This window comes from Pinus tabuliformis, chromosome X, assembly GCF_031772625.1.
Source record: "Pinus tabuliformis cultivar Carrire ecotype Pingquan chromosome X, CPIR1, whole genome shotgun sequence".
In the NCBI taxonomy this organism is placed as follows: Eukaryota; Viridiplantae; Streptophyta; class Pinopsida; order Pinales; family Pinaceae; genus Pinus; species Pinus tabuliformis.
Window position 1 is genome coordinate 442943358 of NC_142308.1, and position 144179 is coordinate 443087536.

Consider the following 144179-nt stretch of genomic DNA (forward strand, 5'->3'; position numbering starts at 1 on the left):
CCAGATCGGCGGCCACAGTCCGCCACGTGTCGCTCATCGGACGGCCGGATCGGCGGCCCACAGTCCGCCACGTGTCGCTCATCGGACGGCAGGATCGGGCGGCCACAGTCCGCCACGTGTCGCCCATCGGACGGCCAGATCGGGCGTCCACAGTCCGCCACGTGGCTCCATCGGACGGCCGGATCGGGCGGCCCAGTCCGCCACGTGTCGCCCATCGGACGGCCAGATCGGGCGGTCCACAGTCCGCCACGTGGCTCCCATCGGACGGCAGGATAGGGTCCCCAGTCCGCCACGTGTCGCTCATCGGACGGCAGGATCCGGCGGTCCACAGTCCGCCACGTGTCTCTCATCGGACGGCAGGATCCGGCGGTCCACAGTCCGCCACGTGTCGCTCATCGGACGGCAGGATCTGGCGGTACACAGTCCGCCACGTGTCGCTCATCGGACGGCGGTATCGGGCGGCCGACAGTCCGCCACGTGGCGCCCACTGGGCTGCCCGGCGTTTTGTTTTTCAACGGCTTTGACCGACGTTTACTGTTCGGATCAAATAGCCTGCAAAGATGCAGAATATTGAAAGGGGTTGTGGCGATACGAATGTGCACAGAGACGTGAAGGCGAGTAATGTGCCGCTGGATGCAAAGCTCGACAGCCAATACACAGAGACTTCGGCTTCGTTTACCTGTAGAAGCACAGGAAGAATCCTCAGACGACCAACCTTCAGAGTACCCCGTCCTTAGCTCAAGCGCGCCGGAAAGGCGACTACAAACCCCAGCGTTCACAAGCTACGATGCTCTACTTCTAAGTCACCCGTGGAAGGAGGCCCATTGAGCCCAATTGGTGTTCGGAAGCACTTGTTTTGTTCTAGGGGATTTGAAGTGGCGGGAACATTTTGGAGCGACTTCGTAGCTGTTTAATTAAATTTACTGTTATTTTTTACAAACTAATATACATTTGCTTTTACGTCTATCTTCTCACCATTTTAATAACAATAATTTTAGAATAATTATTAATTTTTTAAAAAGTTGAACAATTTTAAAACTTTAAATTATTAATTAAAAAAAAATACTTGAAATCTAAATTTGAAAAAGATATGTGATATTTATAAAATAAATAAATTTATTTTAAAATACAAGTGAGAATTCCTTTTTGAAATAAATTGGGATCAATATCATTTTCACTTAAATGTTTTCTTGTAAAATAATATGTTACCAAATATTTTAAGCACTAGTTACTACTGATGGGCATTTACCTAGTTCAGTGTGTCAGTGCTTTTGGTTCATTCCTTTTGTTAAATTACGTTTGTATAAGTTACATTCACTTAATGAGATTCTTGATTGATAAGTTTACTAAAAATTTCATCCATAAATATAGGCATTTCTTGAATTTAGCACAGAGATTGCACATACCATATTGGTTGGTGGTGAGTTTTCAACCTTGTTACACAAGTGACCCAATTGATCTATTTCTATGATTTTAGCCCACCATGGGCATTTAACTAGCTCAATATGTTGTGCCTTTGGTTCATTCCTTTTGTACAAATTACATTGACCTAATGATATTCTAGATTGATAAGCTTACTAAAAATTCCATCCGTAAATGTAGGCATCACTTGATTTAGCACAAATATTACACCTACCATATTTGGTCATGGGTTTTTGACCCTGTGACAAGTGACCCAATTGATTTGGCTCTCTGATTTTAGCCCACCAAATTTCATCCGCCATCCATGACATCTCTAGCTATGAACACACAAATTGTGTACTTTTCATGCAGTAAGCAAGGAGAAGTTGTAATCTAGATTATTTTTTCTTTAATGTTTCGCATTGCAGCACACTGTTATGGGTTGACATTTTACAATGTCATATGATTTTTATATTTGGATAATAATTTTAAAGAAGTTAGCCGGGCATGTCAGAAGTACTCTTATATTTATTTTTATGTCATGTTTTAAATTGAAGTACTCTTATATTTATTTTTTCTTTAATGACACATTCTGCAGCACACAGTTAGAGGCATCGGCAAGCATTCGTCAAGCGAGCTCATGATTCTTCAGTTGAAATAGTTGCTTAGATTACTGCTTTGTTATGGTTGATAAATGAAATGCCTTAAAAGTTGGCCCTGTTCATCAAGGTGTAAATAGCATCATTTCTTGATGACTCGAGTTTTTCTCATTAAGATACTCGTGAGTGATAGGGTTGTACAGTTAGATATTTTTCTTATTATTTATTTTTATGTTTTGAATTTTGATAATACGTCAAGTTGTAATCAAGATTATTTTTTCTTTAATGATTCGGGCTGCAGCACACCGTTATGGGTTGACATTTTATACTTACATTTATTTTACAATCTCATCAATATCATTTTTATATTTGGATGATAATTTTGAAGAAGTTAGCAGGGCATGTCAGAAGTACTTTTATATTTATTTTTATGTTATGTGTAACATTTTGATACCAGTCGTCAAGTTGTTAATATTTATTTATTTATTAAAACTAGGGTCCCAGCACACAGCTTTGAGTAAGCAATTGGGAATTTTATATTTATGTTTATTCTACATTTTTGTAGACTTGGCAAGTGAACTCTGCAGGGAAGCTGACTTGAATTTATTTTTATTGAGTGACATTGTTATTAGTTTTATCTTGTTTTTTTAATGGTCATAAAATTTGTTATTATATAAAAGATAGCATTTGTTGCCTTTTGCATTTAGTGAAGATTTATGGAAGTCAATATAGTGTTAAACTCATGATTTTGCAATCTCGTTACTATCATTTTTATAATTGGATAATAATTTAAAGCAAGCTAGTAGGGCATGTCAGAGGTACTATAGGGATAGGGAAAGTGTTCATCACTATAAATTTTAGCTTTTCCAAAACTTGTTTTATAGGTGTGATGATTTTTTTTAATAATTTTTTTTTTTTTTTTTTGGTTTTTAATATTTAATATATTCATCATGAGGAGAATTGGTAGACTTGGTGGTTTTTATTATAAGGAGGTTTGTGTCAATGAGACTGCCACTACATTTGCAGGTCTAATGTAATCATCCTTTAAATCATTCAGGTACACAGAAAAAAAACACACTTTAAATCATTCCAATTCAAGAGACTGTACACAGAAAAAAACACACTTTAAATCATTCCAATTCAAGAGACTATAACACGGTATAAATTTTCACATCTCTGCCACTGCCCGTGGAAGTGCTGAAAAGAATCTGCAGAATAATAATTTACTATTTGCAGACGCGACAATACATGACTTCTGCAAACAATACATGACCATAAAATCAAAAGAATGAACGAATGACCGTGTACCCAAAAGCAGCATACAGTAATATATATTGTATGATCATAGATTCAAAAGGAACGAACGACTGTGTACCCAAAAGCAACATACAGTAATATATATTGTATGATCATAAAATCAAAAGAATGAACGAACGACTGTGTACCCAAAAGCAGCATACAGTAATAGTAATATATTGTATTGTATAGTTATTATATGATATCATGTATGAGGGTAAGGTAATAGTAATATATTGTATCGTATAGTTACTATATGATATCATGTATGAGGGTCATACATGTAGGTCACAAAACCAAAAATTAAAACCAAAAAAATCTGTTATTATATGATATCAAAAAAATCTGTTATTATATGATATCATGTATGAGGGTTTTATACATATAGGTCACAAAACCAAAAATTAAAACCAAAAAAAATCTAACATTATCAAATGATAAAATTTAAAACTATTAAACCCGAGATTAAATAATAATAAACCCATAAAGCAGCATATAGTAATAGTAATATATTGTATTGTATAGTTATTATATGATATAATGTATGAGGGTTTTATACATGTGAGTCACAAAACCAAAAATTAAAACCAAAAAAATCTAACATTATCAAATGATAAAATTTAAAACTATAAAACCCGAGATTAAACAATAATAAACCCAGAATTCAATTTATAGTACCAAATCTGATCAATTAGAAGTGGAACCTCTCTTTCCTCCAATTTAGTTCATTCATAATACAATTTTAAACGAATATGAAGTTGAGTTCAGGAAAGACTCATTGGTAGGCATGGTAATTGATCACCCCATAGCATTCATCTGTGATCTTTTTGAAATCACAGTTTTTATAGCCTCCAATTTAGTTCATACAATTTTAAACGAATATGAAGTTGAGTTCAAGAGGAAAGATCCATTGGTAGGCATGGCAATTGATCACCTCATAGCATTCATCTTTGATCTTTTTGAAATCACAGTTTTTATAGCAAATAAGGGGGAAATATCAGTATCTTTTATAGCAAATAAGGAAAAAACTACTCAGCTAAACCAATTGCATTATTACATGTTACATTTCTTGCTGTTAATCAATCCCTTTGTTAATACTTTGAATGTAGCGATGGTAAAGCATAATCCATTTTTTCTAATTATTGTTGTTATGATATCATACGTATGAGTCCTATATCTACTGCTGTGGAGAAATTCAGGTTTTATTTCCTCCAGCTGATGCACAACCTCCTCCATATCTGGCCTTGGCCTTGCAAAAGGTGCAGGGTCCACACAATGCATAGCCAGTTGCAAAGCTATAATTGGAAAAAAAATTCATCAATTCCAGGTCAAAAGCTTCATTAGTCCACTCTTCTTTCATAATGGAAGCAACCCAATCAGGAAGGTCCATCTCACTGTCTGCAGTCATGGGTTCTCGTGGTGCCTCGCCAGCCAGAAGCTCCAGCAAGACAATCCTAAAGCTGTATACCTCTGTCTTGGTGGTGGATTTCTTCAGTTTTGTGAGTTCAGGAGCCCCTGCTGTGGCAATCACATTAGAATTGGCAGCAGTTGTCATCAACCTAGACAAGCCAAAATATGCAATCTTGGCATTCAAGTTTGCATCAAACAGGATGTTGCTGGAAGTGACATTTCCATGAATGATGTTCTCATTGATGTGTAGATAAGCAAGTCCTTGCGCTGCACGAATTGCAATTTCCATTCTGGTGTGCCAATTCAAAGGTGTCTCTGTGCCTCTTGCTGCCAAGGAGAAGAAATCATTATTTCTGAGTAATTTTGAGTGATATAAGACCCAAATCGTTTAGGGTGCATTTCCTCAGTATTGGGCCAGATACCGATAAAAGGTGAACTGATTTCATTTACATAAACCACATTTTAATGTAAACCTAAGTTTATCAAACTGTGCTCTTATTTGGGTAAGAAAAATACCATGAAGGAATGCTGCAAGGTTTCCACTAGGCATGAAGTCAAATTAAGATGCCTGATCTTCCCAAGAGCATTAGCTTCTGTCTCAAATTTTCTTTGATTCTTTGCTATTCGCTCCCTCAGCTTCTTCACTGCCACTTGATTCCCGTCCTCCAAAGTAGCCTTTTACACAGTTCCATAAGTGCTCTTGCCCATTTCTTCTGCAGTTGCACAAAGTTGGTCATCCGCTGTGGTATTGCTGTGAATACCAGACAACCATCTGTTGTGGCAACTACATTGGAATTGGCAGCAGTTGTCATCAACCTAGACGAGCCAAAATCTGCAATCTTGTCATTCATGATTGCATCAAGCAGGATGTTGCTGGAAGTGAGATTTCCATGAATGATGTTCTCATTGCTGCGTAGATAAGCAAGTCCTTGCCATGCACCAATTGCAATTTCCATGAATGATGTTCTCATTGCCGCATAGATAAGCAAGTCCTCGCCATGCACCAATTGCAATTTCCATGAATAATTTTCTCATTGCTGCGTAGATAAGCAAGTCCTTGCCATGCACCAATTGCAATTTCCATGAATGATATTCTCATTGCTGCGTAGATAAGCAAGTCCTTGCCATGCACTAATTGCAATTTCCATCCTGGTGTGCCAATTCAAAGGTGTCTTGTCTGTGAGCCTCTTGCTGCCAAGGAGAAGAAAACAGTATCAATCAGAGATTTCTGAGTAATTTTGAGTGATATAAGACCAAATTCGTTTGGGGTGCATTTCTCTGGATTGGGCCATATACCAATAAAAAGTGAACTAATTTCATTTACATAAACCACATTTTAATGCAAGCCTAAGTTTATCAAACTGTGCTCTTATTTGGGTAAGAAAAATACCATGAAGGAATGCTGCAAGATTTTCACCAGACATGAAGTCAAAGACCAAGAGTTTTTCATCTTTAGGTCCCCAGTAATAAGCTCTCAGAAGCAAGCAAATTAAGATGCCTGATCTTCCCAAGAGCATTAGCTTCTGTCTCAAATTCTCTTTGACTCTTTGTTATTCGCTCCCTCGGCTTCTTCACTGCAACTTGATTTCCCGTCCTCCAAAGTAGCCTTATACACAGTTCCATAAGTGCTCTTGCCCATTACTTTTGCAGTTGCCCAAAGTAGGTCATCTGCTGTGAATACCAGACAACCATCTGCTGTGGCAATCACATTGGAATTGGAAGCAATTGTCATCAACCTAGACAAGCCAAAATCTGCAATCTTGGCATTCAATGCAATCACATTGGAATTAGCAGCAATTGTCATCAACCTAGACAAGCCAAAATCTGCAATCTTGGCATTCATGTTTGCATCAAGCAGGATGTTGCTGGAAGTGACATTTCCATGAATGATGTTCTCATTGCTGCGTAGATAAGCTAGCCCTTGCCCTGCACCAAATGCAATTTCCATCCTTGTGTGCCAATTCAAAGGTGTCTCTGAGCCTCTTGCTGCCAAGGAGAAGAAAACAAGAAAACAGTATCCATCAGAGATTCCCAGGTAATTTTGAGTGATATAAAACACAATTCGCTCGGGGTGCATTTCCTCAGGATTGGGCCATATATCAATAAAAGTGAACTAATTTCATTTACATAAACCACATTTTAATGCAAACCTAAGTTTATCAAACTGTGCTCTTATTTGAGTAAGAAAAATACCATGAAGGAATGTTGCAAGGCTTCCGCCAGGCATGAAGTCAAAGACCAAGAGTTTTTCATCCTTAGGTCTCCAGTAATAAGCTCCCAGAAGCAAGCAAATTAAGATGCCTGATCTTCCCAAGAAGCTAATTTGCCTGATCTTCCCAAGAGCATTAGCTTCTGTCTCAAATTCTCTTTGACTCTTTGCTATTCGCTCCCTCAGCTTCTTCACTGCAACTTGATTCCTGTCCTCCAAAGCAGCCTTTTACACAGTTCCATAAGTGCTCTTGCCCATTACATATGCAGTTGCACAAAGAAGGTCATCTGCTGTGAATACCAGACAACCATCAAAGTGTATAAGCTTTCCTCCTTCAACCACAGCAGCAGTGCCCTTCTCTCCCGCAGCTTTGCCAATAGATTTCCGACCCAAGAAACAGAAGAGGAGAACTAAACCAATGATCATCATCAAGCCAAGAATGCTCCCAGTAATAATTAAAATGAGCCATATAGTTTTAAGTATTCTTCCCTTCTTTCACGGTTAGTTCGATTGAGATACTGCTGGAGACCCACTTGGTGATAAGGACTGATTACAAGGGGTTGTAATATCGTATCCACACAGACCCAAATTCCCTGCAAAAGAGGTAGCATTGGATTTTCTTGCCAAGTACGATGGGACAGGACCACGAAGCCGGTTGTCAGAGACATTGAAGCTCTTAAGATTGCTCAGCCTTACTAGAGTAGATGGAATGACACCATTCAGCTTGTTAATTGATAAATCAAGTAATGACAGGCTAGTGATATCTCCAATGGACAGTGGAATCTGTCCAGTCGAATTGTTGTGTCTCAGACACAGGGGTTACCATTTTCTGAAGATTTCCTATTTTGCTGGGAATGGTATCGCTAATTATATTGTGACCTAAATCTAATTGGTTAAGAGAAGTAGGATTGCTGAGGTGTTCACTGAAACTTCCTTCAATCTATTATAGGATAGGTCAAGGGCTTGGAACTGTTTAAGATTGCCAAGCTCATTCGGAATGTGTCCTTGAAGTTGATTGTGACTCAGGTTAAGTTGCTGAAGCTTTCTCAGATTTGCCGGTGAGGAGGAACGCTTCCAGAAAATGCATTGTTCTCGATATCCAAGTACTGGAGCCGGTACTCCTGCTTTCCTTCACCCTGTGTATTAGGCAATGAGCTCTGGAGATCGTTATTCTGGAGGCTTCGAAATGTCAGAGAAGGATTCTGAGCCAGGTCTGCAGGAAATGATCCAGTGAGGTTGTTGATGCTCAAGTTAACTCTATATAGGTTGCTTGAACTTCCAATCCCAAGAGGAATAGCCCCACTGAATAAATTGTTACACAGATCCAGATCTTGAAGGGAAGGAGAATTACCAATCCCTTGTGGAATGGTACCAGAGAGCTTGTTGTTAAAGAGTTACACCCGCTTAGGTTCCTCATAACAGCCAGGGAACTTGGCACTGCACCGGCTAGGACATTGTCATGCAGATTCAGCTTTCTCTGTGTAGTGAGCTAACCCACTTGCTCAGTAATACGACCTCCCAAACCCCTCCATGGAATCTGTATAGAGATCACTTGGTCATTAACACATTTGATTCCAAGCCATCCTTCAGAGCATGCTCCAATCCCACTGTCACTCCAGCTCTTCAAAACACCTCGAGGATCATCAAGGGCACACTTGAAGGCCCCAAGAGCCTGATGATCCTGTTTTGTGACAATCATCCAATCATAATGCCATCATCCCATCATCAGATTTCCTGGTGAGCGGGAACGCTTCCAGCAAATGCATTGTTCTCGACATCAAGTACTGGAGCTGGTACTCCTGCTTTCCTTCACCCCATGAATTAGGCAATGAGCCCTGGAGATCATTATTCTGGAGGTTTAGAAATGTCAGAGAAGGATTCTGAGCCAGGTCTGCAGGAAATGATCCAGTGAGGTTGTTGATGCTCAAGTTAACTCTATATAGGTTGCCTGAACTTCCAATCCCAAGAGGAATAGCCCCACTAAATAAATTGTTACTCAGATCCAAAGCTTGAAGGGGAGGAGAATTACCAATCCCTCGTGGAATGGTACCAGAGAGCTTGTTGTTAAAGAGTTACACACCCCTTAGGTTCCTCGGAACAGCCATGGAACTTGACACTGCACCGGCTAAGACATTGTCATCAAGATTCAGCTTTCTCAGTGTAGTGAGCTAACCCACTTGCTCAGTAATACGACCTCCCAAACCCCTCCATGGAATCTGTATAGAGATCACTTGGCCATTAACACATTTGATTCCAAGTCATCCTTCAGAGCATGCTCCAATCCCACTGTCATTCCAGCTCTTCTAAACACCTTGAGGATCATCAAGGGCACGCTTGAAGGCCCGAAATGCCTGATTATCCTGCTGTGTGACAATCATCCCATTATAATGCCCTAAAACACTCAGCAAGCCTGATTATCCTGCTGTGTGACAATCATCCCATCATAATGCCCTGAAACACTCGGAAAAAGTGCGAGGAACCAACATCACCAGCCTACTACCGCTAGTTTCTTCCTCTCTTTTCCCATAGTCTTCCCAAAAGAGCTTCAAGCACTATAGCTCCACTAAACCCTTCAGGGACAATATGCAAACCTACAAGCACAGGTTAAGAAATTCACAGCTCCAACCTGCTTTACAAAAACAATTCAAAACAAGAGATCAACTTTACAGCAACACCAACAATAACAGCTAATATAGTAATATGTTGTCTCTGTTAATCCCTCCATATCCAAAATAAATCAAAATGAGCAATGCATTTTCCTGTCTTCAGAAAGATATTGCTTGAGCATTAAATACATATACATTGCTTCTGCAATACCAATCTAGTCATTCTATACCAAAAATCAAAACACCATTTCTTTTAACCGAAGATTTGAAACTTCTTGGGCATGTGGATTAGGTGATTCTCAGGTTAACCCCCAAACCCATATAGCAATTCGCTGAGGATAGAACCTGGGCCAGTTGTGATAAACTCCCACGCTCTCAAATTTGGACTAGATGTGGTAAACTACAGATCTAGCCATTGATTGGTGGGTGAACGATCTTGGAATAATGTACGTTGAAAGTATTTGTCGTGTTTACATTCTTGAGATTGCCTAGAAATAGTATTGGGCAGATTTCAAGTTTCTTGAAAGATCATTGAACAAATCATTTTCAGCAACAAGGATTAAAAAATCTACGAAGTAGAACCATGACCTCATAGAGGTGAGGTGTACATTTTAGATTGGTAAAATTCAATAAATTTCAACATATTTGAAAACAAACACTGCTTTAACAACTTTACATACTGCGCACAGGCCGAATTTTCAGATTTGATACTCTGGAAAGCTTCTCTAACTAGTATAATATTGATGCTCCTCTAAGTTTCCACAAGTTTAGTAAGTATTTCAGAGTGAGATTGTTACTCCTATTAGTGATCCTGGAACCCCAGGTGTTAATGATCTTGGTAAACAACTTTCATAAGCATTAGGCACTGTTTACATTCTTTAAAGTTGCAACAATTTGGCATTATCTGAGATATATGTTCATAAGTTCACTTTACATGCTAAGCAAGTGCATTTGTAGTTGAAGCATTATTGTCAAATGGATTGAATTGATGATGCATTAAAGTTATTGAATACTCTAATTTATTCCATTGTTGATGGGATGGTAAAAGTCAGTTAGGGAACTCTTTTTGACATCAAAATTTGTCTACAAAATGCACAAGAAAACATTGATTTTTTGCAGCTGGAGTCTCAGCTTCAGCGAGATGAGTTACAGTAGAAAAGGGATCCTTCTGAACTTGTTTTTGTTCAGAACAATCCCCTATTTGACTTTGAAACAGGATACTATCAGCAACAACCAAGTCATCAAGTCAGTAAAGTTGAGGTTGATTTAGATCAAGTGCCCATTTTAGAAGCGGATTTGCATACAGGTGTAGAAATTCAACGTTCACTTCCCAAGCCAATCATCAATCCTTGGAAAGAGCTTGTGCATAACAAGCACAAAATTGGTCTTGGGTATCACAAGGATGTGTCCTCTCATATTCCAGATTACTCAAAGCCCATCCAGTTTCATAGTGTTGGGTTTATTCATGACAGTTCACCTTCAGTTGTTCCAGGTTTTGGTCCTCTTCCACAGTAGCCACAACAAATAGTTAAATGTCAACATTGTGACAGAGTTGGCCATATGAAAGATCATTGTTTTGATCTTCATCCATGTGAACACTATCATAAAACCACTCATTCTTCAAACAAATGCTTCAAAAACAAGCCTCCTGCAAGAACAAAAGTTCATCTTGGGTGGATCGCTTCTTGGCAATGGGCTTCAACAACCAAGAAGATATTTCAGTCATATGTCAGAACTTGTTCTAGAGTATTGAACAGTCTTGCAGATGAGTTTTCTCCATCTTCTCACCTTGTCTCTGACAGGGAGGGAGTGATGGTCATATACAAGCTTCAAAGCCACATCAAGCGAGCATGAGCCACAACTTTCCATACCATATTCAGAGTTGTTGCCAGAGACAGAGATGCCCTTGAGCATACCTTTGGTTGGTGATTAGCCTTAAACCATATGTGCGGGGTTGAGACCTCCCTTCTTCCAAGTTGAAGGTCTCCCTCTCCAAAGCATTAGGGACACTTCCTCTAGTAGAACACTTCAGCTCTAAGTTGCATGAAGCGCCAAAATGTTTCGAAGTTTCCGAAACGGGTATGTTTAGAAACGTCACCTCCCAAAATAGGAAACATTGGCTGAAACGTCACATATATATATATATATATAAGTGAATAACGTAATATTTTGCAAGAAAAAAGGGAATAAGACCCATAGATGATAATCTAGAAGGAAAACCAAGTCTATATTGGCTCTCATATATGATTACATTATGGTTGAGTTTCGGAGCTTCAAGTACGGGTATGTCTCAAAACGTCGGGTTCCTAGAAGTTTTTTGCAACATAGCTTCAGCTTCTTGCCAGATTTGGAAGCGTTCCAGGAACTGCACTAAGTGTTCCAATGTTGGTGGTCATCTTTAAACCATCACCTTATGCCAACATTTCAGAAAGCACATTCAGCCTAATGTTGCCATACATTTTTGCACATTTTGTATTACAGCTCTCTTCTTGGACTCATACATACCCCTTCAGATTAAGGGGGGGAAATGTTGGACACGTAATCCTCTAAGGGGTGGTGTGGAAGTTGAACAGTTAACGGGAGTCCAAGAGACCACTTGGAATGTGAAATCAAGGGTCACTAGACTTGTATAAATATGTATCATTGTGAATAATAATGCATTCAAGGCTGATCCTTCATATCTTTTGTCTTCGCCACTCTTGTGTTTAACAAGATCAGGTCGAGGGAAAGGGAAAATGGAGGGAGTCTATATTTTGTTGAGTCTTATACGAGTTTTATATGGGTTGTTCCCAATTCTTATATGAGTCGTTGTGTCAATAGCCAGACGAATCTTATACAAGTACATGCAACATTGGATAATACCATGAAACCATGAATTGTGTGAACAACAAATATTTCGACGGGTTGAAGGAAAAGATTATTTATGAGAAAAGCATGACTTACCCATCCTATCCACTACATTTACACAGCGTATAAAGTATCTTCACCACCTAACCTTCTCACACTGTACAACTATAGTCGCTCACTATACAAAGTGAACAAATATATTTTAGTATGAGACCAAAAATAAAAGATATAATACACTAAATCACAAACAAATGGAATGACGAACTAACCATGCATGCCTCTCTTCTCATGACCATTGCCCACGCCCATGGAATCATTAGCCATAGAGAAAAGTAAGTGAATCATTAGTACACTAATTGATTGGTTAAAGCATTAGTATGGTTACTTGCTCCACATTTATGTTCTCATTCATGCGACAAGTTGTGTGGCCGTGTGTGTAATGAAAGTTGGATAAGTCTTGTCACGCCTTGCAATGTAGGTGGCATATCATTGTTGTATTATATTTATCATCATTGGTCTAATTTTTTGATTCATGTGCTATAATTGTCATCATTGGTCTGATTTTTCTCATGAATCGAGGAGGAACTTTAAAGGTTGTTTTAGTACGCTAATTTATTGGGACAGCGAAGTTGATCCCTATGTTGTCGTAGCCATAGTTTTAAAACCGGTCGGCACGAATAAGAAACTGGCCAAACTGACCAATTCATTAGGCAATCAGGTCAAACCAGGAAAAAAAACTCAGTTTAAGGGCTAACTTCGCCAAAAAATCACAAAAAACCAAACCAAACCGGCTGGTTTTTTACGAAACCAATCGATTTATGTTCAAACCGGATGGTTCTGTCATAAACCGCATAGCTCATTACCAAGGTTGCGACGGACAGTGACAGACCCACACAGACTCTTTTTGGAAGCTTGGGTGTTTTGGAAGGAAAGTAAGGGTTGTTTCCCTCCAAAAACACCCTCTCCAAGCCTTTAAAAGGAGATCACCCCCCTCATTTGTCTCACACATCTCATTTGGAGTTTTTGTGAGTTTCATTGGGAGCTTGGAGAGTGTTGAGTTTTTGCTAGAGTAGTGGAACAACAAAGATTTTGAGCTAAGTACTAGCCACCATGCCTCCAAAAGCCAAGGATATTGTATGGGCTCATTGTGATATGATTGATGGAAAAATGACCTACAAATATTGCCAAAAATCTATTGAAGGAGGGGTATTAACAGGTTCAAGCAACACTTGGCTAGGATAGGAGGCCACGTAAAGCCATGTGGAGCACCAAATGAAGTAATAAGGCAGAATACCTTCAGAAGTTTGAGACTCAAGTCACTGAACTAGCAGAGAAGTTTGTGACTCAAGCAATTGCAAAGTTTGGGAGTAGAAACTCAACCAATTGATTTTGATCATGATGAGAAGTTTCAACTTTCAAGTGATAATGTTGATCACTAATATCGTATATGTAGACTTGTAGTAGACTGTAGGCCAATGGTCCCATAGCTTGTAGCATTTATTTTGGACTTTATAGGCCATTTAGAGCCTCATTGCTTATGTATTTTGTCGATGATATGCATTGCACTGGGTGTCATTTTGATATATTCACGTTTACATGGTATATAGATGAGAATTTTGCGTATTTTGTCTCTATTGGTTTAGAATCATGGTTTTAATTTTTAAATCTTAAGTTTTTTCATTAACAATTAATTATTTCATGTTTTTTTTTAGATCCGTTCATTGAGATCTGACCAGTCCCGGTTTGACCAGTTCCGGTTTGAAACCTGGTTTATTAGGTGGACCGGTCTGGTCACCGGTTCTGGTTTTTAAAACTATGGTTTTCAAAGATCTGAATTGTCAATATTATATTTCCGTTGTAATAAAAGTAATTTTCAGATCTGTGTATTAAGATAGAACTTTCCCTAAGGGGCTCCGGAATAGTGTACGTGTAAAGTCTTTGGCGTGCTTACATTCTTGAGTTTTCCTAGAAATAGTATTGGGCAGATTTCAAATTTCTTGAAAGTCCATTGAACAGAGATTTCCTAGAAATAGTATTGGGCAGATTCCAAGTTTCTTGAAAGTCCATTGAACAAATTTGTTTCAGCACCAAGGATTAAAAATTTTAGACATATTTGAAAATGAACACTGCTTTAACAAGTTTACATGGTAATTTTCAACCTCAAACAATTAACCAAATGATAATACTCATGGATCATCATGGATTTATCAACATTATAGCAATGACAACGATGAATAATAGACCCTGGAAATGTGAACCCCAATTAATTTTTTTTTTAATCAAAGTTCTACAAGAAGCAATAATATCACACCCACTAACAAGATGATATACCATGAAACCATGACAAAAGGATAAATCCGAAAAACAGATATTTCAATGGGTTGAAGAAAAAGATTAATTATTAAGAGGAAAGCATGACTTACCCATCCTCTCTACTACATTTGCAAAGTGTATAAACTATCTTCACTACCTGACCACCTTATATTGTACAGCTGTAATCACACACTATACAAAGTAAACAAATATATTTTAGTATGAGACCAAAAATAAAAGATATAATAAACTAAATAACAAATAGATGGATTGAAAAATTAACAATGCATGCTTCCTTTCCCCTGACCATTGCCCACTCCCATCGAATCATTAGCCATAGAGAAAAGTGAATTGCATGGCACAAAGGATAAATCACCTTCATGTATGAACAATAACACCCATCTCACCTTGTTCATCTCTTTCAGCTTCTCCACGTACCACTTTCCTTTCTCACCCAACAAACCAAACCAATACCAAACAACCACAAATTATTAAAAAAATAATAATAAAAAAAAAAGTGAAAAATAAAAAATATTTGCAAAACCAAAAAAACAGGTATAACACAACAAATAAAACAAAGCATGGCCATGCTCAAATTCAACAAAGAAAACAACAAACAATAACAAAAAAATGAAATGCAAACATCATCTCTCTGTACATCATTCTTCTTGCAATATGGTCCCCTCCTGTGGAAAAAAAAATAGGCAGAAACAGGTTAAAATAAATAGAGGAATAGCAATGGTAAGCATATTTCCAAACGAAAAATTATTTATAATATGAAACATTCGTCCACTGGATGTTTTTTAAAGATGGGCAATGCATCTTCTATTTCACTTACTCATGCTCACATAGGTGGGACATCTATAATAGACACATAATAAAATATTAGAATTGTAATACAAGTTAAATTAAAAAGTTGAAGGTAATAATTATTCATGATATAAAACATACCTCCATTAGAATAGTTTTTATAACTAAATGAGAGTCCATTTTGTCTTTCACTTAATTCTGCTCATCAGAATAGGCCATCTGCAATAGATACATAGTAAAATATCAAAATTGTAATACAAGATGAACTAGGGGGTTGGAGGCTTGAACTTCTAATCAACTTGCTTCGAGTCACATTTATATTCTTTGCTAAATTTGAGATGATAAAATTTTTCTAAAATTTTTCTAAAATCAATCTACTATATTTAGAGTCAATACAACCAATGTTTTCATAAAAAAATAAAATAAAAAAAAGGTTCATTTATTAACTTGAAATGTGTGGGGCGCTAGGGAATGTTGCCACCTCCCGCACGAAGAGGTTGCAATCCATCATTTTCGAAATGCATTCAGGTAAATTGAATGATGCTTTGTTCGCCTTTCTACTGATTTGCATTGTCTAAGGGGCCTTCTCCTCTCAAACTTCTTAGACTCTACAACTATCACTCACTGCACAAAGCAAATTTATATATGAGACCACGAATAAATCGCAGTAGCAATTAAATAACAGAAAAAAAAGACAAATGAATTAATGACACATACCTCCTTGCTCTTGGTCATTGCCAGCTCCTATAGAATAACTTCATTTCCTTGGTCATTGCCAACTCTTATAGAATCATCATACACTGATAAGATTATTGCAACAACAACCATGAGCACTAATCTATGAAGAAAAAAGGTGGACAGAATTGGGTTATAATACACAGGAATAATAATGGCAAAAATATCTCAAAACTAGCAATCATTCATAATAGAAAACACACCTCCCTTAGAGTTTGTTTTACACAGATGCATAGTCCATTTTGTATTTCATTTACTCAGGTTCACCAAAATAGGCCATCTACAATAGATACATAACAAAACATTAGAATTTTAATACAAGTTAAACTCGACAATCCAAGGCAATAATTATTTATAACAGAAAACATACTTCCCTCGAGGATAAAAATGGAGATTGCATTTCAAATTTCATTTACACTTGAAGTGGTAGTCAACACATTTGTGATGGTTTGACATCTTTTTCGAGGCACACTTGTTGAAGAGAATGTGTTCTTATTATCAATGTTGCGAACATTGGCATCGGGATAAAATTGGCAAGGGTCTTGAAAACCAAAAAATCGTGAAAATTGGGAAAATATCGATAAAAATCGGCAAACATCGGCAAAATTAAGTTACCATAAAAATATCTGTAAAAATCGGCCAGCCAACATCGGCTAGGACAAAAAAATCGTGATTACGAGATAAAATCGGGATGTCATCGAGATGTTCGCAACACTGCTTATTACACATGCATTAACCCCCTTGGACGAGGGATTTATGCTCTTAGAGCTTGCAGACAAAGGCACTAATTGCATCGGATCCATCTAGCACATCCGTCAAGGACTGCTTGAAGTGAGGAGCCATTGATTGGTGGGTGCACCATCTTGGAGGACCAACACACATGGACAACAAGACAACTTGAGAAGTGCTCCATTGGGGGTTTCGATAGTTGAATTAGCCTACTTAGTTCCATGTTTTGGTGTCGGGGGTTTCGATAGTTGAATTAGCCTACTTAGTTCCATGTTTTGGTGTCGGGGGTTTCGATAGTTGAATTAGCCTACTTAGTTCCATGTTTTGGCGTTGGGGGGTTTCGATAGTTGAATTAGCCTATTTAGTTCCATGTTTTGGTGTTGGCATTCCTCCCCTTACTGCTTACTCCATATAAAAATAGGGCTATCTCTTTACGAAGCCCAACTACTTTGCATCTGAAAGATGGATGGTTAGGGAAATGCTAACTACTTGGGGAATTTAGAAGATTATATTACTTTTTTTTAAGCAAGAATACTACTGCAAGGGTCCTTGGCTTGTGAGATGCAAGCGGGGAGTATTATAGCTTGTGGGATGCAAGTGTGTAAATCTTATTTAAAGGTTTGTGTGATACTAGTGGAAGATCTTGGGATTTCACAATTTATGTGATGTTGGATTGTTGGAAGCTCCAAATATTGGTTTCTAGATTTCTATCACCCAATAAGTCTTGCAGTGATTGTGGACACCCCAACAAGGGTTTGCTATGGATCAAAGAATGCTTGCTTCTATTGATGTGCCATCTATAGGGTATTGTGTTTACTTTTCATTACAATGATAATATAAGGCTTATCATTTTTGTGCTATCCTCGTCATCATTGATCTGATTTTTTTCATGAATCGAGCAACTTTCATGATTCTTTTAGTACGTTGATTTATTATGACAGGGAAGTTGATTGCTATGTTGTTGTAGCATGCTTAATGATGCCTTCAAAGATCTGAATCGTTGATATTATATTTTCATGGTAATAAAAATTTTCAGATCTGTGTATTCTTATCAATGTTATCATGACAGGACCAAATCAGTCTAAACTGGTTGGTCCAACCATTTTGAAGCAAAAATCTGTTTGGACCAGTAACTTGAATTGTTTTTGGCCAGTTCAATATGGTAAAGTCGCGTAGAATGCAACAAGTGGAGCTTGTTTTGCATTTTGTCATTTTTGTCTTAGTTGGGCACTAGCCCACAATAGGTGTCCAATATTCAAGCCTATGGCTTTACTATTGATATGCAATCCATGGTAATGTTAAATTCTTAAAGTAAAAGGATGAAAATAAGAGACTTCAAAATTTGAATACTATGTGTTTTTGGTTGACCAGTTTTTTTACCGGTTTCGGTCCAATTCTGACTAGTTCCCGATCCTGGGGGTTTACCGATTCAATAATCGGTCTGGTTCTAATAACATTGATTCAGATAATATTTACTTAAGGGCCTCTAAAATAATGTATGTGGAAAGTCTTTCTCGTGTTTGCATTTTTGAGTTTGCCTAGAAATAGTGTTGGGTAGATTTCAAGCTTCTTGAAAGTCCATTGAACAAATTAGTTTCAGCACCAAATAAAAGAATCTACAAAGTAGATTCATGACCTCATAGAGGTGAAGCGTATATTTCAAATTGGGAAAATTCAAGAAATTTCGACATATTTGAAAATGAACACTAATTTAACATGGTAATTTTCAACCTCAACGAATTAACCAGATCATAATACTTTGAATCGTCATGGATCCAATAACGTTATAGCAATGACAACCATGCACAATAAGCCCTAAAGATGTGAACCCCAATATAAATTTTTTTAATCAAAGTTTCGGGAGAAACTCAAATATCACACCCATTAACAAGATTAACCAAAAAAAAAACCCATGAAACCACTGACGAGGATAAACACTTTCGTGAACAACAAATCTTTCAACAAGGTTGAATGAAAAAATTATTTATTAAAAGAAAAAATGACTTATCCATCCTCTCTGCTACATTTGTAGAGTGTATAAATATCTTCACCACATGACCTTTTTACACTGTACAACTATATTCGCTCACTATACAAATGTTATCAGAACTAGACTGATCATTGAACCGGTAAACCCCTCAGACCAGGAACCGGTCAAAACCGGACCAAAACTAGCCAAAAAACCGGACCAAAATATCGATCAACCAAAAACACAAAATATTCAAATTTTAAAGAAAACCACATGTATTCATGTGCATCCATATTAATTCAAACCATTTATACACAAATAAGCCAAATTTCTCGTTTATAGAGCATGTAAAAGTTCTCATTTATAGAGCATGTAAGGGTGCACATAACCATAATATGACCGAGTGCAATCCATCTTGAACTGAAAATACATCAAAAAACAAGACCTAGATGGCCTCTAGCATCCAAAAAAATCATGCTACAACAAATACCTACATATCATCAAAATCTTTGCCTATATTGGGATCTTTGTCATCAATATCACCCTTTGAGCATTTAACATCAGAAATAACAAAAACTTAGCATGTCAGTTCAAGATTTTGCTTGAGTAATGGGTACATTTTTAGTAGGATCACGATCGAGAAGTTCAATAATCAATGCCTCTAACATCAAGGTACATAGAGAGATTGGTGCTCTTGATTAAATGCTATGTCAATACCCTCATACATGATAGAATTCAATGGAAACGATGCAATCCCCACACTCTTGAAATCCTGAAAAACTGTTAATTCCACTGGATTTTGAGTGAGATCTAAAATTCTACTTTCTCTATGTAAAATCCAATGAGGTCAAAACCACTCTCAAACATCCTAAGTCATTTCATGGTAATGTTTAAAATTTAAGTAAAAGGACGAAAATGACAGATAACGGGGCCATAGGCTTGAATATTGGGCACCTATTGTGGGCTAGTGCCTAGCTAAGATAAAAAGTAAAAGAAAAAAAAGCAAAACAGGCCCCACTTGTTGCATTCTACATGGCTTTACTGTACCAAACCAGCCAAAAATGGATCAAGTCACCGGTTGAAACCAGTTTTTGCTGAAAAAACGGTCAGACCGGTCTGAACTGGCTGGTGCAGTCCTAATAACACTGGTACTAGCACATATTTCAAGGGCAGTAATTGAAGACTGAAGATGCACAATTTTTTGAGTGATTCAAGCACAAAATCGAGAAGTTGCAGCGCTGGTATTGTGTTATCAGAGCAGCAAATTTCAAGCACAAAATCGAGAAATTGTAGAGCTGGTATTGTGTTGTCAGAGCAGCAAATTTCAAGCACAAAAATCGAGGTACTGCTTCACAAATTTTGAGAAGTTATGGGCATCATTTTGAGGGTTTAATAGAGCTGTTAGAGCTGCTACAACAGCACATAAATAAAGTTTGGGCAGAAAATTGAGTGGTTATCTGGCACTAGATTTGAGGGGACTGATAGCAGCATTTATTGTTGCCAAACTATACCGAACTTGGCTAAACTTTCTTAGCAAGATGGCACAAAAATCGAGGGGTATCTTTAACACAATTTCCAAGAAATTTTGGGCAAGAATTTAGGGAGATAAGTCCACTATGCTTACTGTCATTAAATGTTGTAATAATTTCCTTGAAAGTAATAAAAATCTCTCTCTACTCACTTGTTTTCCCTCCAGGGTTTTTCCAGTCTTTGGACCAAAAATCACTCTGTTAAATTGTGGGTGAGCTTGTGTTATTCTCAACAAATATTTTAAGCAGAGTGGGCTTATGTGTTTCATGTTTTTTTGAATATATTCATGTTTAAAAATAGCAGCATAAAACCATGAAGGGTTGGGCATTGAACTTATGTGATTTCTAAAACCTGAAACCAGGTTAGGCCTACAAATTTCTACAATTTGCAGATGGCACATTGTCTTTAGTTACAAACTTACAACATGATATGGCCCATCGTATATTGTATATTGTTCACTAGAAAATGATCATTTGCAAATGATCACGCGCATTCACTTGAAGATTGTCCATTTGGGAGGTTGAGAGACTTACACATCCATGCATGTGAAGGAGGTTTAAAATGCACATCTTCTCATGGGGTGAGTTGTCCACATATCTCTTGTCCATTTTGATTAAATAACTCTTATAGAGGGGCACAATTGAAGATGAAGTTGTTAATACTATTTAGGATATTTGACTTGGTTTATAGCATCAAACCAAGGAGGCCATGCTCCGAAATGAAAAAACAAAAATCGATAGTAATGGAAAAACAAAAACAAAAGAATAAACTCACCCAATATCACAAAAGATAACTCACCCTCTATGTCATTGTCTCCACATTTGCTATAGTGCCCCCACATCTCTCTCACACAATGATATTCAGCCATTTCATCAGTGCTCCACCTTCTTTAACCTACATTGCATTTAAATTTAAACAAATGAGATAATTATGAAGCAACAAATGAGTTAAATTAAAACAAAGATAAAATTATATAATAGTAAACAAATAAATTCCGTAGTACATACCTCCATTGCCTTTGCCCAACACACTCTTGGAACTAAACCCACAACATAAGTTGTAATGACTTGTTTCACTGTATCCCCCTCACCCCAATTCCAAAAGAAAAGAATGAATTTAAGAAAAATAGAAAAGAGGGCACATAAAAAGAATATATATATATATATATATGTATAACAAAAAATCAGCATGGCCATGCTCACAAATGTGAAAGGAAAAAAAATTAAGAGTAGAAAAAAAAATCACAACTATCGCAAAAAACAACAAAACTAACAAAAATAAAACACGAAAAGAGAAACAACAAATAGAGACACCTATCCGCAACCCGAATATGCGTCGATGGCCAGCGAAGGACACCCTGCAAAAAATATCAACATATCTTATGAGAAATATTAATTAGAGACCAACAATATTATGAGTAACCTTATGCACAAGAAATCAAACCTAAAGCATTAAGAGAGAGGAGGATTGTTGTATTTGAAATGAGAAGGCTTTTGTAACAAGTCGTACAAAAAATTTGCACAAAAAAGGGACTCACCTCTACCTTTGTCTTTACCTTTACACTCTACTACAAAAAGACTAAAAATCATAAACCCTAAGAAGATAAAGAGGGGTGATCATTTATAGGTAAATAGTGGATCATATATGGGTATTTGCACCAAAAGGAAACTCACATGTACTTGTGCCTCTGCTTTCACAGTTTACTACAACGTCTTGCTCATAAATACATTTCAACACTTTAGTTAGTGATTCTCCACATTACATTACCTACATTACAATGTGGTCAATGATTAGATATATGACAAATAATGTAAGATGCCTTGAATTTAAATACACAAAGATGGAACCATACATATGACCTCAATATTCCTCTTCACCCACTATGCTTGTATGGACATGGGTTGTTAGCACCTGCTTTAATTTCCTGGACAATGTACCAAACAAACACTTACATATATATTATGAGCAATGATAAATCAAAACAAAAAGTCTTATGAGTAATATTTTCCAAAAGTACATCTTATGTAATTTGACCAAAAAATCATAACTCCTCAACAAGGAAGAGGAAAGAAAGGCATTGGGAAATGAGAAGATATCCATGTCAAAACCAAAAAAGAATGCACCTTTTTCCTTTGTTCTCCTACACATTAGCAACTCTCCCATACAAAAACATACATTTTTGTAGTTTCTTCGATACTCCACCACCTTCCTCTACCCACATTTGCATACCACACATTATATACATAAAACTCAAATAATATAATAAGCATCTATTTAATCATGAGTCTTGCAACAAAATATAATTTACCCTTTATCTTTTCTTATACCTTTTCTATAGTTATCACATCTCTCTCACACAAAGAAATTAATAATTCTATCAATGTTCCTTCACCCTTGTTAATTTGCACTGCATCTACATTTCAACAAACACACATGATATAATGATGAAGCAACAAATTACTTAAATAAAAATGGACATAGAGCCATATAATTATGTAGTAACAAACAAGTCCATCCCCATACATACCTTGTTTGCCTTTATGCATAAAGAAACAAATTATCCCATACATACCTCCTTTGCCTTTGCCCATTACACTTGTTTTGCAACAAAATAAACTCACCCTCTATCTTTGCTTATACCTTTTCTATGGTGCCTCACATCTCTCTTGAGCAAAGATAATAGTAATTTCTCTAGTGAGCAAAGATAATAGTAATTTCTCTAGTGTTCCTTCACCTTTTCTTAATGTGCACTGCATCTACATTTCAAAAAACCCACATAATATAGTGATGAAGCAACAAACGAGTTAAATAAAAGTGGACATAAAACCATATAATTATGTAGAAACAAACAAGGTCGTCCCCATACATGCTTTGCTTTTCATTATGCATTAAGAAGCAAATTCCACCATACATACCTCCTTCACCTTGCCCATTACATTTGTGCACTCTAGATTATCCCTAAACCCACACCATTGAACCCAAAAGAAGATGTGAACAAAAGAAAAATAGATTTAAAAAACACACACAAAAGATAAAAAGATCAAACCATAAATTAGCATGGCCATGCTCATAAGTACAAAAAATTAGCAGCCACAAAAACAAAATAGAACAAAAAGAATAGAAAAAAATACAACCAACAATACAAAGAAAAGGCAAAGGAAAAGGACAAATACAAAGAAAAGGCAAGAAAGAGGACAAATAAGAAATAGACTTTGCACTATAGCTACAAAAAGCACCCATGGCCAACCAAAGCCACCCTGCACATCAAAAAATAAACAAGCATTAAATAGAGATTAGAAAATATTATGAGAAATATGAAACGTATCAAATATTATGGGAAATAAGAAAGAAATAACAAAATATCTTATGAGTAATCTTAATGGAGACTAAAAATCTTATGGGTAATCATATTTAATAGAAATACATCATATGCAAACACCAAAAACCATAAACGTTAAATAAATAAGGAGGGAGGAGATCTAGAATATTTGCAACAAGAAAGATTACATAGCAGATCATACAGGGATTCTGCATCAAAAGAAAATTGACCTCAATGTTTGCCTCTACACTCTGCTACAATGTCTCTCTCATAAAAATATTTAAGTAGTTTCATCATGAATCCTCCACATTCATTTACCTACATTACATTGCATTCAATAATTAAACAAATGATTAATAATGTAAGATGGCCCAAATTTAAACAAAAACAGATATGGGTTTTACACCAAATCGGAATCAACCATAGCAAAAAAACTACAAAACTAACAAAAAGAAATCATGTAAAGAGAAACAATAGATAGAGACACTCATCTGCAACCCCAACCCCAAAATGTGTGATGGCCAACCAATGACACCCTACACACCAAAAAAGGAATCATTAGTAATATTAAATATATACAAAAAGTTCTAAGAAATGTGAAACAAATATCAAAGCATTTTATGAAAAATATTGCATAGAAACCAACAATATTATGAGAACATTTCCAAGCAGAATTTGACACCAATGACAATTATGAATGGGACAACAGGCATAGCAGTTTCTTTAAAAGGTTAATTCAAAATTGAACTCTGAACTAAAACAAGACAAAAGAAACGAAAAACAACAGAGTTCAGGTTTCTACCTGCAACCATATTGCGCACAGGCCGAATTTTCAAATTTGATAATCTGGAAAGCTTCTCTAACTAGTATAATATTGATGCTCCTCTAAGTTTCCACAAGTTTAGTAAGTATTTCAGAGTGAGATTGTTACTCCTATTAGTGATCCTGGAACCCCAGGCGTTAATGATCTTGGTGCACAACTTTCATAAGCATTAGGCACTATTTATATTCTTTAAAGTTGCAGCAATTTGGCATTATCTGAGATATATGTTCATAAGTTAATTGTTAGTCATTGGAGGAAGACAGAGGTTGTCCCACCAGATGCCTATGAGCTAGCCAAAGGGGTGGTTGAGCAAAACTTGAGATTTTTCAGAAGGCAGCTAACCCAGGAGGAGTTGACGACGATGAAGGATACAAAGAGCCAAGCTTGTAGCAAGCATGAGCTGAAAAGGAAGGGTCTTTACTTCATTTGCAAGGAAACTTGGGGGCCTAACCACTCATGCTTGAGTAACACAGAGGAGATGAAAGAGGGGGGTCAGGAGGAGATTCCTTCTTACTTTCCGGATGAGGATTCTCCATCTATAGCAGAGTTTGTGGGTATTTATGAGGATACCTTTGAAGAGCGTGAGCAGACAAGTGATAACGTTGACAGCAGCCCACATATGCAACCACGTTTGACAGAGGTGTATGATGAGCAATCGATAGACCCCATGGGGGTCATTTAAGGAGATGAGTTATCTGTGGTGATTCAACATGAGCAACGTATGGCGGGGCATGAGTCATAGGATGATATGCACAGTGTGCGTGACGGGCCATTTGTTGAGAGTCAGCTAGTGGCGCATGTTGAGACCATGATGGAGGAGGATGAGCAGCCATCCTTGAGACCAGCCATTAGCGGGAAGAAAACAAATGCACAGGCAGCCAGCGGGGTTGTCGAAACTTGTCAACAAGAGGTGCTAGAGCCTAACAGGGCAGCTTTGCAGGAGGTTGGTAAACTGGAGGAGCGAGGAGTTTCCTGTCGGACAAGGGAGTTAATGGTGCATCCATATTTAGACCTACCCATTAATGAGGTGCAGCTAGATGCAATGGTAGCCAACGGAACTGTAGTATTTCCAGGCAACAACCCTCTCCAAGAGTACATAGTCAGGGCTTGCAACACAGGTTATCCACTTTGGACTATTACAAAGAGAGACGCAGGATTTCTTAGACAGATCTAGTTGGTTGTCCAGGCAAAGTCACATGATTTAAGCATAGTGTAGCATAGGGAACTTATCCCATATATAGGTGCCTATGCATCCAATCTTTCCCACAAGTCGGATTAGCAGGAGATCATGAGTTGGTATCCTGTTGATGGTGTGATATTCTTAGTCAGGGGCATAGTACAGCAGGGGCACTTAGACATGAGGAGTACTACATGCTCCAGTTGGCAATGAGTTGCAAGTCGACAGCTCTCCAACATTCCATCCCAGCATCAACAGAGTGGGGTTGGAATTGGTTTGTGTCAAGGGTTGGATTGGAGAGAAGTGATGAGTTGGTATTCGATTTTGGAGCAGGAGATAGAGCACAATTGGAGCCATGGGATAGGGGTGATGATGATTGGCCATGGTGGCATTGGGATCCAAGAGGATCTATTGATGGTAGGACGAGAGAGAGTTTAGTCTGGGATCCAGGCACTAAGGGATCCGTTCATGGTTGGGTGGCACATAGGCACGGTAACATCCAGTGGTTTGTATGGGATCCAGGTATTGGTCCTCAGCTGCACGGGACCACCAGATTGGCTGACAGATATGAATTGCTAGACAGCAAACAATCTTGGGGCGAGAGGATTTGTCATGTTCCTTTCTCTAGTTTTCCTTATGGTGTGATCAGGATGGACTTCCAGCGTTGGTGGCAGCTAGGTCACAGGAGCAAGTTTACTCCATTAGCGGGCCTAGGGGCTTATGGAGGGGATTTATGGGGTTTTAAGGAGTTTTTATGGAGTTTGACAGCATTCACTTAGCACATTCCATCATCCGCAAAGCTTGCCTTTTGTTCTGTTGCATTCCAACAACTTTTGGAAATCAGGTTATTATTGAACTTAACTCAATTACGCTTAAGGTGGCATTCTGGTAGGAATACTTGACGAAATACCTCAGTGTAATAGCTCATTGGAGCCAGAACAAATAGATCTACAGGATGAGATGGTGGGAAATGACTTTCAGTGGCCTGAGGAAAGATGGTGGCCGATTTACCATTTTCCCAAATTAAAAGGGTATTTTAATTAAATAAAAGGAGGGAAAAGGTATTAAGTGATTAAAATAATAATAAAATAAGGGCTTCTAGAGGAATCCATGAGATCTCTAAAAGAGGAGGAGGAGACCATTTGAGGACATCTTGGATTGTTGATATTTTCTATTGACAAGGTTTGGAGAACCTAGTTCCCAGCTTCTATAGCCCCACGATGAAAACCCTCGGGTTTGCTATTGGGTGTTGGACGAAAACCCAGCACTCTTGAGGAGATTTCACCCAGAAATCTCACAATGCTTCAGCGGATTTTTGGAGAGATCAGGTTTGCAGTAGTCTTCTCACTGGGTCGTCTACATCATTACCAGGGGTCATACATCATTTTGGTCAGAGATCTGTTTCCGGGTTTGCTTCAATTGCTTGGCAAGCCCAAGTTCCACTTCCTTCAAGTTGATGTACTCTTTCCAGTGGAATAATACATGGCTCAATGATATTATTGGCATCTATTTGTGTGTCAAATTGTTGGTTGTGTCTATATGCAATTATTTTGTTGTTCAAGTTCATTTCTCGTATCTATTGTTAATACATGGCTCAGTGATATTATTGGCGTCTATTTGTGTATCAAATTGTTGGTTGTCTATATGCAATTATTTTGTTGTTCAAGTTCATTTATGGTGTTCAAGTTCATTTCTAGTATCTACTGTTAGAATTTTCTATTAGGGATATTAGAGACACCTCAAATTTAAACACACCTATTTCCTTAACCTTGTCTTTCATCCACTACACTGAAATCATGTGTAGTCAAGACCTACCCTAATTTCCCACTCAATGTACCAAACAGAAATCAAAATAGAGAATTTAATATATGATGAGAAATCATAAATGAAGATAGGAAGTCTTATGAATGATATTATGATAAAGCACATCTTATGTAATGACCAAAAATCATAATCGAGGAGGAAGAAGAACCATTGTATTGAAACAAGAAGATATAAGTCAGAACCAAAAGAGAACACAATTTTTTCCTTTACACTTTCCTACAAATCTGTAAGTATAGTCACACAAAAATATTTTAGTAGCTTTATCAATGCTCCTCCACATTAACTACATTTGCAAAGCACTCATTATATAAATAAACACATTTAATTTAAACATGAATCTTGCACCAAAAGATAACCCACCCTCTATCTTTGTTTCTACCTTTGCTATGGTGCCTTCTATCTCTCTCACAGAAAGGTGTTCAGTAGTTTCACTAGTGGTCCTTCAACTTTTTTAATTTGCATTACATCTAACTTTCAACAAAAGATAAAGCAACAAATGACTTAAATAAGAATGGGCATGAAACCATATAATTATGTAATAACAAACAAAATCTTCCCCATACATACCTACTCCGTCTTTGCCCATAAAGAAGTAATTTCCCCATGCATGTACCTCCTTCGCCTTTGCCCAATACATTTCTGAGCTCCGCATCAATGCTAAACCCACACTATGGGTTGTTAAAGTCTTCTTCAATTTCCCCACCCATTGAACCCAGAATAAAATGTGAATAAAAGAAAAATAGATCAAAAGTCATACAAGGAAAAAAAGTATCAAACCACAAATTAGCATGGCCATGCTCGCAAATACAAAGATATAACAACATCAACATTATAAAAAAAAACAAAAACAAAATAAAACAACAATAGAAAAATATATGACTAAAAATAGAAAATTGGAACAAAAATAATCAAAAGAACACATAAAAAAACAAATAAGAGGTAGACTCTGCACTGCAACTACAAAAAGCATCCATGGCCAACCGAGGGCACCCTGCACATCAAAAAATAAATAAGTATTGAATAGAGACTAGAAAATATTATGAGAACTATTAAATACACATTAAATATTGTGAAAAAATGCAACGAAGATCAAAATATCTTATAAGAAATCTTAAATGGAGAATGAAAATCTTATGAATAATCTTATGAACTAAAAAGTACATCTTAAGCAAACAACAAAAATCATAATCCCTAAATAAGAAGGGAGAAGAACTATATTTTTGCAATAAGAAAGATTAAATAGCAAATCATACATGGATTTCATACCAAAAGAAAACCAACCTCTACCTTTGCCTCTGCACTCTACTACAATGTGTCTGTCACAAAAATATTTCAGTAGTTTCATCAGTGATCCTCCACATTCCTTTACCTACATGGCATTACATTCGATAATCAAACAAATGACGAATATTGTAAGATGGCTCAAATTTAAACAAAAACACATACGGGACCATCCATACATACAGCAGCAACATAGGTTTATATTGCAAAGCATACATGGGTTTTACACCAAATAGGAACCAACAACAAAACTCGCAAAAAGAAAACAAGCAAAGAGAAACAATAGGTACGAACAATGATTTGCAACCCTAAAATGTATCAATGGCCAACCAAGCACACCCTGCACACCAAGAAAATATTATGAGTAATATTAAATACACACAAAATGTTTTGAAACACATGAAACAAATATCACGTCATCTTATGAATAATCTTAATTAGAGACCAACAATATTATTATTCTTATGCACTAGAAAGTACAACTTATGCAAACACTAAAATCGTTAACCCTAAATAGATAAAGAGGGAGGAGAAATGTGGTATTTTAAATGAGAAGGATTTATTAACAAATCATACACAAATTCCGCACCAAAAAAGAGCACACCTCTACCTTTGTATCTTCCTTTGCACTTTACAACAATCTCTCTCTCATAAAGAAATTTTAGTAGTTTTGTTAGGTAGGCATCCGATCAAAAGATTTTGCAATTGGGTGCTTATGCTTGTTTGTATTTGTTTGTATTTGGGATTTTGACATGGATTATGGCACGACCTAGAAGAAAGAAAGGTTTTAACCATGATCTTGCTCCCTCACCTTAAATGGGAGGTTTTCTTCAATCTTAGTCCAATGGGAACTTCCTTAATGGTCCAATGGGTGTAGAAGGGGTTCTACTTGGGAAGCCTTGATTGAGAATGCCCAGTAGCCAATTCATCACCTTTAAGGCCAAGCAGCAAAGCTAGGGCTTCGTGTGAATTCCTAGGGAAGAGGAATTTGCGGGATTAGAGAGTCTAATGTTGAGGATATAGTTGGTTGCCTCAAAATCAACACCCTTCATAGGAATTCACTTCAATTCTATGCATAGATTTTCTTGCCCTAGTTGTTTGCCCTAGGTTAAACCCTAGTTTGGTTTTAGCTTCAACTTGGAGCTTCTTGAGGGTTTCATGTGCCTTGACCTTGTAGGAATACATTGTTGGAAACCCTTTTCTCTATACCATCACCTTTGGCCATCCAACTATCATTTCACCAATAAAGCCCTAGGTCTTCTGTCACATATTTTAGGTCTCTCTAAGGAAAGTATATAGCCTCCTCCCTAGGTCTTCTGTCACATATTTTAGGTCTCTCTAAGGAAAGTATATTACCTCCTCTTGGAGGCTTTATGCCTAAATTGTGTCTTTCCATTGAAAACCTTTTGGGTCACCTTGTCCCTAAAACCTTAGAATAATTATTAGGTGACCTATTCATATAAAAGACTCCTCCCATTGTTGAAAGTCCATAAAGAGTTGGGACTTTTGGCTGTGATGATAGTGGACCATCACCCCATTGTTCTCACTTGGTCTAGTATTTATGTAACACACCCCAATACCCAATCTAATTCAACAAGGGTGGTTACCAAATCACCCGAATCTTGTGTTACAGTTACAAGAATAAGGTAAGCATTTTTTTTTGCCTGTAGGAAAGCACTAACAAGACCATTGTCGGAAGCAACTTCACATGCTGCATTGTCTTCCTGTAAAAATTAAATCCAAAGCGTGTGATGGTATTATCTTGTCCACGATCCAAAGAACAATGCCTCAGATGCTCTGCGTGAAATGATATAACCTTAGCTCTTCCCTAGCTAGCAAATCCTTCAAGGAACATGGAGCAACTTAATGCAAGTGGAGAACTTCTCAACAATAGAAGAAGCTTGTGCTCTTTTTTGTCAATATCCATTTTGGTTGGTCACCATCTCTTCCTTAGCTAAAGGTTTTGTATTTCCAATGAAAGAGCCAGTGCCCCAAAAGGTTCATCATCTTCCTACAAGGGTTCTTTTGCATGAGTAATTAGCCATTCCATTACTGACTCAAACCAATTTGTGTGTGCATTCCTTAGGGCTTCTTTTACCCTTCCCCTTTGAGAATCCCATTTCAACAATTATTGCAATGGTTGAATCATCAAGGGGTGGTATAACAGCTTGCGTGGATGCATTACTGCCTCCTATGATTTTTGTCATCAACTCATGGATAGACATACTTCATTTTGGGACCAATTGAAGTAATGAATTCCACCCTGCTCTGGGAAACAGGGAAGATTCCTTTTCCCATGAACTAACGAGGTGAACCTTGCCCCAAGTAGAATTTCAAAGTAATTGGTGTTTGTGCATTTCACTGACACTTACATATTTTACAATTAACTAATTAAGAGCAATAAGCTCAATAGAGACAGGATTTAATATAAAAGAAATCCAAGCATGGAGGGAGTTAACCCCAAGCTTAATAAGGTTAATAAGGTTGACTACAATGGACAGAGAATGTAACAGAGGCATTAATTAAAACATTCTCAATAAACACAATACTCAACCATAAGTAGGCTATCCTATTGTACATATCACTGATTTGATACAATAGCTAATATCTTAACTCCATTGTATTCTTGTATTTTTTAATGTCATACACGACACCAACTCAGCCTTATAACATCTAAAGCCCAGCCTGAGACCAACTTCAAGGGTAGGATTTGACATGCATGATCCCAAACGCATATCAGTGCAACACAGGAGGCTTGTATAACTATCTAGCCATAGTATGTGTGGTTTACTCATTGGTGAGAGTGTATTGATATCATCATTATCCCTTATTCACTTGAATCATTAAAAAAGATGAGCCTGTTCAAAGTGGGTTTTCCTTCCTTCACTTACCTTCAAGCCACCACTTAAAATTATCCTTTGATCATCATAGCTAGCCTGAAATCCAAACTACTCAGCCAATTCATTCACTGAAATCATATAGAGAGAGCCCTCTCTAAAGCTAGAAGGGCTAGATTCTAGCTTACAAGTGGTTTGTGATTACCTCTGGATTTCCTTCCTATAGCCTAAGGAAATTACAGAGTGCTAACATATTGGTGTCGTTGTCGGGGACTGAACAGTTTCATCTTCCCCGAGAAAAAAAATTGAAGTTTCAGATTTGGTTGTTGATGGTGAACGACATTCACAGTTAGGAACGCTGAACCATTCACCTGGCGACTCCAATCAAGCAGAACTCAGATTTTCAAGTTCCACTGGTGTCTCCACATCTTCAAAATGAATTCAACTGCAAGGTATGCTCCCATGAATTGAGATCACATCCCAGGATTTCCAAACCGCATGCCTTGTGTAGATTGGCAGACTTATCTACCAAGGTTCAAAGATGATGACGGAGAGGATGTTGCTCTACATCTGGTTAAATTTCATATGCATGCACGCAATTTGAAGGTTCAATTTCATGAAGATTGTCTCATGAAGATGTTCACGGCTACCCTGGAAGGAAAAGCGTGGTCTTGGTATGAAGGTTTGCCATCTAGTAGCTTGTATTCACTTAAAGATTTTCATTTAGTATTTTTTGAGAAATACAAAGAATCTCATCCTTTTTTGTCATTTTTTGAGAATCGTTGCGACCATGTTGAGAATTTCATTCAAAATCTGGAAAAATTTTATGGCGATGAAGAGCTCATGGATGAAGAGATTTTGGAAGCTTTGCACGAGAACCCTTTTCATCACAAAGAAGATATGGTAACTTCTCTCTTGCCCAAAAATGAAGTAATCAACTTTCTAATGCAGATAGTTATGAATCAGCTTTCGAGTTTGATGAAAATTTGCAGCAACCTTGTCAGTCTTTTTATGATCAAAAGTATGAGAATTATTTTAAAGAGCAGAAGGACATAGTAAATGATGAGGACAGTTGCCATGATATTCAAGTGGATTCCCGACAGGCAACAATTTTTTCCTTAGCTGAAGATGAAACTAATCAAGAATTTGATGTAAATGTTCATGTTCATTTTCTTGAGGTCAATGAAGAAATGCAAAAGGTGTATCCTCTTGAGCCTGATCAACGTATTCAACAGATTGTTAATGATCAAGAAGAGGAGAGCAGTGAAAAAGAAAAGATTGATCTAGAGTGTGTTGAAAATGAAGACTTTATTCAGGAAAATATGCCTCTTGAAGTAAGAAACACAGAGTATGTTGAAGACCAAGATCATATTTTTGTTGATATACATGAAAGGTTAACTCTTAACACTGCCATTATACATGATGCAGCGGTTCCATCATATTCATTACAAAGGTCACAGAAAAATTTGCAGCCCTATGAGGACAGATATAAGTTGAAGTTGTAGGAAAGTAATGTCGCAGATCAAGATTTATCCAAACAGAATTGCAATCTACCATAGGAGCTAGAATTCAGTGTGCATTCCTATGATGATGCTTTTGCAGCGTTCTTGAAGTCAGCTAGCGGGCCCATGTTTTTTAAATCTCATCATAGTTGAAATTGTTAGTGAGTTTTTATGGGAGTTGTCATTCATTAGTTTTCCTTTTTTGATTGGGAGCAAGCACATGCATAGAATTCAACATAGAATTCAACCAATGGGTAAGGTGCTTGCATGGTTGCATTGGTTATTTCAATCAAGTAGCTTGTGGATTAGTTGAGCAAGCAATATAGCATGTGTGGGAAGTTATCATCAGAGTTTGAAGCCCGAGGAGAAGGCCCTGAGATTCTAGTGATTTGCTGCCATATGTAAGTTTAGTCAGTCAGCCAATAGTTATTTTTTCCAGTCTGTAAATCATATTTTTAGTCATATTTTAAGCATATTAGTTGACTCCATTGCCCAATGGTTAGGCACATGGTTTGCGTTTTTCTTCTTGGTGCCTCATGGGGAGGCTGTCATCCCCAATGTAGTCAATGTTAGGGTCAGTAAGTTTGCATTTGTCAAATGTCTCCAAATGACACAATGGTTAGTTTGAATAAAGTCGAACTTAATGTCAGATGTTGTCATAAGTTCGAGTGTCACTATCCAAAATGTCGTCATGGGTGTGGTCATCCAGAAGTCTGGTCAAAAACATGAAAGTTGTTGTGAGTTATTAGGAAAAATTGTCAAAGTCTAGAATAATCGAGTCATGAGTTAGGTGTTAATAGCGGGAGTTAGGTGTCAATAGCATGATGCAGCATATTGAGAGGGATCTGCAGTATAGATGCAACAGTGACAGTGGCAATGTCATGGGCAGCAGTACAGATTGCAGTAGCACAATGGATGAAGGGCAATGGGCCGAGCATCAGCAACGCAGAGGACCAATGTCGTGGAGCAGTGTGATACTTCTGTTGGGAAGTATTGTTATAGCACATTCCTCACCAAGAGGAAGTGATGAATTTTCGGTAGCATCGGATGTGCTCTAGCTCCAAAATTTTGTGGAGGGGCTAGAACACATGAGATCTCCAAGACCCAGAAATCGTTTGGAGAAATTCCACCCGGAGTGCATGTTATCCAAATAATTAATTATTTGTAATGGTGCCTAAGTTAAAACTTATGAAATTAAAATAATTAAAGTGAATTAATGTAAATATGGGTGAGAAGCTTAGAGATTAGGTCGCAGGTGTTGATTTCTCAATAGGAAAAGTATATAGGAAGGCTTGGGGTCGGTTGGTGAACACACACAGTGAGAGCAGCACTTGAGCTAGATCGAAATTCTGGGGCGTGGTTTGCTGAGAATTTCGGAGTAAGCTTCTAGTGCAGAGAGGGGCAGTTCGGCAGCGGGACTTTCGTACAAGGCCAAGAATACATAACAGATAGGCAGTGCAGCACCAAGGAGAGACAGTGCAGCTCCAAGAGGGTGACGCAGAAGCAAGAGGGGTTGACACAGTCACGCAGAGGCAACGATGGGGTTTTTGTGAGGCAGATCGGGCATCAGTTCAGTAGATCGATTTCTGAGTCGGGAAGGCTCACTGGGAGGGTGACGCAACTCCTAGAGGAAGTGACGCAGTTCCAACACAGATCTGGGAGCAACCATCGCTACACAGCACTGGAGACAGCGCAGTCACCTGTGGGGTTTGTTCATCCAGTTGCTGGATTCGCCAAAATATCCGTCTCCAGATAGAGGTACTTCTGCCGAGTTTATTCTCTATTGGGTGAGCTAGATTTGGCACCCTAGTTGTATTCAGAAATCTTCTTAATAATAAAACCCTCATATCTGTTGCACCGATTTTCCTGCATTGAGTTTTTCCGGGGACGTTTAGTCCCAAAATAAGTGTGTCCTTTGTGTGATTGTCTCATTTATTTTTCAATACTTGATCTGTATATTGATGTAGGCTGCAATGTATTTGCATTAATATTTTCTAAATATTTCTGAAAATAACTTGTTAAAATGAAGAACACAAGTAGGTAACGCAAATCAGTTTACTGCAGTAGGATTTCTGGTTTGTTAGATTCAGAAATTTTCACATGGCATCAGAGCAATTGCAGATCAAGGAGGATTGAAGCCATCAGCGAAATGACAAAGGAAAATCTGTGCGTGAAGACAGTTGTCCTGATAGACAACGCAGTTTCAAGCCAAGATAGCAGAGGAGGGGTGACGCAGTCACCAGGGTTGGCTCACGTAGAGCCTGTGTCAGCCTGATTGGGTGACGTTGTTGCTGCAGAGGGCAGCACAGTGGTTACTGGGCCAGGGCGAAGACTGTTGAGTCTCGTTTTTCCGATTATCGTGGCTAGAGGTGCAGCGCAGATTTCATCTGGAGTTGCTGGTGGGGTGTTGATTCTGTTGGTGCAGAACAGTACCTAATGGGGCAGAAGCAGAGGGAATCAATTCCTCAAAAGATTTCTTGCCAAGAAATCTAGATACGAGTTTTGCTGGGGCAGCAGCGAAAGAGGGAGAAGAGAAACAGTTCGACATTCATTTGAGCATAGATGGTCGTTAACAGACTGAGGGATCAGGACAGGTTGGATGGAGCATCCAACTTCGTCATCTGGAAGGCCAGGATCCTGGCAGTTTTGGATTTAAATCGCATCAAGGATTATGCCTTAAGGATGGTTGTTGTTCCGGTTGATGCTGATCATCTCAAGAAGTACGAGGAGGCTCAAGCAAAAGCAAAGTGCATGATCTTGGACAGGGTCAAAGATCATGTGATCCCACGTATTGCTAAGAAAGACACAACAAGGGAAATGTGGGAGGCCTTGACCACATTGTACAAGGGAACTTCTGTTCAGCGGAAAATGTTGCTTGAGAGTCAGCTGAGATAGTTTCAGATGCAGAAGGGAGAAGAAATCGATCCCTTCCTTCTCAGGTTGCAAAGGATCCCTGACCACCTAACTTCTGCAGGGGCTACACCAAACACTGAATTTATGGTCAGGACAGCTCTGAATGTAGTCACTGGAGACTGGGAAACCTTTGTCCAAAGCATCTTGGGCAAGGCTTCTCTTTTGAGTTGGGAGGAGATGTGGGCAGCTCTTTGATAGGATGAGATCAGATGATGGACCAAGGCGGAAAGCAGCAACAAAGGGATCAGAATCAATAAGGAGGAAGAGGAGGATGCAGTTCTCACATCAGCAGGATAGCAAGGGCAGCAGAAATGAAAGGACCTATCCAAAGTCAGATGCTTCAAATGTGGAGAAATGGGTCATTTCGCCACGCAATGCCCTCAGAAGAAGGGCAAAGAAGAGAAGTCTGACTCAAAGGTTGCTCCGGCGCAAGCTGACAAAGAGGACGATGATGATTGCGCCATGAATGCTCATGCACCTTTAGAGAAGAGGTGGGGCGATATTAAGTTGTAGTCAGGAGGACTACATGACGGGCAAGACCCTTGAGGTGCCCAAACTCTTGGATCACATATGGCTATGGGAGCCCTTAAAGACAGTAGCAGAATGACGGGAGTCAGTTGGTGTGAATGATGATGGAGCAACAGTGGCAGAGCTAGAGTGCCAAAGTCTAAAGCAGCGCAGTGGAGTGTTGCAGCAATGTGGAAGGCACAGAGCAGATACAACAGCAACGTACTAGCATCAGAAGGTCAGCACAGATTAGCAACAGAGGTAGCTTCAACGTCAAGGGGCATCCAGACTGACCAACATGTCAGCTTTTGGGTTGGATTTTCAATTGCTTACTTCTCAGCAACTGAGTTGCAGTGGAGCAGCTAGCAGTGTCATTGCTATGGGCAGCATGATGAAGAATATTGAGAGGGAGTTGTAGTACAGATGCAACAGTGACAGTGGCAATGTCATGGGCAGCAGTACAGATTGCAATAGCGCAGTGGATGAAGGGCAACGGGTCGAGCATCAGCAACGCAGAGGACCAATGTCATGGATCAGTGTGATAATTCTACTAGGAAGTATTGCTAGAGCACATTCCTCGCTAAGAGGGAGTGTTGAATTTTGGGTAGCATCAGATGTGCTCTAGCTCTGAAATTTTGTGGAGGGGCTAGAACACATGAGATCTCCAAGACCCAAAAATCGTTTGGAGAAATTCCACCCAGAGTGCATGTTATTCAAATAATTAATTATTTTTAATGGTGCCTAAGTTAAAACTTAGGAAATTAAAATAATTAAAGTGAATTAATGTAAATATGGGTGAGAAGGTTCTAAGTGACAAGGATAAAGTCTAATTTAATCTTAGCCATTGATTGGAGATTATATCACAGTCGTTGATTTCTCAACGGGAAAAGTATGAAGGAAGGCTTGGGGTCAGTTAGAGAACACACACAGTGAGAGCAGCACTTGAGCTAGATCGAAATTTTGGGGCGTGGTTTGCTGAGAATTTCGGAGTAAGCTTCTAGTGCGAAGAGGGGCAGTTCGGCAGTAGGACTTTCGTCCAAGGCCGAGAATACATAATAGAGAGGCAATGCAGCACCAGGGAGAGACAGCGCAGCTCCAGGAGGGTGACGCAAAAGCTAGAGGGGCTAACACAATCACGCAGAGGCAGTGCTTGGGTTTCTGTGAGGCAAAACAGGCATCAGTTCAACAGATCGCTTTCCGAGCTGGGAAGGCTCACTGGGAGGGTGACGCAACTCCTAGAGGAGGTGACACAGTTCCAGCACAGAGCTGGGAGCAGCCATCGCTGCACAACACTAGGGACAACGCAGTCACCTATGGGGTTTGTTCATCCAGTTGTTGGATTCGTCAAAATATCTGTCTCCAGATAGAGGTACTTCTGATGGGTTTATTCTCTATTGGGTGAGCCAGATTTGGAACCCTAGTTGTATTCAGAAATCTGCTTAATAATAAAACCCTCATATCTTCTACATTGATTTTCCCGCTTTGGGTTTTTCCGGGGACGTTTAGTCCAAAAATAAGTGTGTCCTTTGTGTGATTGTCTCATTTATTTTTCAGTACTTGATCTGTATATTGGTGTAGGTTGCAGGGTATTTGCTTTAATATTTTCTGAATATTTCTGAATATTTGCCTTAATGTTTTTAATTTTTTTTGTTGTAAGATATGGCTATCATGATTCACTAAGGATAGGATGCATTATGGCATCATAGAAGCATTAAAATCAAGAGCTCATGATCATAGAGAAAAATAGTTGAAATAGAAGTCTATGATAGTCACCCTTGGAAGGATATAGCTCTTGGTAACCTCATTAGAAGCATAAGTGGTACTTATGGGAAAAGAAAAAGTCATCTCCTACAAAAGCTCATCATACAACAGTCAATAGGAAACATTTGCTGGATGAGGATACTCAAGATCCTCTATTGGAATCTTCATCAGAAGGTTCACCAATCAAAAGGAAGCAAGTGTTTCATCAAGAATTCCATCTTGTGGGAATTCTTGGGATGATGGTATGATGACAAAAAAAAGGTGAAGAAAATCAAGGGATTGAATTTTTTTCAATCAAGGAAGCTGTTGAAAGAAGTCTAGATGACCTAAAGGAAAATGAGGTATGTATGCTTGTATTTGATATTGTAGAGTCATGTCATATGGTTGCAGGTAACATTGATAAATGCTCTATCTCGAGAGCATGATCAAAAGAAAGGATCTCCTCCTTTGAAAGGATGCAGGAAAGCATGGGTCACACATTGTCTAGATAAAATCAACATAATATGTCCTCATATGAAATATAAGGTGGTTGACAGTGATTTGAGGAACTCTGATTAAAAGTTCCTGGGAAGAGAAATGCATGAAGAAAGAAGGAAAGAGATCGTGGAATATGCAACCATGAAGAAGGAAATCAACATCCGAGAACTAGAAGATTTGACTAGGATATCTCCATGAATGATATGATGACTCTGATGAAGTCTGAAAAAGAAAGAGACCCTTGACAGTATATATCTTTTGGAGATGTGTCAATGTGTATGTAGGATGCTGATGTGAACTAGAAGATGTCATGATGAAAGACCATCACAAAGGTAATTTTGATTTAATGTCCATTCCTTATTTTTGAATGATATTTGGATGGGCTTATGCAGGGCTGCCAAGGAAAGAGCTATGAATATCTTCCACCACTGGTGTCCATGTAGTAAGATGAAAGATCCTTAAGGAAACATGGCATGAAGAAGGCAACATGGCATGAAGGAAGGCCAGATATGAACTGATGGATCACTTTCCGATGAAAGGTATAATGACATGACTAACTCATGGATAAAAGTGATATATGGTCTATGCCCTACGAAGAAGTCCCAAAACATGAAGACTCCTGAATAAAAAAAAGAAGTTCATGACATCGTGAGGAGTTGTTCTTCAAGCAGTTGGTTGTCCCATCATCTCCACCTAAAGAGTTGTTGTAGGTCCCTAATTAAGAGGGAGCCTAGAAACAAGTTTCTAACTCAGTAGAAACTTGGAAGAAAATTCCTAAACCAAGAGGGAGCTTAGGTACATTCCTTCTATAGGAATGAGTACATTCCTTTATTGGAATAGGTATGTCCTCCCTAAGTTGAGAGGGAGAGATAGACACGTCATTCTTGTCTTCACTTGGGAAGACAGAATGGAGGATTGGGTAAACATTTGGCACCAGATGCTCTTTGAGGATGAGTTAGGGCATCCAAGATAAGGGTAGTTGTAGAGGACTAATATTCTTTGAGCACTGGGAATCCAAGATAAGAATAGTCCTGGTGGAACATACTCTAAGAGAACCCGGGTGGGGTATGTTCCGAGAGAGACGATCAGGGTGTCTATACATCATTGGTCTCGCCAGCATTGAGCTCAAATCTTGTGGAGAGATAGAGTTGTTAGTCAAGGCCTTGCTATATGACTATTGGTTGATATGATGCTATACAAATGGGTTACCAATCCAACTCTTCTTATGAGAATTCTTCAGATTGAGAATGTACAAGTACTTGGTGTGGATTATGAATACCACCCTAGTTAAGAGGGAGTGTTGAAAAGTGTAACTAGGTTCGGTTTTCGTAATGAAATGTAATTATGATTTTATGTAATGGATGTAAAGAAGAAAAATAAAATTATTTTTGTAATGCTTGAATCATGGGTATCATGGTCAAGGAATTTTATTTTTAGTTAAGGCTCCCATTGTGAGCCTTTAGGATGAGTCATTCAATGTCATGTATGGACGACCCTTATTGGGCATGTTACCTATGTAAATGAGTCATTAAGAAATCCTCCAAGACCAAGCTCAAGCACCTCCTTCAAATCAGCCTAAAGATATCTCTAGAAAGGCACGTCGGCCTTGGCTCTAGGAGATGTCGAATTAATTGATGGGCAGATCACTATAAATAAGGCAGCTCGACTTTCATTTGAACATCACATTTTCGGTTAAGGCAATCTGAGTGAGAAAAGGTGTGAAGAAGTTCGATCAAGGGGTCAATAGAAGCCTTATATCCAAGTGAAGGAGAAATATCTATCAAGATCGAAGGGAAAAATCGAAGAAATTGCGGTCTGTTTTGGGAAAAGTTTGTCACATATGCAAGGAAGGGTTAGGGCATACACATATTGCAGAGAAGTCGAATTGCAGAACTTCGAGAATCCGAGTTAAGGCAAGAAACTTATCTATACTTCATGCCAAGTGCACATAGAGATCCTCTCTAGTTAAGCAAAGAAATAAAGGACAAAATTTACCCTAAATATGTCACACATGCGAGAAGAATAGTCCACTGCAAAAGGCTGAAAAGTTCAGATCTGTGTTGGAGGAGTGAAGGCTAAACATTGAAAAAGAAATTGCAGCTAAATCATCAAAGGATTAACTTTCACTTGAAGTAAGTTGACTTGGTCTTGGAGAGGTTGTTGAGTCAATGGTCTTGGTCTTGGTATTCGTCAATTGAAGTCTCTATAAGAAGAAGAATTCGTTTGGGTTTTGGTTAGGCGAAGAAATAAAGGACAAAATTTACCCTAAATATGTCACACATGCGAGAAGCAATGTTGTTAAAAGCGCGAGCGGGATTAAATCGACGCCGGGAATAAAGCGGAAAAAATCGGCAAAAGCGGGAAAAAAGCGGAAAAAGGCGGGAAAAAAGCGTTTGGCACAAAAATATTCATTTTTTTCATTTTTTTTCAATTTTTTTAATATCTAAACCATCTACAACATAAAATAAATACATTGACACATAAATATGATAAAAAAACTAATATATAAGATGTTTAATATCATTTCTAGCGCTAAAATCACACATAACATTGAATCATGTCCTGAATAGTAAGTCCTGAGTCCCAACTCAACCTCAAAATATCAACAAAAAATATGATAATGTATCTCATCATGTCATAATGTCATATACAATAAAATGAAAGTCTAAGACTCTAATCCTATTGATTTCCTCTGCCCCTCTTGCGAGAAAATGTCACTGCTTTCCCTTTCCCTCTAGATGAAGATGCTGGTGCCTGTGCTGGTGGAAATGGCAGTGGAGTCTGACGTGCTCTAGAAGCTGAAGAAGTAGAAGTAGCAGCTATAGTAGGTAGACGGAGACCACGTCCTCTACTGGTGGTAGTGGTAGCCCGGTAGGCGGTGTCACCTCCTCCTCCTGCTCCTCCTCCTCCTCCTGCTCCTGCTCCTGCTCCTCCTCCTCCTCCTCCTCCTCCTCCCCCTCATCCTGCACTAACCAATCATCAGTGGGATCCATGAGAGGCCTCTCGGTCTCAACCCTCCATTCAGCAGTGGTGTCAATCCCATCCAATGAGATGGCATCCATATCAGGTGTCTTCTCTAGTTGCCTCACCCACAATCGAAGATTGTAGTAGACATAGACCATGTCATTAAGTCTATGGGACTCCAACCTGTACAAAGTTCATGAAATAATAATTAATAATTAATATTATAAAAAAAATATTATTTAATGAATTCAAAAATTTATTTGGAAATTTGCAATATTTTAAATGTTTAAGTGTTAAGTTGTTAACCTATTGCGCTTCTTGTTGTGTATTTTTTCAAATACACTCCAATTGCGCTCACATCCTGAGGAGCTGCATGTTTGGCTGAGGATGCGTACGGCAAGCTTTTGCAAAAGAGGTACTCTGCCACCATACATCTTCCACCATGCGTCTACAACAAAATTACAAATAAAATTTTAAATAAACATAATAAAAAAATGAAATTTGAAGAAACAATGAAATTTGAAACAAAGTTACAAAGTACAAACTAAAAAATACCTGGCATTTTAATCGTCCTATCAGTGACAACCATCTCAAAGCCAAATGTGCCACCTGACATCTTATATGTCTCAATTTGTTTCGAGATCTTTATACGTTGTTCTGGAGATCTCACCATCTTCTAGACACAAGATAATAATCCATCCATGATCTCAACATCAAAATCAAACCCACATGCATAAGAAAATGCAGGGTTCAAGAAAAGCCCAGCAGCATGAATGGGACGATGGAGTGTATTGTTCCATCACTCATCAATCACTTCCCATAGAAGGAGTTGTTTCTGAAACCCATCATCTCCCTTATCATCATAGTAGGACCGAATGGCTTCTTTGGCCCTGTCCATGGCTTCATACAAATAGCCCATTGCGGGCTTCTCACCATCAACCACCCGAAGAACCTTTACCAAAGGTTCAGTAACAGCGCACACCTCCTGCACTCCCGCCCAGAAGTCTTCCTGGTATGAAACTAGTCTGCACACGGCCTCTCCTTCTAGTTTGCGGCTCATTGACGAAGCACGCCACTCCTCTGAAAGAAACATTCTCTTCAAATCCCACATAGAATTCAAGAGGGATTGAAGAGATATGAAACTCGTCGCAAACCGTGTAATGGCAGGGCGCACCAACTCTTTGTTGTTGGTGCATTTTCTCATCAAGCTAAGCACAGATGTATGATTGTAAATAAATTTTGTGATGCTTTTTGATGAGTCAACAATATCTTTGACAAAGGGAATTTTCCCTATGTCCTCTAACATCAAATCAATACAATGGGCAGCACAAGGTGTCCAAAATAAAGTAGGATGCCTGTCCATAAGCATTCTACCAGCAGCAACATAATTTGCAGCGTTGTCCGTTATGACTTGGACAACATTTTCTGCACCCACCTCCAAAATAAACACATCCAGCAAATCACATAAAGTTCTTGCATCTTTGATTAGATGAGTTGCATCAATAGATTTGATAAACATAGTCCCCTTGGGACAACTAACCAAGAAGTTTATAAGGGTTCTCCCATTTTGGTCAGTCCAACCATCTGACATAACAATGCATCCTGTTTGTGCCCATGATGCCCTAAAATCCTCCAATCTTTGGGTGCAGTCACGCTTTTCATCTTGAAGAATCCGGCCTCTGAAATCATGATAAGAAGGGATTTTGTACCCCGAGCCAACACTGGCAATAGCATCAACAGCAGGTTGGAAAAATGGATTATTCCTTACAATGCTGAAAGGAATATCACTCCAGAGGAGAAATTTTGCCATCAACCTATCAACTTGTTCTTTTTCAGTTCTTTTTAGCATTGAACCGATAGTTGGTTGTGAACCAGGTGTGGTTCGAGGAACAAAAAATGATGATGCAGCTACCGGATTGACTGACGCTGCAGTAGAACCAGTGCCACTTGGCCCACTTCCTTCAGCTGACCTTTTTAGTTGCCTTTTGAGTTCTTCTTTGGCCTCTCTAGTGTGCTCTAATTCTCCCAATGCTCTCATGGCTCTTTGGATAAGTTCAGGATTTGTATTTATACAGGGCCCCATATCACGTCCAGGGATTTGTGCAAGGTGATACTTCAACCTGTACACCCCCCACGTATCTCCTTTCCACACAACTTGCAATGCAAGTTTTGTCTATCATTCGGAGCAAAATGTTCACCATATTCCGAGAAAGGATCCAATTTCCTTGGCATGTTTGTTTTTGAATTTTGAATTTGCAAACCTATGGAAAAATAAGGATTAGGAAATAGGAATTTAGGATTACAAATTACAATTTAGCATTTACAAAATTACAAGTTACAAATTTACAAAATCCCAATTTCCAAACCCAAGTTACCCAACCAAATGGCAAATGCCAAAAAACAATGAAAATTCAAAAAACATAAACAATGTTTAAAAAAAATGAAAAAAAAAATAAAAAAATTGGTTCCCATAGTCATAACAAATTACCCATCCCAAATCAATGAAAAATTACAAAAAATTCTTTAAAAACAATGAAAACAAAAGGAAAATGGTGCTCATATGAAGTTTCCCAACCAAAAACAATGAAAAACAAAGTTTTTAAAGAAGGAAAACAAAAAAAAATTAATCTACATACCGTTTTTATGGACAAATTGGTGATCTTGTCTTGGATTTCTCCTAAAAACACTTGGATTCGCTCCCAAAGTCGACCCAAACCCTTCAGCTCTTCTCCTTAAGCTCTTCTCCTCCTCCTCCGCGGGGCGACAGTCAGAAATGACAAATAAAAATTCGTTTTTCATTATTAAAAGCCCGCTGCCCGCGCCCTCGGCACTTTTTTCGAAAAAAGCGCGCTTTTTTGAAAAAAGTGTGCTTTTTTCGGAAAAAAGTGCGCTTTTTTCCGAAAAAAGCGCTATAAAAAAAAAACGGCGCTTTTTTGGTATAAAACGCGGGTTTTATTCGGCATAGTCAAAAACGCGCGCTTTTAACAACACTGGCGAGAAGAATAGTCCGCTGCAGAAGGCTGAAAAGTTCAGATCTGTGTTGGAGGAGTGAAGGCTAAACATTGAAAAAGAAATTGCAGCTAAATCATCAAACGATTAACTTTCACTTGAAGTAAGTTGACTTGGTCTTGGAGAGGTTGTTGAGTCAAGGGTCTTGGTCTTGGTATTCGTCAATTGAAGTCTCTATAAGAAGGAGAATTCGTTTGGGTTTTCCTCTCAAGTTGGAGAGGTTTTGGCCCTAGCTGATCACCTACATTTTGTGTCTCTTATCTCTTTATTGTTTATGCATTGGTCGTTATTTGATGAAAAAGAACTCAATAATAATAAGTAAAGAGAAGATCCTAATCTAAAGAACTAAAAAGCACTCACAAGCAGTTATCATTAGAAGAGAAATCACCTAATCTTGATGCCCTAGATTTCTCAACATTGTGCACCTCTTACACATTTTAATGACTCATCATAAAAAGATTCTTATTACACCTCTTTAATGCATAAGTTACACTTCTCTCCTAAATGCATAAGTTACACTCCTCTCCTTTATGGCATAAGTTACACTCCTGTTTTGGCATATGTTACTCCTCTTCAAGGCATAGGAGTTACTCCTTCATGATTTCAACCTCCTTGCCCTTCCTATATATTTGTGCCTCTCATCCTCACTTGACACACTCACTTGTGCTTGTGGAAGGAGAATTCGAACTTGAGAAAGAGAGAGTTTGAGGGTCTAGAGGAAGATTGAGAGAGAGAGAGAAAGACAGTCTTGAAGAGCAAGAGCAAATCTTGGAGAGCCAAAGTGATTTAGTGTTTGCATCAACTACTACTATCATAGATGTTTAGATTTGGGTGAACTTCTTCATTCTGTCATTGTACTTTGTATCTCTGTTGAACAATTGATTTCTAATAGAAGATGAATCTGGTTGGGTTTTCCCCTTGTGGGCAATTGGGTGAACTTCTTCATTCTCTCATTGTACTTTGTATCTTTGTTGAACAATTGATTTCTAATAGAAGAAGAATCTGGTTGGGTCTTCCCCTTGTGGGTTTTGCCCTAGTCATTGACCTAACTTCTCTGTGTCTCATTAGTTCTTCGTTGTCTTCCATTGTAAAGAAGGCAATGTTTAAATTGGTCTCCAAGACACCAGGTGTGGTGGTCATACACACTCATTGTGACATGAGTAGACTGTAAAGGACTAGACCAAAACAGGAATACATGCTAAACCAAGTTCTAGAATTGGGAGGGGACAGGAGAGGGATGCTTAGAGCTACTCGAAAACTTCCAATGCATCACCAATTGGGCAAGAGTCACACATTTTCTCAATGCATCATTAGTTCCACCTCTTCTAGCGGGGCAATGCTCTTGCTTGTCAGGGAACATCTCCCTTCTACATCTACCATGTGGGGAGTAGGTTATGCCACTTGGAATTATTTCTTGGGGCATTATCGCCTAGCTCACTGTCTTAATGACATTTGTAGAAATTCTAAAAAACAGCCACCTCATTTTAAATGAGGTCGTGAATTTATCACACATAACGTCTTGGGCAATGTTTGCATGACAATATCCGAATTTGTTTAAATTAAAATAAAGTTTGCTCAATTCCCATTTAGAGGAATCATGATAAATTGTAACACCACAATGCCCTTATGTTTTGGGATAATAAGGATAATGATGTGCTGGATGCACTTCTAACAGGTGCATCCTGCCGCTATAAGGGAATGCTCTACTCTGTTATCTAGATCAGGTTGCTTAATATCCTCCTTCCATGTTAACAAAACTGTGTATGTAGGATGTGCACACACAGACACACAAATATATTTATATTTGTGCAAGTAAGGTGGAATATTTTATACAAGAGAAATATCAGAAATAGTGGACAAAAGTGGATAGTGTGACAGTGAAAAATATGGTATCCATGCAGTTGAATGTAGAAGACTAAGGAAGCTAATAGGCACTGCTTTGGATCAAGGGAAATGCCTATTGCTATGCTGTTTATATTGGCATGGCATTTGGGATTTTCTTTGATACTTGAGATGGAAATAATCTTAAATTTTAATAGGTTGCTGCTTGCATATGATGTTTAAAGAAGATTTTAGCAACTTATTGGATATGCCATCTTTACTAAAAATAAATTAAGTGAACCATCGTTGTGTGTACAAATCACAAGATGATATAATCTATGGCTAAAACAAAAGAGCCGTTGCCAGCAATAGCCTAGGTTGCACACTTAATCATACAGCTTGACATATCTTTATCCCAAGCAGATTTTTAATGGTCTGATGTAGAGGTTGTGTAGGGTTGATGTCAATTCTGTTAATAATCGAGTCTTGCCATTATCTTGCTAATACAACAGCCAGGAATTTCAGACCATACGATTAGTTGTCCTCAACGAAATCTACAGCAGTTGTTGCACGTTCATAGCTGGGTTTACATTCCCTGCCCTTAAACTTTGCAATCCATGCCAACATTTGACCTTGTCGTTACATGACTGGGGTCATTACATTTTGTTTGGAAAAAATGGGGGCCGGTGAAGCCCATAGCTTAGACAATATACTCAATGCTTATTGAGTACCCGATTTCTCAACGTGGTTTCAGAGGTTTGAAACAACCACTTACAAATGTGGAGTATGTAAATGATTCAATAATAAATTTCCAGAGCAATTTGGTCACCGATCAGATTTCTATGAGGTTTTCCATCTTTCAAGAAGGTAGTTATGTTCCAAAGATCAATTCCATACCAGAGAATCCACAAGGTTATTATAATGGAGGTCAGGGACGCCATTCTTTCCAGGTCCTAAAAGAATAAGAGAAATTGCACATGCACCCACACCATGATTGCCTGCACTATTTCCACCATCTGACTTGTTAGAGGTGCTGCCTCAGTAGTGAAAAAGACTTGATTTAGTTTTTGGATTGTCGTGAAATATAATTTTTTCTGGAATATTTTAACATGGGGCTCAAACACTTAGTTACATGTTTCTCCTTGATTTCAACTGATACATTACCTACATATAAAATTGAAGAGGGGAATCAATCATTATCACTCTGAACATTTCACAGAGAAAAAAAAACAAAAAATGCATAGATCAATAAGCCAATCGAGAGTAGCACTGATTCATCCACCGACAAAGTCTTGAGTTCTTTGCAGATATCCTTGAAACTGTAACAAGACCAGTATGGAGTCATCCACCTAAATGTTCTTGGGCTTTTTGCAGATACCCTTGAGATTAGAACTAGCAACTCAAAATGTCTTGTGGTGATCTTGCCTAACTATATTAAAATAGAACCAGCAACAATTCAATTGGAGAAGAAAAACTCCAAAGTAAGTTGTTTCTAGAATGCAATAACAACGCAGCCCTGAACAGGAGTCTGGCCCAACTGATCGTTTAGCGTAATTGAAATAACTTGCCTTATTTCTTCAAGTTAGGGTCCGTTAAGGCCTTACCTAAGATCTGTGAACGTAGCAATACCAATTTTCCTTATTACCTCTATTTGTATGTGTCTTGCCTCTAGTAAAGAAGTAAACACGCAAAACATTTAAAGTTGGAAAAAGTAATTCCATAGATTTAACATGTTCATGAACATGCTAACAAAAAGAATGCCTCTTGAAAAGTTCAGAGTGGCAGTAGGTTGAGAGAGCTTTGATAAGAAACCATATGTCATATGGTGCATGGCACCACCGCAAATGGGTGATAAACATGGGCTATTCCTCTTGAGATCAGTTGCTTAAAGCTGATTCACGCAGTTTTCATGGATGGAATCACCACAGACTTGTTGCAGACATGAAAAGTCGTGATGAGGACAAGTTAAAGTTTACGGAAAAGAAGATCAATGAGAATTTTAGCAACTATTCAGCATGGAATAACCAGAATTTCTCAAGATGCCATGAAATGCTTTTGAGTAGAATAATCTTAGATACATAAAACTGTGCACAGAGGTAAGGCTGGTGAATCCTTATCCTGGTGTAATATTTGGAATCTAATAATCAAGTACCCAACAAAACAATGTACACCATACAATTTAGTAGCTAGTCCAGTTCTAAGGTACCCCACAGCAACCAAAATAGTTCATCATGACTTCCTGTTAACATTGCCCCAAATAGACTCTGAGCAATGGGGTTTCAGTATACTTTATCAATTCTGGCTGCAGTGGTTCACTAGATTTTTTCCCCATGGTCATTTGATGATGTTATACAAGGGAATGCCATCATTTTTTTTTCATAGAGATTTATGAAACAAAAGAAACTTCCCCCTTGAGATGCTATTTATGGTTGTCAATACATAGACTGCCATTCTGTCATGGGATTAAAGGTTCAGGTGGGATTTCTTGTCTATTCCAGGATAGCCTATTGCCCTTGATATGAATTATGGGACCCAATATTATGATAAATTCTTTTGGGTATCTGTCAAGAGAAACCCTCCCTTGAATCAACTTTATGTTGCAGGTTGCAGCTTGCTACTTTCATCTGGTATTATTCTTATGCCTTGACAATAAATGGAGTCAATCTCTCTGTGGACTTGCATCTAAAACTCATAAAGTTCTTTGCAGAAGGGGATATTCTCTTAATTAGTGACTTCAATACTGGGACTGGTCAAACTCAATGATATATTTCTGTGATACCGTGGTAGTTACTTGCTGCTCAGAGAATGTTTGACTTTGGCTATTAGAGGGATCAACCAGCGGGAGCGATCTCATGAGAATGAATTGCCTCATAGCCCCTTATCTATTTTGTTGACAGTTGGAGTTAGTTGGACTAGGAAGGCACACTACTTATGTTGTTGCTTAAAAATTTGTAGAATAGGTTCTTAGCATAAATGCGGCACGCTACTTGAGTTAATTACTTGGAGAAGCATGTTCAGCTATTCCGAGATAATTAATGTGAAATACAAGCTCCTCTAGCAAATCCTGCTTGCTGCGCCATATTTGCCAACCAATTCCAGCATAGAATCATTCATTCAAGACTTCTAGACACTAAAAGGCCAGAGCATCAGAGGGTAAAAAAAAATTGGCTCCTCATAAAAATAGTCTCTGGTGCATTCAGACTTGGCATCAGGACAGTAAGAATAAAAAAATATGGGTTAGGTGCAATTTCCTAGCTTCATTACTGTGCTTGTATTCTTCAGCTTTATTTCCAGACTTGGCAGCAGGCCTTGATCCACCAAGGCAGCATTCTAACAACATACTTTTGTGTCAAATCCAAGAACGCTTTCCCTAACAATGATAAACAGAACAGGAATCAAACATTCCTCCTTAAACTGGGTTAGAGTCTGTGGTCATTGGTTATACCATTTGGATCAGGCACCCACAGCAACTAATAACCATGTGCGTGTTTACAAGGATAAAGGAGTCACTGGAATTGGGTGATATGTTCCTCTTCTTGCCAACATGCCAATCCTATGTAATATATTTTAGCTGTTACCAACCTGTGTGCCCTATATGCTGGTGAAAATAGCCCCTTCTAAGTTTCTGATATGGAATCTAGTGATAGTGAATAGATCTCTCTAGAAGGTTAGTTCATATATAATAATATTATTCAACAGAATCCATATCAACATATTGTCTCTGCATATACAAATCACAACCATGCATAGTCAGGCAACAACCAAATCCATCACTTGGCACATAGCCCTAAAAACTCATTTGCACCCCAATGTCCAGTGTTGGAACCTTGATACTACTTGTAACACACACCAATACTATACCCAATCTAATTCAAGGAGGGTGGTCACCAAATCGCCCGAATCTCGTGTTATGGTTACAAGAATGGGATAAGCATTTTTTTTTTTTGCCTGTAGGAAAGCACTAACAAGACCATTGTTGGAAGCAACTTCACAAGCTGCATTGTCTTCCTGTAAAAATTAAAGCCAAAGCATGTGATGGTATTATCCTGTCTAGGATCCAAAGAACAATGTCTCAAATGCAAATTCGTGATATGGTTACAAGAATGGGGTAAGCATTTTTTTTTTTTTTTTGCCTGTAGGAAAGCATTAACAAGACCATTGTTGGAAGCAACTTCACAAGCTGCATTGTCTTCCTGTAAAACTTAAAGCCAAAGCGTGTGATGGTATTATCCTGTCTAGGATCCAAAGAACAATGTCTCAAATGCTTTGCGAGAAATGATATAACCTTAGCTCTTCCCTAGCTAGCAAATCCTTCAAGGAACATTGAGCAACTTAATGCAAGTGGAGGACTTCTCAGCAATAGAAGAAGCTTGTGCCAGCTCCTCTTTTTGGTCAATATCCTTTTCGGCTGGTCACCATCTTCTTACTTAGCGGGAAACATGGAAGATTCCTTTTCCCAAGAAGGAATTGAGGTGAATCTTGCCCCGAGTAGAATTTCAGAGTAATTGGTGTTTGTGCATTTCACTGACACTTGTGTATTTTACAATTTACTAATTGAGAGCAATAGGCTCAATAGAGACAGGGTTTAATATAAAAGAAATCCAAGCATGGGAGGGAGTTAACCCCAAGCTTAGTAGGGTCAATAAGGATGACTACAATGGACAGAGAATGTAACAGAGGCACTAACTAAAACATCTCAATAAACACAATACTCAACCATAAGTAAGCTATCCTACTGTACATATGATTGATTTGATACAGTAGCTAATATCTGAACTCCACTGAAAGCATAACAGTGCAACAAAAGAGGCTTGTAAAATATCTAGCCATAGTATGTATGGTATACTCATTGGTGAGAGTATATTGTCCTTTGAAATGGCAGGCTGTATTTAACACTCATTGTGCTATTAGTCCATATCAACCTACCATGCATACTCAAACTAGAAAACAGTCCAGGCATGTTTGATTATCATAGTCAATGCATCAGCCCGTATTGTGGAATTTAGTATGGGCACTGGAACATAGCCAACAATTCTCCTCCCAACCATTGACAGGCTGCTATTGCAGTTGTCGCCCCCGAGCTCATGAAGACTATCCCAATGACCAACATTCAAGGATTCCAGAGATCTAATCTGACATCCACCCTTCTGGCATAGTCGTGTTCAGGTACAGGGAGTCCAAAGGTCTAATCTGACCTCCACCCTTTTGGCATAACAGTGTTCAGGTACAGGGAGTCCAGAGATCGAACCCGATCTCCACCCTTCTGGCATAACAGTGTTTAGGTACACGGAGTCCAGCGATCCAACCTGATCTCCACCATTCTGAGATAACAGTGTTCAAGTACAGGGAGTCCAGAGATCTAACCCAATCTCCACCCTTCTGGCATAAGAGTGTTCAGGTATAGGGAGTCTAGAGATCCAACTTGATCTCCACCCTTCGAGCATAACAGTGTTCTGATACAGGGAGTCCAGAGATCTAACCCAATCTCCACCCTTCTGGCATATCAGTGTTCAGATCCAAGGAATCCAAGGATCTAACCCGATCTCCACCCTTCTGGCATAAAAATGTTCAAGTACAGGGAGTCCAGAGATCTGACCCGATCTCCACCCTTCCGGCATAATAGTGTTCAGGTACAAGGAGTCCAGAGATCTAACCCGATCTCCACCCTTCTAGCATAACAATGTTCAGGTACAGGGAGTCCAAAGATCTAACCTGCTCCCCACCCTTCTGGCATAAGAGTGTTCAAGTACACAGAGTCCAGAGATCCAACCCGATCTCCACCATCCTGACATAATAGTGTTTAGGTACAAGGATTCCAGAGATCCAACCCGATCTCCACCCTTCTAGCATAAGAGTGTTCAGGTACAAGGAGTCCAGAGATTTAACCCAATCTCCACCCTTCTGGCATAACAGTGTTCTAGTACAAGGAGTCCAAAGATCTAACCCAATCTCCATCCTTCTAGCATAACAGTGTTCAGGTATAGGGAGTCCAGAGATCTAGCCCAATCTCCACCCTGCATAGGGAATCTGAAGTCTACTAACCCCCTCATCGAGGAAGGCTAATCCAAGGCAGTCAATGGCCTCCACCCTTTAGCCAATGAGGGGTTCCATAGGTAAGGCCTCCACCCTCAATCAATTCCAGATCTACTTATCCATTGACCATAAATTAACCAACCCTAGTTCAGGAAGTAGTACCTGGGCATTCACTTCCATAGACGCAATCACAAAAGTCAGTCAAGTTGTCTCGTTGAAATCAAAGCCCGATATCCTAGCTACTACAATGAAAAGGCTATACAGTTGTCTGTCCCTACAGTACAGTGTCTCAATGATAGTTCCAACAGGGAACAACATCAATGCAATGACAATTGATTTAGATGCACACACAACCGGTTTAGAATCGCAACAGTTGGTTTCTTAAGTTAAGAAAACACGTGGTTTGCCCAACCAAGCCACCTACACCATTGCAAGCAAGCATTGCAAAGCTTGTTGAGTTGAATATGTCCTAACTATAAAATCCCTCCCTGGAGATTCCACGGTCTTGGGAATTTTCCCGAGTTTTATTGTTAATTTTCTCAGTGGCAGGTTATGTCAAACAGTTTGACTGTAGAATGTTGTAGGTACCCCCCTTTTCTTCACAAGTTTGACTTCATAATGAACACTATGAACCCTAACCATCGAACAAAGCTCTCAGGGTTTCCAATTTTATGCTCAATGCTTCTTCCATATACTCATGTGAAATATAAATGCATTATATTTTAGACCTAGAAAAATCATACATATTGGCATTTGGAGATGTCACCCATATTATAGTTCCTACTCATATAAAACTTGAATATAAAAGAACAGAGAGGAAAGATGGCACCTGGTATTAGATAGCAACTCCACTGTATTCCCAAGGACTCATAAGAGAAATGCCTTGTTACAAGCCTCTGTAACGTCCAGCAGCAAAAACGCAACTCTAAATTGAGAGAGGTGAGGTTCTAGCAAAGTGTATATCCTGTCCATCAACCATTATACAACCCAGGGAGGTGAAAATACTTCGACCGACAATGGAATATGAAGATTAGCCTTGATTGGAGATTCAAATTGCCTTTCTACAAGCAAATCGGGCCACTGGCATACACGGCTAAACACCAAACGTAAGCAAACACTTCAACACAAAATTTCGGCCCTTATTTTGGCTATATAGATCGACCCACCACCAGAAATACCTTAAGCTTGGAATCAGTAAACTTGTGCTACTAAACTCCTTGAACTCGTCACTTTTTCTTCTCTAAAAACTCGGTCATAGTTCTGGGAGATTCAACCATCAAAATCTATGGCAGAAACTCGTCCTTTCTCCCGCAATGAGATGGCTTCAGATTTTGAGTATGCCTCCAACCTTCTGCACTAGGCCCTCACAGAGAAGTTGGCTCACCCTTTTTTGCTTGGTGTCACAATACGCCTAACCCCGCTAATGCATCTTTTTCCTCCTGCGCTCCTGGTGCCAGTTCTCCTCCTATACCTTCTCTTCCTCCACCGTTTTTTTCTACTCCTCTCCTCACTCCCCTCTCTCCTTTTTTCTCCATTTGAATCCCCTTTTTTGATTAATTAGGGTTCCCTCCCTAGTTAGCCCCAACTGTCTCGCATCAAAAACAAAAACCACCCCAAAAAAACTTGAGGGCAAATGGAGTCTTCAAAGGCCAAGTGTAGTTATTTTCTTGAAGTTCACCTTAGCTATATATAATCTAAAATAACCAACTACATTCACATTAGTCACTTGTGAAGTATAAAGTAACCAAATACATACATTTTCTTGATATAGCCATATAGGGTTTACAAAAACCATGTACATGACTTATATGTATTTACCTTGTTTCCAATTAATAACTAAGCATTTAAGCATGTTCATACATACATATATGGATAGGCACATATATTAACTCTTCCATATGTATACACTGACAACCAAATAATTACAATGATTCTACCAAATGCAAGGTGATCGACTGAATGTACCATGACTGAGACCATCAACACAACTTCTACCTACTTACAAGATGACTGGGGTTATTACAGTTTGCCTTGCACAATACCCCTCTACAAGGCCTACTAGATTTTGCGGCAACATTTTTGGCATCGTTGCCAAGGAGGAAGCAAGTCTACATTCCCATAGCTTGAAGCATTTAGCTTCTTTCATTCGAAGAGGGAAAATATCTAACGAGAAGATAGATCCTCTTCTGGCAGCTCCTAAACCAACCCATTCTAAATCCCCGAAAGGTCCTCCTCAAAGAATCATAGCTCTAAGGACAAGGAACACTACTAAAAGAGTCGTTAACATTAGCACTTCCCTTGTCAAACCAACTACCCCTATAGCTAGACAACTCTTTGGCACTAATCCCAATCCTACTATATCCATGGGTAGACCTTGGAATTTCATTACCTTTAGGCCTTTAGACTTCAGTAACCACCCTGATGCCCCTCATCCTTTGTCTGCTAAATATCATGAGTGGATACCCATGTTCAACGGCACCAATGTCACCACCACTGAGAGACATGTTCACAATTTCTATTGCGCAGTGGGTTCTAGGCATATTGAGCATGACGATATTATCATGATGCTCTTTGCCCTCTCACTTGATAATGATGCTAGGGACTCAAATTTTAGCCTACCCCAAGGAAGCATCACTGATTGGGATACAATCCACGATACATTCAAAAAAAGGTTGGCAACAGAGGTAGATGGAAGCATGGCCCTTCATAGATTCCTATCTATAGCAAAAACTAACAAAGAGAATGTCAAAGAGTTCACTCAAAGGTTTGATAGCCTTCTTAGGGAAATTCATAATAGGTTTAAACCCTCTGAAACTATCATCCTTGATAGGTATATCAAGGCTTGTCGAGGACATTTAACTTATGTCCTCAAGGACAAAAACCCCAATACCCTAGCCAACGCTAAGAAGATAGTGGTCAAAGTTGAACAAAATGTGAATGTTGAAACAATTAACATGTTCAATTACCACACAGTTAGAATTGAACCTAAGGCAAAGCCAAGCTCTCAAATTGACCCTATCATTCAAGCTTTTGCCCAAAAGATAGAAAAGTTTACCACTGAAATCACACAAGGTCAAAAGACTCTTATGAATAGAATGACTGCATTAGAAAGAAAGTGAGTGTATAGGTCTAATTTTCCACCTAAGAACCAATTTAAGAACAAATCCTTCCCTAGGAAGACCATCGAAGGAGATCGTAACATGCAACAGAATGTTCCGAAAACTCTTGCTCAAACCAACCTGGTAGGGCAAGGAGGGTCACCTTGGGATCAATATTCTGAGGAGCCTCAAGAGGATATTCCTTATGAGCAAGATGAAGAGGAGGAAAATCCTGAGCATATGAATATGTAGGTGAAACTCATCCTTTCAACATCTTTCTTGGGGATTCCTACTTTCACTCAGAGCCTAGCCAAGCCCAAATCAATGCCAACTAAATGGATCATGTCCTAGTTGTGGAGAATAGTGGGAGATTTAGGGGTCTGCAATACTCTAGAAAGAATAATGACCAAGCCCAAGCAAGCTCTAATCCATCTAAGGGAAAGATAATCCCCGAGTGCAGCCTCAAAGCAAACCCAAGTCGAAACCCAAAAATGATGAAATTGAATTAGATGTTGACATGGGTAGTGTTTTGTATAAGTTTAATGTGCAGGTTCCCATTAAAGAGATGGCTAAGCTTCCTCCCCATAGGAACCAAATCAAAAAGGCTTTAGGTCTTGATGATGAGCCTAATGGCCCACCCGTTATATTACAAAATGTATACCTTAACAAGAGGAATGAGGGTCATCAGCCATTTTTATTGCCCATAGTGATTGATAAGCTTATACTTCACAATTGCATGCTTGATTCAAGGCCATCCACCAATGTCATGCCATTGAAGGTCATGCACCAACTAGAGTTGGGAATCACTAGGCCATATGAGAATGTGTGTGGTTTTGATTCTAGATCAATTGCCATCAATTGTCTTATCAAAGATTTAAAGGTCTCTCTGGCAGCTAACAAAGATATGTTGGTGCTAATGGATATTGTTGTCGTTGATGTACCTGATGCTTGGGGGATGATACTATCAAGGAAGCAAAGGGCCTCGATTGGTGGACAATTGCAAATGGATCTATCACATGCCACCATTCTTGAGCCTGATGGTACCCTATTTGTCCTCTATAGGGAGCCCCAACTCTCAAGTCATATATAAGATGTGGACCCCTTTCCATCTCCCACCCATCGTAGCCATGGAACTATTAGTGAAAACCCTTTAAGTAAACCTTCAAAACCTATTAAGCCTCCCACTTCTCAAGAATTTTGCCATATCAAAAAGCCAAATTCAAGGCCAACCATTCTTAAGAAGCAATGAGTTCAAAAACCAAAGAGATATTTCCAAGTTGGGGATCTTGTTTTGATCAATAAGGACCTTATTCCTGTCAAGATCCATGGGAAAGTAGGTGTCGGACACTTTTACATTGCCAAACTTGATGGTGAACTTTTTTCTTCACTGGTGAAAGGGAGCCGCCTCACCTTATTTATTGGAGATTGACTTTCACATACCAAGCATAGTAGTGTAGGTGCATTGCATATTGTGTGAGCATGCTAAATATCATTCATATCATGTATCATATACATTAGCTTGCATTTAGATTGGATTTTATTTTCTGCAAGGACTTATACTCTCATATAAAAGATGGGCAATACCCTACACCAAGAGCACATGCCCCCAAACAAGTTTGATTGCAACGAGCAAGTTACAGATCTGCAATCCCAGGGATTGTTGGAGTTCTCATGAACTCCCCGTTCAAGTACATGGATCATGCGCTCTACAGTGAGCTCATGTCCCAATTGGAGCCAGATGTTACCCATCGAAATGGGTAACCCTATAGAGGAAAAATTTGCTCCCATCATCTCTTCCAGTCGGCCAGCCAGCAACCTCTGACACCACCAATAGTCGATGATGATGTGCCATTTGTACCTACACCACATGCATTAGTCATAAGTTACCCATCTGGTAAGAGCACATGAACGAACGTGAGCCTCCAATCAAAAGGTGCTTTATTCATTTTGCAATCGGGTGCTTATGCTTGTCTGTATTTGGACTTTTAAGATGGATTATGGGATGACTTAGAAGGAAGAATGGTTTTGACCATGACCTCGTTCCCTCACCTTAAATGGGGTGTTATTATTTGATCCTAGTCCAATGGAACCTCCCCTAATGGTCTAATAGGTATAGGAGGGGCACTACTTGGGAAGCCTTGATTGAGATAGTGCAGTCCCATCTATCCCTATTCCATACTTACCATTTTCCATCTTACATTACAAGTACTTCTTCCACTTCCATTCTTCAGGTTCAACTTGTTGCACCCATTTTTTCAACATTCCAAGGCAGCAAGATTTGAGGACTTCAAGGAATTTTTTCAAAGTCAGAATCATTAGCCAACAGTTTGTTCTGTGTCATTGTAAACCCATTCTACAAGTTTGTAATGTAAATAATGCTAGTAAGACCATGTATTTATGTAACAACCTAGTTGACGACGAATTTCATCCTAAAAAGTTTTTCGTCTCACTGATTCGTCTGTGTTTCTAAACACGGATGATTAGCAGAGTTTTTCCCTCCAGCCTCACCCCAAAGCTAGGGTGGAATTTATCGTTGAAGTCTTAGGTGAGTCCTAGTGTTTTAGTAGAGTCTTTTGTAAAGTGATTTGGGAATAATGTAAGCTATTTGGCTAAATTATTTTATTACAGATCACTTGGTCTACTAGATCATAGTGTCGCAGAATTCGATAAGTATTTTGAGAGTCTATACAAACGGGTATTCCCCCTTTGAGGGTTGATTTCGTAAAATCTTATGTTAAAAATATTTTAGCACATGGTCCCTCATACTTAGACACCATGGCTAAAATATTAGAGGGTGGAAAAATAATTAATCCCCTCATGAGTCAATTAATTAATTTTTCTGGAAAACATATAATAAAATCCTAAGCCATAAAATTAATTAATTAAAGTCAAAAATTAAAATGTTAGAGAAATAAAATTCTCCAAGTGGAAAGATTTGTTGGTCTAAAAGAAATTAATTTTTGGAGGTCCCCCACCAAGGGAATATTGGAAATTTCAAGAAAAATTGGACCCTTGGACCTTGGTGGTTAAGTCAAAGTCAATTTTTTAAGAAATTAGCTCAAAATAATTATTTTTGAACGAATAAAAAATGGTTTTAATGAGAAATTCGAAAATTCCTCAAGAATAAATATTTTCGACAATGGAGATTAAAAAATCATTAGAGTTTTATCAACGGTTGAGATTCTTTTGACGGGGATCAAACCAACTAGCCGTTATTTTCCACTTGGAAGAATTTCTCTATAAATAGAAGGCATTTTGCTTCTATTTTTCATCTGGATCTTGAGCTCTGGTCTAATGTAACTTTGTAAATGTTGGTGTAAAGCCATTGTCTCGCTGGGAACGTTTTGATCATCATAATAAAAGACTTTGGGGTGCAGTTCATGGTGTCTTTGTCTCGCTGATTTGAGGTATGTGCTAGGTATTTGCATTCCTATATTGCACTTTAAATAATAATTAAATCGTTATTTCATTGTAGATGATAGAAACAATCTATTGGTAAGTTTTGGGCTTATCTTAGGTATCTGCTTCATTGTATGTTCTAATGGTTTCTTCTTGAGAAAATATATAGAGTTTGCAGGTTCCCCGGCCCTTGGGCTCCAAGTTAACAAGCTATGGGCACAAGCTAACCATGTTTCGATTCTAAATATTTTATGTTTAACATTTATCTTTCGAAATACATCTAGCCATTACCAAGGTCTATAAAATTTCTATTCTTCAAAAGTCTTTTTAAACATTGTACACTTGTATATTTTGTAACTATATTTTGTATAGTAATTTTTTGTAAATAAATTTTATTTTTCTAACCCTTGTTTGCAGTTGGGGTTTGGGGTTTTGGGATGTTTTGAATTTTTGTATATATTGGGGTTTTAAGCACTTGTAAATTTATTTGTGCAAGTGAGATCCAAGGAAATTTGTTGGATTAGAGCTAGATCTAGGCCCTGGATGGGTAAGATCGTCTCTATAATTTTTGCAGGGCCAGCTATTGCAGATTGTGCGGTGAAATTGAAAATCTAAAGCAAGATTCAAATTTTGGCGAGGGTTTCAATTTTTTTCAAGGCTCCTAGGCCCAGCGTCCTCCTTTTCCCTAGCTGTCCACCCTTCCAGGCCTCAGTATCAACCTTTTCTAGCCTCCTAGGGTTAGCAGCAGGGATCTAAAGGCCTCAGCCTGCCTTTTGATCCCTTGTCATGGTGTTTTTAGGCCTTGGTAGGCCTAGCCGTGGCCTCTAGGCCACTCGGCCTTCCTTCCAGCCCTCTATCTCCCCTCTTCTCGGCCTACCCTGCTTCTGTCTAGCCCTTCTCTTCCCTACTTCCTCCTCCTTATCCCTCTGTCTCCTCTTGCCGTGGGTTTTAGGCATCTCGGCCTCCCCTAAGCCTTTTTTCACAGGCCTCTTTGAGGCCCCAACCCTAGGCCACATACCCTTAGGGACTCTCAACCCCCTTTTCAAACCAAGGGGCAGCCCTCTTGGGCATGTCGTGAGCCCCTTTGGGCTCCTTCCCTTGTGTAGTAGGTCTTTGACCTTAGCCTCAGCCTCTAGGAGGTTTGCTGCCCCCTCATTTGCCCTCATCCCTTTGTCTCATTTCCCTCCCCTTGCCTCTGTGGGTAAATTTTGATTTTCTGAAGCTAATCATCGGTGAATATTGCAGAGAAGTTGAAAATTTGTGTTTTCAAGTGCTGGAAAAATTTGGCAAGTGATCTTCAAGGCGTAAGGCCTTTGGTTTGACCTCTAAACCCTTGCTCATTTCATTGTTTTACCTCAGCAATTTAAATAACTCATAACAGTGGTAAAAAACACATTTAAGTAGCATAAAATTCATATCTAAGATCCCTAGCACATTGTTGAGTCATTTAAGCAATTTAGGCATTAATCTCTTGGCATAGATCTAGTTGTTTAATGACTGTTATCTCTACATAAAAAGTGTAATCAGATCTGATATAACGATGAAAAGCGCATCTTAAGAGGGCTAAGATATCATAATTTCATTTGGGTCCTTATTTCTCATATCTGGCTAAGTATATGCTTTTCATTTTGCATTTGAAAGAGCTTTGAATTAGAATTTACATACTATTGTCCTAAAGGGTTTAATAATTGCTCATTTGAATGTGATTGGGACATAAGTAACATAAGAACTTTCCTTGCTCATGCTCTATAAATCATAATTGTTCTTGTTTCATGGTTTTATAGCAAGTTGGCTTCTAGTTGTTTTAAGTGCACTAACACATTTGTGGTCATGACTCTGATAAATTCCTCATAAGATCACATCTAATAGTTTCACTCTAATCTTAGATCACATCATGTTGAATGGTTCAAGTTTCTTTGGTGCATCATTGAAATAGCTCTCTCTCGAGTTGTATTGAGCATCTAATCGTCTAAAGAACATTGCTAATCTCAAAAGGAATCATTGGATAATAGCTCTTTTTCTCTTTTGCCATCATTGGTTTGTGGTCATTTTAAATCCTTGGTATATTGGCATTTACCTTGTCTAAATATCTTGAAAGGTTTCTAATCTCATTGATCATCTTAAGTATTGGCACCTTGTGTTGGCTAAATGTCATAATTGGTTAATTATAATTTATTTGGGTGAATATCTGTGGGGGTATCTTGAGCAAATTATATCATTGGCATATCTTGTTTATCGTTGGCAATTGATAACTTAGCACATTCTCTTGTGGTTAAAGATCGTCTCTTAGTTTTCATTAATAAGTACTTATTGTCATAATTTAAAGATTGAATCTTAACTAAGCACTTAAACTTAAACAAACTTAAACTCAAGAATCACTCAATCCATCTTGCATTGCATCCTGAGTCTAGCTGCATTAATAATTTACCTCCAAGCATAAGCTTGGTTCATAGAGATAATAGGATAACCCTTTCTCAATTTAACTTGAGGGACTCAGCACCTCTTTAGTGGTTAACACAACGACCTTGCAGTCGTTAGAGCCACAATCTCTGCAGTGCCGGAGGCATCGAGTGAATAGAACCTAACAAAAGGTATCGTTAATCAAGCTTTTGTTCACTTCTTGTTGGCCTTTGTATCACAACCTACTCTAGAGACTAGTTCCGAAATAGTTAAGAGGAAGGTTACACCTAGAATAAGCATCTAACTTAAAATTAACCAAGATTTTGCATTTCACCTAGTTGATAAGATTTGCACTTCATTCAGGTTAGTTGAGCATTTAAGCATCAGTCGTTCATCCGATTACTTGACCTCTAATTAATATAAAGCAAGACGTTGACTTGATAAGGCACTGGTCTCACATTCAAATCTAATCTAATTGTTAAGTCTTGCTAAAATTAACCAAGTAGCTAGGCCATTCATTCATGTCTCCCGAACTTGTTGGTTGCCAACTTGTCTTCCATCTTCACATTTCCATAAGGACTACCGCCCATAGCCTGTTGTTGGGAAACAGCTAGAACAGAGAGGTCGGGGATCAAAGTGACAGCCCCTGACCTGAGTCATTGTCGCAGTGCTTGTACAATCTGAGCGACAACACAACTAACCCTTGGTTCTCTAGGATTGGCACCCATACATCCTCATACCTAGGTAGGGCCCAAAACATTGCCCTAAGAGGTTGATGCAGCTAAAAGAAAAGGAAAGAGCAAATAATGGCCACAGTGTAAAACAAAAGAATATAAAAATGCAAAAATATGGTTGGGACATACACATTAGCACATGGGAAAAAGCCTAGCATGAGCTCTACCTTACGCATTATGGCCATCACCTAATTCCTGAGCACATGTTGCTCCTTCACGCCATAAAGAAACCCTTGCATGTCCCAACCCTTGATGGGCAACAAGATGCCTCGTCATTAAGGAGGTAATAACTATTATACATCATACAAAGGAAGCTCTAACCCTTTGAGATACGAGCAATAATACAAAGAAAATCAAGAAATAGTAAAGGGCGCATAAGAGGGGTTAACTCATGCATCCATGATTGCTCCCTCCTCACACCTATACACCGAGGATGAGGATCCCCATCATGCTAGTCCCTTTGACCATCGCACTTAACCATGAAGTCTTCTCCCCTCTGTTTCATCATTATTATTCACTAACACCTATCGATTAAAGGCTGGACCAGGGAAATGTTACTTCCCCTTAGGGGCTGAAAACGCCTAATAGGGTTATCCATTACCCACTCCTGCCTAGGGAGGTAACACCATTACGAGTTCAAAGCCCTAATTTTGGAAGGAAAGTCTTATTTGAAGTGTTAAATAGCCCTTTGCTTTCAATCTTGGTTCACTTGGATGCAAAAAATGATTATTGTACCTAATGACTGGTTGCTTTCACTAGACTCTATGTTGTGATTGTCAACTGGTTTAGTAGCCCAAGTCTTGGGCACCTTAATCACAAGTACCCAAGGCATTGGAGGACCATATTGACACCCACAGGTGAGGCGTTGAGAGCCTTGGGTCTCTAAGCCGTACCAACATGACTTTTGCACCCATGGACACCTCTTGCACCAAGATGTTCTGCCACTTTGCAGGCTATCTGATGATTCTTCAATATGACATACACTAAAACCCAGCATGCCCATGGTCGGCCACGGGACTCTTAGAGATATAGAAATTGATCCATAGCCTATATGACGATGGTCTCACCTTCTAAGACATGGGAGGGCTAGTAGCACCTGGAAAGCCCTCAACGTTGGAGCAGATGTGGGCACATTAACCTGTTGGAAACTCAAGAGACCACATTCTAACCCGCAAGGTGAAATTTGGGGCCCACAGAGAGATTTTGACATAAATGTGAAGGTAAACCTTCACACCATGATTTTAGAGAGCTTCTACACCACTCATTGCACTCTAAAGCCTCAACATACCTCATATAGCCCTACGCATGGAGGACATCAGCATTCGGCTCACACGTGTGGGAATTTCACTTGATTTTATATTTTGGCTAATGGGTTGGCTTGTAACCCAATTTATTATTGTAATTTTACTTGAGATTTAGGGACTTTTAGGCTAATTAGACATTGTTCCTCCTCATATAAATAGAGAAGATCATCTTGTTTAGCATCATCACTTGGTCTTGGATATTTTGACCTCTTGAGATTTTTGACCTCTTGTTCTAATGGGAAAAATGTGATCTATGAAGCGAATTTTGTCTTGAGCATTTGTTCTTCTCTTTGGAGAAGTCACTTTAGATCAAGAATTGGCACTAATAAAAATTGAGCCAATTTTTTACGGTCATTTGTCATTCTTTCGGTGAAGTTTCCACACTATAACGACAAAAGGAGGTCTCACTAAACGTCATTTCAGGTACTGTTGTACTATTGACATTTAAACAATCGTCAAAATTCCGACCATTGTTATCGTTTGATATCCGACATTGCATCATTGGAGATCATCGTCGACAGTTGTTATTTTCAACACATTATCATCAAATGTCCAACGAATTTTTCTTGTAAGGTTCATCAGATATCCGATGAATTTTCATCAGAATGTTCGTCGGATATCCAGCAAATGTTTCTCAGAATGTTTGTCAGATATCCAATGAATGTTTGTCAAAAGGTTCATTGGATATCCAATGGATCTTTCATTGGGCATCCGAAGGATATGGGTCTGTCAGATATTTAAAAAAAAAATAACAGTCTCAGTTGGCTCTCTATCTCCATATTGAGAAAGGGATCTTTTGCACCTACTCCCATTTCAAGTAATAAATTGGGGTTCAAATATGAAGTACCTTGGCTTTGTTCTCAAACCAAACGCTTATTGGATTTGTTCTCGGTGGCTTTCCTTAGTTGGCACATTGACCTTATTAAATGTGTACTTGAGGCAAACCTGGTATATTGGTTTTCTTTGTCATATATTGCTGTGGGAATTTTGGAAAAAATCAAAGAGAAACGTTTCAATTTTTTATGGAAAAAGAATAAAGGAAAGAACTCAATACCTGTGTTACAATGGGATAGACTGGCTAAACCAAAGCTGTTTGGAGGATGGAGACTGCAGAATACACATTAATTTGGCAGGGCCCTCACAACAAAGAAAATTTGGAGGATTATTAAAATGATGGTCTCTGGAAGCATGTTATTCTCGCCAACTATATTGTCCCCCTGTTGATAGAAGATTGTATAACGCTAACAATCAAACCTACTGCTAATGTATCTATTACTTGGAAAGTCCTCGCATTGGCCCACCTTGTTCAAAATTGGCTTTGCCAGAAATTTGGCAATGGAAGAAGTATCAGATTAGGGTTTGGTTGAAAGGTAGGTTGTAACTTGTGAGGGTCGACATAGATTATCAGAGATTTCTTGGTTTAGATGGTCCAATACTAGAAGAGTGGTACCTTTTCATCAAAAATTTGCAAAGAAACTTCATTACGCTGGACATAGATGAAAACTTTTTGGTCAAAAGATCCTGCAGGTGGAGATTAAACTGCCAAGTTAGGAATCAGGATACTCAACTAGCTTTTTGGATGATCCAGAAATGGCTACCTGGTGGTGGAAGCCTGTTTGGATGCTCAGAAGTTGATCCACAAGTGGCTAACCTGGTAGTGGAAGCCTGTTTGGAAGCTCAAAGATCCTGCAAAATCTAGGATTTTCTGCAAGCTTGATTTAGCAAACAAGATTCTATTTTAGGATGTGCTCCAGAGGAGATCATGGCAAGGTCCCAGCTTCTAAATTGTTTGGAGGAATAACGAAAAATCTGCACAGCATATTGTTACAAACTGCCCATTTACTGAGGTATAGAAAGAGTTTATAACTCTAGCAGGAGACAATGGAAAGTGTGGAGAATACCTCACTAGTGTACTTAAACTCCAGGTGGAAAACACTTCAATTGCAGATCATAAGGCCCTTCCTTGTATTGCAGCATGAAGAATCTGGTTGGCAAGGAATGCCACTATTGTTGAAGAACACTCTTTCACCCCAAAGTTTTCTATAAAATTAGGTATTGTTTATGATGAGATTAAATTGGTTCCAAGCCCAAAGCCTGTGAGACAGAATAGGACTTTAGAAATACACATAAAGACACCTTGGAGTTTCTTTGATGGTAAATGTAAAGGAAACCCTTGGGGGTGTGGTGCAGGGGGTGCTTTATTTCTTTCTAACTTACTTTACTTCTCATTCAAATTGGTTCTTGGGAAGGGGGCTCAAATAATTGGACAGAACTGAAAGCCTTGGCAGCCTTGTTAAGAACTGCTATAGAGCAAGCGGTGAACTGTTCCAAGTCTTTAAAGATTCAAATTTGTCAATTGATTGGATAAATGGGAAAACAGAAATGCATAATATCTGCCTCCACCCAGTGATGGAACAGGTCAGTCTTCTTAAAGGAAATTCCAATCAGATATCATTCACTCACATATATAGGGAACATTATGATCTGGCACTGGGCAGACAAGGTTTCAAACCTGGGAGTTCATGTTGCTGAAATTTTCTTAAAAATGGCAGTCAACAGGACAAATGGGGACCAGCCCCAAGAGACCTGGGCTTCTCTTACATAACCTTGCTTTTCACTGTGGATCAAAATGACAACAGCACCGGTCTTCTCCTTGCTCTTTATAGCATGTTCTGGAGGTGTTCTGCTTATCTCATGATAATAGCACTTTTTTCATTTGATCTTTCAAATAGCTTTATTTCAGCATTATAATAGGCGTGTTGTCGCGCAGATTGGCACGACAACGCTCGGACCGGGGGTTGTCACTCTGATCCCCGATCCCTCCGTTTAAGCCTGTCTCCCGCGGCTAAGGGGGGTAGACCCTGCGAGATAGTGAAGACCAACTGCCAAACAGTTGGGTGGGAGACACGATACACGATATGATAAGCACTAGATGGATTTAGAGATTTAATAGACCAGTGCCTTAAGAGATTGTTATTAAAATGATTACTTGTTAAATGATATAAAAAGATGGACCATGAACAGCAATCATCTATCATCAGCTAAAAACACAATGCTCTTAGAATGACAAAAACGATATCTAGCAGCTAAAAATTTGAAAAGATGAATGCTTTAAATCACCACGAGAATCATAAACCATCCACCAGATATCAATTTCGCATCTCAGCTTGAAAACTCTAGATCTCAGCAATAAAGATATAACGTGAAAGCAACTGAAATCCGGCAAAAATAATTTCTCATAAAATTTTATTTTTCAAAATTTTTTAAATCTTTTTTCAATTTTTTATTTTTTCAATATTATGGAAATTAAAAATCTAAAAAAAATAAAATTCTAAAACTAAATTCTAATCATTAAAAATAAAACTAAAAATATATTTTTTCATTTTTTATTTTTTATTCAAAAATCAAAAAAAATAAAACAAAAATTAAAAGCTAATTAAAGCCAAATCTAAAAAATCTAAAATCTATATACTATACAAAAATATAAACCTAAGCCTAAATTATAAACATTTTTTTTTTTGATCTTTTATGAAAACTAACTATATAAAAAATAAAAAGAACTTTAAACTAAACTAAAACAATACATTAAAATCTAATTAAGATCTACGCTAGCCCTTTTATTTTTTTGTTTATTTTTTATATTAGAAAAATCTAAAAAAAAGAACGATCTATCTGGAAATTTAAAATCTAACATTTATAAATTTTAAACTTAAAATCTAAAAAGTAAAACTATGAAAACGAAATTGACCTATACATATCGAAATAAACCAAAAAAAACGCAGCTATATCCATATCGAAAAGGAAAAACGCTGAACGATGAGATCGTATTGCACAAATTCGATATACCTGCTACGGATGTAGACCCAAGCTGGCCTGGTATTGTTTCAACGCTTTCCCTTTTCTGATTTGTGTGTGGACATGTGCAGGGAGCTTGTCGGCGGAAGAGCTCACGCGGAGGAAATACGTGACCTGGAGACTATCGACGTTTGGAAATGGCAGATAAACTGAGCCGCAGATCAAATCGAAGTTAGCTGCCGGCGTGAGTAGGGTTTGATGCCCACGCGAATCCCCCTTTCACACCAAAAAAATGCGATTTCTGCAATGTATATGACGTGGATCTCCTTGGATGCGGATTTGAGAAAGGGAACAGGTTTTAAAAATGCACGGATCGCGGCTCAGACAACCCCAGCACGTGCTTCTAATTGAACCGATGCCTCCAAATTCACAACTGGAATCTTCAATACTATTTCATGCCAAATACATCGACGTTTTTTTTTTTTTGCACAGTCGTTTTCAAAGGATCTGTTCACGCAGTAACTGGAACGATAAACCTCAGTTGATGAAGCGATTTGCCCAGGGAAACCACAGCGTATGCTTTCGGTTTCGGAATGATGCATGCTACGGCTTCAATAGCTGAGGGCTTTCCACTGTTTTTGATTTCATGTAATGCAAGTAATATTGACGATCAGGTTCCAGGAATGCTCTTCGACAGCTGACTCAAAAAAATTGCTCTTGATAAAAACCCTGTAGCTGAAAACACAAAAATACAAAACCCTAATGAAGACTGAAGAAAGCAAAACTTTTGAAATTTGAAACCCTAGATCAGCTAATAATTTACAAATTTAGCCCCTTCACAGCCAGATTTAACAATAAGAACAGGAAAATTTTAAAGAAAAGAAATTTCAGATTGTCACTGTAAAAAGAAACTTCAGAAATTCTCTCATGCAGATCAGAAAAATAAAACCGAATGATAGACCCAGGATCAAATCCACTGGGCTCAGCAGAAAATGCTTGTGGGAGTTGGTTGGTTCAGCCGAGAACTTCCCCTAACGCCCACCAAATCTTCTTCAGCAAGGGTTTTTCTGCACAGCTCAGAAACAACCATCAGTAAAGAGGGCAAGAATGCTGCTAGATCTCAGGAAGTAATGGAGATACCTGCCATTACTTCAGAAACCCTAACAGCACCCAAACCCTAGCAAGTGAGCAAGATACATGTACCCACAATACTCTACAAAAGCTATTATTAACAGCTGAAAATAACATATGCAGAAAATCAAAACAATCTCACAGCATTTCAAGAGAGTAACACCAGCAAGATATGGACCCCAAAGTCTTCTTTATTAACCAGAAATAAATTTACAAGAGAGCTTCTTCAGTCTTTGACTCACAGATCCGATGATTTGAAATGACCCCCTAAGACCCTATATAAAGGAAATGATCCTAACGGCTAGTTCGAGTGATCCATGTAGAAATGATCTCGACCGTTGATGAGGATCAAGACATCTCTTGATCTCATCCGTCGATTTATTAACTTAAAATATTATTATTTTATTAGTTAGGGTTTTTGCTTCATTTTTTAATTTTTTATTATTTTATTATTTTTATTCATTTTTTTAATTTTTTAATTCATTTTAAAATGGATCACTGAACTAAGCCTTTCGGAAACATCACCTAGGACCTAGGACTTAGGACTCATGAGGGGATTTAAAACATTTCTCGACCCTCAGAACACATTACATCATGACTTTTACAAAATTACATCTTAAGGGACAAACCCATTTAATACAGACCCTCACAAAACACCCAGTTCTGCGACACAACTATAATCTAGCAGATTTAACACACTAGGATTTTCCTAAAGTTCTAATGACAAAATCAATCCCGGCTTTGGGGTCAGGTTTGAAGGAAAACTCTGCCGATCCGTGGATCGGTGAGACGAAAAACCTTCCGGGACATAGATTGTCATAGAAAGTTAGGTCCGCCTAGGCATGACTCTGATCTGCTTAGATTATTTACAATTCATACATGCAGACTGGGTTTACAATCAAAATGATCAAGTTGCTGATGATGGCAGGACGGTACGGACATGCTGATCAAGTACTGCTCCTTTCTGTCAAGAAAAATGGGGTGCACTGCATGGGTAGTTGACCAGTAGAGGTCAACAAGGCATTTTTGATATGTATAAAATAGAATCATGCTATACAGAATGTTGGTTTTAAACCTTTTTTGGACAGTATTAGGGACGGTTATGGTCTATTTAGTTTTTGTTCTCAGAAGCAAGTATAAGATGTAACTTCTTTAATCTTGAATATAAGTGTCAAAACCGGTGCCACGTATGTCAGGTTAAGGGACATCCAACATACATACATCCCCCAAACCATTCAGAGATATCTCCCATTTCAGTATAAACAAATTTAGGTGATATAAAGCAGATGCCTCTGTGTTCAGATAACGTATAACATTTTTATTAGAGCAAGTTTCTCTATTTTCTATAGCAGAATTTCCAGGTGCAGGAGGTGCTTCCTGTTTGATAGTCATATTGGAATCATTTCTTGACTAATTCTGACCTGACAGAATCATTTCTAGTGACCAGATCCAGTGCCAGTTATATCAGAATTGCAATTAATTACAAATGACCAACTCGGATGGTTATTCCAAAGGCATGTGGTGACTACCAGATTCCAAGCCATATCAGAACGAAGGTCCAAAACCACCAAGGAGGGATCAATTCTGGTTTCTTTGGTGGTTTCCAGTTAGGTTACTCATAAACAAAGCAAGAAGAATATTGAGGCTCACTGGAAAATGATGCAACAGGACCAAAGAAAAACGAGAATTCATAATGCTTCTCACATTAAGGGATATGAAAACCAAACATGAAATATGAAAGATTAAAATCTAAGGTATCACAAAGATGGCAGGCTCCAATGAAATCTGTAAGAACAGAGTTAGGGTAGCATGGATTTCAACAAAGGCACTGGAGTAGTGCCCCTTCCACATAATCCTAGGCAAGATCATATGGTGCGCTCCAATGCAAGGGGTCCACCACTCATGAGTCCTACCACTCAAGGTCAAGGAAAAGAAACTCTGAATTGATGACTTGCTACTCAAAAGAAGCATGGAGACAGGAACTTAGGACAGAGGAAACCTATATGTGTCTAGAGCTACACTATCTATTAGTTCTATGACGTCCAATCTAGGCTCTAGGACAAGAGCTCTTCAAGAGTCTCTCAGAAGAATGACAACCTGTCAGGACAATGTCGAGAAGAGGTTCAAGACCTTACCAATCTGATAGCTAAAAAAGTATGAATCTCTAATTGTCATTTCCAGCCCACAGTAGGCTGGAAAACAAGATTGAAATGATCCACCTGGAAGAGTCTAGATGCGATGGGCCACATAGGGCCTATTACTTGCACCACCAGAAAACTGAACAGAAGAAACAAGTGATGCATCTGATGGGGTATGTCTGAGTACATCCCTAAAGGGGCTGAGATTTGTGCCCTAACACCTTCCTTATAAAAAATGCTAGGCATCTCTGGTCTGGTTATGGGAAAAAAGTAGTGAGGGAGACTCTCAAGTTCCTGTAGAAGGTGGCAGTACTTCCCTTCAATTGTGTAATAGATGGACATCATAAGAGATAAGACAGCACTTCCCTTCGTGTAATGCTTATCATATTGTTACGAATTGGGTGACAGACAAACCTATACAGCAAAAATTTGTTGAACATGTTTAGCATGAGATTTTAGCACTTGGAAACCTAGTGAAACCAATCAACCAACTCTTTTAAAGACTTGGGGTGAACATGTAAGAAATGTGCAGGTGAACCATAGACCCTAATTCCCTTAGTTACTCTATCTGGAAAAATGAAAGATAATCAAGTACCAGTGGGCCTTATAGATGTTGACACATGGACGGAAAAATACAAGCCTAATAATCAAATAAGAACACAACTAAACACCTGACAAACCTTGATCACTTCTAGATCTTCTGGTTATCCAAACATGCTCGGAAAAGAAACATTTAAATACCTGATAGAAAGAATATGAATTCTGGAAGATTGATGAACTTGCCACGCGCCATTCCAAAACCCATCAGAAATAAGAATTCCATCTCCATTCTATTTATTTTTTCGCTGCTCACGCCTCCTACCCGCGTAATACGAATTCCTATAATTTCTGTTCACAAAATCAAAACCGATATTAAAATCTTGAGACTGATGAAAATAATGGGATTTATAAAACTGCTGAAAAACAGGAAATAGAGAACGTAGATGGTAATTAAAGTATTGAATTCGAGAATTCGCTTACAGGTGTTCGAGGAACATGACGGTGGTGATGAGCAGCCTGTTCCTATAATTTCTGTTCACGAAATCAAAACCGATATTAAAATCTTGAGACTCATGAAAATAATGGAATTTATATAACTGCTGAAAAACAGGAAATAGAGAACGCAGATGGTAACTAAAGTATTGAATTAGAGAATTCGCTTACAGGTCTTCGAGGAACATGACGGTGGTGATGAGCAGTCTGTGGGCATTCACAGACGTAATGCGGAATTGCGGATGGAATTGAATGAGGCGGTCGATGTAAGCATAGGTTGACATACTTCTTCAGACCTCTCCAGATGCCGCTCTATAGAGATGTCTGGCACCTGCCTCTGGAAAATCCCTTTTAGAGGAGCAGCATTGGTTTATTTACAGAGATATACAGAATGCTAAGGGTACTGCCCTTAGCTAGACAACTCCTTGACAACTCCAAGTGGAGCGAGCAGGATTTCAGGGTGGTTCCTGTCCGAATCCTTGAAGGCATTAAGAGCCCAGGGTTGAGAGTAATAGCGGTTGAGGCATGTTGTAAGCGCACAGCAAGCCACACCTATTCCAAATGTACCAGATCACTTAAAAAGTCGGAACTGAAAAGCTTGTCAAATCTCCAATTTAAAACTTACAGCCAAAAAAGCATGCCATCTTTTAATCCCATCTTTTAAGTAATCATTAATACTTTAATAATTTTTTCAATTAAAGATTAATACGTTGAATTTATGGTATTTTTGTTTGATGAAGCATGTTTTAAGCGCACACCAAAAGCCACACCTGTTACAAATGTGCAAACAAAACTAAAAAGCTGGTCAAAAACCTTAAGGCCAAAAAAGGCATGTCATCTTTTAATCCCATCTTTTAAGTAATTATTAATATTTTAATACAATCTTTTAATTAAATACTAGCATACTCCCAAATCCCAAATTGGGAAAGGGAACACCGAAGGCGTTTATGTTTTTTTCGAGGATAGGGTAAATTTGAATGGATGTATGATGGGAGAGTGTGCTTTGGAGGGTAGTTAAATACATGTTTATTATTAAATTAATTATTTTTTTTCGAGGATAGGGTAAATTTGAATGGATGTATGATGGGAGAGTGTGCTTTGGAGGGTAGTTAAATACATGTTTATTATTAAATTAATTTCTCTGGATGTTTTTAAGGGAGCTTTCAACGATAATGTTGTGCTGATATATAAAGAGGTTATGTTAAGGACTATTGGATAAGGAGGAAATGGAGTTTCATTATTATGTATTGATATTTTTGTGAGTCATATGCATAATTTAATTAAAAGTTGAAAATCATTGGTTTATATGAGATCTATATTTTAAAGTGCACAAGAGAGTCTTCACTTCAACAATTTGTAAGAGTCAGTGATTTATCATATAAAATAGGGTTCCAACCATAATTCATATGAAATTCATCCATAAAAGGATAACGAGAAACCTTATAATTGAGTTAACTATTGAAGCACCAAATTTCTCATGTACTCTTTGTATTATTTCTTATTGTAATCAAACTATTTCACAAAATTTCATATAGAATATTCAGGACATGAATAATTGAATAGATTCATGCCTCTTGTATTTGTTATAAAAGTATGAATTTAGTATGAGAAAAAATACTATGAATAACTATGTTTGTGGGCTCACAATCAAGTTATTTGGTCAAATTGTACTTAAGACGCATTCTAGGATACATTGTTTTGTTGTTCAAACCTTTTTTGTTAAGGAACATTGAAGAAAGCAAAGGACCAATGAATGAAAGTAACTCTTTCAACTGTAATTTTGCAATCATTTTTACTTTCTAATTTATCAAAAATGTTAAGAAATGATTGGCTTGTGAATGATAGATAACACATCCATCTCACAGTGAAAGGGTTTAAATTCTATAACAAAGCTCAATTTCTTCACTTATTCCATAAAGAAATATTTACCGTAGAGAAGTGCCCTTTGTGAAATAATGATACATATGCAATGTTCCACAAGTGTGGTGTTTGAGAGAGGATTTGTGCTTTCTTATAATTTCCAATACCACCACCCTAAATCTATACATGTCACACTTCTCTATTACCCTTTATAATGTAAATATAAAATATATTTTTTTATTATAAAAAAATTCTAAATAATAGTAATTTAAAAAGCAAGATGAAAGAACATAAATCCCGTGATAAAAAACTCATACTATGCAAATCACTCCACTATATTGATGTTAAATATTGTTTAAGAAAAACCTTGAAAGAGATTGTGAAGTCAAAAATGGTTCTTATGCATTGGAATGAAGGGGTCCATTGGATGTCAAGACACATCACTGATCATGAACAATTCTACATCAAACTATAAAAACATCACACATACTCATGAAAACACTTTGATTATATCTATTTGATTAATTGGAGAGTTCAAAAACCTCAATGAGCATTGAAATACTATCATTGTTATGTTTTAATCATGAAAACAAGATTGAAAACTTTGTCATTTCCTTCTCAATTTCATATCTCACAATTGGACCAAAGAATTCGGTTTCCACAACACCATAATATAATAAGTTCAATTGACACTAATACCATATTAAATTATGGATATTTAGACTTCATCTCAAATTACTAAAGTGAATAAGGAAAAGTATGTCCAAATCACTTGAAATGAAATTACATTAATGCATGTCTCTTTTCTTCTTGTGGTTCCCTATCTCCCCTCTGCAAAAAAACAAGGTTTTATTGGGTTCCAGTCTTGGCTCTTTTTCATACTTGGACCATTTACTCCTCCTTTTTGTTTGTTTTTTGGTATGTCACCTGAGTTCCCATCCCTGTATGTCATTGGTAACCTACAAGCCTCTTCTAGTACTCTACTCCTATGTAATATGATTGTTCTCCTCTCTTTCCTTAGAGAAAACTGTATTTTAGGCTCTCAACCTTCCCCTTGTGATATAGTTGACCTCGAATTAAATTCTTCATGTCTGTGGAAGTTGGGATTTGTTGGCCTTTTTATCTTATTCAAGTGGCAATGAAGATTCACAAATAGACTTATTCAGGTTATGGGGGTCACCCTTCATGCTTGTTGTGCTCCCATCAAGAAGAGACCTTGAATTTGGATATCATGGAAACTAAAATGAAATTGCATGAATAGATGAACCTCATTACCATCCTAGAGGAAGAAATACAAGAGCTCAAAATCAACATGGCTCACTAGGCAAATGAAGTTGACACACTACGCTAGCAGATTGAAGCTCTTCAAACCCAAAATTATTCCAGGACAAACGCCAATGCTAAGTCTAGTGCCTCTAGTAAACGCAAAGGAACTCTTCTCCCAGACCTCAACAGGCCTTTAGTTGGGGATCCTAACTCTCTCTTGGGATGAGCTCAAAATTCAAATATGTTTTCCTTCTTGGGCAGTTTTGTAAATCATTATCATATCAACACTCTGTTTTTGTATGTCTTCAAGTTAGGATTTTGGTATCAGTAGACATTTCCTCTCTAGAGGATCAGTGTTGGGTCCCTATAATACTAGTGATTACCCCATTACTATTGTAGTTATACCCCTTATTTATATTGTTGTGCCCCTATTACCCACATATTGTTATTTCTGTGCCCCATAGAATCCCTCTATTATTATTTTTGTGGCTTTATATTATTATTGTTAGGTCGGCTGGATTATATTGTGACTCCTTAGACTCCTATATATAGAAAGGAGGTTTTGTCATTTGTATCATCCAAGAATTGTTCATTTATGTAATGTAAAGGAGGTTGCCCCCTCGAAGAGGCTGAATTCTAAGGCGTTGATCTATCTTTTCTATCTTTTCTTGAGCTGGTTTCATAACATTTGGTATCAGAGCTTTGGATTCTAGGGTTTCGCTGCTCCAAACAGGTCATCGTGGCATTTTCGCTATAACTTTTTTCTGTGACGTTTCAGAAGTCGCAAAAAAAAACCCATTTGAGACGAAATCGCGTTAAACCTTGGGTCTGAATTTCAGATTTTTTCGCGCGATATTTTCGGAGATATGATCTGAGGAAGTTGGTCTTTTTGCAGACTCCTGAATTACACTCAAAACAGGTGACCTGGGGAAAATCGTCATAACTTTCTTTCTAAGCATCGGATTGAAATTTCGTAAGAAGGTACAGAAAGAGGACGGACTGTAGTTTTCTTTTATATATTTTTCAGAGTCAAAGGTTGAAACAGTGACATGTGGCACGTCGTACAAGTTCACTCTACTGAACTAGTCTATAATCAAGTCACTGTGGGAGATTTCGCATAACTCTTCCTTGGAGAATCCAATTTGGGTCAGACTTGTGGCATTGGAAAGAGGACACAGAGGGCTACTACAGGTCACAAATTCAAAACTAGATAATCAGAAAGTACAGAGATACATCGGGGGCAATATCGAGCTCCTACAAAGTGAAAAAAGGTGTGTAGATTTTCTTTAATTTTTGCTTAAGCTTGGTTTGAAAATTTATTTTGAAGGAATTCAAAGGGCATATTAGAGAATTATTATCGGTAACTGATGCCCCGAGGAAAGAAAATGCAAACACCTAGTAAGGAGCCTGAAAGCTCTAGCATGACTCATGAAGAAGAAGAAGAAATGTTATATGATATATCAAAATTACAAGAACAAGTGCAACGAGTGTCACTTGCACAAAAAGCAACAGAATCTAAAATGGATGGTTTAAGGAAAGATGTAGAAGCTAAGATGGATGGTTTAAAGAAAGGTGTAGAAGCTAAGATGGATGGCATGGAAGCTAAGGTGAATGGCATGGGCGCTAAAATTGATGGCATGGATGATAAGATGGATAAGTTGCTACAAGAAATAGTCACTAAGGGTGAAAGAGTACTAAAGGAAACTCATGATGAGAACAAAAGAAATGTTAATCATGATTCCATAGACTCTAATGTTGGATCGAAGACTCACCATGTTCCAAAAATCGATATGAGGAAGTTTGATGGCAAGGATCCCGCCACATGGATATTACAGATGGAGCAATTCTTCGATCTCAATAATGTGCAAAACACACAAAAGGTACGTATGGCAACTTTATATTTGGAACCAAATCAGTTTGTATGGTATCAATGGCTTTGTTCTCGTAAACAATTTATCACTTGGGCAATTTTTACGGAAGAATTGATAGCACATTATGAGGATACAAAAAGCAACACTTTTTTTAGCCAATTGATAAGTCTCAAACAAAAGGGTTCAATAATGGAGCACATTGAGGAGTTCCAAAAATTGAACATAAGGGTAAAAGATATTCCAGAGGAGCATAGGATTGATGTGTTCATAGGGTCTTTAAAGGATAATATCCAACATGATGTGCGCCTTTGGGAACCTGATTCATTAGAAAGGCATTCAGGTTAGCAAGAAAAATGGAAAGCAAAATTATGGCAACTAGGAAGCATACCATTCACAACTATAAAGACGAAAGTGTTGTTGCCCATAGTCTTCCACAACCTACAAGGTTGACACCACAACAATTGGAAGAAAAAAGAGCAAAAGGGCTTTGTTACAATTGTGATAGCAAATACACAAAAGGTCATAAGTGTGCTGAGAAGAAATTATTCTACATAGATTGTGAAGAGGAAGAAGAAAAGGAGCAAGAAAGGTCAAAAGAAGAGGATATATTCCAGGAACAAAGCCTAGATGAAGAACAAATAAATCCGACCATATCTTGTAATGCATTGGCGGGAATTACCACTCCTCAAACCATCAAGATAGAAGGACAAATCAAGAAGAAAAAGGTAATAGTGTTGATTGATTCAGGAAGCACCCACAATTTTATTCATTGTAGGGTAGCAAAAGAATTGAATTGCTTCCTATATCCAGCACCAGAGTGTCAAGTGATGATTGCAAATGGAGGAACAATAAATTGTTCTGGAAAGTGCCATAATATCAAGCTATCCATGGGAGAATATGTATTGACTAGCCCAATGCTTTCCATTCCAATGGGAGGTGCTGATGTTGTACTAGGAGTCCAATGGCTACAATCCTTGGGTACAATAGCTTTTAATTTTCAAGAACTTTTCATGAAATTTTCTGTGGAAGGAAAGGAAGTTGAATTAAGGGGTATTGCAGGGAAACCAGGAAAGATAATCAGCTCTAATGGCATGACAAAGCTTCTAAAAAAGGAGCAAAGAGGTGTAATTGCACAATTATGTTCGCTAGATGTTTCCACATTGGAATCATCTATTTCTCCAGATCTCCAAAAAGTCTTGGACAATCATTCCAAGGTATTTGAGACTCCCAAAGGTCTCCCACCTATGCGTGATCATGATCATGCTATTCATCTGATTCCAGGAAGTGTTCCTCCAAACATCAGGCCGTACAGATATCCATATGTCCAAAAAAGTGAAATTGAACGTATGGTTGCAGAAATGCTAGAGGCTGGTATAATTCAACCGAGTCAAAGTTCTTTCTCAGCTCCAGTAGTATTGGTGCACAAGAAGGATGGATCATGGCGCATGTGTCCAGATTATAGGGAGCTCAACAAGCTCACTATTAAAGATAAGTTCCCCATTCCTGTCATTGATGAATTACTGGATGAATTGCATGGATCAATTTACTTCACCAAGTTGGATCTTCGTTCGGGATATCATCAAATCAGAATGAAGATTGAAGACATTCCGAAAACGGCATTTAGAACTCATGAGGGTCATTATGAATTTTTGGTCATGCCTTTTGGCCTTACCAATGCACCTTCAACATTTCAAGGTTTGATGAATTCAATTTTCAAACCATTCCTTAGAAAATTTGTGTTAGTATTTTTTGATGATATACTAATCTACAGCAAGTCTTGGAAGGATCATGTTGAACATGTTGACAAGGTGCTACAACTATTGGAGGAGAAACAATTATATGCAAAAAGATCCAAATGTTTCTTTGGAGTCCAGGAGGTGGAATATTTGGGTCATATTGTATCTCATGAAGGAGTTAAGGTAGACCCTAGCAAAATTAAAGCCATTAAGGAATGGAAAATCCCCACATCCATAAAGCATCTGCGAGGATTTCTTGGGTTGACAGGGTATTATCGCAAGTTTGTTAAGAATTATGGGAGAATAGCAGCACCTCTAACAACATTATTGAAGAAAGATTCATTTTCATGGACTCCGGAAGCAACAAAGGCCTTTAAACATCTTAAAGAGGCAATGTGCCAAGCACCGGTCTTAGCTACACCGACTTCACAAAAACCTTTATTGTGGAATGTGATGCTTCAGGAAATGGAATTGGTGCTGTTCTAATGCAAGATGAAAGACCCATTGCTTTTGAAAGTCGTCCAATCAAGGGAAAGTTTTTAAGCAAAGCTATTTATGAGAAGGAAATGTTGGCAATACTCCATGCACTTAAGAAATGGCGACCCTACCTAATGGGAAGACACTTCAAGGTAAAAACGGATCATGATAGCCTTAAATACTTTTTAGAACAAAGATTATCCTCTGAAGAGCAACAAAAGTGGGTCACAAAGATGTTGGGTTATGACTTTGAAATCATCTACAAAAAAGGGAAGCAAAATGTGGTGGCAGATGCACTCTCAAGAAAGGATGAGGATGTGGAAGCATTGTTGTGTGCCATTTCTATTATCCAACCAGATTGGATAAATGAAGCAAAGGAGGAATGGAAGAATGACGAAGAAGTGTGGGCACTTATTCGAAAGCTACAACAAGATTCCAGTACTTCTGATACATTTAGCTGGCAAAATGATTCGTTATGGTACAAAGATCGCTTATACCTCTGTAAGAATTCCCAGCTAAAACAAAAGATTCTTATGGAATTGCACACTTCTCCCTTAGGAGGGCACTCAGGATTTTTAAAAACTTACCACAGGGTTAAGAAGGAATTTTTTTGGGATGGCCTTAAATCAGATATTCAAAAGTTTGTGGCGGAATGTTTGGTTTGCCAACAAAATAAAGTTGAAACAATTAAGACACCGGGTCTATTACAACCTTTATCCATTCCAAGCCAACGTTGGGAGGAGGTTTCAATGGATTTTATCACAGGTTTACCCAAGTCTGAGGGAAAGAGTGTCATCATGGTGGTAGTTGACAGACTTACCAAGTATGCACACTTTTGTGCATTATCACATCCATTTAAAGCCAGTACAGTTTCTACTGCATTTATGGAAACAGTTCAAAAGCTACATGGAAACCCAAAGATTATTGTAAGTGACAGAGATCCCATTTTCACTGGAAATTTTTGGACAGAATTATTTTCTTGTCTTGGTACTCAGTTAGCTCATAGCTCATCTTATCATCCTCAATCTGATGGGCAAACTGAGATAGTAAACAAATGTTTGGAAGGATATCTTCGTTGCTTTGTATCTGATAAACAGACACAATGGGTCAAATGGTTGCCTCTGGCTGAATGGTGGTATAACACTTCCTTCCATACAGCAACAAAAATGACCCCATTTATGGCACTTTATGGGTATCAACCACCATCCATCACATCATATTTAAGAGAAAATTCTAAGGTTCAGGCAGTGGAACATCACATCGAACATCAACAACAAGTCCTCCAACTCTTAAAGGATAACCTCGTGTTGGCACAAAATAGAATGAAACAACAGGCAGATCAACATCGCAGTGAAAGAAGTTTTGATGTAGGTGATTGGGTATTCCTACGGCTACAACCATATAAGCAAATGTCCCTAAAGCAAGCTAAGAAGGATAATAAATTATCACCAAAGTATTATGGTTCGTACAAGGTGTTGGAAAAGATTGGTACTATGGCATACAAATTGGAGCTTCCTGCAGCTTCTCGATTGCACCCAGTTTTCCATGTTTCATGTTTAAAGAAGGTTATAGGCGACAAGCTCCCAGTTCAAACAATATTGCCAGAACTTGACGAGGAAGGAAAAATTATATTGGAACCGGAAGCAGTCACAGAAACAAGAACTCGACAGCTACGAAATCGATCAATTTCAGAGTATCTTATCAAGTGGAAGAACTTATCCGCTGAAGATTCCACATGGGAGGATGAGAATTTTATGCAGAAGTATCCAGAACTGCTCAAGCGTTGAGGACAACACTTTTTTGAAGGAGAGGGGCATGTTGGGTCCCTATAATACTAGTGATTACCCCATTACTATTGTAGTTATACCCCTTATTTATATTGTTGTGCCCCTATTACCCACATATTGTTATTTCTGTGCCCCATAGAATCCCTCTATTATTATTTTTGTGGCTTTATATTATTATTGTTAGGTCGGCTGGATTATATTGTGACTCCTTAGACTCCTATATATAGAAAGGAGGTTTTGTCATTTGTATCATCCAAGAATTGTTCATTTATGTAATGTAAAGGAGGTTGCCCCCTCGAAGAGGCTGAATTCTAAGGCGTTGATCTATCTTTCCTATCTTTTCTTGAGCTGGTTTCATAACAATCAGTTTGTAAGAGCAATCAGGTACTCCAATTCCTGAGTATATGCCACATCTAGGCACAGATTTTAATACAATACTACTCACTTATGTATTAAAAAAAAAAAATCACTTATCTCATTGAATGTATTGAAAGTTATTTTCCTAGATTTGATGAACAATATTAATTTGGAACTTTGATGAACACTATTAGTTTGGAACTTCATAAAGAGGTTTTACCAATGCATATTATTCCTTTTATTTATGATTATTAATCTTGTTAAATGAAATGCAAAAATATGGCATAATCTTAGCTTGAATGTTCAAAGCATAAATAATGATAACACTAAAGCTCCCCATATGGTAGCTATCAACTTATTTGAGTATATAACATAGAGTGGATTGACATGAAGAATGAAGTGTAGGTAATTTATTCATACCCTATCCTAAATATTGTGTTAAAGAATTTTGGATGAATAGTAGATGCACTATAGTAAATTTATGTTTTGAATATTTTAACAATTTAGTAATGAGATGAATGGGTATGTAGTTTTTTTGAAATGAGCTAAATGTTCTCCTTCTTATTAATTTTATAATATAAATGGATTAATGGATAAGTAGTGTGATGTATATTTTGAATGGTTATAACATGTAGTTTATCATAATAAAATATATTCCCTAATTTTATTTGTCTATTACATTTATCAAAGATGTTTTTTAGGGAACAATTCCTAAGCAAATTATAGTTTTTTTCACTTACATTCTATTGTACTCTCATTTTTCATTTCCTAAGTATTACATCCCGAAGCAGTGGGGTGTAAAACATAGCAGAGATTAGACATGTTTTCAGAACAATGGATGAGTACGTAAAAGTCGAAAACCTGGAACCCTGAAATCCTGCTTCTCCTCATGAAACTAATTATAAAAGGCTCCAGGGACCAGAGATCAGAAATTTGTCAATTGTCAAAGTCGGGGGCATCTATTGATAGAACCCCACAACAGAGAATGGAGGCCTAGCAATCCCGTATCCTCGTAAATTTTTGCTAACTTAATCCTAAAAAAAGTCAAGATTGCACCATTCACAGTCAGGGACCAGGCATTTTCTCATTCGACATACATATGGAAACACACTATGGAGCAAAGATAACGTCAACAACTGCTCAATGGAAGTTGAACACATGGCTGACAATTTCGAAGTTTTCAGGAACATGAAGGACCTAGATATAAACGACATTTGGAACAATCATGGGTCGACATGTGGCTTAGCGAGCATCAATATTGCGCCATCCCGGTCATAGACCCCGGAGGAGTAAGAACCCCATTTCTAATGGAATTCTAAAGGGAGTCAGGCTTCCAAGCTTTAGGGGGGCAAGGCGCTTGAGCTACCGGGTTATAGCTCAGTGGTGACAAACACTGCTTCCAGTAAGGGGAAGCCGCTAAATGGCAGTGAATTATCCACATGTCACAGTTATCAACGAATAAAGAGCGGACATTTATTAAAAGGATCATTTCCCATCATAAAGCAATATCATTCGAAAGGAGTTCCGGTAGGTGGACAAACATGGTTTTTAAGCCAACGCTACCCCCCGAAAGGTCAGAGTCAACAAAGCAATATCTACAAATCAATGGTCGTTATTAATTCCAGGGGCACGAGCCTTCAATCCAACTCCACCTAGGCACCCCACTAGGAAGATTAAAAGGGTCCGCCACATGTCAGGTCAACGTGCGAAGCACATCAGCAGTGAAGATCGTTATCAAGCGAGCTTGTCAAGAAAGCGCGAAAATAAATTGATGTATCTGCTTTCCACCCTTGTCCTTCGCCCAATCTAGTTCTACCACGTATCTTCCCTGCACCATCTAATTATGTTTCCTGCCTAAAATCCCCATGAACTAACCATTATAATATGCATGCTGATTGTTGTAGTTTAAAAAACAAAAACAACTTTTCTATTTAAAACACTCTCATGCACAAGCCATTCCATGTTTTAGAACCTGAAGTCGTGAGTTATCCTTGACTGGAAACCCATATCGTAAGAGCTTTGTTGCACCATCAGCTTTCAACTTCCTCTGCTCGCCAGGTAATTCCTAGGTACCATGTTCCTGTAAAATTGGAAACCATGATTAAATTAAAAAAGGACTCATCAAAAATCTCTAAGCAACAACAGCCAAAACCCTTGGGCCATTTCGAACCCCTCATGGACACCGAAGGGGAAATTCATGACCCCTTCTGCCCTCTAAATCTGTCTGACCTTCTTTTTGAATTTTATGGTTGTTATCTGAACAAAGAAGACCCTTTCTGTGTTATTAAGTCTGGGCTGTGTGAAAATTTGGAAGCCCAAATTTCTACTGCAACAACTGATTATGTTTCTTCTATTTGTTAATTACTGAACAAAATTATTTATTGTTTCCTACAGTAAACACCGAAACTAATACACTACAGCCTTCACCATCTAAATAAAATACGGAAATAAGAAACTGAACAAGAAAGAAATACATCACATCTACACAGTTATTTTTGGACAAGTGTCCCCGGAAAAACCTAATGTGGGAAAATCGGTGTAGCAACTGAGGGTTTTATTATTATGCAGTAGTAATTATGAGTACAATTTGTTGTATGCCCAATTGGCTATCATATATAGAGATAAACTGGACAAAACAACTAGTGAGATGTTCTCACCCTATCCCTGGAAGAATCTGACTCTGATCTCACTTGAATAGAGGCTCTACATCCCTTCTGCGCAGAATTGCATCAACCCCACGCAGTCTCTGCGTCACCTCTGTTAGGGACTGCACTTCTCCTCCTTCTAACCCTTTACTGACCAAAAACTTTGATTTCCAACCTCCCGGTCTCACAACCCAACTCTTAGCTTCTAAAACTCTATTTCCTCAGTAGGAATTTGATCTCCCTCTAGGCTCTGCACTGTCACTGCGTCAACACTGCGTGGGTCAGCACCAGCCTCTCTCTAGATGTCGTTCTGTCCTCTTTGTCTTGTACTCTCTGACCTAGGGAAACTCCCTACCAGATACTATCCCTACCCCTCACTGCAAAACATCACTTCAAATTTCTCTCCGACAGCTGCTCTGTTTCAAAAATTCGATCTTCTGATCTCCACTTGTTGTATCTTCCAAATGCCCATCAAGCCTCCTCTTATAATCCTTATGTTGAGAACGAACGGCCAGAATTAGATTCTAATTAATGGCTTAGATCATTTTTGGCTTGATCCTCGTCTTATTCTAGAAGTTTCACCCACAGTTAGATTAATATCCTTTAATTATTTTAATTTACTTAGGCACCCATTAAAAATAATTAATTATTTTAATAAAACTGCCTCCGGGTGGAATTTCCCAAAACGATTTCTGGGTATTGTAGAATGCATGTGTCTAAGCCTCCCTGCAAATTTTGAGACTTAGAACACATCCGATGCTACCAGAAATCAACACTCCCTCTTAGCGAGGAATGTGCTCTAACAATGCAACCCGCTGAAGCATCACTTTGTTCTGTAACATCTCCTTCTGCGTTGTTGATGTCTGACATCCAGTCCACCAACTACTGCGCAAATGATGAATTTGTACTGCTACTGACCCTACCACTATCAACACTGCTGATGAGCCCCAAAAATGGATAATTATTTGGGCTCATTCAACCTCCTAATTTGACTTAATCCACCATTCTCATTAGTTTATTGCATGTTTTTTATTATATTTATGCTAATAGAGTGAATTTGGTTAGTCATTATGCCAACAAGTCTAATGGGTGCTTTGTGTAGCCTTTTTGGTCAATTTGGAGACAAAATTGAAGGTCTTAATGAGCACTTGGCAGCCAAATTCGTGGGAGAACAAGGGAGAGGATTTGTAGGAAGGTGTCCCCTTCATTTATGGGCCCTTACCTCGAATTCTCCACCATCAGCTTGGAGTTCAAAGGCCACCAAATCAATTAGCACAAGGGTAACCAAGCAAGTCAAGTAGGACTGCTGTTAACTACAAGTTTTGGGCAGCCGAGTCCCTAAATTTTAGGAGGAATGTTGGGGTCCTCAATTTGTATAAATAAGAAGGCTTAGGGCCTCATTTTGGTTAGCTAGTGGTTAGTCATTTTGTAGCTGGTAGTTAGTCATTTCATAGTCTTGTTGTAGTCATTTTGTAGTTCGATTTTTAGGCAATAGATTAGCTTTGCTTTCAGCTCATTCTCAAGCTCTCCTTGTGGACAGTTTTGATGTAACTCTTCATTTCTTGATCAATAAAGATGAATCCAGCTTTGCACCAGCAATAAATCTCTCTTAGGAGGCTGTAGCTCTTGGGGTTGGGCCCATCTCAAGCGCCCAGTACCTCCTTTGTTTATCTTTATGTGTTTGCTGCGTTCTTAAAATAAAATCTGCTCTTTAGATTTAAATCTTGCTTTGTTATTTAGGTTGCTTTTGATGGTTAAAGTAGCTTTTTATGTTTAGAATAGGTTGGTAGGAGTTAGTCATGCATTCAGATATTTTGGAATGTTCTTGCTCATGTGTTGTACGTGGTTCTTGTTATGAATAAAGCTGTTGTTCATTGATCTCATTGACAGTTAGGATAGATTAGCTAATATTTTGATTGTGTGCAGGACGTGGTTGATTTGATTAAGTATACATTGTGCAGGGCACCTCCATCACTCTCTCGTCCATCTAAGCTTCGTCCAAACCAGCTGCTCCATCTCTGAGTTAGGTTCCCCATTCCACATCTACTCTTTTACCCACGTAACCCTACCTTCTTGCTCTTCCATTGCCTCAACCTTCTTCAAGACAAATTAGCTTTTCACACCCTCTCCTCACTTCATCCCTCAGTCACTGAGTCATTTCAGACCCCTACCCTACCTCCATATCCATTCATGCATCTTCCCTCACTCACCCATCCTCCAAAATCCAATTTTTAAACATCCTGTAGAAAAATTACAGAACATCCTGTAGAAATCCTAAACATCCTGTAGAACCCCTGCAGACTTCCTGTAGAAGCTCATAAACACGGTTTCTTGGCAGCCAAACTTTGTGAGACTCTCTGGAAGGGTGTTAGGGACCCCTTAGACCCTCTCTGAACCTTCCCAACCTTTCCCAAGCATTTCTCCTCCTTGATCCACCTCTGCACAGTAAAAAATAGTTAAAAGCACATGCATGATAATTCCAACAACTTAATCAAAAATACAAAAAGATGTTTTCTTCAGATAGAGGTAGTCTAGACACATGTATTTTACCTTCATAGAAGTAATGGCATCTCTTTCAGTAGTTTGCATGCTCTCCTTTGCGTCAGTAGGACTAGCTGGTAGAATTAGGGTTTGCTAGGGTTTGAGTTTCTTTTTGGCTTTCAGTTTCTTTTTGCAATTAGATTAGCTTCCTTCGAGTTAGCTTTCATCCATTAATTAAAAAGCTTCTTCTAAGAGCTCATAGAAGTTGGCTTAAGCTCCTAGCGGACTTGTGCCAGCTGACCAAGTGACAGCTGCGGCAAGAGCTAGTACTTGTGCATACAGCACCGTCGCTTCCAAGTTTGTTACGAACTACCGAGTTGATAAAATTAAAGAAGGGAGTTCCAGGAGTTGTAGCATTATTGCTACAATACTGGAGCCCACCATCTGCATCCGTACTGCAACTCCCTCTCAATTCTGCATTCATGTTGCTGCTGGCATTGCCACTGCCAATGTTGCATCTGCATTGCAATCTCCTCCAATTTTTGCTGCTATTAGATCAACAATGGAAAAGCATCCCAAATTACTGAACAAGCGTTCAATATGATGCATCTCGTTGCTGGAGTTCTGACTGCTGCTAGTCTCTACGCTGACCCTCTGAAGCCTCTGCGTTGCTGCTGACTCTGCTTTATGCCAATTGCACTGTTGTCAACTCTAGCTCTGTGTTGCTCAGTCTCTGGAGCTCCTAGCCACTGCAATTGTCACTCCAACACTCCTTTGTACCAACTGACACTAATTTAGGTTCCCAAGGTATTGATCCGGGAGGTGGGCTCCTAAAGGATCCTACCCAACTGCAGTCCTTTCGAACTAGAGTTCTAGATCTCCCCACCTCCCTCCTGAAGATGCCTAGGCTGCCATGGTGAACTCCTCCTCCTCAATCTTCGCGGATGCAATCTTCGAATCATGCTTCTCATCTTTGTCCTTCTTCCTTAGAGGACATGTGTGTATTCATTGAATTCACCACACCTTAAGCATTTGATCTTTGAAACATATTCCTTCTTATGCTACTCATGTTGCCCCTTGGATGCGAGGGTTGCATTCTCTTCCTCGTCCTTTTGCTTCGACCCACTGTTGTTGCTTCCATCAAGTTTACACTTGACCAAGTCTCTCCTCGGCTCCCCTTGCTTAAGATTTGCCCACATTCCATCCCCATCTGGCAAAGTCACCCTACCTAGGATGCTCTTGACAAAAACTTGCCACTCCTCAGAAACTGAATTCAGGGCCATTCTTACCATCTTAGAACCTTGAGGTGTTAACCCCACAACTGTCATCTCATCTTGGGTCTCCTGAAGCTTAGTGAGGAACGGATCAATGCATTCCCTCTTCTGTATCTGCATAGATCTCATCTTCTGCTCCAAGTACATCTTCCATTACTCGGAAGATCCCTGATATAGCATCGAAAAATCATCCCACATCTCCTTGGTAGTGTCTCTGCCAGTGATCTAACAGACTATATGATCCTTCACTCCTTCGAGGATCATTCTCTTGGTCTTCGCCATTTCTCCCTTGTACTTCTTGAGGAGATTTGGATTTGCAGCTCAGCTACGACGTTTTCGACGTAGATCTTGAGAAAATGCTCCTCTAGAAGGCATGACATCCTTGCCTTCCAGACCACGTAGTTGGATGCCCCATCCAACCTATCCTAATCTCTCAATCCACTAGATGCCATCTCTGTCAATCAAAAAATTCGAATGACCTCCTCTCTCCTGTTGTTGCTCAACAAATGAGAATTCAAATTCCCTGGCTAGGAATTCTCTTAGGAAGAAATTCCCTCAAATGTCTCTTCTTCCCTGTAACCTCTTTTTGCCTGGAAGTTGCCTGCAGAAAACTACGTCACACCAAAAACCCCTCTTCATTGAAGCTTTTACTGCGCTTCTCCCTCTGACGCTGACAAATCTCGATCTGGAAATCCTGCCTCTCTGTCGACTCACTCAAAGAGAGATTTACCATGAAGATCTTGCCCTCCTAGCATGAACTACGCAATCCCTCTGGGAATTCGAATTACTGCCTCTGCAGGAATTTCAAACTCCCTTCTTCCTTTAGCGTTGGGCTCTTTTGGAATGCTCTCTTGTTTCACTTGCAGCTCTGATACCATGTGAAAATTTGGAAGCCCAAATTTCTCATGCAACAACTGATTATGTTTCTTCTATTTGTTAATTATTAAACAAAATTATTTATTGTTTCCTATAGTAAACACCGAAACTAATACACTGCAACCTTTACCATTTAAATAAAATGTGAAAAAAAGGAACTGAACAAGAAAGAAATACAACACATCTACACAGTTATTTTTGGACAAATGTCCCCGGAAAAACCCTTTGTGGGAAAACTGTTAGGATATTCCGACACATAGGAAATAGTTAAGTTCAACTTGGTCTAGTATAGAGTTAGGTAAAGTGTGTTTCTTTACCGTTGTACATTTTGTAACTTACAATCCGACGGTCACGATATGTAGTGATCCGACGGTTCACTCTCTCCTCGGTATTACCGACACTTGATCCGTGGCTTGACACTCGATTGGTCCATGAGTTCTATTTAAAGCGCATGGAGGGTCATTGTTCGGTTAATTCGTGCATGAGAGAAGCTTATGTAAATTTTCATTCTTTGATTAATAAATTGCATGTAGTAGCCACGTTGGCGCAGGCCGTGGACTGTTTCCCTCTTTGAGGGTTTTAACCACGTCAAAAATACTGGTGTATTGATCTGTGATCTGGTTGTGAGCGGTGTCCTTTTGGTGTTCTTTCTGAGGAACTTACCCTGTAAATTCCTACATGGTATCAAAGCTATTTGACCGTGTCCGTTGGTGATCCAAATCTGAAGCCGGTAGAACTGCATCCGACTGCCGTTTCCTAGATCTGCTGTTTCTGACTGCTTTCGGGCCGAGATGACTGCTCTGTTGTGTTCGGAGCATCTGTTCCAGTGAGGAACCCCTTTCGTTTCACGCGAAAAGGTTTCCGGTAGCCCTAGCTGCGTCATTTTTAAGATCTGGAGGTATACAGTCTTTATTTGCAGTTTACTGTTATTTTCTCTCTGCTTATTTCGGTTTCGGTTTATTTACCTTTTTTTAACCGAATCTATACCTTTCATTTCTGTGTATGCTCTTTGCCCTGCGACTCTGTGCGATCTGGGCAAATCAGAAACAGAAAGGAAGGATTTTTCTCATGTGTATGCTCTTTTCCCTGCACCTTAGTGTGATCTCGGAAAATCAGAAACATTGAGAAAAATATTTAGTTTTTCGGCTAAAGCTAACTTTGAGCCGCAAGGTTCATTTTTTAAAATATCTAGTTTTTTGGCTAAAGCTAACTTCGAGCCATAAGGTTCGTTTTCTTTGCATGTCCGTGTTGGGTTTTGTGTTTTGTGTTTTGTAGGGAAAAAGAGCTTTCTCAAGGCAAGCACGCAAACCAAGGCCCCCCCCTCTCTCTCTCTAATTTTTTGTATAGATCAATTGGTTCAAAGCCATTTTAAGAGAGTAGAGGTCTTGGGTTCAAGTCTCCATTTTGTGGGGGCGGATTTTTTCATTCCCGCTCATTCGCGCACTTTTCCGGCAACTTCAACAATTTTTTTTCAAAAAGCCATAACTTCTTCATCCGGAAGCCTTTTTCAGAGCCGTTTTTTTTAAAACCGCCTAATTTTTTGAGATCTATCCATTGGAACACTTACTTTCAGCATATTCAGCTTCATTTTTAAAAAAAAAATGGAAAGTCCATGCCAAGTCATTCTTGACAGCACTAACTACTTCCAATGGATATCCTACATGGAAGATTTACTTAGAAGTAAAGGTCTCTACAGAATAGCCACAGACCAAGAGAAGAAACCAAAAGATGAAGACAAGGCTGCAAAATGGGAAAATAGACAAGATCAAGCACGTGGTTTGATAGGGATGTCTATTTCTCCTGATCTTAGATTCCATATTGCAGAACTTGAGACTCCTCATAAAGCATTGGAACAATTCACTAAAGTTTTTGGGATTAAAAATGAAATTAGAGCCCATCAACTTGAAAATGAGTTACTTACATTGGATCCTAATAATTTTTCTTGCATTGAAGATTTCTTGTCCAAATTCAAGACCCTTAGATATCTCTTGGAAGGTGTTAAGGTTAAGAAAGAAGATAGTAAACTTATTTATTCCATCCTTACTAAGTTGGGACCAGCCTACTCTGTATTTGTTTCCACCTTCCATTCTACAAGGGAAGCTTTCATTTGTCAAGGAAAAGACTACAAGGCCCCTTCCTTTGACTCTTTTTGTGATTCTTTAATAAGAGAACAAGAAAAACTCTTACACCTTGGTCTTCTTAATCTTGGAAACTCTTCCAAGAAAGCGTTAGCCGCCCAGCAGCAACCAAATTCAAAGAATCCTAAGAAGTCATATCCTAAAAAGAATGGTCCTAAACCAAACAAGGGTCCTAAGCAAACTCATCCTCAAAATGAAAGATCATTTCAGCAAAATGATAGGACCAATAAAAACAAATGGAAGAAGACTGATAGACATTGTAACTTTTGTAATCGAGATGGCCACTTAGAATCTAAATGCTTTAAGAAGATGGAAGCCTTGGAAGCCGCAATGAAGAAACATAACATCCATGTGGAGCATTCTTCAACTTCAACTTCAACTTCATCTTCAGGAATGGCACTTTCTGCATGTCGTTGTCAATCATCTCAGTCTGGTTATGCATTAAATGTATCTTCTTCTTCTCATTCTCATGAGTGGCTCATTGATTCTGGAGCCTCTTATCACATGGCCAAAAACCAAGCCATGTTTTCTTCTTTAAATGATTGTAACACCAAAAATATATATGCTGGTGATGATAGATCTCTTAATGTTGTAGGGACTAGAACTGTTCATCTAGACAATGGTCAGTTTAATGATGTATTATGTGTTCCAATCTTATCCTGCAACCTTCTATCTGTATATCAGATAACTCATTCAGGTGAAGGTAAAATTGTTGAATTTTCACCTCATGATGTTGTAATCAAGGATCTGAGAGATCCTAAACAGATTCTAGCTACTGGTATTGCTAATGATTCCACAAGGTTGTATAAGTTTCACAACTTTGGGTCATCAAATCTTCCCTCAGTATTTGTTGCTCATAATGATGAAGTGAGCAAACTTTGGCATGAGCGATTTGGTCACTTAAACTATCGCTCCCTTCAGCATCTATGTAAAGAAAATATGGTGACAGGTCTTCCTATGGTATCTTGCAGAGATGGTGTTTGTTCCGGATGTGTACTTGGAAAACATCATCGGGACAGTTTTGAAAAACGTGCCTCTTGGCATGCCTCAGCCCCTTTACAGCTTGTGCACAGTGATTTATGTGGTCCACTTCCTGTTGCTTCATTCCCTGGCTGCAAGTATTTCTTAACTTTCATTGATGATTTCTCCAGACGCACTTGGGTATACTTCTTAAAACTCAAGAGCGAAGTATTTAACACATTTTTGGCCTTCAAAGCCTTTGTTGAAAAACAATCTGGACATCAAATTCTTAAGCTAAGAACTGATAATGGTGGAGAATATGTTAAACACACATTCATCAACTTTTGCACCGAAAATGGAATTCAAATGCAACATACTGTTCCATACACTCCACAACAAAATGGTGTAGCTGAAAGGAAAAATCGCACCTTAAAGGAAATGGCTAATTGTATGCTGCAATCTAAAGGACTCAGTCTTAGTTTTTGGGCCGAAGCAATTAATTGTGCAAATTATATAATCAATCGCACTCCTACTAAGGTTCTAAAGAATATCACTCCAGAAGAAGCTTGGAGTTCCATTAAACCAGATGTAAGTCACTTTCGTGTTTTTGGAAGTGAAGAATGGGCCCATATTCCAGATGAAAAGCATAAAGCTTTAGAACCTAAGAGTGAGAAATGTACTTTTGTTGGATATTCTGAAGATGTAAAAGGTTATAGACTTATTCCATTTAAGTCCAAAAATGTTATCATTAGAAGAGATGTAAAATTTGATGAAAATAAATCGGCCTGCGAGCCTAGTCCGACGGATGTGCCACCTCTTCCTATCTCTTCTACTTTTGAAAACATTTCTTCTTCAGATGATGAAAGTGAGGATGATAATCCTCCCCCACCTTCTCAGGATCCTCAACTTCCAAGATGGGTCCGTGCTGCTCGGGATGCAGCAGGTGATCTTGCCGGTGATCCTACAGATCAGCGACGTACACGTTCTCAATTTGAAAGAGCCTCTTCTTTACTGGCTCAAGCTCCAGTAAATCATGATCCTGACACTTTTGCAGAAGCTTCAGGCCATCCACATTGGGAAGCAGCTATGAATGAAGAATATCATTCATTGTTGACAAATGATACATGGGATCTTGTTCCTCTACCAAAGGGACGCAAACTTGTTAGATGTAAATGGGTTTACAGAACCAAGTATGGACCAGATGGGAAAGTTGATAAACATAAAGCTCGTCTTGTTGCTAAGGGCTTTTCACAGGTTGAAGGCATTGACTACACTGAAACCTTCTCCCTTGTTGCCAAAATGAACTCTATCCGCCTTGTTCTTTCCCTTGCTGCCTCTTTAAAATGGGAAGTCCATCAGATGGATGTTAAATCTGCCTTCTTGCATGGGGACTTGCATGAAGAAATCTATATGGAACAACCCATTGGCTTCATCCAAACAGACTCCAGCCTTGTATGTCGACTTAAGAAATCTCTTTATGGTCTCAAGCAAGCTCCTCGGGCTTGGTATGCCAAAATGGATAGCTTTCTTTTAGAATCTGGCTTTTCTAGGTGTCATTCTGACAATACTGTCTACACCAAGAAAGTGGGCAACTCTCTTATCATCCTTGTTCTTTATGTTGATGATCTTATTCTTACTGGTAGTGATCCCAACCTTATAAACCATGTGAAGTCCAGCCTTAAAAAGAAATTTGAAATGACAGACTTAGGACACTTACACTATTTTCTCGGTCTTCAAGTCTTGCAATCCAAGGAGGGTATTTCCCTTTCCCAGTCCAAGTATGCTTGTGATATTCTTCGTCATTTTCACATGGAAGACTGTAAGCCAGCCCCTTCTCCCTTTCAGTCTGGAGTCAAACTTTCAGTCTCTTGTACTTCTCCTGAAGTTGATGCTACCTTATACCGTCAACTTGTAGGAAAACTCTTGTATTTAACCCATACTCGTCCTGACCTTTCCTTTGCTGTTGGCCTTGTTGCTCGTTTTATGCAAAACCCCCGTGAAAGTCACTGGAAAGCAGCTAAAAGAATACTTCGTTATGTTCGAGGTACAGTACAGTTTGGGATTCATTACAGTGCCAAAGCAGCTCCTCTATTAGTTGGTTTCACTGATTCTGATTGGGCTGGTGACCCTGATGATCGGAAGTCTACTGCCGGTTATGTCTTCACTCTTGGTTCAGGACCTATTACATGGGCTTGTAAAAAACAGGCTGCCATTTCTCTTTCGTCAGCAGAAGCAGAGTATCGTGGTGCCGTGGAAGCTAGTAAGGAAGCCTTGTGGCTTCGTCAGATCCTATCAAAGTTTGGCTTTGAGCAGCAGCATCCAACCACACTTTGGTGTGATAATCAAAGTGCCATTCAGCTATGCAAAGATCCAGTCCAGCATCAGCGCAGCAAACACATTGAACTACACATGCACTTCATCAGAAAGCTCATTCATGACCATGTTCTTGAAGTGCAATATTGTTCAACAGATGATCAGGTTGCAGACATCTTCACAAAGGCTCTCACAGAGGCGAAGTTCACTAAACTTCGATATATGCTTGGAGTTCAGGAAGTTGTCACTAAGGGGGGATAGGCTCTAGTGCCTCCTTCCTTCTCCTATTGTGTCATATTTGTAAATCCTTCAATCCTATCCCAAGTTGTTCTTAAGGGGGGATGTTAGGATATTCCGACACATAGGAAATAGTTAAGTTCAACTTGGTCTAGTATAGAGTTAGGTAAAGTGTGTTTCTTTACCGTTGTACATTTTGTAACTTACAATCCGACGGTCACGATATGTAGTGATCCGACGGTTCACTCTCTCCTCGGTATTACCGACACTTGATCCGTGGCTTGACACCCGATTGGTCCATGAGTTCTATTTAAAGCGCATGGAGGGTCATTGTTTGGGTAATCCGTGCATGAGAGAAGCTTATGTAAATTTTCATTCTTTGATTAATAAATTGCCTGTAGTAGCCACGTTGGCGCAGGCCGTGGACTGTTTCCCTCTTTGAGGGTTTTAACCACGTCAAAAATACTGGTGTATTGATCTGTGATCTGGTTGTGAGCGGTGTCCTTTTGGTGTTCTTTCTGAGGAACTTACCCTGTAAATTCCTACAAAAACCGGTGCAACAACTAAGGGTTTTATTATTATGCAGTGGTAATTATGAGTACAGTTCATTGGATGCCCAACTAGCTATCCTATATAGAGAGAAACCAGACAACACAAGTAGTGAGATGCTCTCACTCTGTCCCTGGAAGAATCTGACTCTGATCTCGCTTGAATAGAGGCTTTGCGTCCCTCTATGTCATCTTTTGCACAAAATTGTGTCAACCCCACGCACTCTCTGGGTCACCTATTCTAGGGACTGCGATGCTCCTCCTTCTAGCCCTCTGCTGACTAGAAACTTCAATTTCTAGCTTTCCGGTCTCACACCCCATCTCCCGGCTTTTGAAACTCGATTTCCTCAACAGGAATTTGATCTCCCTCTAGGCTTTGTGCTGCCACTGTGTGGGTCAGTGTCAGCCTCTCTTTTGATGTCGTTTTGTCCTCTTTGCCTTGTACTCTCTGGCCCAGGAAAACTCCTCACCAAATATTATCCTTGCCCCTCGTTGTAAAAGGTCACTTCGAATTTCTCTCCGGCAGCTACTCTGCTTCATAAATTCGATCTTCTGACCTCCACTTGATGTATCTTCTGAATGCCCATCAAGCCTCCTCTTATAATCCTTCTGTTGAGAACTAACGACCTATATTAGATTATAATCAATGACTCAGATCATTTTTGGCTTGATCGTCGTCTTCTTCTAGAAGTTTCACCCACAGTTAGATTAATACCCTTTAAATGTTTTAATTTCCTACTTTTAGACTTAGGCACCCATTAGAAATAATTAATTATTTTAATAAAACTGTCTCTGAGTGCAATTCCCCAAAACGATTTTTGGGTATTATAGAATGCATGTGTCTAAGCTTCCCTACAAATTTTGAGACTGCATATCCGATGCTACCATAAATCAACCGGCTATACCACCTCATCACCCACACCATGTACCATTTACCATAATTCATAGCCTGGCTAATGGCTACATTTGTGAAGGAGAAAAATTGTTGTATTTCTTCCACCGAGCAGAAAATTTTGGGGGTCACCCCTGAATTAATTCATGACGCCTTCCTTTATCCAAAAACCCCAAAGCCAGAAAAATTTATAGAGACTACACTCTCATATGAATACGTTGGGCTCTCAGTTGGAGAGAAATAATTCTTTCACCAATTAATTATGGCCACCAATGCCCAATTGCCCGTCAGCTCGAAAACCCTTCCCGTCACCCTATTTTTAGAATCTATGCAACCTATCCTTTTTGTTATCCTATGGCTATTCGAGGATGATGATACGGTAAACGTCTGCAAAGGAGTCTTAGGAATTTTACATAAAATGATGAAGTCAAATGTTACCCTTGATATACCCTCTTTCCTGGCCAAAGCCATCAAATTCCAATGTGAACATTTTCACCTTGCTTCCTCCTTCAGTTATTACTCTATATTTGTTTTTTTTTCTTCTATACTCATACGGAAGAATTCGAGTACCTAGGCCTCAATTTCATGGACTCCCATAAACAAAGGAAATTTGTGGTGGATTGGGATAGTTCTTTGAAGAAAAAGCCTGATAATGAAGGATTTACTCATTTTATCTCTACTTTCATGACCACTGGTTACAAAATTATCAACGGAGACTCCCCTCCTAGAATCTTACGCCAGCAGAAAATGATCCTTCAGCTCAGCAAAGATACTACGGTGGGTGACTGGTATTTGTTCGAAGATTATACTGAAATACGAGTATATGGATCTAAATTTCCTCCCTATCAATTGCCCATATTTATGCCCATGAGAATTTTTGCTTTGGAATTCATCAGATAAAGCTTAAATACATACCAGATCCATTTTGTCCAAGCCAAAAAGAGTCTTATGTTTAAACTTCCCATGACAATGGGCCCATTCGTTGTGAACTCTAGGTAGGAGTTCCAATAAGTGGAAATTATGTTGAAGGAATTGAATTTTGAACTTGGAGAAGTATGGCATTATGATCCTCATGGAATTATTTCTAAAAAGAGAAAGGACATCAATGCTTCTACTTATGAGCATGAGTTTAGGCTAGAATTAGAATGGAAGGCTAACTCTGATTCATGGCCTATCAACACAAAGATGGAGATTGAGACACCAAGCGTTAAAGAAAAGACTCAGAAAAGAAGAATTGATGAGGAAGGGGATACTAAAATGGAGGATGCATCCTCAACTAAGAAAGCAAAAATTCAGGAGCAGGCAGAAGAAGAAATCGAGGTGAAATTGACTATAGAGAGGTCGAATCAACATGGCTTCTAGGTGCAGCTAGAGGACCCCAACAACCTACCACCTCTAATTCTACTGAAGTGGAAATCTTGGGTTTTGTGGAGGACACATCAGTGGTAGGTCCTAAATGGGAGGAAGGGAAGCTAATAGAAGAAAGAAACAAAAAAAATTGGGATGAAATCTCATCACAGTTTTTATCCCACTTAGTACCATATTAGACCAGGCTCTTGAATGCGATGGACCTAGAAAGAAGAAAAATGAAATTCTACCTATATCATCCCTCAGTGTAGACGCTCCCCTTTGGACTAGAGTTCAAAATTGTGGACTTGTCTTTCGACATGACCAGTTTCCCATTGCAGGACAATATTAACTTACATAAGCATGTAGGGGAGATGTTATATAGCAATTTAAGCAAGGGATCCTTGACTGTTAGCAAGGTCGAGAAGCTGTTAGAGAAATCAAAATGAAAACTACAAAGAACTGATCATCAAGATGGGAGTGGATCCTAATGACAAAGCCATTGTAGAGGCTATTATCAAGGACTCGTATTCAGAAATACACTCACTCAGATAACAACTTAAAATGCTTGTTGCAGAGCATGTGCAGACCAGGGAATTAGCTCAAGTTGAAAATGAGAAGGAAATCATGGCCAAAGAACTAATTCAGAGGAATGATGAGGCAATAACCCTAAAAGTGTGGGTGACAAAGATAAAACAACAGATAGAGTCCCATATTTGTGTCGTGGTTGTACTAAACAACCCGCAAAATCCCATTGAGCAGCTAACCAAAGTTCTCATAGAACTGCAGTTGTCGGAAAATGAGCGGAAGAATGTTCAAATCGACTTGGAAAACATCAAACACACACTAGAAAATAAGGAAAAACAACTCCAATCCACTCAGTAAAATGTAGATCAAATAAACAACAAATATTAGGCAACGCAGGATGAGATCAAAGTGTTGGAGAGCAAATTGAAGGGTAATATGGCCCTGATTGAAGGCAGACAAATAATATGGGAAGAAATAATCTCAGAAATGAAAAAATTATGGGAACATCTAAAATTGGTTGAAAAGCATAAGGTTGCGGTAAAAACCATTGAGTTCTGCGTCCAGAAAGCCAAAGAGGAGAATGTTAAGAAGGCTAGCGTTACTGAGAGAATTATCAAACTCCTAAATGAAAAATCAGTTGATGAATTAAGGGCGATAAACATCATTAACAGGACTGGTGTAATCATGGAAATCACCAAAGTGATTCAAAAGAAAGAAGCGAGGGATAGGGCTGAAACATGTGTGGGTGAGTTGGAAAGGGCGGTTGCAACCTTCAACTCTAACTTTGAACAGAGGGTTAGAGCAGGCTTACCCAGTTGTTGAGATTTTAAAGGGCAGCTGCTACCCTGAGATAAATATGAACAATTACTGATAGAGGCCAAAAGAAAGGTGGATTACTCATGCGAGAAAACTATCACTCTCAAGGGAAGTACCATTGTAAACTATTTGCAAAGGGATTTCCAACTATTGTGGCTAGTAAAAAACCATGTTCGTTGATAAGTCGAACTACTTGAAGCTCACAAACCTAAGGATTACTGATAGTACCCTTATTCATATTCCCATACCAGACCCAATTATATGGCGAAGGTGTGACCAGCTGGTCAACCCACCGTGAATCAAGGTGGTGGAACCAAGACTTGCTTCAAAGGATCAAGCGAGCTGTATTTGGGGATCTCTCCTGATTTGAAAATCATAACATATCTCTGCCATTTTGGAAATTTGTATATATTTTATTTTCAAGAAGGTATCAAGTTGTTATATAATGATTAGAGTAGTTAGGCCTACAACATGCTTGCACAACTAATTAGTTTAGCCAGTTGTTGCACTAGAAGATATTTTTGTAACTATTTTTGTCATGGCTCTCCCTATAAGAGGGAAGAGGGAACTCATTTGAAGGGTTAGATTTTCTATTCAAGGGACCACTATTTTTGCAAATTTTGGCAAGTTTCTGAGACAAAAAAGTATGTATGTTGTTCTAAAAGTATAATGAATAAGTTTGTGGTGATTCCAAGCATTGTTATGTGGAGTATGTGTTCTTCTCTCTGTGTATCATTTTGATATGTGTTTCTTTCCTCTTAGAAATCATGTAATTGTAACTGTTGGAAATAAATATTTTATGTCAGATTTATCTATGTCATGTTTTGGCAGATGGCACTGGCAACCCCTGGTATTGCACCAAGAATGTTGCAACTCCCAAGGGCTCCTCAACTCAAATTATCAACCCGGGGTTCGTACAAACTTCGAGATGAAAGTGTTATAAGCACAACAGATAGGATTCCACTCATTCCACCCTCATTTATGACATTAGATCAAAAAGTGCTCAGAGACCCTTCCTCCTACTGAATTAGAATGAAAGCTTGCTGATAAAGGTACAATTGGAAATTGCTTCTAGCTATGAAAATAGAATTGTCATTGACTCAACCTGTAAATTCTAACTAATCAATTCATGAAAGGACAAAGGCTAATCTACTTGTAGAAATAAAGTTATGTTATCTTGCAAAATTCATCAAATTACCTCATCTACTTGCAAAAAAGAAGCTAATTTATCTTGCATAATTCATCAAACTACCAATCAGAATTACATGTACCATCTACCTAGTTCACACTTTCTCATAAATTAGTAACCTACTTGCATGATAAAGAAAATAACTCTACACTATTTTTACAGTGAAGAAAAGGAAGGGTTGGAGTGGCCTAGGAGCTTTCCTTGATCATAAAATCACATATGGGGGTCATTATGCATCTATGCTAAGTCAAAGTTGTAGTGGGAATCAAAATTGATGAAGGAAAATGCTGCTATAGGTTTGCTACAGGCGATTTCTACAAGAGGCCTGTAATGCTATAGACAGACCTATAATGCTACATGAGGGCATTTGAGTGGTTTTTGAAGGTGAAAATGTTTTCTTGAGGATATGGAGAGGTGGATGGAAGTTGAAGCAAATGGAAAGAGGTTGGTTTGAGCCCCTAGCCAAGGTCAAGACCTCTCGAAGGCCTGTCTTGCACTAGGATGGGTGCTCTCGGTGTACTAGGAAGAATGGCTTATAAAACAAGATTTTGGGACAGAGTTTGGAAGTGGAAGGAAAAGATGAAGGAGCTTAGGATGGAAGTGGTGGAGGTGTCCTTCCCTGCAGATCAACCAACCCTGCAATCAATCCCATGCATGCATCCATTTATCATTAAAAAAGTGAAATAACTTATGATGGAAAAGATGATTTGAATTTAAATAACATCCAATTCATGCAATACCACTGATCTAATTACTAAATTGACTTCTAAGATACAAAAGAAAATGTAATACAGGACAACTAACACTAATCTATTTCCATGAAATCATAAACACAAGATTTTTGGGTTTTGGTTGTGCATCCTTCCATTCATTCTCCCATAAGAGAGGTGATGTAGAGGCTGCAACCACGTGATTTTATAGATTAATCTCTATTGAAATGCAAGAAACTATGAACTGCTTGGAATCAAGAAGAAACATAAGTACAAGAAGAGGGACCAAAGCCTATGGGTTGGGCCCAAACCTAAGGGTCTCAGCCCTCTGAAACTAACTTAGATGTAACTTAAAATCCAACTTCTCATTATCAAAAAGTGCAGGTCTAATACATCACATAAAAGTTGAAAATAACAATGTTAAGCTTGAAGCTAAATAATTATACCTAGCTGAACAAAAACTTTGAATCCTAATGATCTCTTCTTCTAGTTTATTTATACAAAAGGGTAGTTGAAGCTGCTCCCTTGAAATTAGGAGTGGTTCCCTCCATGTTCTCGAAAATGGTGGATCTTGTCCCTCTTGATCTTCACTTGGACTAGGAGTCACTTGGCTGCCAATGAACTTGAACCGGTGAGAGAGGATATGGTGATCCCAAGCTGAGTTTAGGGAGTTAAGGAGGTGGACAAACCCCCTAGATTCTCTCCTAGTTGTCTCCATTAAGCCTCTGCATAGTAATAGCCTAAAAAATGCTTCATTTTCCTGCAATTAAACCACATTAGGCCACATATTATGAAAAACACCTATAGCTCCTCTTACTAAGCATAATATAAAAAAAAATGCAAATTAATGTATGAGAAGGATAATTTTAAGGCCGGAGGATGGCATATTGATCTTCAAAATGTACCTATTGATGGGACTCATCATCACTCCCCTGTTGAAGGTGTTCACTGTTGCTCATCCTCTGAGAAACTCAGTCATCCATGTGCAGCTCTTTCATGGCCCTGGTGGCCTCCATAACATCCCAAGGCTCGTCAGATGGTGTGCCCTCTTTGTAACGTCCCCTAATAATAATAATAATAATAAAATATAAATAATAAATAATAAATAAAAGATAATAATAGTAAATAGATAATAAATAATGAAGAAATATAATAATAAAATACTAAATAACAATACTAGTAACAATAAGTAAAGTTAACAAAAGTAAAATAAAATAAGAAAGAGTTAACTAAGAGAACTATAAAAATAGTAAAAATAAGTAAAGTTATCAAAAAGTAAAAAATAAATAAAAATAAGAAATAAATAAATTAAGATAAAAATTAACTTAAGTAAAACTTAAAATAAAAAAAATAAAAGTTGTATGCTGACACATGGAATGTGTGCATGCAGTTCCATTTCCAATGTTTGGTCTATTTAATAGACGATGAGGAAGATGAGAGATCATTCCATCATTTCTTCCCCCATTCTTTGGGGAGGAAAGTGTTGTGAGACAGAGGATTCCCTGACAGTAGTATAATTGATGGCTTGGGGTGGCCAGTTGTAGAAATATTATGTGCAACTAAGCGTACGGTTGGGTGGAAAGTCATCCCCAAAACTTTGTTGCAGTTGGCGAGATTCAAATAACGTTTAAATCTGAAATTACAAATAAAGAATATCATCCCTACATGTAAGTTGTCTTTGCTCATATTTGTCAAAAATTCTATGCTAATTAGTTGAATATAAATGTTTTGATTGTAAATCGCATAATTGATCTAATTAATTGAATATAGGTATTTTGATTGTAAATGGCATAATTGATCTAATTAGTTGCATATTTTAATTTGGCGGTTGTTATGCAAGTTTCCACTCCAGATAACTTCAAAGTAAAAATTTGAAAAAATTACTTCATTAAATTTATCAATAATTTTGTTTCCTATAGCATAAAAATTTAATCAAAATAGATTTAAAAAATAAATACAATTTCTGTCTACAATAATCATTAGATAAAGTATTAAATTTCTTTTAAAATAAAATATAATTTTTTTATTTAAATCAATAAATATAAAACTTTGATTACTTTTAGTTTGCATGCAATGGTATGTATGAACATGCTATTAGCACTTATTATTTGCTATTATATTTTTTTAAGAATAAATTATATTAAAAATAAACTTTACACCCCCTTTGTTTCCATTCATGATAAGTGTTTATAACATATTTATTATAACATCATAAATATGGTCTGGTCATTATCTCCTTCCTCCTCTCATGCAATTGTCAAGGATATTTACATGGATCTTATAACACTCTCAAACAGACTGATCAGCAAGCGTTTTCCAGCACTCTGGTGGAATCTAGGCTGCCCCCTCAAAGTGACCTTATTCACGTGGTTGGTGTTCTCAAACAAAAATCTGACTTGGGAGTCCTTGCGAAAGCGCTCTTGGCATGGGCCTAGTAGATGCGCCCTCTGCAAGCTGGAGGAGGAAACCAATTTTCACCTGTTTTTCAAATGTCCTGTTTCCCAACAAATCTGGTCCGAACTAGCTCAGCTCTTCTCTTTCCCGCACCTTTGTTTCATTTCAGTTGAGGCAGCTTTTGCATGGTGGGGAAGACAGATTGCCTCCCTTCGTCCTATCCTTCCCATCGCTTTATGGAGCCTCTGGAAATGGAGGAACAAAAAAAATTTTGACGACTCAACCCTCTCCTCCATATATGTCCTGTCTCTTTTCTCCGCTCTCTTTTCTCCATGACCGCTGAAGCTGATCCGTTGTGGATTTTTTGTCTATATCATGGCTGGCTCTGCACGCAGCCCCTTTTGGTTCTCTTTCACCATCTTTAGATGCTATATATTTTGATTATCAGTCTTCTCTCAGGCGATCCATGCTACAGATCCATGCTACAAATCCATCAGATCATCAGATCTTCTATGTCTGTCCCTCTTTTCAGATGATCATCCATCGATCTTTTCAAATCTATCATATCCATTTTGAATATTTTCCCTCAATATAATATAAAGCTTTTTCTTTTTGAAAAAAAAAACATCATAAATATGGTATCATAAATATTTCTGTTACTTGGATTAAACACATGTGGGTGGAAAATATTTTGAATTGTTAAGACAATAACTTTGTACGGCCTTGGGGAAATATGGTGCATGTATCACCACTATTTATGGAATCGAACCAAGCGTAATTAAAAGCCACGGGCTCTACTTTTCCTTATACTTACATTAAAAGGTTTCAAGAACTTGCATGAAAACGGGAGATAAGGAAGGTTCCCGTAAAATAGAGATGTAAGACTACGGTAAGATTAAAATTGCTATTATTTTTAAATAAATAATAAGAGTTAGCGTAAATTATGCTTGAGAACTTATGAAAGATACATATGAATTAGAGAATGCATAAGAGGTGGTTGCACTTTATTATTGGTTGGTACATAAAATGTAAAAAAAAAATAAGCAAGGTTATATAGCTAGTGTTTTCGGTTAGTTTAATTATTGAATTTTGAAATGTATGAGTTAATTATTGTATTTGAACAAAGGCTACTTTGTAGATATTCTTGTTTATTTTAAGTATCTTTAAATTAGAGTAAGAAACAAATAAGACATACATGAAGGAATAAAGTGTTTTTAGTAGCCATGAAATACTACTAATGGCCTGAGACTTACTTGAACGTTGAAACCAAAATTCTAGAACCATACTTCCAAACAAAAAAATGTTTCTACCAAAAGTGGTAAAAAAATATTGATATCTAACGTTGAAACCAAAATTCTAAAACTATATTTCCAAACGAAAAAATGTTTCTACCAAAAATAGTAAAAAAATTATTGTTATCTTGCGTTGGAAATCTGGTAACTAAATTAAAAAAATATTGATGTTGTAATGTTTTTTGTAATAAAGACACAATTACCTTATTAATTTTAGGTGATATAATTTTTAACAAAATTATGATATATATTTTTTTAATAATGTGTTCTTGAATGCATAATAATTTAAAGATATTTCAATTAATTTTTATTTGATTTTACGCAAAATTCACTAGTGACAATTTGACCATGGCTTACATAACTAGATTCCAATGTATTGTAAAAAATATAAAAGATTTAGTGACAATTTGACCATGGCTTACATAACTAGATTCCAATGTATTGTAAAAAATATAAAAGATTTACATTTGCATTAATTACCTTATGACATTTCAAAATGATTAAAGTATTTGACAAAACTCATATTAAAAATGTCATTTAAACAATATAAAACTATAATTTCACTAACCATTATATCAAAGGTTTTGAAAATAAATATGATTAAAAACTTTCTTAGTGAAAAATAGGTATTTCAAGGTGTATTCCAAAAACCAATAGATTAAAAGTTATGTAATCTAAATATTGTAAAAAAATAATTTAGCTAACTATATTTCTCAAAATGAAATATATTATTTATTATTTGATAGTTTATTTTTTATATGATGTAATTTGTTATTTTGTATGATGTCATATGTTATTTGATAATACATATGGCAATTTTATATCATTTTAGAAATTGAAATTTAATATAAATTTTAAAAAGCAAAACAATTATATAAAAATTCGAAAATACGAAATAATTAAATATATCAAGAACTAAAAATATAAGACATTAAAAATAAAAAATTCCAAAATATTTCACATGAATTTGAAAAAACACTTTAGCCCATTGCACTTTAAACTCACATGGGAAATCCAGTGAGTGTATCCAAAACTATGCAAAGACAAGGTTGACGAGAGAATTAATGGAGACCTTGGGTGAAGTAACCAAAGTACGGTCAGACCACATTGAAAATGTCGATCTCAGAAACATTCATCGGAAACACCAAATACCTACTAGGTTGCCTCAATGGCAGCCTAGGTATTCTGGATATTTATAAATTATGAATTAGGCCGACAGGCTCAGTCGAGGTTTTAATTTTTTTTATATTTTGAAAAGTCAAAGAAGCATGAAAATAAATAACACGGAAACAGATCTTAAAAGCAAACATATATAATAAGTGTTGGAGTAAGTCTGGAGGCCGTAATGCATGGAAGTTCCTATTTCGTATCCTATAGCATAGTAAATGCCCCCTGACATGGGGCCGATATAACACCATATAACACGCCGCGCGGTGATGAGAGAGAAAAAAAAACGCGCGGCGTGTTATATGGTGTTATATCGGCCCATGTCAGGGGGCATTTACTATGCTATATGATACGAAATAGGGACCGCCGTAATGCATTTCACTTCCAGTTCTCCATGTTAAACCAGCTCCTATTGTTAGATATCAATATCAATTAATTCCACGCTTTTGATCTCTAAATGGTTCCACGTACTCCCACCTCCGCTTGTTGTACATGGCCATTAATATGTTAAAGTACATATTGCTCTAAACAATTTAGCCAATCAGAATTTAAAAAAAATAGATTTAAAAATAAAAATAAAAATATTTCTAAAGTAAACATTAGATAAGATCATTTAATTTTTGGTAAATTTAAAATTAATGTCAACGTCATTGTTTTTTTAATAAGTTATTACCCTGCTATGGCAGGAAAAGGAATAATAAAATAAAGGTAATGTTAATGGAGATAAAAATTAAAGTAATAATTATTATAATTAATTTTGTAAGTGTTTTTCATATTTTATTATGTTTTACGTTTAAGTCATTATATATGAAAAACTATAAGTGATTTTATTTTCTTATCTTGAGAAAATATTTTATTATTTATTTAAATTGTTAGGATGGACTTTTTTATTAAAAAAAAAAAACAAAACAAAACAAAAAAATATTGCAATATTGTAGATACATGAAGCACACCAATCATTCTCTAAACAAATTGAGGTACAAGTTAATTTTTATTTAGTTTTTTCATAAGTTGACCCATAATAATCATAAGAAAAACTTAGAACAACTTTAGTCGTAGGTGGATTAAGCATGACAAAAGACTTAAACAAGGCTGACCGAGTGTATGTGTGCCATTGGATAAGCAGAATATGTATAGTGACCATGGAATTTTAATTTCATATTGATGATTTAAAGAATGATTGTACAACCAGTAATATCTTAACAATGAATTTCACTAAAATTTCCTTGAGGAAGGAATAATACATGATGAGAGATTATGGCTCCAAATGATGAGGCTCATTTAAAATTTAATGATGTACTTAAAATGAGTATACCTATGGTGTAAATGGTCAACTTAGTAGTTGGAAAAAGTGGAAATGATTATAAAAAAGTAATCAATATCTTGATGAAAACATGGCACTAATAAGATTGGTGAGATAACCTAGATCCTAGGGAGACGTTGAATAATATTATTTCATAGTTGGTATTCATTGTTTATATAAGGAAATGGAATTGATTATGATAAGAATGATTATATTGTATTATTGTTCTATATTTTATGTTTATTGAGATGATTTTCATATTCATGGTGTTGGAATGAGGTTTCATGATACGATGGTATGAGGATAATGATGCACATATGGTTCTTATTTATTTAGTTGTTATGATAATGATGTTGTATGCTCGTGATTAATATGATATGCATAGGGATTATGATGTTATGATATGAGGTATATTGACATGTGGTTCATTTATTATGTGATGATATGTCTTTGATGTTGATATGTCAATGTTACAACTTATGAGGATATTACGATGTGAAGCATGTGGTAATTACATGTAGATTTTATGACATTCATGAGCATGCAGTGCTTTACTATTCAAAATGTCGCTATTAATAATGATGTTATGTTATAATGATGACATGCAAGAGTTGGCATATGGATTATTTTCTATAACTAATGCATTGGTTGCATTTTGAGATGTGGTGTTTGACAGGAAATCCACGAATGGGCCGAGAGGGCTAGTTTATTTTATGATCTTGTGTGAGCCCATACCTGCAAGGGAGAATAATATGTAACACCATATGGGCTAGGGACAAACTCAATCAACACTGCATATGTCAGTGGTTCCTTTGTCTTGTATAGCTCTTGATGGATAGCTCTTGAGGGGTTATGGGACCATCTTGAGGAGGCCAAGTGTCTAATATTGTAGGCTAGGTGCCTGGTATTGGATTGGGATGCCAAAGTCTGGTGGGGGTGTAAGGACTTCGATGCTTGGGGTTGTGCACCTTAGTAGGTGTGGAGGGAGCGGGCCAACCTTGCGAGATGCCCAGAGTCATTGAGTACTGGGACTGGATGCTAGCCTTGGGGCAGATAAGGTCTGAGCCAAGCGCGAGCCTTAGGCTAGGATACAGACCGATGAGGCTTATGTCTAGTTCCGAAAGTGGGAAAAATGACAGAGATTCCTTGAGATTTCTCGAGTGTTGTGAAAAATTTCGATGCCTGCTGGTTATACTAGTTCAACAGAGGGTGTAGAGCAAATATGAAATAATAAATAAATAAATAAATAAAATGTTAAATGATTCAATTTAACTTCGAGACGAAGTTCCTTAAAGAGGGGGAGTATATTGTAACGTCCCCTAATAATAATAATAATATAATATTAAAATATAAGCAAATAAATAATGAAGAAAAGATAATAATAGTAAATAGATAATAAATAATTAAGAAATATAATAATAACAAATAAATAAAATAGTAAATAACAATACTAGAGCTCTAAATAAGTATATATAAAAGTAAACTATAAAATAGTAACAATAAGTAAAGTTAACAAAAAGTAACGTAAAATAAGAAAGAGTTAGCTAAGAGAACTATAAAAATAGTAAAAATAAGTAAAGTTATCAAAAAGTAAAAATGAATAAAATAAGAAATAAATAAATTAAGAGAAAATTTAACTTAAGTAAAACTTAAAATAAAATAAAAAACAAAAGTTGCATGTTGACACATGGAATGTGTGCATGTGGTTCCCTTTCCAATGTTTGGTCTATTTAATAGACGATGAGGAAGATGAGAGATCATTCCATCATTCCTTCCCCCATTCTTTGGGGAGAAAAATGTTGTGAGATAAAGGATTCCCTGGAAGTGGTACGTTGATTGAGGTCTTGTGGGTGGCCAGCTATAGAAAGAGTATTTGCAGCTGAGCCTACAGTTGGGTGGAGAGTCGTACCCAAAACTTTGCTGCAGTTAGCGAGATTCAAATAATGTTCAACTCTAAAATTACAGGTAAGGAATAACATCGCTACAGGTAAGTTGTCTTTGCTCCTATTTGTCAAAAATTCTATGCTAATTAGTTGAATAGAGGTGTTTTGACTGTAAATCACATAATTGATCTAATTAGTTGCACATTTTAATTTCGCGGTTGTTACACTCTTGGGGGTAAAAACCTACATTCCTCTCTGTCTCTCTGCACTCCCTCTGCTCTCCTGCTTCATCTATTCCTTCTTGTAAGCCTAGCAGCAAGGGTGTACTGATCTTGAGTCCTATACACCTGATTTTCATCCTCTGCATGATCCTCTTGTACAATGGTGTTCTCTCCAAGGCATTCCTTAGCCTTTCAGGAGAGTGATATTCTCTGCTATGTAGACTGTGGGGTAAGGCATGCCATCTCCTCTAGCAAGATTGCATACTTTTTGTTCCCAACATCCTGAATGTGTCTTCGAAGTCTAGAATGGCTTTCTCTTGGGTAGAAATGTATTTGGGTGCTAGAGCAACATCATTGGAGATGAGCCCATGATTGCTAATGGCAGCCTTTGGGCTCACTAGCTCTACCATGATATACAATGGTTTATTTTCCTCCTTTACCATTACCATTTTCACTTCTTCATCTCTTGTCTCCTCATGAGTCATCCAGGATGCGAAACATATCAGCTATATATCTCCCAATCTTAAATTGGGATCCCAAAAATTCATATTTGTCAAAGTGAGGTTGTGCATGTAAAATTCAACCAATTTTTCTCTGTCTTCCATGTTAGTTTGGCTGCAAAATTCAATGAACTGCCTGTAGTCCTGAAAAAGCAGAGATCCATATTGTGCCAAAGTTTTGATTTGGAACTGCAGCCACTGTTCTTTGATAAAGAGGGCATAAGACTTTGATGGTTTTGTGCATTGCAGTGCTTCCATGGTGAGACTTGCCATGGTGGTTTTTTATGTTTCTTTCTCCCGCAACCTCTCTCTCAACCTCATGTTTTCTTCCTGTACTTTCTCCTTCATTATAGACTCTCTCATTCTCAACTCATTTAATTCGTTTCTCATTTAAATGACATTTTCTTCCATGATGCCTACATCCTCTACCTTCTTAAATTTAGCAATTTGCATTCACCTGTGGGTTCTACCTCTCTCTATCTCCAGCTCATAAAGGAGTGGGATTGAAAATTTTTCGGGGATAATCCTTCCTCCTTCAATGAATTTGTAGTAGGAGTTCAAGCTAGGTTGTGGGCTAGGTTCTTGGATCCATTGTAGGTCTTTTCCAACAATATTTGAGGTGGTGGCTGTTGAAAATGGGAACAAGAAATTGCTAAAAATAGAAGTGCTAAAAATAGCAGTTTGGGTACTAGTGCTGGATTGGGCAACATGGAATGAAAAAATGGAAGTGCTAAAAATAAAAGTTCTATTTTTAGTAGTTCAGGATGGATTCCTATTTTTAGTCAGTCCCTGGACTAAAATAGGAAGTAAAATTCGAATTTGATATTAACAGCAGTTTGTAAATTAATTAATTAATTCATCTTGAGTTAAATAGTTAAGGAAAAACAAACTTGAAGTCTATGTGAGGACATGCAACAATTTATCTATTAATTGAGGAATTTATCTATCAGTTAAAGAGATAAGGATGAGTTCTAATATTGAGTTGTAATTAGTTGGCTCAGTTAATTGAGTTAAGTCCAGTTAGATTAATTTAACAAGTTGTTAAATTAATGAAATTCAGTTTGTTAATGCTTGCATGCATGTAACAACTGGTATTTTCAGATAACTGAAGATTCACTCATGGATAACTCATACATGTCAGTTCAGACAAAGACCCAGTTGAGATCAGATGGAGGGACAGTGTATTATCAGTTGCTAGGATATTCCTTGTGAATATTCCTTGCATGCAGAAGGAATATTATTCCTTATGAATTGCGTAGTTGGACCTGAGGTTACAGTAGGTATGATGTGGCCAATTCACACATGTTATGACATTGGACCCCAATCAAAACTGCGCAAGGAAATAGGAGCTTGGAGGACTTGTGTAGCCTATATATTCAGGCCTAGGTAGTCCATGAGCTTGATTATCAAAGTACAGAGAGAGCAGGATAGCTTTTGAGTTGATTCTTTTTGTATGTTGTTGAGGATTTCCACTTGATTGATAATACAGTGTTGGGGTTTTATGCTGGTGCTTTCCCGAGTGATATATTCTGTGTTATGTGTGATTGATTCCTTCTTATCAGTTATATGTGTTCATGCTTGACGTTGCTCATGGTTGATTAAGCTTCCGCAAAGTTTATGGTAGATGTAGATCGAGTATTATGCTTTAGTACATTTCATATATCAGTTTGATCTGCAGGTGAAATTTCTACATGATATCAGTGAGCTAGTTGATTTGTAGAGAAAATTCTACATGGTATCGGAGTTAGCTGATTTGTAGAAAAATTCTACATGGTATCAGAGCACAGGTGATCAAGGAAGAACAATATACAATAAGGGAGAATTTGAAGTTTGTGGTTTCTGAATATTGAATTGAGTTCTTATCACATCTATTTCATCGATGGCGTTCTATGGTTAGAGACTCGAATATGCCCTTGATGGCAATTCGAATTATATAGCCTGGAAGGATCGCATGGAGGAAGTATTAGAAGATAATGGCCTTAAGGACTTCATTGATCAAGAAGTCCCGAAGCTGACTGATGCTACTCAATTGGCGGAATGGAAGAAGTGTGTGGCTAGAGCAAGGAGAATCCTTCTTGAGGGAGTTCGAGATCACATTGTCTCGAGCCTCCATGGGAAGGAGACTTCGTTTTTGATGTGGAAAACATTGAAAGATCTTTATCAGAATAGCAGTGATCAGAGGAAGCTGGCACTGAAGGACAAACTTCGAAATATCAAGTGTGAAAAGGATGACACGATCTCTATGTATCTGAACAAGCTCACCTCATGTAGGGATGAGCTTGGAAGTGTAGGGATTGTGACAACTGATGATGACATGGTGAGTCTTGCACTCCTCGGTCTTCCTAAGAGCTGGCATAGCTACCAGGACACAGTTAATGAAAGAGAGAAATTGCCAGATTGGGAACGACTTTGGTTGGATTTGATGCAGGAGGAGATAAGAAGAAGCACCAGAGATGGTTCTTCATCCATGGATAATGAAGAAAACTGTGCCTTAGCGAGTAAGGCGAAGAAGGGGAAGGAGAAGGTTTCTCTTTCTGAGTCGAGTTCTTCCCATGGTGGGAAGAAGTTTGACAAATCGAAAGTGCGATGCTTTCGTTGTCATGAGGTGGGCCATTTTGTTACAAATTGTCCACTAAGGAAATCCAAGAAGGGATCTGGGGAAGGATCTGAAGGTGAGGCACTTGCTTCACAGTTCGAGTTGGATTTCACACTCTTCGCATGCATGGTTTCATCCATGGTGGGAAGTGGTTGGTTTCTTGACAGTGGAGCTTCTTTCCACATGGCTAGCGATAAGAGTTTGTTCAGTACTTTGGAGGAGAAATATCTCCAGATACTCATAGTGATGGGTAGTGATGAAAAGTATAGTGTCTCAGGTGAAGGCACGATTATTTTTCAGAGGGAGCATGGAGCTCGCCTTACATTGACCGATGTCAAGTATGTACCAGGACTGAAGAGAAACTTGGTGTTGATCACGATGCTGGAAGACAGAGGCTATGATGCAGTCTTCAGTAAAGGAAAGGTTTTCCTTAGACACATCATCACTAGATAGGTGAAGCAGATTGGTTCACGGGTCAAGAACCTGTATGCTCTTGAGGTTCAAGATGCATGCAAAGCCTTGAGCAGCAATGCAACTGATGGAGACTTGGTGGTTGAGAGGGAGAGTATATTGCCTCTCAACATGCAGCGTTAGAAGAAGTCTCAGATGATTGTGGAGGAGACACGATTGGTGCAGCAACTTCAGGAGGTTGTAGAGCAACCACAATAGGGGAAGCTGAGAGGAGATCGAGTAGAGACATCTACTCATGCAGAGACCTCCAGTAGGGGGAAACTTTGAGCTAGGTGGGCAGAGGGATCACATGCAGCCATACCTCCAGGTAGGAGGTGGGGTGATGTTGAGTGATCGTCCCAAGGAGGAGGGGCAGGATCCTTGAGGTACCCGACCTCTTTGATTCGACTTTGTTACGAGAGCCCCGATGAGGAGTAGCAGAATTGACTGATTGGGTAGAGACAGATGCAGATGGATCAACAGAGAGAGCTACAGTGCAGGGAATCCCAGGACAACGCAGAGCTAGCAGGCTGCAGCAATGCGAGAGGCACAAGTGTGTTGCACCAGTGCAGGGTAGCACAGAGAGGTGTGCAACGGTGCGAGATGCATGGAGATGTTGCAGTAGTGTAGAGGTTAGAGAGGGAGCACTTGTCAGCAGAGCTTCAGCATCAAAGTATGTTTCTAGCCCAACAGAGAGCTCAGTTGGGAGTTTTTTTTTTTGTTCTGAGAGTTGCTGGAGCAACCACACTTGGTAGAAGTGTTGCATGCAGAACATTCCAGAGGTACAGGATCGGGTTGGAGAGGAAGCCTTTCTTGTTGAGAGGGAGTGTTGAAAATGGCAACAAGAAATTGCTAAAGATAGAAATGCTAAAAATAGCAGTTTGGGTATCAGTGCTGGATTGGGCAACATGGAATGAAAAAATGGAAGTGCTAAAAATAGAAGTTCTATTTTTAGCAGTTCAGGATGGATTCCTATTTTTAGTTAGTCCCTGGACTAAAATAAGAAGTAAAATTCGAATTTGATATTAACAACAGTTTGTAAATTAATTAATTAATTCATCTTGAGTTAATTAGTTAAGGAAAAACAAACTTGAAGTCTATGTGAGGACATGCAACAATTTATCTATTAATTGAGGAATTTATCCATGAGTTAAAGAGATAATGATGAGTTCTAATATTGAGTTGTAATTAGTTGGCTCAGTTAACTGAGTCAAGTCCAGTTAGATTAATTTAACAAGTTGTTAAATTAATGAGATTCAGTTTGTTAATGCTTGCATGCATGTAACAACTAGTATTTTCAGATAACTGAAGATTCACTCATGGATAACTCATGTATGTCAGTTCAGACAAAGACCCACTTGAGATCAGATGGAGGGACAATGTACTATCAGTTGCTAGGATATTCCTTGTGAATATTCCTTGCATACAGAAGGAATATTATTCCTTATGGATTGCGTAGTTGGACCTGAGGTTACAACAGGTATGATGTGGCCAATTCACACATGTTATGACATTGGACCCCAATCAAAACTGCGCAAGGAAATAGGAGCTTGGAGGACTTGTGTAGCCTATATATTCAGGCCTAGGTAGTCCATGAGCTTGATCATCAGAGTACAGAGATATCAGGATAGCTTTTGAGCTGATTCTTTTTATATGTTGTTGAGGATTTCCACTTGATTGATAATACAGTGTTGGGGTTTTATGCTGGTGCTTTCCCCAGTGATATATTTTGTGTTATGTGTGATTGATTCCTTCTTACAAGTTATATGTGTTCATGCTTGATGTTTCTCATGGTTGATTAAGCTTCCACAAAGTTTATGGTAGATGTAGATGTAGTATTATGCTTTAGTACATTGCATATATCAGTTTGATTTGTAGGTGAAATTTCTACATGATATCAGTGAGCTAGCTTATTTGTAGAGAGAATTCTACATGGTATTGTAGCTAGCTGATTTGTAGAGAAAATTCTACATGGTATCGGAGCTAGCTGATTTGTAGAAAAATTCTACAGTGGCTTCCTCTTGTGAGTCTTTCTTGTGCTCCTGTAGCTTCCCCTCCTATAGCAAACCATGTCTCTCATGTAGCAAACATCGATCCTCCTGTAGATTCTCTTTTTGCTCTTCCCCAAAGGCAGATTGTGTCCTTGTCTTCTTGAAGGTGAATGACTTAGTGGTAGGCATACTCACGAGTGTTATGGGTGACTTGGATTTGGTTTTAGGAGTGACCTCCTCAATTTTTCCCTCACTAGTTCCTATTTATTCCTTTTTGCTTGGTGACTCATCAATATTTATAGGAACCCTTGTAGGAGTTTGTGGCTTCCCTTGTCTAATTCTAATGCTCTTCCTAGTTCTGAAATACATCTGAATTGGTCTTGATTGCTTCCTCTTGGGCTTGACAGAAGTGCCCAATGTTTCTAAGCTTGTAGCTACTTCTTGTTCAATGTCTTATGCTCCTTGGGGTTGAGGAGTCTCCTCAGGGCTTATTCTTTCTTCTCCTTTCTCCTCCTCCTCTTCTCCTTTCATCTATGCTTCTCCTTCCTCTGTCTCTGTTGCCTCTTTTTCCTTTGTTTGTCTTTCTTATTCTTCTATTCTTGCTACCTCTTCCTCTTCTATCTTTGCTCCTTCTTCTTCCTATGTTTTTTCTTCTCTTCCTCCAACAATAGAGGTTGGAGTCTCTCCTGGTGTGAGGGCTTGTGTTTCTATGAAAGTCTCCCTATCCATGTCCACAAATTTGTTCCATATGACGGGGAATCTCGAGTGGTTCATAGCATCTACCACTATCAATTTTATGAGGCTGCGGTGAGCTAAATGTTGGTGTTTTCCTTCCCTTACCTTCTGACTCATCTCCATGATTGATTGTAGAAGGAAATGAGGGACACCAAGTCTTTGAGAAAGGGGTAATTCTGCCTTGAATCTCAGCTCCTGGAGAAACCTGAAGTGATAGGCATAAACCACACTTAATAACCCTTCAAAAGATATATATTTAAGTACATGGTAAGCTACCTCATCCCAAGGATAAGGCAAACTTTCTCTTCTCACTCCATTCTTTTCTTCTACAAGCTTCTCTTTTGAAAGGAAGAAGTTTTTCCTAGTTGTGACACTTTCTTGTCTTCTTTGCTCCATGTAATTCTTAGAGGCAAGGTGGTCACTCTGCCGATGGTTTTAGGACTGAGAGAGATGGCCAAACCTCTAACAACAGTGTTGGCACTGTCTTCCTCATGAGAGTGTAATGCCGTGGAAAATTCACGGGAAATATCATCATCATACCCGTTTAACATCTCAAAGAAACCCAACCATTGGTGGTTTCTGAAGATGTCAACTATAGGAGGGTGTTGGTATATTATCCTGGTGTCTGAGGGTTCCCTTATATTAAATCCCCCCCCCCCCCCAATGTCTTCTCTATTAATCCTTGATGCTATGTAGGTTTGGAATTCAAGAAAATTCAAACAGTCTCAGTGGTAAAATAGTGGCACAAAAAGGGGTGAAACAATGGCGCGGAGCTCGGTAATAATGAGGAAGAAGGGTGCTTGAATTGCTATCAACCAAACTATTTTGTTTTTTCTTATTCACAGAAAACTTCCAAAAGGATCCCCTACTGATCAATTTACTATTATAAGATCTTAATTTCAAGTAGAGTGCTCATGAAATTGGGTGTAGAAACAAAGAAGGAGGGTATCACTTACTTCTTATCAGATCAATTTTGGGTGCGCACGAAGGTTTTAAGAAAGTATCAAGCCACTGTGACTCCTTTTTCTCCTCCCAACTCCTCATGTAGATCCTCTCGACCCTCCTATAGCAATTGCAAGCTTGCCTGTAGCTTTCTCTTGTACCACTTTGCAAGCAGGGTTCGAACCTCCTCGGTGGAACTCTAGGCTGATCGATGCACTAGCTTGTCTGTCTTCTACCTGTTTTTGGAATGAGTGATGGTGCAAATGAAGTCGAGCCAACACATAATATCATTTTTTGGTTAAAATCTTGGAGCGCTACAGTGACTTCGCATTAACACGAGTTTCCTCTTTTGGACTGTTGTCCCCACTAATTGTAATCATTTGGTGTCCAAGTTCACTAGCCACCTCCAACCTATTAAAACACATTTTCTCATTTAAAACACATTTTTGTCATTTTTATCCAGAGAGAGGAGGTTAGGGTTTCCATAACTGAGCCTACCTGTGGATCAAATTGCTATAGAGGTTTGCATGATGGAGCTGGGCCATATATCATTATGATCAAGGGAGTTGAACTCTTTGACTTATTTCCTATGCATGTCTTCAATTTTATGCTACCTTGACTGTTGCTTTTGTTGCGTGTTTGCAGGTGCCTCTTATGATATTCAAGTTGTTGCTGCTGGTGGAAATCCTCCCTGAGAATGAGGTGTCTCTTCATAGTTACAAAAAAAGCTTGATCATCCCTTCTGGTGGTGGAAAAGAACATAATATCAATGATTATTGTGTGGTTACATAGGTTGCTACAGGAGGAGTTTCTTCTTGTAGTAGACTTTCGTTCTACCCTTGAAGTATTCAATTTGCATGAGGTGGATGAGGGAGATGATGATAAGCTATGAGGATAGAGTTAGAGTGATGGAGGAGTAGTACAAACACTGTAGAGATAGAAAATAAAAGTTTTTTTTTTTTCTTAAGGTAAGACATAATGGAGATTTTGAGAAATTTTTTTGTGAAATGAGTGGATGGATGATTGAAAAGTCATAGGAGGACATTCTTTATATTTTCTTAGAGTTAGAATGGTCTTTTGGATTTTTCACCTCCTTGGATCTCCCTCCTATAGTTCCACAGGCTCCTCCTGTAGCATTACAGGACCTTCCTGTAGCAATACAGGTCCTTCTTGTAGCATCAAAAACAGGACATGAAATTTGGATTTCTTGATGATGAGATGGTGGAGAGAGATAGTAATATGAATGGAGAGGATGGATATGAGGTGTATGGAGAGAGGAATGGATGATAGCATGTAGGTCTTGGCCTATAGACATAAAATCTGCCATTGTGTACAATTATGCAAAACAAAAGAAAGGTTAGCAAATATGATATAAGCTTATTCCTTGTTCTCTTTTTTTTTTTTTTTTTTCTCTTTTTCTTGAGACACACAGAATACCTCAGAGGAGGTTTTCAACCTGCATGCCTGCCCTAGGTGCCTCAAGGGAGGTTTTTCACCTAGGGATCTTTATTTATTTTTGCTCCTGGGCTGCCTCAAAGAGGTTTTCAACCTTGGAGTTGGCCTCAAATGCCTCATAGAGGTTTTCATCTAGGCCTTTTATTTATTTATATATATATATTTTTTAATTTCTAGGAATGGTGTGGATTGGAAGCTATGAAACTCCTAATCACATTCAATTCTTTGTTGATTGAACTAATAAATTCCTCCTTGGACAAAGTTCTTCTATATAAATTCAACCTGTAACCATTTACAAGCAAGGGAATGCCTTCCTCATCAATGGTTCTAATCTAGACAGATCCATTTTCATGACATTTTTCCACTAGGTATGTGCCCAACCATCTTGTCATTAGCTTCCCTTTAAAATATTTGAACCTAGAATCATATAACAGGGCCCAATCCCAAGTGGCCTCTACTAGTCTCTCTACCCAATATTTCATGTTTCTGCCAACAACCTTGGTGAGGATGCTCTCTAGTGCTATGTTTGTGACCTCTACTTGCCCATTTTCTTGAGGATGATAGGCAGTGGATGTGTTGTGCTTGATATGGTGTTGCCTCATGAGATCTTCAATCAAATTGGATGTGAATTGTGCTCCTTGATCAATGACTACCTCCCTTGGATACCCAAACTTGTAGAAGCTATTTTCTCTTAAAAATTATGCCACTTTTTGCTCAGTTGCTACTTTGACTACCTTTGTCTCAATACACTTTGTCAAGTAACTAGTGCACACAATGATGTACTTTTTATATCCTAATGGTGGATCAATTGGCCCAATGAAATCCATACCCCACTTTTCAAATGGCTCTAAGGCCACTTGATGTTGTAGGGGCATTTCATCCCTAGGTGTGGGTTTTCCCATCCTTTGGCATTGATCATATCTAGTGGTATATCTCCTTGCATCTTGATGTAATGTGGGCATATAGTAACCAACCTATAGAAATTTAAAGGTTGTCCTTTTTGCAGAAAAATGATGTCCACACTGACCATCATGACAGGATGTCAAAGACCTCCTCCTCTCTTACACATATCCTCAAGGTTTGATCTAGTCCCAATCTAAAAATATTGCCTCCAATCCAAGTGAAAGGATAGTTTTTCCTTACAATCTTGTTTTTCTCCTTGGATGATAGATTAGGAGGGAACCTCACATAAACCAAGTAGTTTTCTATGTTAGAAAACCAAAGAGAAAGTACCGAGATGGAAAAGAGGTGCTCGTCTGGCAGTTGATCATCCACCATCTCTTCATTACCTACAGGAAAGGTTAACCTGGACAAAAAATCTGCAATGACATTTTCTTTTCATGGTTTCTCAATAATAGTCAAATGAAACTATTGTAACAATAACAACCACCTAATTATCCCAACATTAAAATCAAGCTTACTCATCAAATATTTAATGGTTGCATGATTAGTATGAACAAAATTTTAGTACCCAGTGATATAGTGCCTAAATTTGTTTAAAGAATGTACTACAACTAAGAGCTCTTTTTCAATGATAGTGTCATTCAACTCAACTTTAGACAAATTATTACTAGTGAAGTAAATAACATAAGGAAACTTATCCTCTACTTGTCCCAAGGCTCCCCCCACAACTTTATTTGATGCATCAGTATGGATATGGAAAGGAAATTCTCAGTTGGTACCTCTTAGGATGGGTGCAATGGTAAACTTTTCTTTCAACACTTCAGGGGCCTCTTGACAACTGTTGGTCCAATAGAAATATGAATCTTTGGCCAGTAAACCAAACAAAGGTGAATCCACTTTACTAAAGTCCTAGATGAATCTCCTATAATACCCCACTAGCCACAAGAAGCTCCTAACATCCCTTTGCTTCTATGGGGTAGGGACCTTTTTGACGATGGTGTTGTCTAGGTAAATCCTCTCTGCAAACAAAGACGATCCCTCTAGCCCAATAAGTGCGACTAGCAACTGAAATGATAATCTACTAGAAACTTCTGTAAGTTGCAATTGAAAAGAGAGACGAAGAAGATGACCTACCTCGTTCTGATGCTATCTCGATCTCCTTTGTTGAAGACCTTGAATCACTCGCACCATGGGCTCGTTCTTGCTTCTTTCAGCCTTTATGCACCTTCACAAGAGATCAAGGCACAACAAGGCATGCAAATACAAATAGCATATCCAAAAGAAACCTAATTAACTGATCAAGGAATGTTAAGCTAAATGATACATGAGCATACACATTTAGGGAAAATGAACCAGCAGTTGTATATTAATAGAAAATAAGGGGAAGCATACAACCAAGCCTTGATGTTGATAGGCTCTCCTTGATTGAATATCCAAGTCCAAGCTAAGCTCTCCAAGCACTCCTTCTCCAAGCCAGATGAATAGTATATAGGCACAATCTTAGCATAAGGGCGCAAATAGGCATAGACCAACCATTTGGGAATGGGAGAAGATGAATATATAGGCTTGGAAAGGGATTTAGGACCTCTCCAAGGATAGAATTAGGCCCTTATCTCAAGGAGGTAGCTCATAGGGATAAGACCAAGAGGCCAAGTTTGGAGAATTTGACCTCATCTATGCCAAACAACCTCCAGCTCGCCACTCTGGAAGCTTCTAGATCATGAAGCTTCTCATCCTCTTTAGGAAAGTTACCTTTTTGGGATCATCGCGGGTATACAAGTGAACAGAGTGATGCCATCACGGGTCAAGCATAGTGCAACATGATATCATCACTGTTTTGAGTCTCATAAGCGCGATGATGCTCAAATTAGGGTTTTAGATCTATTTCTTCTAGGGAAAGCTCAAGGCATTTTCCAATCAATGTCTTAGGAAGGATCTGAGTTGCATATATAGATGAATTCACTGTATAATGGTCATCTTTCAGGCACTTCAGGGGATGTCACTGGGAAGTGCAGGAGGTGCGACAAAATACTGTGTAACAGATGCCCCCTAAAGCATGAAGGAAGAACATGGAGTGATGGTTGAGATGCTTTACGAACTTTTACAAGGACGAGGACAATCACCATCAGGAGACCTGCAAATCAAGGACGTATATACATATACATATCTGATATCATGAATCCACTGTATGGATGCAACCATCCGGATGATAAGGACTATATGAAAATATCCATGATATGGGCGCAACCATCCAAATGAGAAGGATCATCTGTGAATATAAGATCCAAGGTATGGTCCCATCTGCCTGATATAGAAGGATCACCATAAACGTAAAGTCCCATGGTATGGTCACAACAATTTGTATAATAGAAACATGTGTATAATCAAGAATAACATATAACTCCACGCAACCTGAGTCATATCAGACAAAACTCAGGGTCTTGCGCTCCATCACGATCCGACCAAAGTATGAATTCTAACATGTGAATAAATGTGTTGAAGTCGAACATGCTAGAAAACCACCTGATTACCGGTCAATGATGTGGACCGTTAACAGGCACGGGAGAAACCACCAATAATGACAATGGATCTCAAGGTACGACAGTACAATCCATGAATGTGATAATGAAACTGAATTCGAACACTCGTGAAATCATCCAATTGAAGTCCAAAGATGAAGACCTGTCATCGAATGTGAAGAACTTGCCATTAGGACATGCAAGCTCTAAGGTACTGAAAGGGAGTTTCTAAATCGTCTTCTTGGATAATGAGTTGAAGTCGACAGGCAGTGACCCATCGAATGAGAGAAATGATGAATCCCTCATCATAGACACGAAACAAGGATGGAAGGAAATGAATAAGATCCAAGACTGTAACAATAGGTCAGACAATGTATAGGTAAATAACTGCAGATAGGACTACTCTTGAACAACGGCGACACAACTCCGTAGCATGGAAACATTTGACTCAACATAGGACTAAAGGTCATAATGACAAAATGGAATAGTCAAATAAGAGCAAAATGGATCACCCAAACCCGGGAGGATAAGTGGCTGAGTGAGGATATCCCAAACCCGAAACGAAAGCAGAAGAGTGTTATGTTCAAGAGCGACATGCTGCCTATACAAAGGATTTTTCATCTTCATTTTTCCCCTGCTATTTCTAGCGAGTACACCAATTGTTTTTATCACAAGCTTGCAGGAGATAACATATGCTTGTCATGTAAGTTCATTCTTCGAATGAATCCATCCTAGTAAGTTTTACGAGTCCTAGGAAGGAGAAGCTCAGTTTCATCATGGCGACGAGTCTTTCATCGTAAAATTTTAATGAGTTCGACGTAAGAATAAATCAGTGTCTTTTTCATATTTAGAGAGTTTGAAAAAGAAATGAAAAAGAAAAATCAATCATGTAACTTTTCATAATTTTTCCATCGAATCCGAAAAGGTAGAAAACAATATTCGAGAGAACTTCTTGACCATATTGATCAAGGTGTACCTTTTTTGTAAATAATCAATCTTAGCCCAAAAAAGGGGTAAACGTATACTGAGATGACATCGATTCATTTAATTTAACGAGTTCAAAATGACAAGTACTCTGTTATCACCAAAAAATTGATCATCTAGACTAATTTACTAGATGGATCGAAGTACACCATGTAAAGCGAATTTTACCATAGTAAAATTGCTTTCACTGTGAGAAATTACTTAATAAACCACCTTTGTTAAGTAATTTATAGTTAAACCCATGAAGAATAATTAAATAAATCACTATTTATTTGATTTTCTTCTAGGAATAATTAATTAAACCATTGTTCAATTATTATTCTTTGTCATATTTGACCCAATCATGAAAAATAAACAGATAAATAATTAATTATCTTATTTTTCTCTAAGAATAATTAATTAATGACTAATTAATTATTATTCTTTGTCAAATTTGACTAAATCCCTTAGGAATAATTAAATAAATCCTTATTTGTTTATTATTTCTTAATTAATTCCTTGAGATGATAAATAAATAATTTATTTATTTATTATTTCTAAATAAAAGTTTAAATACTTTTTCCCTCCTAACCAAATATAATAAAATATTCCAAGTGGTTATTCCAAGAATGGGATCAATAATATTTTATTATTGCTCATTATTTGAGGATAACTCAATATTTTGTTAAAAATAGAAGGGTTTTCCATTCATTATTCACTTTTGATTATTTTCATTGTTGCACTCGCTGTTGTAACTCTGATTATTTTTATTGTTGCACACCATATTTTTGTTACACATTATAGAGGAGAGAGACTCTACACAAGCTGAAAACATTTGAGGATATCCAAGAACCCATCCAATAGAGGGGGACTGGTAACATCTATTTGTTCCCTTCACATGTGTTATGATAAAAACTATTCTTTGTATATCTGGTTTCCATTGGATGATTGGAGTTATTACTCTTTCTTTTTGCTGTTTAACTATGATTGTGGCATAGATCAAAATTTTGACAGGTTTTGTTTCTATCAATTGCTGGAGATCTACGATGTTTAGCAGCCATTTATATTGTTGAGATTGTTTTTCATCCACAATCTTAAGCGGGTTCTTTTCGTACATCTTTGAGAAGAAAACACTACAACATACTCGGTGATCTTTTTAGTTTTTGAGAGTCTGAAAAGGGCTTAAATATGACTCCAAGGGGGTTCCTTTTTCGTTTATTTTTAACGAGTCTGAAAAAAAGATAAAACAAAAACTCGTGAAAATCAGTAAAAAATAATCACTATCCACCGAAAGCACCCGTAATTGCACAAAGAAATGCACCCATCATTGACATCGAGAAATAATAATAATAAAATATTATTAAAATATTGACAAAAATGACTACAAAACTTATAAATAACCAAAAGTAACATTATGTTTTACCATTTTACCATAGTGAGTTCTCAAAGTGCATTTGTGCCCTAATTTTCTTGATTTTCAAGTAACCATTGCGGGAGATTTAGGGCGCCATTTCGCGAACCATTTGTAGCAGGTAAGAGGTCTGTCCTTGCTCTTGCATTTCATCACATTTTCATTCATTTTTAATGGATTTTTATATGCTAAAAGGGAGGATTTGCAATTTTTTGAGCGTCAGTGATCATCGCGGGTTTGGTCATCGGACCCACGATAATCGCTCTTGAGATAAAATACGCTCGCGATGACATCGCTCTGTTTGTAAAAACAGGGGAAATGGCGCTGAGGCAAATTTTTTTGAAGAAAAAACCCTTTTTAAAGCAAAATTTCTTGATTTCAATCCATGAAAAAGGTTCTAATTGATGTCAAATGAAGTTTTGCAGGAGATCATGGTTCTGGAATGGAAAGAAAGAGGCCATGGGGCCGAAGATCACCAAGCAGCCCAAAATCCAGAATGCATCAATGCCTTGAGAGATTATGGGTTGCTAAAGTTATTCAGGGCCACAATGCTGAGGTCTCAGATGGAATTGCTGCCTTATTTGATCAGTATTTGGGATGTGGATCGAGAGATCTTTATCATCAAAGGCCAAGAACTCGAAATAGAAGAATGAGACATCTATTTTATCACGCGATTGGCCCGAAGAGGAAAAAGAGTCCAGCCTTTCGGATCTTGCCCAGGGGGTGAGAGTACTAGCGCTTTGATTAGGAGGCATTTCCCAGGTGCAGAAATGACGAGGGGTGGGAAGGTGAATATCACCACGATCATCAACAACTTTCCTTTACAAATCATCCTATTCACCATAACTCATGTATCTAGGATGCAAGCCCTGCATGAGAGTTCAAAATCCCAATTCTAGTATGGAGTTGAGTGTCTGATCCCCACCATATTCAATTGGTGTGGAGGCCTTTTGGCGAATATGAAAAGACAACTGACCAAAGGGAAGCAGGGAAACATGAGACAATTTGGGTTTGGCTCGATACTAGTGACTTTCTTCTTAGAGCGGGTGTCTCTATTTTGGTATCAATGGGTAGAGGTACCGGATCCTGCCCCCCAGGACTCGAGGTTAGTGAGGTGGAGTCAACTCATGCCTCGAGAAGGGACAGGTCAACAGATGAACTACCCTCTACAATTTTTTACTTGGCTGCAGTGCCAATTGTTGAGCCTCAAAACTGCACCTTCCTATACACCCTCTCAGCCTTCTTTTTCCCACTTACTTCATCCATCAAGCTGTTAAATCATTGCATTATAGTCTAAAAAGAGCTTCTGACATGGTTTTCTAACTATGCTTATGACTGTTGTTTGGTTTAGATTTTTGTTCAGGCAGCTACAGAAACTTGTCAGTTTCCACAGCCAGCATAGGTTTTCGCAGCCAGCACAGGATTTCACAGCTATTTTGTTAAAATCTATGCTACAGGTGTCCTATGAAGAAACGAGCCACATGGGCAAGCTACAGGTGACGGGTACATGGAACGTGTCCCTTCAGATCAGCCAAATCATCCATAGAAGGTCACGGTCAACAAGGGTCAAAGGCAAAGCCAACCAAGGAATTTAGCGGTGGCACGTCTCTGTTTTGAGCACGTGAAAGTTTACGTGGCACAGTCCTCAACCCACGGAGACATCGACACTCCTGGAGATCATCCCCGTAACCTGAATCCAACAGCTACCACTCCGAAGATTTAATAGACATGATGACAGTTACGCTAGATCTCGGCTGAGGAGATCTACGTGTCTTTGGCAACACAGTTAATAGCATATGATTCAGTTAGTTAGTTTCAACACTTTTTCATTATAAATAACGCGTTGATGAACGCTGTGTAGAAGCTTTTTGCGATGTAATTTTTGAACTGTTGCTATTATCACCCCACTGTACTCTGTTTTATATATGTTGCTGTTGCTTTAAAACATGAGAAGACTACTTTCCTGAGTTCATTCTTGTGACTGTTCGTTGACTGGCTGAGGTGGCAGAGGGCCCCTGCGCACTAAAGCCCTGTATAGTTTTCATTTGATTTTATTATGTTTCTGTTTTCATAATCATTAGCTTGTATATAACATGCTGTTTTGATGTTTTTAATTCACTGCTATTTACATTTTCACTTCTGTTTTCCTTATAGCTGTCAGCTGATCAATGTTTTTCTGCAGGTTTTCTTAGGCAGCCCAGGCAAATTTTCATCTTTTTGATAACTATTGACATATGAGATCATCTTGTCCTTGCTGCTAATTTCCATTTTCTGAAGTTTAATTCCAGCACTGTCCTTTTTCAAGTTGTGTTTTGCTTATTTATTTTCTGCTACTTAGACATCATACTACTCATTTGTTTATGGTTTCTTTCTATAGTCAAGTGACTCTATTAGTAAGGAATCAGAATATTACTTATTGTAGTGTGATTTAGTTATCATATTGCTTAAACTTATTCATGATTGCTTCCCATAAGGTAGATTGAGCTGAAGGGTAAAGGATCAGAAGAGTTGAAGTAGTGTGATTAGTTTCCTTTATGCAATTTAATTTCTTGCAATTTAGTTATCATATTGCTTAAACTTATTCATGATTACTTCCCACAAGGTAGATTGAGCTGAAGGGTAAAGGATCAGAAGAGTTGAAGTAGTGTGATTAGTTTCCTTTATGCAATTTAATTTCTTGTCATTTAGATGTCATATTGCTTAACTTGTTCATGATTTCTTCCCACAAGGTAGATTGAGCTGAAGGGTAAAGGATCAGAAGAGTTGAAGTAGTGTGAATTAGTTGCTTTGCTTTGAGTTGCTTTAAGTTCAGTTTTTACTTTCTTTTCATTCAGCAGCAAGGATACTGGGCCATTGTCATTAGTTCACTGTTTGATACATTTACTTCTTCTTAAGAATTGATTTCATTACAGTTGTTTAAAGCTTTCTTTTTGAGCACTTTTAAGTTTGGGAAAATCACTGTAGAAATCACCATCACCATCCATACATAACTTTCATTTTCGCCATCACACATTAGGGAAAGATAAATCCAAAAAAAAACTAAAAAACTCAAAAACGATAAAAGACTAAGGAAATGGTTATCCTGTACATATAGTACACTTCACTTCGTCAGTTTACGAATCCCGGATTGACATTTTAAATAGCAATTTAGAACACACTAAATTGACCAAACATTTTGGTGCCGTTGTCGGGGAAGTGAAATTAGGTAGCCAATTTCTTAAAAAAAAAAAACAAGAAAATTTCAAGGAAGGAAAATCGATAACCTCTCAAAGTATGCTCTCCTCTTGCACTTAGTGTGATCTGGAGGATCAGAAAAGAGAAAGTTATTGGTTTAATAGTTTCTTGAGTATGCTCTCTTCTTACACCTAGAGTGACCTGGAAGATCAGAAAGAGAATTATTAGCCCGACTTGAAGATAAATAAAAAATGACATGCATAGAGCAAGAGATTCTAGGGGAAGGTTTTTAGCTAGAGCCAAGAGTTCGATTTTTACAACTCCTTCTACCTCAAGGAATAGACAAGAGACACCTCCATCATCTCCAACCTATACTCCTAGCCCTAGGATTCCTGGAATTCAAGAGACAGTAGTTGAGTTAGGAGACTCTTCCTCACCATCCATCGAATCTGAATTAGGAAAAGATCCTTTCTTTTCTTCTACTGGGAGACACATTGTAATTGAAGAAGTAGAATCACCTGAGGAAGAAGAGGGAGAAATTCCTCCTCGTTCGCTATTAGTAGAAGAACCAGAGGACTTTGAAATCTCTGAGAAAACTACCATGACAGAAGAGGGAGTTAACGGATTTGGTAGAGGTAGAGGTAGAGGAGGGGGAGGAGGAAATAATGGAGGAGGTAGAGGTAACAATGGGGGAAATAGGGATGGAGATAACTCATTTTGATTTCCTATAGCCGATGAGGATTCTCGAGCAACAATGAAAAATATTTCACCATCTGTCCTCCCAAACTTTCATGGGTTAAGAAATGAAGATCCTGAAACATTTCTATTTGAGTTTGAAGTCGTGTGTCGAACCTATGATTATCTGGAAGACTCTCAAAAACTCAAACTGTTTCCTTCAACATTGAAAGGAGCTGCTTTGAAATGGTTCATGGGATTACTCACTCAATCCATTAGGACTTGGAATGATATGAAACAAACATTTTTGGATAGATACATGGATTATTGTATGCCTACCAACCACAAGGATGAAGTATTTAAAATGGTACAAAAAGAAGATGAAAACTTGGAGGATTTACTTGAAAGATTCCAATACAATCTGAAAAGAGCAAAAATGAGTAACTTAGATGAGGAGACCTTGAAAGCCCTTCTATTAAAAGCCATTAGAGATGAATGGATAGATATTTTGAACATGATGGGAAAAGGAGACATATCTCAACTTCCACTTCATGACATAGCAGAACTGTGTGTCCATCTCTCAAGAGGAAAATCTAAAACTGGAAAAGGGCCTAGAGATCCTTCTCTCATTAGAGCAAACAAATCTGCAACCGGATCAGTAAGTAGGGCTGAGATTGGCAATATGCTTGATGAATTCAAAACTGATATCTTAGGGAGTCTTAGTGAGCAACTAGACACTCTTAAGATCCACAATAAGCAGAAAGCAGAAGCTGAAGCTTTAGCCATCTTTTGCCCAAAATGTAGAAAAAAACATGCTCCAGGGAATGTCCCTTGGATGCAAAAGTTGTAGAAACATGTGTGATCTGTTCAGAGAATCATGAGACCAAGGATTGTCCTTCAATTCCTGGGCTCAAAGCTGTCTTTCAAGAAGATCCAAATACAATTGAGTCTCTCTGTTTTGTTGCAAGGAGACCTTGGCAGGGGCAACAAAATCAAGGGTTTAACAACTCTATGAACTTTCAACCCCCACCAAATTGGAATCCTTGGCAACAACCTTGGTCCCAACCTCAAAATCCTTTTCAATCATGGGTACAAGGTATGCAAAATCCTTATGGGAGATTTGCTCAATTTTATCAATATCCTCCATCTTTTCAAAACCAACAGGCTCCACAACTTCCAAATCTAAACCCACAACTATCATTGCCATTTCAACAACAACAACCCTCTCAACAAAACCCAAATTCTCAACTCTTGCTTCCATTCCAACAGAAGTCAAATCAACTTCCTTCTCAGCCATTGCCAAACCCCAATAATAAAAACCCTCAAAATGCTTATATGATAGAAGGTCAACAATTTCCTGCCTATATGATTGTTCCTCTCAATGATGTACAACTCAGATCTGGTAGAGTTCTAGATAAACCTTCTATAGATGCCCAAAATCAAAGCATTTCTGAGGAAGAATCTCTTGAAGCCAATAAGGGTTCTGAAGCATCTCTTCAAAACCCAAACACTCAGAAAGAAAAAGAAAAAGAGCTAACCCCCACAACTCCTATAGTTGAGCAACCTACATCTTCATCCACACCTCCTTTTCCTGAAAGATTACAAATTGACAAAGGGGTGGAAAAACAAATCTTGTTGCCTGACTATGATTTTCTAGATGAATTGAAGAATGTCTGTATCAAGATTCCCTTGTTACAAGCCATTAAAGAGATTCCTATTCTAGCAAAAACAATAAAGGAGTTGAGTCTTAAAAGACCAGGAAGGAAACCTAGAGACACAAGAAGAATCCACCTGGTAGGGAAAATTGCAGACATCATGATGGGAAAAATTACTATGCAGAAGTATGTAGATCCCGGTAGTCCAATTGTCAAAACACATATCAATGGTGTTGAAATTCCAAATACTTTGATTGATTTAGGGGCTGCTATCAACATTATGAGTAGACAGACTATGGAACAGCTGAAACTTCCTAATCTTCTCTTTATACCTACTTTACTGCAACTTGCAGATCGATCAATTATTAAACCAGATGGTGTATTAGAAGACATTTCAATCTCCTTAGACTCTTGGGAATATCCAGTGGACTTCATGATTTTAACTCCCAAGAGTAATTTAGGAGGACATCCTCTCATCTTAGGAAGACCTTGGCTAGCCAGAGTCGATGCTTTCATCAGTTGTAGGTCCGGGGATATGTATATTTCTGATGGTAATTCGACAAAGAAATTCAATCTGTATCCTCCAGCAAAGGCAATTACAGAAATAGGAGATAATGAGTGGATTGATGATGAAGATACTATACAACCTGTCTTTACCATTTCTGAAGTTAGTGAAGATAGTCAAATTCTGAACACATTAGAAAATTTTGAAACATCTTTAGAATATGACCACACACAATTTCAGTTAGATTCTGACATTGAGTATCTATCATCTAGACAAATGTCTCTTTTCTCTATGGAAGAATTTGGTAGTTCCGCCATTGAGATATTTCCAGGAAAAACATTGAATATTAAATTTTTTTTTGGAAAGATCACAACAGGAGGAACTAACCAAAATCTTGCAAAAACATTCTACTGCATTTGCATGGGAGTATACCGATATGAAAGGTATTGACCCTAAGACTTGCATTCATCACATCTACATTGAGGAAAACAGTAGACTAATTAGACAACCTCAGAGAAGGATGAATTCAAACCTTAGGGAGATAGTGAAAGAAGAGCTCCAAAAGTTACTTAATGTGAACTTCATTTATCCTATTTCAGATAGTCGATGGGTTTCTCCTTTGGTTATAGTACCTAAAAAGAATGGTAAATGGAGGGTGTGCATTGATTACAGAGAATTGAACAAAGCAACTTTGAAGGATCACTTTCCTTTACCCTTTATCGATCAGGTATTAGATACTTTAGCAAGCAAAAAGTATTTTTCATTTTTGGATGGTTTTATTGGTTACAATCAAATTCAGGTAGCACCTGAAGATCAGGACAAGACCACATTTACCTGTCCATGGGGAACTTTTGCTTACCGAGTACTTCATTTTGGATAATGTAATGCACCCGCAACATTTCAAAGGGCAGTACTAGGAATCTTTTCCGATATAATCCATGATTGTGTAGAGGTTTATATGGATGATTTTACAGTTTATGGTAATTTGTTTGAAGAGGCATTAGAGAATTTGGAAAAAATCCTTATAAGATGTAAAGAAACAAACCTATCATTAAGTCATGAAAAATGCTTTATGATGTTTACTGAAGGGATTGTTTTAGGACATCATATTTAAGGAGATGGGATTAAAGTTGATCGATCAAAAGTTGAAGTCATCTCCAAGTTGCCTATTCCAAATTGTCAAAAAGATGTTAGAAGTTTTCTTGGATTTATTGGATACTATAGAAGATTTATTGAAAACTTCACCAAAATAGCATCTCCACTCTTCAAATTACTTGAAAAGTATTGTGAATTCAAATGGGATCCTGATTGTCAATCTGCATTTGAAACTTTGAAAACAAAAATATCTGAAGCACCCATTTTGAGAGGTCCGAATTGGAAACTTCCTTTCCATATTTCCACAGATGCTTCAGATACAGCTCTAGGAGCTGTGTTGGGACAAAAGGATTTAGTTCCTTATGGCATTTACTACACCAGTAAAAATTTGACTCCCACTGAGTTAAACTATACTGTGACTGAGAAAGAGTTCTTAGTTGTTGTTCATGCAATCAATAAGTTTAGACACTATATAACCGGCTATGAAACTTTTGTCCATACTGATCATTCTGCAATTAGATATCTCATGAATAAACCTATTACTAATGGCAGAGTTACAAGATGGCTCTTACTTTTACAAGAATTCAATATTACTGTGTTGGATAGACCAGGGAAACAAAATACAGTAGTTGATTTCTTGTCTAGAATCCAAAATACTAACGAAGATTCTCCTGTAGAGGATAAGTTTCCATATGAATATTTGTTTGCAGTAACTACTAAGACTCCTTGGTATGCAGATATTGCTAACTATTTGGTTACAGGGAAGCTACCTCCACATCTATTTCCTGGTGAAAAAAGAAAAATTATTCAGGAGAGTTCAAGTTATTCATGGATTTCTAATGAATTGTTTAAAACAGGGCTAGATTGTGTGATCAGAAGATGTGTTCGGGAAGATGAAATGCCTGACATCCTCAAGGCATGTCATGATGAACCATGCGGTGGACACTTTGCTGACAAAATGACGGCTTATAAAATCCTTTCTTTAGGATATTATTGGCCTTCCCTTTTCAAAGATGCAAAACAATATGTCAGAAGGTGTGACAGCTGCCAAAGAGTTGGGAGACCGACTCTTTCAAATGAAATGCCATTACAACCACAGGGACTCATCGAACCCTTTGAAAAATGGGCTTTAGATTTCATTGGATCCATTAATCCACCATCTAAACAAAAGAAGTATATATTGGTATGCACTGATTATGTCACTAAATGGGTAGAAGCCAAAGCATTACCTTCTACCACTGAAAATTCAGTTGTTCAATTTCTTTTTGAGGATATTTTTACGCGTTTTGGTGTCCCAAGAGAAATTGTGACAGATCAGGGAAGTCAATTTACATCTAACTTGATGGAGAAGCTGATGGAAGAATACAAAATCAAGCACAGAAAATCTACTCCTTACCATCTGCAAGCAAATGGCCAAGTGGAGTCTACAAACAAAGTTCTTGAAAGCATCATCACCAAAATTGTTCATCTACACAGAAAAGATTGGACAGAAAGGCTTCCTGAAGCCTTATGGGCCTACAGAACTACATGGAGGAACACAACAGGACATTCTCCCTATGAACTTGTTTATGGGAAAGAGGTCCTGCTCCCCATTGAGTTTCAAGTCAAGACTTTCAAGATGGCAGTCCAGTTGGGGATGAATCTATCAAAAGCCCAAAAGCACAGAATGGAGCAGCTGAATGAGCTAGATGAGATCAGACAAGATGCAATTTTAAGGACTGATCTAGTTCAACATCAAAGAGCTAAGTGGCATGACAGATATATCAAAGAGAGAAAGTTTCAAGAGGGAGATTGGGCGCTACTGTTTGATTCCAAGTTTAAAGACTTCAAAGGAAAATTTCAGACTCATTGGCTTGGGCCATATGAGATTGACAAAGTCTTTAACAATGGAGCAGTAAGAATCAAGACTATTGATGAATTTCAAACTCCTCTCATTGTGAATGGCCACCGATTGAAAATTTATCATAAGCCACTCTCAAAAGAGGAATTTGTCAAAATGTTCCAGGAGAATTCTGCAATAAGGCTGGTGGAGAAGAATCCTTCTCCCCCATCAGCCTAGCCTTTGTTTCTTTCGGTGAAAAAAATAAATCGTATAAGCCTGAAAACTAATCATAGATTGGCGGTCTTATACAGAAAATGTAGAGTGAAAATCAGGGACACCTGACACTCTATATTTTCCAAAAAAAAAATCTCCTCTCCTTCTCTTTCCATCTTCACTCCATCTCATTTGCCATCTCACTTCACCTCCATCTCATTCTCATTTCCATTTCACTTCACTCCACCTCATTTTCATTTCATTCCACTCATTCCATTTCACTTCATCAATAAAAGTCCCTTTTAGGACTATTTTCATTCAGCTAGTTCTTTTCTAACTATCTTTGTGCAGTTAAGGGGGTGCTGTCTCAGTTTCCGCAGCTGAAAACTGTTTCCGCAGCCAGAAGCAGTTTCCGCAGCCAGAAACGATTTCCGCAGCCAGCATCACTCTGTTTTCAAATTTACAGTCAACTGTTAGTGCCATAATCATGAAATGCAGGTGTAATTGAGCTAAAGACATGGGGCATCTCCAAAACATCAAGGAAGAGCAATTGGTTAGAAGCCTTGAGCAAGAAATGACAAAGTTTCCAAAGGTATGATAAAAAATCCTTATCAAATAACAATTCAAGTCATAATTACGCATAGTTATCAAACCATAACAAGTTCTACTATGTGCAATGATTTGATACGATAACTCCACTACCACTCCTATTCCACGATATCACTCCACACACCTTGCATTCATTTCTCCAACGGTCTCATGATTATTCTGAGTTTAAACTCAAGACTGACTGCACTTCCATTTATTACTCGTACTCTTGAGACGTGACCTATTGTGTTACGGTTCTTCTTAGCCGTAATTTCCGCAGCCGTCTGTTGAGACGTGTAAAAATTTCATACACAGTCATCCGATTCCATTCGTTTACCACTCCACTAATACCATACTCCTCGCATGCATCCGCATTTTATTTTGAACTTGTTCACTACTGCTCACCCTCTGTTCCTCCGATAATTCGGGTACTTCCATTCCCTGTTCTCCATTTCCGACTGTAGCCACTACAGTTTGTTCTCCACTTCCGACTGCAGCCACTACAGTTTGTTCTCCATTTCTGACTGTAGCCACTACAGTTTGTTCTAAACCCCGACTGCAGTCACTACAATCTATCCTAAACCCTGTAACAAAGCCATTTTTTCTGAACCCTCACACGCAGAAGAACTCTCAGTTGGAATTTAAAACAGAGGATGGGAAAATTATTGAGAGCGGAGCCGGAAGGACCGAAATACTTGGAGGGTTATCCTCAAACTAAGGAATTGCTGAAGAAAGCCAGATGGCTACGATTTATCCAAAAGTTTAAAGGCCATAACAAGGAGGTGACCAAAGCTTTTGCGCGGTCTTTTGATGGACAAACAATGGAGATTGGAGACTTAAAGTTTACAGTGACTGAGGCCACAGTAGCAGCTGCCACAGGCCTACCTCAAGAAGGTGAAAGGTGGTTTAAAAATAGAAGTGTGGACGATCAAATATGGAGAATCATGCTACAAAACCAAGGTATGGATACCACCGTATTTACAAGAGGCATCCCTGTTCATGCACTAAAAGAGGAATGGTCTAGTCTACTGTTAGTCATCCAGAAATTTATCACGTGTGAAGGTCGTTTTGGTTCTATGTATATGTATCATGCTAGACTGATGATGAATTTCATAGAGGGTCACACTCTTAATTTGCCTCATTTTCTGCTATTAAGTTTGAAAAAGATGAGTTTTACAGTTCAAAAACATGTAGGCAACATTGAACCTCATCTCTACCATCATGGACTCATAAAAATTCTTATTGAGGACCAGTTGAAGAAAACTAAGGATACTTGGGAGCAATTCTTGACAAGAAACTACTTCCAAGAGCCGTCTGAGGCCTCTGGAAGCAGTTCACCAAAGATTCCAAGGAAAAGTAGGAGGAAAGAAAAGAACATTACAGTCCAAGACTCCCCTACAATAGAAATTCAAGAAACTGTCCAAAAAGAAGAAGAAGATAGAGCTAAAAATAAGAAACAGAAGAAAGAAAAAGGCAAAAGAACCATTCAAGAAGTCTATCCATCCCCTGAGCAATCCATAGAGGAGGATTATCAACCTCTGTCAGAAAGATTAGTACATCTTCAGGCTGCTGCTATAGCAAAGAAAAAGCAAAAAGGAAAACGGAGTGCACAAAAGAAGAGTAATAGTCCATACCTAAGGAGGAGCACTAGGCTAAAAGGAAAGGTGAATAAAACCCAAGAAAAACAGCCTCACTTTATTGATTTAGGTGAAGAGACACTTGAGAAATCTCCAGCTCAGCCAAGCATTGAACCAAGTCCTCTACATGATGAAAGCCCTTTTCAGCCGGAAAGAGAGAGCAGTCCTCCTCCTCCACCAAATTTTGAGCCCAGTCAGAGAAAAACACCTGAGGTAGATCCTAATCAGAAAGAGGTATATAACTACCTGGAATCCCTAGAACAATCAGCTGCAGGACCTAGTACCACTCTGCCACTAGATGCACAAGTTCAATCTTTGAAACAGGAAGTATTTGAATTAGAAGTCCTAAATAGGCATATTAAACAGGAAAATGAAGCACTCAAAGAGCATAGCAAGGTAGACAAGATTGTCCATGATAACACTATGCTCCATTTAGGACTGTGGCAAAAGAAAAATAGGAAGCTGAAGAAAAAGTGCAAAAAGTTAAGCAGAGCATTGATTAATCTCAAGTTCAAATGTCTAGTTAGGAAACCAAGGATGATGTTAGCATCAAAGAAGAAGTAAATAGGGCTAGATGTCCTAGCAGAAGCCTCAGAACATATGGATTAGAGGGAAATAGCTAAATTTTGGTTGCATGAGGACATGCAACACCTTCACAGTGGGGGTATGTTGAGCCTCAAACCTGCACCTTCCTATACACCCTCTCAGCCTTCTTTTTCCCACTTACTTCATCCATCAAGCTGTTAAATCATTGCATTATAGTCTAAAAAGAGCTTCTGACATGGTTTTCTAACTATGCTTATGACTGTTGTTTGGTTTAGATTTTTGTTCAGGCAACTACGGAAACTTGTCAGTTTCCGCAGCCAGCATAGGTTTCCGCAGCCAGCACAGGATTCTGCAGCTATTTTGTTAAAAGCTATGCTACAGGTGTCCTATGAAGAAACGAGCCACATGGGCAAGCTACAGGTGACGGGTACATGTAACGTGTCCCTTCAGATCAGCCAAATCATCCATAGAAGGTCACGGTCAACAAGGGTCAAAGGCAAAGCCAACCAAGGAATTTAGCGGTGGCACGTCTCTGTTTTGAGCACGTGAAAGTTTACGTGGCACAGTCCTCAGCCCACGGAGACATCGACACACCTGGAGATCATCCCCGTAACCTGAATCCAACAGCTACCACTCCGAAGATTTAATAGACATGATGACAGTTACGCTAGATCTCGGTTGAGGAGATCTACGTGTCTTTGGCAACGCAGTTAATAGCATAGGATTCAGTTAGTTAGTTTCAACACTTTTTCATTATAAATAACGCATTGATGAACGCTGTGTAGAAGCTTTTTGCGATGTAATTTTTGAACTGTTGCTATTATCACCCCACTGTACTCTGTTTTATATATGTTGCTGTTGCTTTAATACATGAGAAGACTACTTTCCTGAGTTCATTCTTGTGACTATTCGTTGACTGGCTGAGGTGGCAGAGGGCCCCTGCGCACTAAAGCCCTGTATAGTTTTCATTTGATTTTATTATGTTTCTGTTTTCATAATCATTAGCTTGTATATAACATGCTGTTTTGATGTTTTTAATTCACTGCTATTTACATTTTCACTTTTGTTTTCCTTATAGTTGTCAGCTGATCAATGTTTTTCTGCAGGTTTTCTTAGGCAGCCCGGGCAAATTTTCATCTTTTTGATAACTATTGACATATGAGATCATCTTGTCCTTCCTGCTAATTTCCATTTTCTGAAGTTTAATTCCAGCACTGTCTTTTTTCAAGTTGTGTTTTGCTTATTTATTTTCTGCTACTTAGACATCATATTACTCATTTGTTTATGGTTTCTTTCTATAGTCAAGTGACTCTATTAGTAAGGAATCAGAATATTACTTATTTTAGTGTGGTTTAGTTATCATATTGCTTAAACTTATTCATGATTGCTTCCCATAAGGTAGATTGAGCTGAAGGGTAAAGGATCAGAAGAGTTGAAGTAGTGTGATTAGTTTCCTTTATGCAATTTAATTTCTTGCAATTTAGTTATCATATTGCTTAAACTTATTCATGATTGCTTCCCACAAGGTAGATTGAGCTGAAGGGTAAAGGATCAGAAGAGTTGAAGTAGTGTGATTAGTTTCCTTTATGCAATTTAATTTCTTGTCATTTAGATGTCATATTGCTTAACTTGTTCATGATTGCTTCCCACAAGTTAGATTGAGCTGAAGGGTAAAGGATCAGAAGAGTTGAAGTAGTGTGAATTAGTTGCTTTGCTTTGAGTTGCTTTAAGTTCAGTTTTTACTTTCTTTTCATTCAGCAGCAAGGATACTGGGCCATTGTTATTAGTTCACTGTTTGATACATTTACTTCTTCTTAAGAATTGATTTCATTACAGTTGTTTAAAGCTTTCTTTTTGAGCACTTTTAAGTTTGGGAAAATCACTGTAGAAATCACCATCACCATCCATACTTAACTTTCATTTTCGCCATCACACATTAGGGAAAGATAAATCCAAAAACAAACTAAAAAACTCAAAAACGATAAAAGACTAAGGAAATGGTTATCTTGTACATATAGTACACTTCACTTCGTCAGTTTACGAATCCCGGATTGACATTTTAAATAGCAATTTAGAACACACTAAATTGACCAAACACAAATTACTCATGGTGGACGATTATGCATATGTTGGCATAGATTTTTGATGGGATCCAGATCTACCTCTGCCACTGGGAGAACAATGGACTGATGCAGGTAAAGACTTGTTTTTTGGATTTTTTCAAGTCTTATGATTTTTTTGTAAAAGTGTAAACTGAGACTCGACTTATGATAAATGTGCAGATGTGGGACCTGAAAGACCGCCTGTCATGTTGCCAATATCACAACGGGCTGCTCATCAAATAGTGGGCACTGACTATGAGGAAGGAGCGAACCCCTTAACTGAGATGGAGCACAACCTAGAAGCGATTACTCAGGGAGTTCCGGAGAATGCTACTATAAACGAGGTGTCATTGCATTGGCAAAGACACACAGTGGGAGTATCCGCAAGACTACGTCGGTTGTTAGGCCGAGTGATCAGAGCAGTCTTGTGATATCGTGAGCACCGTGCAGGCTGAAAGCCTTTCTAGCTATTTTACACATTTTGTAGGCTTTGAAAGCCAAGTGTCCTAGAACACTTTATTTTTTGAGATTTTGATGTAAAAACTTAGACATACTCGATATATATATATATATATATATATATATATATATAGATGTGTGTTTTATTTTCTACCTATGTGTCCATAATATGATCAGTTTTATAAATGACACAAATGTCTATCAAGAACATAATTTTCTAATGCATCTGTTAACGTATTCAAATTGTGTGGAATGTTTTGATATGTGATAAAATCAAAATTTCTTTCCACTAATCAAACATGTAGATACATACACAATATTTGTGGATTTCTCATTGAATAATGATTGTTTAACTATAACACAACGAGCTATGAGTCTAACTTGACAACTAAATCTCTAATGCCAAGAGCAACTGCTTATGACAATAATTCAATGACTACACTGTATTCGACAATATTGTTAGTTGTCTGTCCGAGGCATATACCTTGTAAGTCAATCAACTTGCCATCAAGGGTAAAGAGTGCCCAAGTTGCGGAAGACAAATTCTATGTGCTACGACAAGCACCATCAACAAAACTTACATAATGACTTGAAGACATCTACAAACCAAGTGGAACACAAGGTAAGTAGAACAACGCATGTCTGCAAAGCAAACAAACACACCAAAAATCAAAAAGTGCACACTGATGAATTCACACACTAATGTACAAAAAAGAAATCACACAAATGACCTCACGTAAAAAGTTCAGATGGAGTCCATTTCCGGACTCGGGTAATCAATCAACAAAGAATAAAACTAGAGTTTCATCGTTGACATGACGTGTAAGCATCGACTAGACCAAATAATAGAGTAAAAATCATAGAAGGCTATGCCCCCCTGCCCCCTGGGCGAGTGAGGGTTATGAGTCATAATATGAAAACCCCATTTCAATAATGGGCAAATGGTAGACACTCGGTGAAAAAATCTCATAAAAGGAGGCATGAAAAACTTAATCTCCTGACGAGGAAAAAGTACCCCAGTTGAAAGAGTTTGACGATTTCAGGTTGGACTAAAATGTCAATGGGAAAGGTTGCAGTAATGTTTCGCATATTACCCTCAGGCAGGACTTCGTGCGCCAAAACAGGTGTTTGAAGTGGATGCATTGGGCAATGAGAAGCAAACGCTTCAAGACACGAAGGAATTTCACCGAGGCTGGGAAGAAATGAAGAATGATGATGGAGACCATTCCAAGGAGTTTCGTTTAAAGACATAACCTCAACGATACTCTCGTCGGTGGGGGATGTCTAGTTCAAAGGATCCAGGGAATCTAAAGCACCAAGCCAAGAAGATGACACATAAGTATCCAGGTTCATACTGAAAACAACATGACTTTCTGAAGCGACCATTGAAGCCAAGACAATTTCTTGATAATTTTTCTCTAGTGGAATTAAAGGCATAGAATCACCAAATAAAACAATTTGTTCTGGAGTAGGAATAATCCAAGGATCCGAAGAAACTGAGATCATATTGATTGGCGTGACATTCAGAGGTGGGAGAGTAAAAGTACCCATTAAAGCAGAGTCTTTGAAAAGACCTTCCCCCACACTCGCATAAGGAATCTCAATATTTCCCACATAAGGGACATTGTCGTTCGATGAATCGGAAGAGAAAAAGACAGTTGGTCGATGGTGACAATTTTTCTTTCATGAGGAAACCAAAGCACCCAGAAAAAATAAAAAACCACACAAAACATAGCGTGGGTCCAACTTCGCCCGAGAAGAAGGTTGTACTTGAGATTCACATCTACAACTTCCACTTCTAGCTCAACGGTCTTTCCTTCCAACATGATTGGCAAGTTCGTGAGAATACTGTATGGATGGGAGCCTCTGTCATCAAAGGCCTCTAAAGTTTTCGGGGACTGATTAAGAGAAGGAGAGCCTATAACTTTCCAACACGAAACAGACATGATGTAGGTGGAAACATCTTCATCAATAACAATCTGATGTATCATCTTTCCTTTAATGAGAACTTGAATCAGAAAAGCAATCTGATGAGGAAGACGAGGAACATGGTTTTCAAGATCAAAGGTAATTAAACTCGAATCGGTAGGATCAATAACGCCTATAACAGAAAACAATGATTTCCGTTGCATTGGACAGGTTTGGAGAACCTCCAAAGCAGACATCACCGAAGGTGCTTGAGCTAAATCCTCAACAATATTATAATGATGTGCAACTCTAGCATTTAGATTATAAGATGATTTTAGAAGTACACCCTTGGGAGGTGGTCAGATTATGGACTCACTGTTAGGGTGCTCAATATGGAGCAGACTAGAACTAGATGGAGCAAAAGTAGAAGGTATATTGGTAACTTATTTCTCCACCGTCTGCTTTTGTGGGGTTTGATAGTCCTTTGTTTGAGTAGCAATCGAAATAGGCGATGAACCTTGCATCATGAAAACTTGGGAACCAGAAGAGGCAGAGGATTGCGGTTGGTATACCAACTGCGTCTGCTGATATGGAAAAGGTTCTTTCAAAACATACGGAGTCCCTTTCAATAAGCAGTTAACTTCAGAATGTTGGGGACAATCCTTGGTGTAATGATCTTCCTCACAGATGAGGCAAGGATATTTCGACTCACTTAGAAGCATCATCAACAAATGATTTAGGTGGATCCTGTTTTGGGTTATCAATTTTGGCTTTACCTTTCCCCTTTTTCTTACCTTTTGAGGCCTTATCTACTGCGGTAGACTGAACAACATGTACCTCAAAGGTTTTACCAGGATTTTATGAATTTTTTGAAGGATTATTGGAAGCAGTGTCTAAAACAGATTTCTGCTTCGAGGAAGCCTTTGTGGAAGTTTGAGACACGAAACCAATTACACCATCAACAGGTGGTACATTGGGAGATTTTGAGGCTACCATATCTGAAGATGGTCTCAAAGCATCTGAAAACATCTCATATAACGTGCCAGATTGTGAATAGACTATGTCTAGATATTGAGCATGGACAATAACTTTCTCTTCAGTAACACATCCACCGATAGATATATCCTTATAAATCTTGTTAGCGAACGATTTTGTGAACCATTCAGTCAGCAACTCATCAGTAATCTCGAATTTGATGAGGCGACATCGACATCTCCATTCATGGATATGATCGGAAATGTGGGTCATGGTATCTTGCTTAAGGGATGTGAGAAAATGATTTCCAGTTTCATGCCGAACCGACAATTGGAAGTGAGTGAGGAAGGCCTTAGCTAGAGAGTTAAAGTCAACATAGGTGGCTCGAGGTAACTTAATATACCATTTTGCGACAACACCTGTTAAGGTTCTTTGAAAGAGGCGAAGACACATAGAATCATCAACATATGAATTTGAAGAGCACCATAAGTGATATGTCATCACATGGGCTTGCGGGTCCTCTTTATATTTTCCTTCGAATTTAGAGCAGTTGCTTGGAATTTTAGTTGGAACCAGAAGCTAGTAAGGCAAATGAAAAATAGGATCATTTGTGAGCCATGAGACATCATAGAACTCCAACATAGCCAATAAAGGCAATTTCGTATTGAACGACATGCAGGGTCTTTGAGGAGACCCAAAATGCGGGTTCCAACCTTGTTGGTAAGTATTTTTCCCCCACAGTGGCGGATTTTGTCCATATGGGACATGATTTTGCCCCCACTGAGGGTTACCTTGACCATAAGTTGGATGTTGTCCCTTGTAGGTTTGATATTGACCTACCATAGGCTGTTGATAAGCATTATATGTGGCATACGGATTGTAAGGTTGTTGAACCCGTTGACCCAGAACTTGAAGAGATTGGCCCTACTACTATAGGGGATGACCTTATGCTTGTAAGGGTTGAACTTGTTGATACACATATGAAGCTTTATGTTGCAGAGGTTGACCTTGTTGCTGCAAAGGTTGGCTTTGTTGCTGTAAAGGTTGACCTTGTTGCTGCAAAGGTTGGCCTTGTGAGTACAAAGGTTGGGTAGGCTACTGAGACTGCTGCAAAGGTTGCCCCTGCTATTGTAACAGTTGTACCTACTGCTACAACGTTTTCCCTTGCTGCTGCAAAGGTTGCCCTTGTTGCTGTAAGGTTTGTTGGACATTTCCTTGGGATATACCTTGAGGGTATTGGTAATTTTCAAATTAAATTTGACCATATCCACCAGAGATAGTGGATTGACCAGGCTGGACATAATCTCCTTCTTGTGGAGTGTAAGGTGGATTGACCAAGGCTTGCGAACCATATGGGACATTAACTTGCTGGAGTGGAATCTGAGCCATATAACGTTGCTGGTATTGGATATTACCCGACCCAGATGGATCAACAGGGTTAGGAATACTGCCAAAATAAGGTTGATTAACTCCAACTATGTGAGTTTATAATCCAATCACATTGGTTTCACCTGACACAAGAGGAATATTCAGATCCCCCCCCCTAGGTAGTGGTACATTCTATCCACTTGATGGAGGGGTGGAAGAACTAACTGAAACCTGACCTGAAACAGTCGGTTGTACCGGAAGGGTCCGTTGAAACGACGATACAGGTTGCTAATGGAAGAAGTGTCCTCAGACACGTAATTTTATTAATCAGAAAAAAATAATTACATAATTTGATTTTGCAAGAGTTTACACCCAAACATCCAAACACTCTTGCAATGAGCTATTTATAAGATCAATGTCCTAATTACCTCTAATTATGGATCACTTATTAAATAACAAGTGTCCATTTACAATAAATTCTATTCAAACCATCTAGCTAACAAATCTCCTAAAATAGAGCCTAAGATACGACACTTTTGGAGAGTCATATCTTGTTACAACAATACACTAATTCTAAATGTCTTCATTAAATAATTAAACATTATAGAATAATAATTATTATTTTAATATCTGAATTTAATAATTATTTTACTCCAATTTTATAACCTATGATAATATTGTATTTTTGGATCATCTAACATTCCCCCCTATGATCCAAAGATACATTACAACAGATACCAAGTTCATCCTTGAACTTAGTAAATTTTATTCTGCCAAGCGGTTTCGTGAAAATGTCGGAGATCTGATCTGCGGAAGGACAATCAACTGGCTTGAGGACATCTTTGGCAATGAGATATCTGATATGATGATACTTGGTGTCCACATGCTTTGTTTTTGAATGAAAAATTGGGTTCTTGGCAAGTTTGATGGCTGACTAGCTGTCAATGAATAATGATGTAGCTTCTACCTGAGAAATGCCCAAGTCCTGCAAAATTCTGCGCAACCAAACAATTTCACATGCTGCTTCCCATGCTGAAATGTAGTTTGCTTCTGCTGAAGAAGTGGCCACTATAGCTTGTTTCTTACAACTCCAAGATACTACTGCTAACCCCATGTTCATTAAATAACCTGATGTTGATGCTCGATCATCAATACTCCCAGCAAAGTTGGCATCAGAATATCCACCAAGTACAAAAGTTTTAGTCTTTGTGTAAACAAGACCTAAATCTTTTGTTCCTTGGATATATCGAAGAACTCTTTTGGCTACATTCCAGTGGTTGTCTCGTGGTTCTTGCATAAAACGTGAAAGAATATTGACTGCATAAGATAGATCAGGATGAGTATTTGTCAAATAAATCATGCTACCAATCAACTGTCTATAAGTTGTACTATCCACCTTCCCCCCCTTCAAATTTTGAAAGTTTCAAGTTTTGCTCCATGGGGGTGAGAACGAGCTTACAATCCTGCATGCCAAATCGCTGAAGAACCTCTGCTGCATACTTACTCTGAGAAATGAAAATATGATGTGGACGTTGGAAGACTTCAACTCCAAGATAGTAGTGAAGTAATCCCAAATCTGTCATCTTAAAACGTGCATGTAACTCCTTTTTTACCTATGCAATATGATCATCATGGTTACCAGTAATGAATAAATCATCTACATACATAACAAGAATTACCAGATATTTTCCTTGTTGTCGTACATACAAAGTATCATCAGATTCACTTCGTTGAAAACCAACTTTCTTAAGGTATTCATCCATCTTTGCATACCAAGCTCGGGGAGCTTGTTTTAATCCATATAAAGCCTTGATCAATTTGCAGACTTTATGTTCTTGTCCTTCAATTTCAAAACCTAGCGGTTGGGTCATATACACTTCCTCCTTTAAATCCCCGTTGAGAAAAGCACTTTTCACATCCATTTGATGAACTTTCCATCCTTTTTGAGCGGCCAATGCAAGTGTTAATCGGATGGTGTTCCATTTAGCTGTAGGAGCAAAAGTTTCCTCATAATCAATGCCTTCTAGCTGCGCAAAACCATTTGCGACAAGTCATGCTTTATACTTTTCAAGTTCTCCCTTTTGATTATACTTAATTTTGTAAACCCATTTGCATCCTATGGGTTTAACATTTTGTGGACAATCAACAAGTTTCCAAGTGTTGTTATCAATTACTGCTTGATATTCTTCAACCATAGCCTGTTGCCATTCTTTATGTTTTACTGCTTCTTTGTATGTGAAAGGTTTAGTAAATTCATGTGCTATTAAGGCAAAATTGCCTTCACTTCTATGTGCTCTTCTGGTGCCTGTTTTATTTTGCTCATTAGGCTTTACATCTTTCAAAAGTTGAACTACCCATTTCGGTAGTTGGTGCTCACTTGTTTGCGCTTCTGTAAAGTCTCCATCATTGTAAATAGGATTAATATAAACTGATGTTCTTTGTTCAGGCGAAGAGTCTGGAGAATCACTGTCAGAGGAACTGCTGCTGCTTGGAGATGCAGATGAACTGCTAGAAGACCCAGATGATGTTGTTGATGTAGATGGACTGGATGACTCATCTTCAGAGGAAGGAAAATCAAGTTCATACCAATTTGGTGAAGTTGGTTGACTTTGCATTTTTCCATTTCTTTTACTGCCCTTAGTTTCTAACTTGTGAAGAAGATTTTCGATTTCTTCAGCACTCTTACTCTCA

General features: G+C 38.2%; 1 protein-coding gene and 1 pseudogene across 3 annotated transcripts; both read right to left on the minus strand.

The window, feature by feature from the left end:
* Positions 1-4081: 4081 nt before the first annotated feature.
* LOC149140476 (uncharacterized) lies at positions 4082-12692 on the minus strand (annotated as a pseudogene). Its single transcript, XR_016265070.1, has 7 exons — positions 12638-12692; positions 8713-9325; positions 6900-8070; positions 6236-6692; positions 5775-5897; positions 5389-5615; positions 4082-5033 (listed from the first exon to the last, which is right to left on the minus strand). The product of XR_016265070.1 is annotated as an uncharacterized LOC149140476 (transcript).
* On the minus strand, positions 5378-72317 carry LOC149140477 (cyclin-U2-2-like). 2 transcript variants are annotated; one of them, XM_089449222.1, is made up of 17 exons: positions 71905-72317; positions 71722-71772; positions 71443-71589; positions 29173-29218; positions 28885-28966; positions 28165-28588; positions 24004-24309; positions 22128-23711; positions 21462-21811; positions 21253-21348; positions 16430-16506; positions 16209-16291; positions 15939-16115; positions 15633-15710; positions 15089-15367; positions 14792-14873; positions 5378-5897 (listed from the first exon to the last, which is right to left on the minus strand). In XM_089449222.1, the coding sequence occupies exons 1-3, from the start codon at positions 72015-72017 to the stop codon at positions 71532-71534; spliced, it is 222 nt and encodes a 73-aa protein (XP_089305348.1). In that variant the 5' UTR covers positions 72018-72317; the 3' UTR covers positions 5378-5897; positions 14792-14873; positions 15089-15367; positions 15633-15710; positions 15939-16115; positions 16209-16291; positions 16430-16506; positions 21253-21348; positions 21462-21811; positions 22128-23711; positions 24004-24309; positions 28165-28588; positions 28885-28966; positions 29173-29218; positions 71443-71531. The 2 variants fall into 2 exon arrangements, with proteins under 2 accessions (XP_089305348.1, XP_089305347.1); XM_089449221.1 differs by lacking the exon at positions 29173-29218.
* Positions 72318-144179: the final 71862 nt, after the last annotated feature.

Coding starts and splice junctions, on each gene's coding strand:
- LOC149140477 (XM_089449221.1), bottom strand. CDS start 72,017: ATGTCAACCTATGCTTACATCGACCGCCTCATTCAATTCCATCCGCAA. Junction 71,773..71,904: donor GTCATGTTCCTCGAAGACCT/GTAAGCGAATTC, acceptor TTTCGTGAACAG/AAATTATAGGAACAGGCTGC. Junction 71,590..71,721: donor GTCATGTTCCTCGAACACCT/GTAAGCGAATTC, acceptor TTTTGTGAACAG/AAATTATAGGAATTCGTATT.